General features: G+C 43.1%; 4 protein-coding genes across 8 annotated transcripts; 1 reads left to right on the top strand and 3 right to left on the bottom strand.

Moving 5' to 3' along the window:
* Positions 1-3,210: 3,210 nt before the first annotated feature.
* Positions 3,211-27,257, bottom strand: NR1D2 (nuclear receptor subfamily 1 group D member 2). Its single transcript, XM_058830662.1, has 8 exons — positions 26,953-27,257; positions 23,286-23,546; positions 21,275-21,363; positions 20,201-20,345; positions 17,988-18,604; positions 14,619-14,804; positions 10,624-10,834; positions 3,211-6,278 (listed from the first exon to the last, which is right to left on the bottom strand). Exons 1-8 carry the CDS (start codon positions 26,966-26,968, stop codon positions 6,082-6,084), a joined length of 1,722 nt encoding a protein of 573 aa, XP_058686645.1. The 5' UTR covers positions 26,969-27,257; the 3' UTR covers positions 3,211-6,081.
* A 15,755-nt stretch (positions 27,258-43,012) lies between these two features.
* On the bottom strand, positions 43,013-48,662 carry RPL15 (ribosomal protein L15). The gene is made up of 4 exons (XM_058833721.1): positions 48,524-48,662; positions 46,962-47,146; positions 45,431-45,567; positions 43,013-43,369 (listed from the first exon to the last, which is right to left on the bottom strand). The coding sequence occupies exons 2-4, from the start codon at positions 47,131-47,133 to the stop codon at positions 43,064-43,066; spliced, it is 615 nt and encodes a 204-aa protein (XP_058689704.1). The 5' UTR covers positions 47,134-47,146; positions 48,524-48,662; the 3' UTR covers positions 43,013-43,063.
* Positions 48,663-48,668: 6 nt separating this feature from the next.
* On the top strand, positions 48,669-65,227 carry NKIRAS1 (NFKB inhibitor interacting Ras like 1). Of its 2 annotated transcripts, XM_058833720.1 has the most exons (5): positions 48,741-48,772; positions 49,799-49,892; positions 50,569-50,693; positions 57,618-57,859; positions 60,667-65,227. In XM_058833720.1, the coding sequence occupies exons 3-5, from the start codon at positions 50,600-50,602 to the stop codon at positions 60,904-60,906; spliced, it is 576 nt and encodes a 191-aa protein (XP_058689703.1). In that variant the 5' UTR covers positions 48,741-48,772; positions 49,799-49,892; positions 50,569-50,599; the 3' UTR covers positions 60,907-65,227. The 2 variants fall into 2 exon arrangements, with proteins under 2 accessions (XP_058689702.1, XP_058689703.1); XM_058833719.1 differs by lacking the exon at positions 50,569-50,693 and having other exon boundaries at positions 48,669-48,772.
* LOC131576736 (ubiquitin-conjugating enzyme E2 E1) lies at positions 65,144-110,743 on the bottom strand. Of its 4 annotated transcripts, none has more exons than XM_058833714.1 (6): positions 110,564-110,743; positions 108,358-108,446; positions 106,197-106,247; positions 73,733-73,865; positions 66,612-66,759; positions 65,144-65,705 (listed from the first exon to the last, which is right to left on the bottom strand). In XM_058833714.1, exons 1-6 carry the CDS (start codon positions 110,741-110,743, stop codon positions 65,608-65,610), a joined length of 699 nt encoding a protein of 232 aa, XP_058689697.1. In that variant the 3' UTR covers positions 65,144-65,607. The 4 variants fall into 4 exon arrangements, with proteins under 4 accessions (XP_058689697.1, XP_058689699.1, XP_058689698.1 ...); XM_058833716.1 differs by having other exon boundaries at positions 108,358-108,536; positions 110,564-110,580; XM_058833715.1 differs by lacking the exon at positions 110,564-110,743 and adding an exon at positions 109,813-110,078 and having other exon boundaries at positions 108,358-108,536.
* Between the last annotated feature and the right edge of the window lie 10,192 nt (positions 110,744-120,935).

The raw sequence follows: 120,935 nt of genomic DNA, 5'->3' as shown, positions 1-120,935 counted from the left end.
TCCCCCAGCTTCTCTTCATCAGATTTGTGCTCCAGACCCTTCACCAGCTTTATTGCCATTCTCTGGACCCACTCCAGCATCTCAGTGTCCCTCTTGCAGTGAGGGCCTCAAAACTAAACACAGGATTTGAGGTGTGGCCTCACCAGTGAGGGGGACAGTCACTGCCCTGGTCCTGCTGGCCACACCATTGCTGATACAGGCCAGGATGCCATTGGCCTTCTTGGCCACCCGGGCACACTGCTGTCTTGTGTTCAGATGGCTGTCAACCACCCTGCCCCCAGGACATTTTCCATCTGGCAGCTTTCCATGAATTCCACAAATTATGGAAAACATGACTGAATTCTCCTTGTGAAGTGTAAGAACCAGCATTCATTTCGTGATGCATTAACGTGTCAGTTTTGCTCATACTCTCATAAAGGCACTTACAGGACAGATGTGCCCCTGCAGGTGTGTGTGCAGGGGGTCAGCTTGGCCCCGTGTCAAACTCTCAACAAGGGGGAGCCTGTGCATGGGCACACAGAGGGCAAAGGCACACTGCACAGTAGGAAATAGGGCTGCCAAGCCACACACATGTTAAGCAGCATGAGACAAGGCTGGAGAGGTTCCTATTGGGCAAGGATAAGAAGGTGAAAAGAAAAAAATCCTTCATGCAGCACTGACTGAGCTCTGCACCACAAGCCAGCCTGAGGGGTTATAGTTTAGACACCGTGGAAGTGCAACACTGTTAAATTGTTGAGTAATTTTTGCCGTCTGCCACTGGGAAACCAGGTGCATGTTAGGTTGCCCACCATTTACCCATGTGTTTTCTCTATCCAAAATGTTGTGCAGAAACAGAAGTCTGGTATCAGGATGTGCACAGGTCTTGGTTGCTTCCTTGGGCTTCTGCCTGAGCAGAGAGAAAAGGGGACCAAAGGATACTTGAGGTTCTCCTCAAGATCCTCTCATATTCTGGGACTAGGCAAGAACCAAGTCAGTCTCTAGCCTAGGTCAGAGACAACCTTCAGCTGTGTGCTGGCAACCGAACCTTCCAAAGTGGCATACAAGAGAGCACTAGCATCAGCCTCATTTTATACAGCATTACCACTGCAGCTAAATCAGGGCTGCCTGCACGAGGCCTATGGAGCACCACACACGATGAAGAGGAGCTGTTGTACAGCAGCAATCCAGCAGCAGGCCTCTCTAGATGTGCTTCATTTTGAGCTGTAGCTCCTGGGCCAGGTGGGCTCCTGACACGTTGATGTTCTCCTTCCTTGTACCATCTTACAAGTGGCATTTGATACTGTTGTGTGGAATATGAGTTACAACCTTCTTAAACTGAGGGGGTGGGGTGGGGGGCAGAGAGAAGGGCCCTTGGAGAGGATTAACCCCCCATCAAGTTTTAAGCATGTTATTTCACAAGTAATCCCCTGAGGATCCCCCTGCAAGCAGAGGCAAAGGCAGCCCTGGGGCGCAGCGCAGGGGAGCAAACCCTGCCGTGGGAATTCAGGCCAGGCAGGAGACAGACCAGCTCAGCCCCGTGTCAGTGCAAGCTGCGCATTCACAAACAATTAGGGTGTGCATTTACAGCAGGTATAAACTGCTCTGTGAAGGAACCTGGTGTGGCAGAGCAGTGTCTGCAAGGAGGAAAGGTTTGTTGGTGTGAATGGGTATTTTTGGTCCAAATAGCCAGGCATGTGCAGCCTCTCAGCCCCCCCACACACCTGCTCAGCTCCTCTCTCGCTGCTGATGTGCCCGTGTCCTTGACCAACTTTCCTGCCCGGCAAGCACAGCCTGGACAGTGCTTTCCACAAGCTGCCCACTGCAGCTCAGTCAGCTGCCAGGGCCGGCTGCCTCCAGGCTCTCCTCATACCTGGGTGTTCCTCCCTCCCCACTCCAAACTTCCACTTTAAATAAAACAAAAAGGAAATTAAAAGGGGGGGGAAAGGCGGCATTCACTGATGAAGGCTCTTGCAGCTGCTCGCTGTACTCATCAAAGAAGAGGAAGTGCCAATTACTTCCTTGTAGGAACTGCTTCTGTAATCAAAGCGCTCTGCGGTTGAGCTGCAAACGCGGATTCCCTCCCGCCCAGCACGGCCCCTGGGTCATGAGCCAGAACAGGAGGTTCTGGCTGCCCACACCCTCATCAATTTACACTTTCACACAGGAACACTCATAGCTCTGTTTCCCTTGTGCCATCCACCATTTCCTGGTGCAGTGAGGACAGGCCAGGCTGCTGCTGTGGGCACACTCACACTCAGGCCGGCACCGCAGACTCGGAGCCCAGCAAATTTCCCACCACCAAGCACAGCTTCATGCTCCCAGCCCCAGAGCATCCTGCCAGGCTGGGAGGTTGGGACAGCGGGGAACAGAATCATGTTTTTTGCTGGGAAGTGTCTTCCCTGCCCTCACCATTTGCTGTGGTAAGGCTCTTGCAGCCAAACAGGGAAGAATTGCTTGTGGCCCATCCAGAGGAATTCAGCAAGAGCTGAAAAAGAGCTCTTTCCAAGGACCTCCCAGGCCCTGGAACCCCTGTGCCTTCTAGCACTATTCACAGGGGCTCAGACTTTGTGGCAGCAAGGAAAGCCATGTGCAAACAAGGCACCAGAGAAAACATGCCACAAAAAAAGAGAGAAAAAAAAAAAAAAGCATTTTTAGCATTTTTGTGCTGTTATTTTTTCCAATGCTGACAGTTGACAGTCATAATTTTAAAAAAATACCAGTAGATACAACATTTCCTGGAGAATCTTATCTCCTAAAAGAGTGCACAATCTAAAGCAGGAAATGAAGCTGGAAAAATAACAGATCTTTGCCCCTCCTGTTCTTTTTTTTTTTCTACCTCACTTATAATCCAAAGGCTTGTCTTAACCAAACAGTATTTTTTTTCAGTTTTATTCTTTAGTGTTTTATCTTTTTCTCAGTTACAAAGTTATATTCTCCACATTAATGCAATGCTTAAAATAACTATTTTAATGACATGCCAAAAAAAGCTCTGTAACTGTAGCAAATGAAGCGCACCAGAAACCCCCTCCAAACACCTGGGAAGACCAAGCAGCAGCACTGACAGAGGGAGATGCTGGCTCTCCCTGCTGCTGTGCCCCAGCACAGCCCCGTGACCTTACAGCAGCTGATGTTCTCATCCAGAAGAGAATCTCTTCTGCTTTGTTCATCCCAGCGTGCTGTCCTCCCTGCCAGATTTCGTACAGAGAAATACAAAGAACACAGACACACAAGTTTAGCTTGCTGACATAATGCCCATATTTAATCTTTTAAAACAAGAACAAAATCAAGAATAAAATCAAGAATAAAAATTTCATTTAAGTCATACAGTACATTAATCTTTCAGCAATGACCCAATCTACAGTACTCAAATGCCTGGCATGAAGTCTATTATCTCAGCATTTAACAAGTGTATAACCAGTGACACGGTAAAAGAAGAGCTCACAATACACAGCTAACACAATGAATTTAGATTTTAAGAGTCCAGCTAGGGTTTGTAATACATGGGTCACTTTTGAACCATACTTTAATCAGCTTTTTGTTCAGTCAATCTGTTTGGGGCTCTTTTTTTTCTGTTATGTGAGTTTTTCCATTATGTACAGGAAGATTATTTCAAATGAAATTGCACAAGTTAGAATATCTATCTATAGGCATACATGGTCAATCTAACTAAAAAAATTTAATAAGCAGTAATTACTCAGTCCTGGTTATACATTCCTAAAGGCTTAGTAATACAGTTTTAAGAAGAAAAAAAAAATAAAACACAAAACACAGCTGTAGGGTGGCAATCTCTGTAAGAAGCCTTCTTCCCTCCCGAAACAACCAAGGGCTAACTGTACTTTCCATGTTTGAAAATGGGGTCTACAAAAGAAGTCATTTCAGCAACTAAATAATCAAAACTGTGTGACTGTGTCCTCTCTACTGTCTGAATGGTTCAATGCATAATTCAGCGAAGCTCTCAAATAAATAATACTGGTAGGATGCAGACTGTTAACAGAAATTAGGACAATATGCCCTGATAGCACATTAGGGTAGCAAAACTTTATGTACGGAGGGGCCATTACCCAGTGGTTAAAGCAGCTTGAAGCAGACAGCCCCCTGCAGCAGCTGCAGAGGAGGGGAAAGAGTGGGCTCTTCTGCTCCTTGGCCAAGGCTAGAGCTGAATTTTCCCCACCTCTTATCAAGCACTTGCCTCGCCCTCTCTCAGCCCCTTCCTCCTGTCTGAGGCAGAATCCCCAGCCCCAAGGTGAGGGGAGCACGGCAGGGTGCAAGCCCCCCCTCTTCCCATGCCAGATCCTGATGCTGAGCAGCAGGCACAGCTCTGCCTCTGCTGCAGCTCCACCACAGGCAGGAGGGCTCCTCTCAGCCCACCGTGGTGCGGGCAGGAGCTCTGCAGGCTGGAGGCTCCCGGGGTCCTGGCCCTGACTGCCAGGAACAGATTTTCCCTCTGAAGAGTAGCTTTACCAAACACCAGAGACCCGGAGGGCTACCTCTAAGGCAAGCTAACCGAACAAGGGTGATGGAGCATCTTCTTCCCACATTAGCAAAACATAAATGTAACTAATTAACACAACTGCTTTGACTTCTTTTACTCTCTCTTTTCTGGTGCCAGGTCCTGCTACAAATGGAAAAAACCCCATAGAGAGCTGCTTTCCTAAACAGAAAAGCAGCAGAATCTTAAATGCTGTGGATCTGCCTTGTAATTTGCTACTGGCATAAATAACAAAAAAAGTCCCATTTGTTTGGTTGGTTTTTGTGGTGTTTTTTTAAGAAAAAAATAAAATAAAAATATCCAGACCATCTAATGCACCTTCTCTGCACATCACACATGCTCACATGCACACGCACCAATGGAGAGCTCCAGAAGAACAGGCATGAGAACCACAAAGCCCAAATGGTGAAAAGACATGGGGAATCTCACATTTCTGTTTTCAATTCTCATTTAGCAATGAAGCAGCGAAATGATGTATTGCAAGAAATAAACAGTCACAGAACACACATACACCCAAATGCAACCATGGATACATTTTTCCCATTTTTTCTTTTTCTGACAGACGTTGCTATTCATCTGATAGTTTCTTTCTGGCTGTGCTGAAGTTTTTGAAGAGCATCTGGTGCTTCTTTAACCTTTATCAGAACACAAGAACCTCAGTGGCAATGGACAATCCATCTCATCAGTGCCACATCAAACCATCTCTGCTTGAGATTCTCTACAAAACCCTTCTGGAAGTTGAATCTGACTCTGCCTCTATAGTGCCACTCTTGGTTGTTGGTTTTTTGTTTTTTTTTTAAATTAACAAACACAGCATATTAATGCAAATTTGATGTTTTCTAAAAAATGCTCAGATAATTAGTTCAGCAGTATGCAAAGTGCATCTATTTGGTTCTTTCCATAGATCACCTTCTGTTTTAAGTTTAAATTCCTTCACAGTTTAAAATATTGTGAAGAAATTATATGTATACTTTATGTATAGAACTATTTATATACATACACATATATACACACAACTCTGTACTTTATATAGCCATAAACACTCACTACTTAACTATTTATATTATATACACATGGCATGAACACACGCTCAGTGAAGAGTTGGTGCAGGCTGAAACCATTCCATCGGGTTTAATGGAATAACAATAGTGAGACCATGATTGAGTTATCAAGAGACACAGACATACATCTATTAGATAAGTGAAAGACCAATTAAATCAGCTCTTCCATTTTCCTATTAGCACAGAATTGTTCCCACCCCATTCCATGCTCCAAAAGCACATACACAGCTACTTTGCATTCTGTTTACATGAGAGGGCAGTGGTGGTTCTTTTTCCTAAATGAAAGAAGAGTCCATATTTACTCGGGCTCATGGCAGCCTCTTCTGCAGGAGCACGGCACAGCTGGGCCTGGATGCCTTGGAGGATTCCGCAGGCTGCGCCGCCGTCAGCTGAAAGCACCTGCCAAAGCTTTATTGCATGGTTATGGGACAGCTATCAACTGTTCACAGTCTGTGAACTCTCTCCAACAAATGGTACAACTGTATAAATACATATTTTAGCACAAAACAGTTTAACACGAGGCAAGTCCAAGTACAAATGAGACCTAAAGGCCTATGGGTGAACTTTAAAGGCCAGCAGTTCTTCAGAGTGCATGTTGTTTAAGGAACGCAAGTCGGGTAATTTCAAAAGAAGTTTTGTGAAAATAGAGGCTTCATTTGGGTGATTTTTCATAATTAAGGTCCTTAATGCACGGATTAGTGTTTCCTGAAGTGCCTCCACAGAATTGACATTTTCTATTCCGGAGCGATCTAAACAAAAGGGCAGGGTGAGAGGGAGAGAGGGAGAGAGAGAAATTAAAAAAACAGGAGGGTAGGGGGGGCTAAAAAAATTGACTGAACAGATGTAGCCTGCAACATAAAACCAGGGCAAGAATCCCTCACTAAATTAACAAGCACAAGAAAAATCAGATACTTATGCCAGAAGTTTTAAATCAAAGGTTATTTAGCATTAACTTTTCAAAGTACTAAGTTCATGCCAAACTGGCAGCATTCAATCACTATTTCTGTGATGCCTAACCCATGTTTCCAGAGAAGGACAGATCGAAGCAAATGTTTAAATATGCTGCTGAATCACAACTTTCAACTCAAGGAGAAAGAGCACATGAAAGCAAAAATTTCAAACATTTCTTAAAGCTAGATATAAAACCATAAACTTAAACTGAAGGTTTGAGGGGGAAATCCCATTAAGAACAAGCCACAATTGTTATCTGCACAATGGGATTCTCAGGGGCAAAGGGAGGACAAGCATTCATGAGACTGGGCACTATTTCTGAGCGTGTTCTGAAGCACTTACAAAATGAAACATGATGCACCCAAAAATTCCCAGCTGAGGAAAAGAATGTCAACATCAAGACAAATATTATGTTCTCACATACTGCACTCCCACCATGCCTGGAGCATTTCTTTCAAGACAGCTGTATTTAAGAACACACCTGGTATCATTAGGTGGAACCTAAGTAAGTGGCTTGAAAGGATGAATTTTTAAGTAAAACATCTCACCTCATAACCATGCACAGTAGCTGGTTTTTTCCACGCTGTAGCTTCTTTTCTTAAACACTATGTAAATTCAGCAGGGCACATACACAGCCGAGTGACTGGCACAAACAGAAATGTGCTTTGATGTGTACATGTACTTAAGCACTTTGCAGAACTGGGACATGGAATGACAACAGCTTTCTGGAGTAACACTGAGTCAGATCGTACAGTCAGAGTGGGAATCCCTTCCTTATGCTGTCAGTGTCAATCCAATCAGATTGCTCAGGTGAACAGTCTAGGAAGTCCTCCTGGACTACTCAGCACAGTTCCCTACTGCTACAGGAAAAAATATTACATAATCCACTTAAGCATGCATCTCAAAGCAGTTACATGGGTTTTGTTCCTTTAGGAAGATTGTTCCAGAATCTTCTACAATTAGGAGCTCTGATTACTATTAAGCAATTGTTATTAGTACACATTGCACATTTCTGTGAAGACTGTCCATTAGGTTTGAGAGCTGCTGTCCAAGAGAACATGAGTGAGAAGACATCTCTCTGCCTTTATTTATTAAATGATCTCTCCTGCTGCCTACCCCCTGCTCTGCAAAAGCTTTGCTCTATTCTGAGCAGGTACAATGACATTTGCACAGAACACGCTCAACAAGAGTTTCACAAGAGCTCTGTACAGTGAGAATAGTAGTGCCTTGCCTCTGAAGGTGGAAGAATGCAGCCCAGCCTCTCCTGGCTGGGTGAGTTACTGTAGCCTCCTCACTTCAATTAGTCCAAATCTTTTTTCTCCCTCTCAGTCTGTTTCCAGTTGCTCCCAGTGGCCAACAGAAGATTTTGCTAGTATTATGCCAGTAAGGGAGAATAATAGAGGGTGTGTACTTTATATTTTTGTACCACAAAGCAAGACCCTTACTTAAGGGATTATCTGGTCTCTAGATCTGCACAAACCACATTCTTTCAGCTTTGCTTCCGCCTTGCTTTTTCCTCCTTCAGTGGCCATGACCCACCTTGCTACCTCTCCCCCATCTTCAACACATCCAGCTAACTGAAGCCAGAGGTGAAGCATTCTTTTAATTCTGAAATGGTACCAAGATAATTCCTCAGCACCACCCAAGTGTGATCCTGCTTCTTCTTTCTTTGCCATATGACATGAAGCAGGGGGGGAAGGAAAGGATGTACAGAGTTACACGTAGTCCTTGCTACTACCCCTGCTTCTTCTGCACATTCTGAATACTCCTAAGAATGAGTATTCATCCAGTGCTAAGTGGAGATGTTTCTGACAAGCTTTCTCCCATCTAGCAGTATTCAGAGATTTAATTTCCTTTTCCATTGGTGGGTTTTGGTTTTTCTTAATTTTGATCAACTAAAAGTCTTCAAAAAGATCTTTAATTAGTGCAGCATGGTACTTTATATTGTGGATCACTTAATCAGCATTCAACAATCACACTGCTTTCTGCTTTTGGAACTGATGTAGATCTTGACTACTATCTTCCTTTCAGTCTTCTCTTGAATAACTCATTCTGAGATGAAGAAGTCATAATGGCCTTTTTCTTCCACCTTCAGTTCTTCTCACATTTATGGCATTTTTTCCTTTGCCTGCATCTCCATGTCATTCTCTCTGATCCCGTTCTTCAACTCTTCATCTCTAACAAAGTGCCACCTCCCCTTACAGGAAATGACTCTTTTGGTTACACTACTCCTCAGAGAGTGGGATGCAGGATCTGTCTTTCAAGATCTGTTTAATCAACACATGCCCACAATCCTTCAGCTCTATGGACACCTTCTCCTCCTGGCAATCCCTCACACTGTAAGCATCTTCCCCAGGAACTGTGCTGAGGCCACTTTTGTTCTTCAGTACCTGCCTGAGCATGAAGCCTGCTCATTTACTCACTTGAGCAAAGTAAAAACTGTAGCATTTCAATCCAGTCTCATATCAGAGTAAAGCTGCGCTGAAAATTTTTTGACTCGCTGATCATCAGGGTTACCCTTGTATCTGAAATACAGCCCCAACACTGACTAACAGAGCTGTACTTTATAAAATCCTATAAAATTTTGTGAAGATGTCGAGGAAGGCTGTGATCAGACTGCAGATCAGATCATGAGGTAGCTAAGATAGGCAGCAATAATACCCAAAATATAATCTGAAAAATCCTCAGCAACTGCAAGAAGCCTGGATACCAAATGCCTTCTCTTTTTGTCCAGTTGCATGGCTGACAATACGTGCTGTACATGTTACGTGACATCCCTAGGCTAATCCCTGCTGGGAGCTGGCAATCAGCACAGTGCTTTAAAGGCTGGGGAAATGGCACGGTGCTAGAAGCACATTTAACAGAACAGATACAGCCACTTAGTCTGAAAACAGGTGGCACAGAGAATGAGATATTCTAGGACCCAGGAGCTGAGCAAGCAAGAAGAATGGCTGTAAGCCTAGTTAAAAGTGCACAAGAAGGGAAGAGACCTGGTTGTCAAACCTTATTTTAAAGGCTGTCTCCAGTTCTTGTCAAGAATTTCCAGAGTCTGGAAAGGCAACTACGACCTCAGGTATCTCCCTGCTACCTGAACATTTTCATCAACAGATTCTACATTTCCTTCACATTATAGTGCCATGCTTCCTTCACAGTGCCATTCACTCTGGCTCTTGAAGCTTGCTAACTCTGTGCCACCCTCTGCTCATTAATCACAGCTTACAAACTGAAGAGGTGACAGCTGCCCCATCCTGTGCCATGACATTTCAGTTCAGCCATGCACAAAGCTATTAGACTGAACTCTCCTACCTCCTTACAGAGGCCTCACGTGCATACAGCACCATGCCTGGGTGCCCCTCCTTGATAACACAAGGGTGTCAATTGCTCATGTGAAAGGGGTGCACTTGTTCAAGGAGTTCAGCGCTCCCCAGCTGCTGGCTCATTGTCTAAGTGGGCGCTGTGAGCATTCCTGCTACCTACCTCTAGAGAGCTTCCTACCCAGCAAGCAGGGATTCTGCATCTTGCATTCCAGGTATTATATGCAGAGCTAATGTGCCTAATTTGAGGCTTGAGATAATACTACAGAAGTAGGTGCTTAATCCTTCTTTGAATCTGGGCCAGGGTGTTCTGTCTATCCAGGGACTGAAACAAGATAGGAGGCTGCTGAAGATGTCAGTGGATTGGCAGGCCTTTAGTGGTAAGAAGTCACGATGCAGATGATAGGGCTTTCTTGCTGACATAGGCAGAGATCAAACTGTTGGATTTAGACTTAAGTAAAATACGCAATAGACTTAAACGACAATACTTGGAAGCAAAAATACCACCTTATCCAAAGACTTATACTGTGCAAGCAAGGAGTCATTTCAGTGATGCTGTCCTGTGAAACTTAGAAGAATCAGACATACAGCATCTAAATGGCCATGGGACAGCAATTTGTTTTTGCATTAAACAGAATGCAGGAAAACATAAGCCTATTATCACCGTTTCTTAAAAGGCACTGTTAGAAAGACCAGGGCTGCTAGTACCTTAAAACCTACTCAACTGCACTCAGACATGAAATAACAGGGTATATATTTTACAGATAATTTTTAATAGAGAGTCAAATTCAATTTTTGGCAAAGGTGCAAGTTAACATTCTTTCCTTACCAGCAGATACCAGGACAACCGCTGTAAACAAACTCATTTCCTCATCGCTAAGTTGCAGGGCATTTAGTTTCTCACTAAATTCAAACATTGAGTTGAGCAGATCACCAGCTCCCATTGAATGCAAGTCATCCACACTATACTTCTTGCCACTCAGGAAGGTGACAGTACGTTCCTTTGCATCAAACAAAGATGCAAACCGTACCATTAAAACCTGGTAAAAGAAAAAGGAAGAAAAAAAGAACAACAAAACCAGATAAATGTAAGTGCATTTCTAGAAAAGCCAAAGAAAAAATTAACTTTTTAACATCATTTGAAGTGTCTCATTAACCACTCTGTAAGCATTTTATACAGAAACTGTCAGCATGCTATTGAGCTGCAAAACACAGGGCAAGCCCTAGCCCCATAATCTGAGAGAAACAAACAAGTGACAAAATTAGGGAGTGGATGCAGGGGAGGGGCTACAGTATATGAAAGGCAAGAAAATTAAAATTTAAGCCTCAGACAGCCTGAGCCACACAGACCATGTCATTCATAAATATGGCAGTAGGACAACTTGCTTAAGCCACACAACAGCCAAAGGCATACAGAGCATTAAAAGAAGTTTTCTTGGCCACACTCATGAGGAGCAAAATGAAGGTACTGAAGCAGATTCTCACTTGGAGTAAAGTGGAACATCTCTGTGGAAACAATGCTGATTTACACCACCTGATGATCGGGCCCCCTAGGCATTCTTTGGAAAAGTACCGTGCCACATCACTGTACCCACAGGAATGTTAATGAGCTCTTGCTAGAAAGGAGCCACATGTAGAGCTTTTAAAAGGCTGGCCAAGCACAGCTGGAGATGGCACCTGGTCTGCAGCAGCTGGGAATACCCCCTTGGTACAAGCACCTGGGCTGGAGCCGTTGAGGTGTGCTAAACTTACCCCTTTGGGCTGACATTTCTCTTGCGGTTTCTCAGTTGTACTGTGAAATGTTTCCCTCTGGAATGGCTTGTAAAGTTTCATTTACTCATATTCAACAACCTTATTTACACTTTCAAGGTTTAAGTTGCACAGAACAGCCTTCATATTTGAAGAAAATAAACTAAATGGCATTGGTTAAAACTTGAGACTCGCTGTATTCTCTTGGTGTGACAGCTGTCTCTTCTCATTTACCCCACTAACTGCATTAATTCAAATGTTTACTACAGGTGAAAGGAGAACCAGGTTTTCAAAGACTAGTGCCTTTGACAAGCTTAAAGAAAGGAGTGTTCAAAACAAATGAAAATGTTTGAGAATTCAAATGCTGTTCATGCACATTACATTACCTGCTCCTAAATTTTACGAGCCAAACAACATGCAGCAACTTTGATGGACACAAGAGCACTACACACTATTCACTTCTGTCAGCTAAGCTATCTGTCCTCTGATGACATTAAGCACAGAGTGCAGAACCCAGATGCAGAAGCCATCAGAACACAACAAAAACAGGTAAAGGGCAGGCAGATAAAGCTGAACTTGTGCATTAGCACAGACCCACCAGGTATCCAGCAACCTTTCAGTTCAAAACGGCATTCTCCCTATAGAATTGGGCTTTAGAAACATCTTTAAATAACAAGCAACCAGGATTAGTGCTGCTATTCAAAACTGAAGCCCATGAAGTTGTGCTGACTTATTCTAAGGCAAAGACCTCACCTTTTTCAATGCCAGCATTCTAAACAAGGAAGAACAGTTTGGACTGTGGCACAGCACAGGACTGATTCATCCCACTTCACTTCAAACATGGCTCATACTTTTGCATGCTGAGGATACACCTGACTAGTCCTATCACCTGACCATAGCAATACAGGTACATAAAAACCTTGTTTTTAACCTCCACTCTTGGAGGTTACTTGATCACTTCCCTACTAGCTGTAGTCAAATCTGAGTCACTACCCAAAGGGATCCAAGGGCCTTATTAGCTCTACCATCAACTACATTTGGAGGGGAGGTGGAGGAGAGCCCACTCAAAACCAATTGAGTTCCTTATTTTAGGCTCACTGCTGTTTCTGAGCTGGCTCTCACAAGAAGCCATGCAAATGCCACCAAGATACACTGAGCTCCCCAGTACTCCCAGTTCTAAGAGACCTTTTTAGCTTACGTGTGTGTGAATATATATATAGCTGTGCAGCTTCTGCACCAAAACTGTCTCCATGTGTCCTCTTACCCTCAAAGAACAGGCACTCCTCAAATATGAACTGCTAAGAAGCACAGTGCCAAGCCAGCCACACCAGACTTGGAGGCAGCACTTACACTCGGGTTCTTCTGCTAACATGCAGACGTTGGAATATCCTGCTTCAGTTACCCAGAAGACAGAAATGACCTTGGATGCACCAGGCTTGCAAGATGCTTTTGCCTCTATCCCAATGGTTTCATTAATCCTTTTGTGGATTTTTTTCCACTGTTCTGCAGCCCTACTTTTTTTTTCCTTGTTGCTATGATGCCACACAGGCCTTTAACTACAAGCTGTAGCTCACTAACTGGAATCATTAATGTTTCTTATAAATAAGTGAATAGTGACAGGCATGCAGCCATACATTATTATTAATTCCCCTGGATATAGAAACCTCCTTATCGGCAGTGCTTGTAACTGGCAAAAAGGCATATGAGGCCTGAGAAAAGCTCCAGGTGAAGCAAGGCCAAGACAAAATGTTTCACTTAAAAACATGAAGCTTTGCCTTTACGTTATAGGGACAGTTCAAGCCAAATTTTTCAACCTCCTCCTCCTCCTTTGCAGAGAAAGGAGCCAACATTTTTGTGTAAGGTGAAAGTAGTGAAGTAAAAATACAACCCCTTCACTACAGTTGTAGATGAATATTAAAAGGCCAAAAATAAGTACAACAGAAAAAAATACATGACAGCAAAATGAAGAAACAAGAAAACTAACAGACTCCAGGCAACAAGACTTCCTGTGTAACTTGTACCTTCCAACCCAACAATTACCCATTTTAGAAGTGGGCTATATAAATGCAGACAGAAGACCCAACACATCACATGAGAAATGTCCTCATTTCAGGTAAATATAAAATCCAGCATCTCTCTTTGAAAGAATAAATCATGTAAACAAGAGCAAAGGCATCACACCAATGCTACACTCCCCAGAAAAGCACAGTAACATAAAATACTTGGGACTTTGGCTCCTCTGACCCTCTCTATTCAAATTTCACATTTGAATATTTATGAAATGTGTCCTCTCTATTCAAATTTCACATTTGAATATTTATGAGACGTGTATGGTGTCCAATAGACACAAGGGTCTGGAAGGGCAACTAAAACATGATGTTAAGGTCATCTAGTGAAGGTCACTAATTATAAAACAGCACCAAGCTCTGTGGTATCATTTCCAAATTAATACCACTAATTCACATATACGTCATGACCACAAGTGGATGCAATTAACCACGAGGACCTAGTGGGATTAGTCTAGAGTAAGTCAGGCTGCAGCTGGCACACAGTATCTACAGAGCTGCAGCAGTACAGGTAATTACCATTGCTACTGCACTGGACATGGAAGCTTCAGACACTCCCAAGTTGCCACCAAAGTGGTGACTGGTCAGGATTGGATACTCTGGCTTTTGCAGGAAGCAGAATGGCACAAGGAAGGACATGCAGAGCAGTAAACACATTCTTCAACAAAACTTGTAAGTCAGTAGACAGTTTTCTAACCTATCTACCCTTCCAAATGCAGTACAGTTCCCCAGAGTAAGCAAAGGTAGCTAGAAACCCCTAATTATGCATTTCTTAATGCCACGGAAGAGGGAAGGGTAGAAGGGCTGAGCAGTTTTGAGCTCACTGGAAGAGGGAGAGGTCACCAAGGTCTGACCAAACAGACCCCTTGGATATCATCACCTCACAGAACGCTCAGAGCATCCATGAACAAGCTGGTTTTGCCTGATGTAAACCAGCTCTATTTGGTTCTACCAGGGTCAGACTGATGCCCAGCTTGTCAGGTTTGCAATATACACACAGTGGTCTCACCTCAAAGGTCCCAGCCTTCAGAAGATTGACCTGGTCATGCTGGGAGAGATCTCGGAAACCCGGGATGCGCTTGGCAAACTCCACCACTTCCTTCACAGCTGGAGTAAAACTCAGGGAAAATTCTTCCCAGATCTCATGGCCAGACTTGTTTGGGTCCACATGGGGAGTCTTACTCATTGGGCAGACCTGATATTTGCAAAACACAGACAGAAAACAACTTTTAAAGGTATCATTCCAAATACTGACAAATACTTAAAAGAAACATGTTTATTATTCAACAAAACTTTGCAGTAATGACACAGATGAAAAAAGATCAGTATTCCTCAGTCAATCCCCAAAGAAACTGGATTTCTTGCCCTTGTTTTAAAACAAACAAGAAAAAAATCCATGGGATTGTTAGCAATCTGTTTATAAATTTGTTAACTTTGGAACCTACAACACTGCGTACTGCGAAAGACCTGACAGAACCAAGGTTATGCTATCTTCTCTGATCTCAACTGCTCTGCTCTGACATCTGAATTTCTCTTTGACTGTATTAGCCCCCTAATTTCACAGTCAATTGTGATTTCAAAATCAATCAGTTGCAACCTCACAGTCACTGTGACATTCATTCTCCTATCTTTCTTGTTTTGCAGGCAACTGAAGTGCTTCAGTCAAGTCTACAAAGATGTCAACACCAGAGCAAGAAAGCCAGCCTTGGTTTCCTTAGTCACAGGTTTACACCCTCATTACAAGGATAACCCTCTTCTGTAAGTTTGCTTTTACTTGTATCACTGAAGGAGGAACACCAAGGAACTGGTATTCCAGTATTTCTCAGTCACAAGATGACAAAATGCTCTTTCTTTTACACAAACATACCACAATTTTTTGTAAGAAAGTCTGAATCCATTACATTAAGATCAGATGTATCAGTCAGGGCTGACTGCCAATAAATTCCCTCTGCAAGAGCCAACCAGAAGCTCTGCGATATTTTCAGTTCTAGCTTCTAAAATTTACATCTTTTAATGAAGCTTAAACCTTTTAATATTCATTTCACCTGTCATCATCAAGGACAAAAATTCCTTTTAAGCATTCCTCACAAGTATACTAAATGGTGTATGCAATCCTACATAATGTCAGCAAAACAAAGAGAAAACAGTGAAATAGATTAGCAATTCCTGAGCTGTGCTGTTTTTGCAGGGCATCTTGAATATGGTAATTGCCTAGCAATTCTTTGCGTGGGAGGTCCTAAGATTACAAGACTATAATATTTTGGCAAAAGGAAAGGCCTAGGCACACAACCAGGACAGCAGATGCCAACCACTGCTCTGCCTGTGATATTGCAATGGTTCACATAGGTACTGTTATAAATACAGTACTCTCTGAAAACAATGAATCTCTGGTTCAATACCCTGCTCTGCAATGGACACAAAAAATGCCTGAACTTCTCATTCTATGACAGCACACCCTTACCCACAGGCACTCAGTCCCAAGGGGAAACCATCCCTTCCACACCCAGTGCACTGTGTCTGTGGTCCCTCGATAGACCTCTGCCCAAGAATCAGAGTATCTCAAATTAGAAGAGACTCATAAGGATTGAGTCCAACTCCATGCTCCTTAAAGAACCACCTAAAACTAAACCACATGCCTAAGGGTGCCATCCAGGCACTCCCTGAACTCTGTCAGGATTCCTATGGAAGCAGTTAGCTTGTACAGTCACCAGTTCTCTTCAGAGGAACCTCTTCAGGAATGACCTGTTCTGCTTTTCTGGTTACAGGGGTATTGAGTAAAAACAACCAAACCCCTGAACATCTGTCTCCTTACTGGTTCAGAGCCTACTTACTTGCCTTTATTGCTGCTCACTCATTTGGTCAGATCCTGAACTCACTGAGTTCTTGGGCAAAACCCTCATCCATATCAGGGATGTGGGGTGGGGAGAGGGAGCTGCAGTGCTCTGCTGGATTTGGTTTTGTCTCCTCATCACTGACTAACTCCTGCCTGCAGCTGCTATGCACAGGTCAAACTGACCGGTTGAGGTTCTGCAAGGCAGCACCACTCCCTGCCTGCCCATACTGACAGGTTTAACCTCTGCTTCTCAGGAGTGCCAAGAATGATGTTGTAGTGACACCACATACTTTCCCTGCAAGAAAGAAAGGCTGGGAATTATTATTTGCCATGTTGTAGTGCCTGGAGTCTGCAATTAAGGTCAGACCCTGCTAGGGATGGCATGGTCTACATATGCAGTACACAAAGAAGGGTTAAAAACAAAAACACCCAAAAAACCAACAAAAAAGCCCCCATGGAAATGCAGCACCTTCATTATGGAGACCTTTGGATGTCTTCAAGAACCTGTGAAGGATCTTCACAAAATAGAAAGAGGAAGAAAAACACCAGCAGCTCAAGTACTTCAGAAAGGTCAGGGGCTCACGCTTCACACCAGGAGCGCAGGATGAGAACGAGGATGTTATGTTCTCTCATCCCAGGCGGCTCCAGTGATAAAGAGAAGGACAATCTATTTTAAGGGGCTTACAGAACTGGTTGCCTGAATGGCAGAGAAACAGCAGGTGCAAGGCAAATGAGAGGCACTTGTTAAGCAAAGGCAAAAAAAACCCAACCAAACCAAACCAACAACCGTATGCAAAAAACCAGGAAGCATCCTTGTTAGGAATTCAGTGAGAAAATGCTGTAACAAAGTCATCTAAGGTACCCAGAAGTGTGTCCAGAGCCCCACTTGTGTAAGTACTACAGAAAAGACCCAAAACTTCTCTGTAATGGTTTAGCTGTGCATCTTCCTCCTGCCTCTGTTCAGATCTGAGGATGTTCTACAGTGAAAAGGACACGTAGCCTGTGGGCCTCATTAAAACAGAACAAATCAAAAAATCCCCATTACCAAAAAAGCAGCCTACCCTGCAAAAGAGATTTTAGAACCCATAGTAAGGCCTGTAGAGACTGGCTTAAAATCCTAGCCCTGAGGTTTCACCCCAGAAATTTGCTCTGAATACCCTTAAAGAAAATACAGTACATCTGACTGTATAGATTATTTGAGAGAAGTCTTCAAAAGGACTCAGTGAAAAGGGAAATTTATAAACTCCTATTTTCATTTTGAAGTCAAGTCACATAAAAAAAACCATGATGTTTTTTCAACCAATATTCTTTGATGTCATTTTACTTTCAGTTAGCTAAAAACCAAGAAACCCCGTCACTTGTACGATTTCAAATCCTTCACACCTTGAGCCATTTTTGTCCTTCATCACAATCTGCCCTATCAAATTTGTGTCACCCTTTAAAGCTTCAGCAGTTGTGCCAATTGCATGCAGTTTCACTGATTACCGAGGCACAGCTGGATCACACCCACCAATAAGTCAAATCAAACAACAGATATCAATGTACCAGATGCATTCTTCCTCCAGTGCTGCATGAGTAAGTGGTATTCTTGTTTGGAGAAAAGCCATCTTCTGGGATCCTCTCACACATTCGCTGAGTGTAACCAGTGGTGAAGTTCATGCAGTGGCTGTTTGTGAAGCACACGGCGTGCCCACTTGGATAATGCATTGTGCTTCTCCCTTTGTACTGTCCACCAAGGTGCTGCTCCCTTTCAGGGTACTGAGGGCCACCGAGGCCACCAACACAGTGCTCACTGCTCAAGATGTACTGCTCGCTGTTCTTTGACACTCTCTCCCCACCCTGGGGCTGCATCATCTCTGCTGGGTTTTGGGACTGTTCTTGGTTGTACATGAAAGTGTCTTTGTGGGCCCTAGTGACCATACCGATCACTTCCTCCTTAGCCACGTCAGCACTAGGAGGGGGAGAAGGGCTTTTGATGGCTTCTCGCTCTTGTTTGGGCTTGGAGGAAAGATCTTCTTGAGGTGCTTGGTCTTGATGTTCTGTTAATGCTTCGTTGGGCAAGTGACCGCTGAACTGACTGTTCATCATGGTTTTCATGGCACTCTGCATTTCAATCAACATCCTCTGTTTTTCACGCTTGGGAATACGGCCAAATCGAACAGCTACCAAGGTGGAGAAACGGATAGTGATGGAAAGGGGAGGGAAAAAAATAAATAAAAAGAAAGTCAGTCCTGAAAGTGTTAGCATGCGCACACTAAATACACACCCCAACAAAAAATCCTGCCTTTTAAGGCAAGATTTTAACTGCCCTCACCAATACTACAGCAGGGGTATTACTGGTGAAGTCGGAGAGCTTCTGGGGCATAGGACTGGCATGAACACAAATGTATGCCATTGTCTGCACACAGGGAGAAGGCAGCTCTTAAAGCACTCAGTCTGTAATGCCTTTTCCCCTTTTGCCTCAAACCTGGCTATTCACTACACACACAGTTGTGTTAACTGAAGAAGTGTCAGGCTTTAAGATTGGATCTATTAAATCAGCACAACTTCATGAGCTGACAATTAGTTAAATGTAAACACAGTTCATACCGTCTTTGCATAAAAGCCCTACAAGACAGGTCCTCACGGACCAATTACGTAACTTACCAAAACAAGAGAATCAATGCTGAGCGAAGCTTACCTTGGCAAATTTTCTTGATAACTTTGCCTTGACATTTTCTGCTGGCAAGGGGATGGGCATCATTGTGGCTGCAGCACTTTTGACCCTGTCCTAGGGAATCTACAACTGCCTCTACCACCCTGTCCAACTGCAGCCGCACAAGGGCTTATAACCAGTTTCGACTGATGTAATTATGCTCGTGCAGTAGTCCATCATTAATGTAACTAAGTCTCTTTCATTAGAGCAGGTGCAACCTTGTGCGCAAACAAGCGCCTAGGGGATGAAATAACTCCTATGCACGACAAGAACTCAGAACAATTATTTAAAATAAGTTCTAACACTCCACCCACTAAATTATTAACAGCCTGAGATTCCTAGCTCTTGTGAAACAAACACCCAGAGAAAATTAAAAAGTGAAACAGAAGGAAGAGTTCTGGTTGTGGCAGTAAGCTGTAGCAGACAAATGAACTACACTTTCAGCATTATTTATTAAAATGTCACGAGGAGTGGACAGACAGCAAGGTTGGGTCAGAGACACAGACCAACATGGCCATTTCCTCCTTGCCTTTCCTCTCCCTCTAACAAAAGAAAGGAAGAAAAAAAAAGGAGCAGATACATGCTCACCCAAAAACTAACTCTTTAGGTTCTATGGTGACTACTCTAAAGCTATCACGTTGGGCAGAATTCCCTTTCATTGAAAAAGCAATAGCAACAAAAGAAAACAGAAAAAACAAAGAAAAAAAAAAGAAAAAAATGAGTCTTGTTAAGATTCAGGTAGGATATAGCTGTAAGTCTTAACATTAAACTAAAATCGAGACACTTGTTACAACCATCCCTCTAGCAGGCCACTGCAGCACATCCCGCTGCATCAGCTCCACAGGCAGGAGGATGGCTCTGCGGCTGCCTGCAGTATCACCTTACCACCCCAGGACACTCATGGACCCAGAAGGCAAGCTGAACTAAATGCTCTCAGACAGGGAACCTCTCCTTGACAAAAGGGCTTGGCTGCATTATCTGCCTTTAAGACCCTCAGCAACTGGTTTTGAGGTGGGCAGCAGATTCCCTCTCAAGAGGATCCCTGCTCAGTACAGGAACGTACCATCTCTTGACATCCCAACAGACAGGCATTTTTTGAAACGACACTGCTGGCATCTGTTCCTATTCATTCTCATTATAGAGCAGTTGTTATTCTTCAAGCACTTCTTATACTGGATGTTCTGCTGAATGCTTCTTCTGAAAAAACCCTGTAAACAAGCAAAGAAACCCCACAACTATCATTAGAGCACATGTCAAATCCTTCCACCAAGTTTCATCTCTGCGAGCTCAGTACACCTCATTGCATCACATCAGCTGCTTCAGAGCCATAAGCCCCAAGAGATTTTTAAAAATTTGGTACTCCTCATGACTTACTTCCCCTCTGTGTGTGATTTGTATGTAATGTGAACTAGTTGTGATTTCTAATTACAGAAGATGTTAAGTTGTTCCCTGCATAGTCAGCACCTCAGAGCAAAGTATCTCAAATATTACCTCTATCACTGCACTAACAGTTCCTGAGGCATGCTCTCAAACACCTATGACATCAAGTGCAAAGATGGAAGTCAAAATAATGCATTTTGGAAGTCAAAATTTTGACTTCCATCTCTGCAGTCTGGCAACAAAACCATCCTGCTGCACCACATGACCTTCAAAGGTGTTTTTTTCATACAACCCTTTATGCTGACAAGCTCCTTCACAGAACATAACATTTGCAATGTTACAGATTAAGAAAATACATATCTAGTTCTGGCTTTCCCTGTGGTAAAGAATTGCTCCTCCAAAGCTGTTTTGTTCTGTGTTCCAGCCCAGGTGACAACTCACACCCACTATCTCTTAATGCAATTAACATGCACATGTCTTGCGTGACATGGTCCTTACCACCTCTGCTTCCAGATCTTGTTCTCTGCTGTGCGCTCCAAGTCAGGCAGGATTGGACAAGGGGTGGGAACAGAAAGTACTGCAGAGTTTGGAAAATGCTGTATATTCCTAAGTGGTTTACCTGTTCCCTACAGTTTCTGAGATTTCTCATGTTTAACAGAGAACTATACCGAAATTTTTTGACAGTATCACCCCTTTTCCCCTATGGGGAAAACTTGAGCATTTCACCAGCAGAAAGGTGAGCAGAAATATAGCTCACCTTGCAGCCCTCACAGGCATGAACACCATAATGAAATCCTGAAGCGACATCTCCACAGACTTTGCAAAGAAGAACCATGCCATTAAATTCTAGAATCAAACAAAAAAGTCAAGGATATAGAAACCAATGACAACTGCAGGAACATGTTTCCAGCTCTTAAAACCTGGACTTAAATTGAAGTATGTCAGGTCAGTTCAACACATGAAAAAATACAGCAGAAGAACAGACAACATGAATGTACAAACCCCCCGAACAGTTCAGAAGGTACCAGTACAAGGGTGGGGGGAAAGAGGACAAACACGAAGCACTCGAAACGAACAGGGAGAAAGCACACATTCACTGGGCTTTCAAACAGAGTAGCACTGCACTCAGCAGCAGAAAAAGAAAGTCTGCTTACATTTAAGCACTTTTAAAAGGACCATTCAGTTAACTAGGCCACCAAAGTTCAGGCTCAATCTGTTTTTTCCATCAGGACAAGAAAGCCTATGAAAGGCTACAGTTTCCTCAACAGGGAAGAAACACTTTTTCTTAAAAGCCAGAAATACTAAAGAACGTTTTATAATATATTCAACACCAGCCATACACTGTACCTATCTGATAACAATTTAGGACTAGTAACTCAGCCATACCTACATGTGTAGAGACCCTTCACTTGAGTGCACATCCAGAATGGCTTGCACACTTGAACTTGAAAATACCTTCTCAATCCTGTAAAAATGCTCATGGTTTTGATTTTTTGAGTTTTTCCCCCACCTATTTTTTTACAGCTTGTCAATAAAATTTTGCAAATCCTAAGTGCTGGTCTAACATTGTTTTCACTGAAGCCAATGGGAATTCTACCAGTGAGTTCTGTAACCACAAAGTTACCTTAATCCAACAGAGACAGCTGGAAATACTCCCACAGAAACATATTCTACCAGAAAAGTAACTAAAACATTTCTTTAAGGTTTTCAAAAAGAAAAATAACCAAACCACAACTTTAGTTCTTTTCTTCTTTTTAAACACAGTACTGAGCTAAAAAAGTGATCTATCTGAACAGTTTACAGCAGGTTTCATTTCAGGAACCTCTGCCCTGATATCAAAAACCTAGTTACTAGAGAATTTTTAAGGAAAAGCTCTTACTAAGATCTTAAGGTAGAAACACTTAAAAAAAAACCCCAAAAAACCCCAAAAAACAACAACAAAACCCTATCTGAGGTAGAACTATTAGACACTTACTCTAGCTTCTTAACAATCCAAAATGGTAAAACAATTCTGCCAATAAAAGAATCCAGCCTTTAAAAGACTAAATTCCAACTGCTTGCTGAATCATTCATCCAGTACTTGTTTTGAATCCTGCCCTCCCAAAACTGTTCAAATATATTTCTCTATCATTGAACTTTTCTGATTACCAAAAGAAGTGTGAAGTAAATAGGCGGAGATAGATTGTTATGTGTATTTTAAAAGGCCATCCTTTAGTTCTGGTTTACAAGTATTTTATTTTTCACATCCACAGAGTTATGACTTGGAATCAAAAAGATAACTCTCCTACCCACAGTTATAAAAGTATTATGCTTGGGTAATTTATTTATTTTGTTCCTCACAACTGGGGCGTGGGGAGGGAAGGTGAAAGGGGGGCAGGGGACAGAGTATGAAAGAACAGAGAAACAAGATTTCCAAGACATCTCCATAAATACTCTTGAAGGCAATTTCTGATTATATTACCTTTACTTCAACACTTCTTTTTAACCAAGTGTTTGATTTTACTAAGATCAGTTTTCACTAATGAAAACTTGAAGTAAAGCTGGATTGTATTTATGGACTGTTTGAAATCAGCAGCAATGGGACCCCCATCATATTAGCATTTGTATGGCAATACTGTATGTATTACCACACATATCATGCCAAAAGATAAAAATGGAGGCTTTGCTATGCACCTGCACCACAAGCCAAAGGGAAACCTGGTTGTAACACACAGGGTTATTATACGCAAGGGGAAAATGGTGTTTCCAGGAACTGGCACCAAACATACTTGTGACTCCATTATGGCCTTTTGTCAAACCAGCAACACTCGACTGGTTTGTTTTAATAGTCTCCTCCAGCCGATCACTCTTCAGTGCCCCATCAGAGCCTTCACTGCTCCGGCCATTGCATCCGCTTTCCGAGGAGGAGCTGTTTGGAGGAGATGGTACAGGCGAAGAGGACGACTGGAAACCGCTGTCTGAGCTCTCGCTGTGACATGAGGCTGGGCTAGATGCCGAGCTTGAAGAGCTGATGTAAGCTATCACACCCCCTAAGGCAAGAAAAAAAAGGCAGCACGTAGTGACATAACCAGCAGACATGCACCGCTGCCATGTGAGCCACACCGTGACCCAGCACCACCAGATCAGCCATTACGTGCTCCTTGGAGCACTCCTTTCCCTCCCTCTCTCCCTCAAGCTTGCTTGTCTCCATTCGTTTTCTATGGCTGACCTCCCAGTCTGCCCCATCCCCTTCTCCCATCTTATCAGCCTCCTCTGGTCCAGGCCGAGATGGAATGGCATAACCAAAAGACGGAGCAACAAGCCACAGTGCTGGAAGGATGGGGCAGTAGGGACATGACATGGAGTGACCCAGAGAGGGTTTCCCTGGCCACCCTCTGAGCAGAGCTCCTCTGGAGCCAGAGCAAAGACAGGATCTTACAGCGCTGTGGAGCCAGAATGCAAACAAGCTAGGTTAGGGACAGAAATAGGGCAGAGAGAAAGACTTCATGCAGGCTACGTGCCAGAGGCACAGAAAGGAAGGGCTGGGAGGTGCTCATGATGCAGAAAGGACGGGGGCAAAGGAAGGAAATAGCACTGCAGTCTGGTTAGCCTACTGAACACCGTTTGTCCGACTACAATCTTTTGCAGCGTTTCTAGCAGCAGCTAAACTCCAACTGCCAGGCTGCTATTTGCAAACAGCCTCTGTCCTGCCGCCTCCTGCAATCTGACACACTTGAGAATCCCTCAGATGAAACAGCTTTTTGTCCTCAGGCAGACCTGGGAGCGGTTCTGGCTTCTTACAGGCTCCTTCTTCTTGCTCATAAGCAAGAGAAATTGTTTGCGCTTCATATGAGTTTGTCTCCAAGACTCAGCATTTCAAAAGTCAATATAAAAACATTTGATATTTCACACAAGAATTTCAAAAGCCATAGCCATGAAACTGTTTAAATAAATTACGCTCAGTATGTTCTACATTTTATGCCTCTATTGCTCACTAGACTCTCTTCACTGATGACTCAGGACATTGCAGCAAGGAACTCCACACACCGGCAAGAAGTCAAAACTTTAAAAAGGCCACGCACTGCCTTCCTTTGGAGGAAAAAAGCACTGGTGTCTGTAGAGTCCTTGATCAACTGAATTGGCACGGTAGGCAGAGGTTGTGGCATCTTAAATCAGCCATCCTCTCCTCACAGATAACAGCAGTGGTATTATACAACACTGGAAACACCACTACTTGCAGGGAACAATTCTGACTTAGAAATTTTCAATACTTTTTATCATACATAACGGTCCTCTTAGCACCTCTGCAGCAACAAAACTGCTGCACTTCCTCTTCAACATTTCATTTTCTTCTACCAAGGAAACTTCTGCAGGAGGGTTCCCTAAAGAGCACGCAGCCCAGAAGCTCCTGGCAGAACTGCCTGGGAGCAGAAGTCAGACTAAAGGGCCGTGTGACACGTGCAGGACACACAGACTGCTGCTCACGTTCCCAGACACCAGTGTCCCTGCACCCTGCCACGGGGGTTGTTCCCACACTGTTCGTTTTTTTTTTAAGAAATCCTCCACGCAGCACAGCAGGCATTCCGGATCATGTTTTCAGAGAAAGGAAGATTGGCAATGGGGTCATAGGTTCAGCCATGGCATGAGAAACAAGGTATCATCAGCCACCCGTGCTGGGGCTAAGACAGCACCTGTTTGACAAAGGCCTGTGCCACCCCCCAGCGCCGCACGCGTCTCTGCCAGGTGCCGGTCAAAGCTCACAGTTCACCTGGTCCAAGGGAGGCACCAGGCTTCTCTGCAGGCGCCATCCTTATCGGCAAGGGGCAGATCGGGACACGCAAGCGCAGCCCCTGCAGGGAACTCCGCGTTTCTCCACGCTGCCACCGCGCCCCATTATCTTTAAACCCTGCTCATAAAAGAGATGCTCTTTTGCCTCAAGGGTAAGGCCAATGTCACAGAGACAGCACAGAAAGCGTGTGCCTGTGGGGGAGTTTCACCCCTCTTCTCCCGAGAGCTGCAGGAGCCCCGGAGAGCTGGGCTGCTCTGGCACCCTAGAGAGCTTGGCAGTCTTGCCAGCGTCACAGTCGCGATTCCTCGTATTTTTTGTAATTTCAGAAGTTACACTTCCCTGTGAACCCTGTTTTTGTTCGGTCAGCAGTCAGAAGTTGACTCTCACGCAGAGCACAGGGTGACATCTCAGAACAAAGAGCGCAGACACGGAGCACGTACACGTGCACACGGACGCTGGCACTCCGCAGGAAGGGGGTACCGGGCTGCTCGGTGGAGCAGGCAGCCCCGGTTCTGTGAACTGCCGGGGATTTCCTTAGGGAACCCACCTGCCGGAGGGTGGTGAAATGAGTCCTTTGGGCTACGCGGAGCCGCGCTACTGCTGCTGCTGCTGCTGCGGCGGCACCGCCGGCTGAGCGACAAGGACCCTTCGGGCTCTACCTGGCGGGATTCACTTTAGGGAAGGGGCGGGGGGCACCGCAGCGTGCTGGTGTTTCATTTAACACAGAGATCTGGGAAGCGGTAACGCCGCAGGGGCGCGAAGCAGGCGGCGAACTAGCCGGGCGATCAAACGGGCCCCCGGGACGCTGCGGCAGCAGGGGCTCCCCGGCCGGCACCCCCGACACCGCCGATCTCCCTGGCCAACAAAGCGGGAAGGCAGCGGGGAGCGCGGTCGCCGTGCCCGCGGCCGCCCTCCCGCCTCACCCCATTCCACCGCACCGGGGCTGCGGCTTTTCCCTGCCGCGGTCACGCGGCGCCGGGGCTGGAGGAGCCGGGCCCGCCCTGCGCTGCCCCCGGGCCGCCCCCTCCCCGTTACACAACATCGCCCCCGCGCATCGGGACGGGCCGCGTGCCGCCGCCGCCGCCGCACACGGCCGCACCGCGTGTCCCCCCGCGACCCCGCGCACTCCCCCGCACCGCGCCGCGCCGCCGGCCCCCCCACCTCACCCCCCCCCGCGCTCCACCGCGGCGGGGGCGGAGCCTCGGGAGCCGCGGGGGCGGGGCCGCCCGGCGCCGCAGCTGCGGCGCGGCCCCACGTGTCCCCGGCGCGCCCCCGCCGCCGCCGCCGCCCCGAATGTAGGTCACCAAAACAGCGGCCGCCCGCCCGCCCGCGCGCCTCACGTGTCCGCGCCGCCCGCCGCCCCGCGCCGCCGCCCCGCCGCTATTATGCAATGCGCGCGTCACCGCCCCGCGCGGCCAATGAGCGGGCGCGCCGCGCGGAACGTAAACACAGCGCGCACATGGCTCGCCCGGCGGGTCCATGTGAGGCGGCGCGGGGCCGTCCCGGCCACCAGCGGGGCCGCGGCCGGGCAGCGCCGCCGCCCGCCGCGCTCCCCCCGCCCCGCCGCGCCCCGGCCGACCCCCGCCCGCACCCCCGCGCCCCCCCGGCCCCGCGGGACCGTCCCGCACGGCTGCCCCCCGCCTCCCGCAGCGGCCGACCCCGCTTACCCGCGCTGACTTCCATGGCGGCCTCCTCCTCCCGCAGGGGCACGGGCGGCGCCGCGCTGGGTTCCGCCGGGCCCGGCTCGGCACCGGTCGGCTCGGCGCGGCTCCACTCGGTCGTTGTCTTCCCAGCTCCGTGTCCCCGCCGCAGCCCTACATGCAGCCGGCGGGAGGCAGGCAGGGAGAGCGGGAGGGAGGCGGCCGCGCTGTCTCCTGTCAGAGCAGCGGGTGCGCGTCCCCGCCGCGGCGCCCTCCCCTTTACAACAAAAGCGCTCTCGGGGAGCCGCGCAGAGCGAGTGCGGCACCGCCGCCCGCCCCGCCCCGCCTCCGCCCCGCCCCGCCCCGGCGGCCGCCCCGCCCCGCCCCCGGCCGCCCCCCTCACCCAGTGACACACTTTCCGCGCCGGCGGCACCGCTCACGTGCGGCGGGAGCGTGCGGGAGTGCGGGGGCACTGCGGCGGCGGGGGCAGCGCAAGGAGCGGGGTCCCCCGGCCCTCGCCGGGCGGTGCGGCGGGGGAGCCCCGCCGAGGTCACCGCCGCTGCCGCAACCGGCGCGGCGCTCGCCCACCGCGGCCGCGGCGCCGCGGGGCACGGTGAGGGGCGGCGGTGCGTGTCAGCTGCTCCGCCGCCGAGCACCGGCAGGAAATGCCACCGCTGTGACTGCCGCAGCTGACGAGCTCTCTCTTATCCCGACACGAGCATCTGACAGCTCCCAATTCCAACTGTCAGCGCTCCGCGCCCTCTTAGCCGCGTGTTTTCTCGCTGCCGGGAAAAGGGAATATCCGGGAGAGACCCCTCTCGGCAGCGCACGCACACCGCTGCAGCCACAGTTTCTTCCTCTGCAGCCATAGGGAAAGGCCATCACACAGTTGATCCCAATCTCCGTCACTCCTGTTTTTCTGCCAGGACGTGATTTTTGTCACTCCCAGAGCGATTCCAGCCTCTAATACCTTATACCGTGCAGTGATGCCTCTGGGCACGGACCTCCCGCAATGGGAGAGGGATGCGACCCCAGAGGACCTAAAGCAGGGGTGTCCCACCGGCCTCCCCATACTCCCGCTCCCAGAAGGAAACCCACGAAGAATATGCACCACAACAAAAAAGGGAATAGAAACTAGGGTAAGGCTCTCCATTAAGCCAGTACAGAGCCCAAAATGAAGCTCTGTCCCTCCCTGACCGCAGGGTTCAGAGGCAGATGTGTGGCTTCATGCACTATATTGACCTCCAGACTGAGAGCGAGGCAGTGGGGTTAAACTAGGTTAACAAGTGGAGGTTAAATGCGGCTAAATGTAGTTTACTGCCTTCTGATTTGGGTGAGTTTCCTCTCCTCTCAAATGAGGTAAACAGGTCAGTTTGTGTGAGCTTCATCGCTTCTCAAATAAGGTAAGAGGGTGAATTTTCCCAGTTTTCTGTGCATGGTCACCAGTTGGAGGCATACAGCTTTCCTCTTGGTCCACACTCAATATCCGTCACTATCTCCAGACCCTTCATCCCCCAGTCCTGATTTCCTACAGAAAAAGCTCCTCATATTCCCAGTTCTTCTCCTCATACCAACTTTAAACTACATTTCCTAAGCCCTGCCATGCTGCCCTCTTGTATAGTCCCTGCTTGCATGACTGGGTGCCAAGCAGCGCTGCCTGCCCTGGCCATGGTCAGGTATAGGGCACGATAGACCACCCTCCCTTCCCGTGCTCAGGGCTCTGTTTCGCTCCTCTGCCTGGCTGCTGGTCTTTGTGGACAGAGCACAAATAAGATGTATTTGATATTTGCTCATCACAGCATCTCAAACCTCTCAACAGATGAAATTGGCCTACAGACTCAAAGGAGAAGGCAGTGAATACACCAAATGCTATTAGAAAACTAGCTTGGACATCAGGAACAACAGGAGAGCAAGTTTTTTCTGTCTGTGTATTCTGTGTCTCTGGGATTTCTAATATTGTACCTGGATTTTAGCAAAACAGATGTTTCAGTCACGTTTATTAATTGGTGGGTCATTGACCCCAGATGTTCACTAGGTCTGCTTAAAAACCGTACAGAACTTTTGCTTTTGGATAAGGTTTCAATTTGCAGGTTGTGGTAGAAGCACCCAAAGATGAGTATGGAGGCACTGGCACTCAGACCAAAGGTCCACCTGGCCTGCAGGCCATTTGTGGTACTCAAGGGAGGCTCCAGGTTTTCAGGTGCATGGACTCCATTCCTGAGAGTGGTCAGTAAAGGGAAGGACTGCTTGTTCACTTCCTTTGTGGGTAAGGATAAATGCTGCTGCTCCTGCCTGGCGGGACAAATGAGAATGGCAATGTACGCAGGTTTGTAGGATGCCATAGGGAGAGGCCATCACATTATTGCTCCCAATCTCAGTCTATCCTCTTTACTGCCAGGACATGATTTTGTCACTCCCAGTGAGATTCCAGCCTCTAATATCTTTTACCATCTACTTTTGAGACTCTCGGGGATCATTATAGCAGTTTCAGCCTGCTCTTGTCTCCAGTGCTGCATTTGGCAGACCTGAAGCCAGCCCCCATCTATATCTATCTATCTATCTATCTATCTATCTATCTATCTATCTATCTATCTATCTATCTATCTATCTTCAAGAATGTATTTATTTTGCTTCTCTCCTATCTCAGAACAACCCATCCAGACCTACGATTGCTCTCTTTGCTCCCATACTACATCCTTTCTGGTTCCTTTGTTGAGGTGGCTCCACACGCACACATGGTTTGCATGAGCCAAGCACTTCTCTTAAGGATAGAGTATGGCAAAAAGCAAATAATGCCCCCCAACCCCCCACACCCCTCACACAGGATCCTTGTCCACATCAAGGGCACCAAAAGGTGTGTGTTTCCTGAGAATGACCAGCAGGTCGAGCTGGCTGTGGGTAGCCATGTGATGCAAATAATGCGACTCCTGTCCTGGAGTTTCAAAAGGACGTCTCAGAAATGGCCCTGGCTGCTCCTATGCTCTAGTTCTGCTGTTCAGCACAAAGCTGTGGACTGCCACAGTAGACCACGAGAGGCACTTCAATATTTGGAGAAAAAGAAAACTGTCTTAAAGAGCATCAAGGTTTTTAATCTTGCCTTCTAACCTGGAAGAAGACTCCACTCTGTCAATGTAGTAAGAGGGTAAAATTTTTCTTGAAGCCTCTTTCTGCCTGCCTCTTCCAAACCCACACAAGCACACACCTGGCATAGTAACTTGTGGCTTTGAGTGTTGGCCAAGTCATGGTGCCTGGGTTTCTTCTTGAGGGGCTTCTCTTTTACTCTAGCTTGGCTGCCAAAGCTCTTGTGTTACTTGCTGAGCTGCAAATAACATTCCCTTAAAGATGTGATACTCAGTGGATATTCCCGAGGATATTCACAAGGGACTGTGATCCAGCTTTCCATGAAGGGCAAAACAAATCCTAGCATTATGGAGATTCAGTGTACTGCTGGCATTCACAGTGGCATGGCACCTCTCCAACCTGAAGGCTGTGCAGGCACTTGAATGATCAGTGGAAGAGAGATTGGAAATTTGTGTGTTTGGTCAGTCCTTAGAATTCTTCAGTCTCTGCTGCTGCTGTCTGCAGAATTGTGGTTCTGGGAACAGACTGAAGTGAGGCATTGAAACACGAAGGGGCAGAAGAAGGAAAAAAGCACAGAAGATGGGATAGAAAGCTTCTTCAAATCCCTTCCAACCCCTGGGAAGGAACACAAACATTTATCCCTCTTTCCTCCCAGCCCACACACATGGAGCAGCTCAAGCAGTATGTTTAAATTCCAGAGGCTGCAGAGTGATTCCCATTTGTGCTACCTCTGGATGGGAGATGGCACAATGTTGTTGCACCAACTAATGCTGACATAAACGTTAAGTGCAGCTGATAGCTGGATGGTGGGACAGGATGCACTTTGGCCACCTCAGCAGAGGAATGTAGAGGCCGATGACTCTTTTTCCTCAGGCCTGAAATGCTGGTGGTTCCTCAGGTTGGAACTGAATGCCTGCACCTTTCTGTCCCTGTGGAGAGGCCTTCCTAATCCTGGTAAACATCCACACATCAGCCAGGAATGCACAAGTTTTTCCTTCAGAAGGCATTTGTGCTTTTGGATGAGTCGAATTTCTTCAGTGCCTGGCACATTTACAATAATATTAGTCGAATCAAAACATAACCTTTGCAGAGAGAAAAAAATTGTTTACTTGAAGAGTGCCAAGGAGCAGCATTTTTTCACGCCGCAACAGCTCCTTAAGTTTTCTATTTCTTTTTTCCTTGTTACCTCAGGAAAAAATTCCTAACCTCTTATTTGTCTTTTTGACTGATGCTCGTAACAGTGCTGACATGTGCACAGATCTGCAGTTAAGTTCAAGTTCTCTCCCCTGGTTGTTTATAGCATACAATGGCTTACATATAATAAAAGTTATTTTCCTCCATGTAACATCCTTTGTCACTCTTTTTCTTTCTGGTCAGTCTGTGTGACAAGAACTTCCTGAAATCCTCAGTAATGTGTTTGTCCTGAATAATTTGTGCTCCAAAACTGCAGATGGAACTAGTTCATACAAGTACACTTCTCTTAGGTGAGACAACTGATAGCAAACCCATGCTTGCATTTCCAGTTTCTTTAAAGCAAAGATTCACTTGCTATCTATGGTTACTACCTTAAATACTGCCCTCTAAAAGTCTTTATAAAGATAGCTGTAACTGTGACTTCTTTCGCACATTAAATGATATAAATAGCCATAACTCATCTAACTAATCTTAGCCTCTGGAAACCAGTGGAAATTTTTCTATCGATTAGAGTCAGCTTGGGTCAAGCCCTACACAGTGTTTTCTGACCCTCTGCCCTACTTTTTGTCCATTCCTATTTAACATATATATCTCTAACTCTTTCAGTTGGTGCACTTTTTTCTCTCTGTCAAAGAGAAATCCTGATAAGGAGGTCCCAGAGGTCTTCAGCTTGTCATCACATCCCTTCTTAGGCTGAATGTGTGCAGAGTGCTTTAAGGAAGAAGCAAAAGCTAAATATAGAATAATTTAAAGCTGCCCATTAAGGACATGCCTACATGACACAAATGCAGCTAGCTTAGGTACTGGGAGTGGTGCAGTCACAAAGCTAAGTATAACCAAGCAGAGGATGTGGCTCACAAACCATCCCCTTGCACTCACATCCTGTCTCTCGGTATCAGAGCCTTAGAGGAAGATATAAAAACTCATAATAGACAGTCATATACTAACTTGCCCATAGGGTAACTCTCTTCCTGATTAAGCTCCTCAGCAGTCAGTTTATAGCCTGAAGCACATAACCCTGCCACTTTTTTCTCTTACCCAGCATTACTGCAAGTGTGCTTTTTTTCACATACTTTGGTAATACAACTGGTTGCCTGGGCTGGTCAAATTGATGGGAAAAAACCTCATGCAATAGTGATGTATTTCCACTAGCCTTATCTGCCCCTATAGATTTTAATGGAAGGTGATGACTTGGACTTTTAGTCTAGAAAGACAAAGCATTAATTCTACATTAATTAAGCCTATCTTATATGGCTGTAATATCACTGCCCACCTTTTCCTTTTTGTGCTATAAATTCCTTAATCTGTCAGTATATAGTCTATTTACCCAGAAATAAAATCATCACCTAATGAGGCAAAGATGAGACTATACACTGCTTGATGTGGTAAAAATGTGGTTTTTGGGAGAGAAGCAAAACGGATAGTGTAAAGGATGTAAAAGGAGATACCCTTTGCCTTCACTGAAAAAGACTCACACAGCTTAGCTACAGGTGATTTCTGACACATTGTGCTGTCTCGGAGAAGGCATCAGCACTCTTGTATTGAAGGCACAGTCAGCATATGACTGCTGCCTAATGCTGTGACAGCTGCCAGTCCCTTCTCTCCACCACCCAAACCTCTCCAGGGGCAACTGCATTTCCCACTCCGGTGTCTTCTGTAATAAATACCCTTCTAAGTCTGCATTTTTGTATTTTCCTTTGCCTTTTTCCAACTCTTTTATAAAATCACGGTGTCCTGAAGAACACCTTATTTCAAAGCACAGACACTCTCTAGGAAGTTAGCTAAGCTGCAGGCTGGCAACAATAATGTTGGCACTGCGTGACATGGTGCTGGCCAGGACATCCCTGGTGTGGTGTCACTGCTGTCACCAGATCAAAACCATTGCTTCAGAAGTCTTCTCATAGCTCAGCTCCACCATTCCCCTTCCGAACCCTCCAGGCCACCAAAACATAAATCCAGTTTATCTCTTTGTAAGCTATGTTCATTCTTGGAGAGATGTAGTGTGACACAAACATAAAGCTCACTCTGGGCAGAGCAGAGATGCAAATGATGCCTTGTCGCCCTGAAAACTCAGCTTCTGAGCTTGCTGACATGGTTTTCTAAAGACTTTCCCAGGACAGTAACTGTAAACATAGATATGTGTACATTGTTTCTGTTACACGTCCTGTGATGGACATCTCTCATGGCCAGTGCAGTGAGAAAGTGTTATCCTGACCATCCAATCCCTGGCCGTGGTCAAAAGCCTGGAAATCCTGAGAGGAAAAATAAACTCTGCTCTTTCTTTCACCACACCTCGACCTGTGTCCGTGTGATCTATCCATCTTCAGCGGCAACAATGCCTTCCCCTTGTTTAGGGGAAATTCTGCAGGTTGTATGAAGGGCACACACAGACAGAAATGATAGCCCCAGCTCCTGCAAGGTTCTGTGTACCACCCTTTCTTCTCTCCTCTGTAGCAGCACAAGCTTAGTGTGATTACTGGTGTATTTTACAAGAAAAATTCCAGAGAAAACTCAGCTCAGTCACCAACAGAGGCAAATATGACTTGCATCTGGGCCTCAAACAGCACAAGTTTGTAGAAAATGAACAGCTTTCATCACAGGTGCCATTGGTCCCTGTGCACTGACCCAGAAGAGTGAGAACTGCCTTTTAAATCTAGGCAAAACAAAGGCAAGTACAGTCAAAAAATTATCTTGGAAGTAAACCAAAACACATTTTGGCCCTGAGACTTACTGCCCAAAGGATAGCTGGCAGCTCAAGAGCCAAGACAGCTCCAGGCTCTACACAGCACAGTGTTTTTTCCCCTGATCGTTGTCTCACCCTGGCTAACTTGGAGGCCAAAAGATGACTTACAGATTCAAGGTGCTGAGTTCAATCAAAAGATGATGCATGGGACTTGGTATTGGACTTTGTGTGCTGCTGAATTAGGTCCAACTGGTCAAACTCTTGGTCTGAAAAGCTGGGTTCTGTATTCTGCTAAGAACCTAAAGAGTTAAAAGTTATTCACTGGCTTCTGAATAAAATGCATTAGGAATAAATATGCTTTAGGATAAACCTATTAAATGGATAAAAATGCCATTACCAGGGGTGAAATATGATTCTGTGACCTTTTAAATAAATAAGCCTGCTATGCACCAAATTATGTCAGATAATAAGCTTTATACATGATAAAGTCATGCATTAGGTCTCAATCTTCAGGCATTCAATGAAATATTGCTAGCCATAAAGGGCTCCTGAAATGTTACACTAAAGAAAATTGCTTCCAGCTATAAAAACTTAACTGTTAAAACAAATGGAGTTTCTCTCATAAAACCCTTTGCAAGGAATTGGTAGCAAGAGTGAAAGCTTACTAGAAACAAACCTGAGCCCTTTGCAAGTACACAATGCTTCTTAACTCAGATTCCAGACAGATCTGGAATAACTCTATTGAAAGCAGAAAGGTATAACCCCAAAACACTAGCGTGAGATCCAAATTATATTTGTAGGGCCTTAGAAATACATTGGTGGGATATCTCTGGGTTCAAACATTGCTGTGTATCCAAACTAATCTGCACTTGCAGTTTTGGCACTTGTACAAGCAGTGGAAATGCTGACCTCTCTGGCTGTCCTGAATCTTGGGTCTGACTGTGTTATGCCTCAGCGACTTGCCCAGATTAGTCCTGACACAACAATATTCCTACTAAGGGACCATTCGTATTTGACGGGATGGAAACAGAGCTGGATATTATCAGCCTTGTGAATAAAGGCAGACGTGCATTTAGTCAGATTCAGCTACCAGCTTCACATGCAGCAAAAGTGGCTCTCTGCATTAAGTCAGAGTAAGAACTTTCGACTCTAAACCAATGCAAATAAGAGGGAAGGAAGCCAATTCTTTCATTCCTTCTAGTGATCACAGGCAAACCAACAAAACCTCCTGGTGAGGCACTTGCAGTTTTAATAAAATCATCATGGTCACTTCATCTCTTGTTACGTGAACATCAGCAAATAAACACAACTCGCAGCTTGGGTCTTGTGCTGGTTTTGGCTGGAACAGAGTTAATTAGTTTCAAATGCAGTTCCAAGGACTGAAAATACTCTTGGAATTCCCTGACACAATCAATTATCTTCTTCAAAAGTTGATATCAGACACTGACAAAAAGGACAATTCCTGTTTCTTCTGGGTTTTCATTTTTTTGTTTGGTTTGTTTGGTGGAGTTTTCTCATGTGGAGGTGTTTATTGGTTTTTTCCCTGAACTGGGAGAATGCATCCTAGAATGGATCCTCTTAACCTTCATCTACGCTGACAATTTTCACCAAATTGCACCAATCCAGTGCAATCTTGTCCAGGAGGGGCACTTAAAGAGACATAGCAAAATTCAAGCACACAAAATAAGGCAGCCTTGCTCCAGTTCCCAAAGAGTTCACTCTCTGAGCCTTAGCAAAGAAAGAGGTACATTCTCCACAACTGTTTTCAGTGCTCCTGCTAAATACAGCGAGGTACACTATGGCAAACACAGCCTAAACAGGACCACTGCAAAGGAATGGGTGGCATCATTAGACTAGCAGTGAAATTTTATCGTTTTCCTGAACTGGAGTGCAATGTCTAGAAACAAATAATAGATCTGTTCCAGGCAGGAGCTCAGCTGCATCCTGAAGATGCCTCCAGGCACTTGCCATTTTGTTTTATTGCTGCTCCTCAACACTGGTGAATTGTAAGCATCAGTCTCGCAGAGAAGACACATTATCAGGGGTGAAGGACAACTGCTTGTTATATAATCCTGCCAAATCCTTGATACAGCAGTTCTCAGCAAACAACCACCTTGCTCTGAGTCATCTGGAAAGTCTCTGGTCCAGTGAGCTTCCAGGAGCAGACCATCAAAACAGGTTGTATTTCCACTTCCCATTTCAAATTACAGGAGGCACTTATGAGTCAAGGCAATAATTTTCTCTTTATCTACCTTCAGATGCCATCCTGCATACGGATCCAGCCCGTGCACCTGCTGAGCCAGAAGCCCTGTGGGAGTTCCCAGCCAGTGCTGGATGTCACAGCTTGCAGCTGTCCTGGGTGGCTGCTGGCATGAGGGCAACCACAGCGTGAGGAAATCCTTACCCTGTTCTTCAGAGAAATGGAGATGCTACATGTGGCGCTGGATTTGCTCCACACTCACCAGCCTTTTTCCACATGCTGGTCCCTGTGAAAAGCAGGCACTGTGTCCATTAGACCTCCAGGCTGGCCCTGCATGGCCATTCACATTTTTTTCTTGTTTTATTTCCCCTTGCGGCAATGCCAAGTCTTAATTCAGTGCTGGGTCGCAGATCCCAGCAGGACACATTGCACCATGTCTGTCTTGGAATTAGGAAATCTCCCACCTCAGAGCTGGCCAGCTCAGACCCACCTCTGCTCCTCCCCACCGTGCCTGACAGACAGAATCAGCTCTTGTGACAACAGCATTGGCACAAGACGCTGAGCAGCTCATCTTTTACAAACCAAACAACTATAACTTTGGCAATCTCGCTCCTGTTGAATAACAACAACAGCAAAAAGAAGCCAGTCAGCAGCAAGCAGAAGCCTGTTTCACAGAGCTGCAAATAAAACCAGGGAGAAACTAAATGGGTCAGCTTGGGCTGGCTGGTGGGTGCTGGTCCAGGGTTACCACTTCAGGATGGGCCAAAGTGAGGGAAGATGAAAGGCAATCACTTCCCTGATTCTCTGACTCCCTGCACAGGACAAAATTCCTTCAGCCTTTACTGCTATTACAAACTTCCTATGAAAGTACCATCCAACTCAATGTTCAAGCTGTAATGCAATTAATGCGATTTTAGGACAATTTGCAGAATCTGCGAAAACCATCAAGTTTCATATCTGTGGTTCATTTCAACACTGTCATAATTTGGCTAACAGAATTATTAATGCTCAAAACTTCTTATTTTAATTTTTTTTTCTTAAAATAGGTTAAAATTTCAGAATGTTGTCAGAATAGCACCTACTAGGTGAGATTGTTTGCTAGAGAGGCATTTTTAAGTTTTCATTTCTAAAGAGATGGGGCCATCACTGGAGAAAATTGAACTCACATATGCCATATGCTTTACATAGTTTTATGATTCTTGTATTTTTTATTAAACTAGCCAATGAATGTAATAACTATACTGGAGATTTCCATTTAGCCCCAGGAGTCAGAATAGTCATTCAGTTTTTCACAGTGTTTTCATTTCTGTTTTCCTTCTTGGCAACATAAATCATAAATCTAAGAGTTGGGTTTTCAGTGTAATTTACAATAATCAACTTATTTTGTGTTTCCCATTGATATGGTCTAACTATTGCTTTAAAATTGCTGGTTACAATGGACAGCAATCACCTTCCCAGTACAAGTCATTGGTCTAAAATGAAAAACTTAGTATCTTACTATTAGCTCACATCGTTTTTTAGTCTCTGCCTCTTAAGAAAGGACTACCAGGCATCTATCAGAAATAAAACTACTTAGATTAAGATTGGAGACTAGATTCTATAGATTCAACAGAACCAATTGAATCAAGTATTTTCTATAATTCTATTTTAAAAAAACCCAACAAACCTCAAGAAAGGTCCTGTTACTTGCACACTGACTTTTCCTGTGTAGCTGAATCTTAATTTGTGTCTTTTTATGTAAAAAAGATCTTAAGCAGATGTTCTCCACCCACACTTGTAGCAGTAACTTGCAAAGTGAAAATAATACAAAAAACTTTGTTTTGCTTGAAAGGTTCACTACGACTTTAACTGCGCCTTGGCAAAACCGCTTTCCAAAGTTGCAAACAAAGCAACTTCTAAAACATTTTTATACATGGCTCTGAAAGAACTGAAAACACAAAGCTCAAAACACATAATTTATAAATGTTGCGTAACTTGCTATCTAAACTTATCTGACTAATCATGAAACCTGTGAGAGAGGCAGGTGGATTGTAACAGCAGATGAGTTGAAGGACCGCGATTCTCATACAAGCAAAGGGTTCAAATAATTGCTTGTTAGTCACAGAAAAACAATGCTGCAAGAAAACTGTATGAATAAATGAATGAGTGAACACTGGACTAATGAGCTATTTCCTCTGCTTGGTGGATGAGCTCTCAGGGGATGACGACTCATTTTCGTTACACTTGTGAACACAGTGCAGAGTTAACAGGGTCTTGGTTTCTGCCTCCTGCTCTATTGACACACAGCCTGGTGACAGGGCCTGGGGCACACAGGGCTTGAGCCCTGGACACAGGACATTTATTTCACAGCACCAACTGAGAACTGTCCTCCTGCTCTGGGTTTGGTGAAGTGCAGCCGATTCCTGGTGTTTCAGGGAAGCAGACTGATAGCAGAGACATGGGTGGAGCTATTCTGAGGAGCTGTAGGTTTATTCAGCCAGGTTTATACCGTGGGCACTGCCCCACACAGACCTGGCTGAGCCCTGAGGGACCCTAGCTAGCTGTAGCCTCCTCTACCAGGTGTTAAAGTCACTGTACAGCACCAGGGTATTAACAAGTCCCACTGAAAGCCAGCTTACTTGTCCTCTTTTTTTTTTTTTACTTCTCCGTTTTGGTTTTTTTTTTTCCCTTTGATGTGTCCTCTCCATTCCTGCTTCCAAGGGAACTCCTCAACTTGCACAGCCAGCAGCTGGACAGCCAGCTTGGGTCCAGAGGCATTCCTCTGCTGCTCTTGTGCAAGGAGATAGAGACTGCAAAACTTCTATGTGGTCAGCTAGGGTCCAACATGCTAACTAGTGAGGGCTTTCCCAAAGCCAAAAGTGCAGGGAGACATGAGCAGACTTGGAAGAGGGGTACCTGCCATTTGAGAGAGCAGTGTCAGCCAACACTGGTCTTATCAGAGCCAGGCTTAATTTAATCACTCATCTGCTCTCTAATCTCCAGGATACCCCTGCTCTCCATTTCCCTGAATGATGGAGAGATGACAGCATTTAATGAGATTGAATATCATCTTCATTACAATAAGAGCCTTTAATTATATCATTGAGCATCATTATTTGATACCAAAGAAAAGCATGCTCTCTTAAATTTCAGGCAGTGACAAGGGGTCCAGAACTGGGTTCCAGTCGTGGCTTTGCCAGAGGCCTCTTCTGGCCCATTAAGTAAGAGCAGGATAGCCACTGAATTAAAGGTTGTGTAAGCAGTGTAGCTCAGACACTTCCTAACTGTAGGGAGCGAGGCTCTGCAACCTAAACACTCTGTGTGCAATTATTAAATTGAAGCTGATTCAGAACCTTGACACATACAGAGAACAACCTACAGGCTCTCCATCCTTTCATACAGCTTTACATTTCAAACAATTACTTTAAAAGGATTGGGTCAAAAAGTTGGTGGTTGCTCAAAGCCCCAGAAAAAAAAACATCCAATTCAAATCCAAATTGTTTTTTTTTTTTCTGTGGCTGCAGCAGTGTTTCCATCACTCTGAGTGTTTTGGCTTGATACTCAGCGAACTAGACTTGTGTCTGCTGGAGAAGAGATGTACAAAAATATGGTGGTTTTTCCAAGCTTGGAGAGTGAGTAGATAATAGAGTAGGAATCAGGCTCTATTTTTAGAGCCTAGCTTTTTAATTCATTAGCTGTACAGAACTCTTCACAGGCAGTCACTTTTCTCTACTGGGTCAAGGCTAGTGAACAACTGCTGCATTACAAGGACAGAGATAAGTGAGAAAGTCGAGCTATAACTCTCCTCCATCGCTAATTACTTCATTCTAAGGCCCCCACGAAAATCACCAGTGAAATTCCATGACCTTCTGCTGCAAGGAAGGAGCCAACTGCCTCCTCCACCAGCATCTGTGCCTTTTGCGGGCATCATGCCAGCGTCCTTCTCCCAGCAGCACACAGCTGCCTCACAGAGATTCCCAATGCTTTGGAGACAAAGCAAGGAAACAATTACACTCACTGTTGATTAGTGAGTCCCTGCTTTTCAACCTAGCTAGTGTTGCCAAGTAATGAGCACTTCTATTAGCTATGTGGAAGGGAGTTTACTACTTGCTTATTTAAAGAACATCCTAAATCACACAATCTGTTTTTACACATCCCACCCTTCAGGACAGAAATAGTGCCCTTGCCAGGTCTTCACCTTGTACCAAAAGCTGAGTGATTAGCTAATCTTGGCAGCTGACACTAAAGTAAAATCCAGCCCAATAAAAGCTTATAGTCAACTATTTTCAACAGCACCTAAAACCAGGCTGAACCAAGCTGGTACTGTACAGCCCCATTTCTCTACATTTTAACTGTGGTAATCACTCTGTCTTGCCTAGAAGCCAGACAGCTCTTCTAATTACATTCAAAACATGCCTGCTCAGACTGAGAAATGATCAGTCCTGCAAACAAGAGCCAAGTAGATGGCTTGGAAACAGATTACTAGATTCCTCTATGTATTAATAGATTTGCCTAGTGAAATTCCTGAAGCTTCCTCTTCCCTCCCCCCGCCCTCCTTCAGCTACAGCTCGGTGTCCCTGTTTCAGGCAGACTCTTGGTGTCTGGGGAGGGTTGAACTCAAGTTACAGCCTCTCACTAGGACTGTCTCAGGTGACTGCTTTCTACTGCAATCTAAAGGAACACAGACTACTTGCAATCTCTTGAACTTGCACAACAGGTTCAAGAATCAACTAGGAGAGGCAGAGATCACATAACCTCTCTCTAACCCTGACTTCCCAAGCCAACAACCCCAACAAAAAAAACAGCCCCAAACAAAAAAAAATTTCCTCAATGTTTCACCTTTTTAAAAGAAAGATTTTAATAAAATATAACTTGTCTTTCTGCTTCACATAAATTCTGCACAGCTATGTCCCTTTAAACCCAAAATCCTGTCTAAGAGCATGAGACACTTCCAGTGTGGAAAGACACTATTCCAATCTGACTTCTCAAAGACTTGGAATGAGCTGTAAGTACCCAGAGCATCCTCTCAAGGCACCACCATCTGTTTCAAATTCTGTCACTGGTCTGCTAGATACCATGCCCTTTTAGATACAGTCATCAGCACTTTTCAATAAACTTCAGAGGGAATAGTGTTTTCCCCCTTATTTTTAAGTTCAAATTACAGGACCACAAGGGCCAACCTAAGGCAGGTCTCAGTGAAGACACCTGCCACATGCTGCAAGGTTTGAATGCTGGCAAAGGACACAGCATTAGTGCTGACTGCCCCATCATCTGCTGTCACCCTGCCCCATCAATGGCAAGGGTCCCAAACAGCTTAACAATCTCCTAGTAAAGTATCATCAGCCTTGAAGTTGTTGCTTTAAAAAAAAAAAAAAAAGATAAAAAAAATCATAGATTTGGATTGAGGGAACCTTAAAGATCATCTAGTTCCGGATCCCCGCCATGGGCAGATACATCTTTTTCTAGACCATGCTGCTCAAGCAGACAAAAGAAATTCTACAGGAATGGACACACTGGCCATACTGGCACTACCTGAAGCTGTTAAATCTACAAACCAGACAAATCAGCCCCCTCTCTGCAATAACCCCCTCCACTCAGGGGAAGCCTCCTCATCAAATTTGCTCTGAGGAACTTCCGCTTCCTGTCCTATACCATCACAGGACTTTCTTTCAAGAACACTAGTGATACTTCAAAGGAGAGGCAAAAAGAAAAAATCTCCCATCTTTAGAGCAGACAGCTTTAACACTTTTTAACAGAAGACTATTTTGCATTTCTGTTGTTTGAACCAAACAAAACATAACATCAAAGAATTGCCTCCTTGAGCTGTTCTTCCTGGCTTTGAGAACACACTGCCAAAATGTCTCTTCTTCAGACTACCACTCTCCTGTAAGAACCTAATCTGGAGTATTAAGTGAATTTCTCAGTTGAAGGGAAAATCTTGACACATTTTAAGACTCAGGAATAAAAAAAAAAAAACCAAAAAACACTCCACATCCCAAGCTGAAGTTCCTGGAAGACACAGCTACTTCTTGGGCCTTCTATTAACCTCTCTCCCTATGACTACCTAATGTATATAGTACAGAATCTGTGGAAGCTACAACAACCATCCACCTAATTTACCAGGAATTGCATTTAATCTCTCAGCCGTTATGTGCAAACTGACTTCATGCTGAAAAGGTCACATTGTGATTTCACAAAAAGTAGTTGAAATACATAAATCTGTAACTGCTATCCAAATGTGGTTATTTCTACCACCTAACCATGCAGAGTAAATCAGAATGCGACTCTTTAACACAGAGACATGTTTTCTGTTCTGGTACCAAAAGGAAGGTTTAAGAAACTGTGCCACTCAATCTTGACAAATGAAATAATATCTACTCTACAGTCAGTATTTTACTACTCAGCCTAAAACCTTATCATTCTTTGCGTGTGCCCACATTTTTAATACTGTGCACTGCAACAAACAGAGCAAGCTTTATCTTTCCATTCTGTGCTAATTTGATTTAGACATTTGTAGCTGAGAGGCCCAAGAATTTGTTTGACACTGAAGAAGCAGGAAAAAAACAGAACTTTAAAAATAAAACAGCCATTAGTATTTAATCACCTATAAAAAAGAAATGAGCACTTTCAGTTTACATCTCATTGCACAAGGTCAAAGCTGGCCTCCAGTTCAAGCACAGGACAACAGAGACCCCAACCTATAGTGACTAAAAATAAATTCAGACCAAGAGAAAAAAGAACATGGGCCAGCCCTTGGGTTTTCAATACACATTGCACATGTTCTTCCATGTTATCAAAAGTGAAACCCATCACACAACTCTATAATCAGGGCCTACAATCTTCACAAGTATCAAATTACATTTTCAAAAGCCTGTCAAAATACGGGAACACCTGAACTCCTGGAGAATTCTACGCTCATCCACATAACCCAAGAAGCAGCAGAAGCACTGTTAAATTTAACAACCTGCATGATCTTTATTAGATGGCCACGTTTACAAGAATTAGCGGTAGCGGTGCAGCTGCAGGGTGTTGCGCCTTCTCCAGGCTGCACGGCGCGAGCCACCGATGGTGTGGTGGAATTTGTGGCCCTTGCCAAGCCCACGGCTCTTGCGCCCGGCTGACGTCAGCCCACGCATCTCTCTGTGCTTGTGGACGGGCTTGGTGATCCATTGGGTATCGGGGTTCCGCCTGATGGTCTTATGGAATGGATCAATCAGGATCACTTCAAAAAACTTGTAAGTGGAATCTTCACCCACCCAATACGAGTTCAAGACTCTCAGAGCCCCACAGTGACGGCCAGCACGTTCCTAGAGGAAAAAATGAATGCAACAGGCTGTAAAACCGTGGATGCAGAAAGATTACTACCTCAAACATAAAATTTCAATTTTCCCTAGGACAACCTCTTTTCCTATAAAAACTCATCTCCTTCCAGCTGCAAAGATGTAAGAACAGTAACAGCTGAAAAGAATGCTGTGTTACAAAAAAAAAATTTGGATTCTCTTCGGATTCCTGCACCAAACAGGTTTTAAAGACCATGAGCAGGAAGGTGCTTGGTTGACAAAACAAACTCTGTGTTCACAGAAGCACCCAGTCAGTAAATACACAATGTTAAAAATAACTTCAATGTGAAGATGAAGAGCACGAGCTGCACTTGGGGTCACGGAACAATCTTTTGCGGGAAGTTATGAAAGACTGACTAATTTTTACATCCAAAGCTACAGGGGAGAAAGAAATTTCTGCAGAGAGTAAGCCTGTACCGGTAGAAGTAAACGAATAGCTGATGTAACAAATCTTTGTACCACTGCTGGCGTATTACTGCTTGCTATTCCTATCCTCACTTGTGGTTAGGAAGACACAATCTTAGTTTAGAAAACAAAACAAAGCAGAAAATAGCAATTATGCAACTCAATCTGCTTCTCTTGTCAAGAATGCTCCTTATTTAAAACACACTACATGTGTTTTAATTGTAGGACTTCACCATGGGGAAGCATGAACCCATGAGACCCCGTTCATCTTCTTCCCCAATGTGACCTTAACCTATTGCTACAGGCTTCCCTAAACAGCCCTTGACTATGTTCTGCACATGGAGTAACATTTTTTCAAGTCCTTTTATTCTAGTGTGAGAGCAGCAGCTGTATGATACATTAGAACACCAGTCACCCTCCACCAGCTTCTATTCAAGGATGGGAGCTCCAACTGAGGCTTTGCACTTCTGTCATATTAAAAAATTTAAGTCTTCCAGAAAAACATTGTCAGATTCAGAAAATTTCAAGCTAAAACTGAGGGCAAATAACCTCTTCCATAGTTGGCATAAGTGAGCATGTGATCAACCATCAGGTTTCTGGGAATAACACATATGAAGAGAATGCCATTAACACGGAAAACAGAATAGCATTTTTAATTCAAACTCATCACCTGTGTTTCTTTTAAATAAGTATGTCCCATTTATATTTTTTCCCTGAAAAAATAAAAAAATCACACCATATTCAACTTGCAGAAGTCACTCAGCAATATTTTCAAAGTCCTGAGAACAGAAAAGTTTTCTGCTTCAAGATGGAAAGGCAATGACACCCTCCCTTCTTCCACAATGTCTTGTTTGAGAATGCAGCCTGGTACTAACTCTAACCCACTGAGAAAGATTTTTTTTGTAAAGGTGAGAACTCTTATCTCTTCCAGACTACAACTGTGACAGCAATGAAGCTTACAAGATCTCATCAAATCAAAGTTTACATTTTGAGTATTTCAGTAACAAGATCTCACCTAAAAATAAGTTAACCACCAAGCTGTGTGCTTGTGAGGTACCAGTTTTTTTATAAAGAAGCAGGTCTCTGGCACACTGCCTCCAGCTCCTGCAACACAGCTAAGTGTGCTGTGCAGCAGTACTACTACACAAACAGGTGCTACAGGCTTTAAGACAGGAACTCACGTGTACTTTGCGAAAGGAACATCACCTGCAGCTGGCGATCCACACCACATGGCAGGGAACACAGGATTGGGATTTACTGACAAGTCAGACACCTTAGCACATGCAAGTTCTTATTTCTCATGCCTAGCTCTTTATTTTACTGTGGCTTGGACTAGTTACGTGGTTTTTGTAACAAATATAGTGGCATAGTTCAGAACTTCACTAAACCACCCAAGTGGTTCCCACAGATCCCCTTTTTAAAGACTGAACAGTTTTTTTATTGTCTCACTAGAGCTTTTAAAGACATTCTGCTATTTTCATGCCACCATTATTCTAAATCTTACTAACAACTTACTAACAAAGCAGGTGGTTTGGTTTTGTATATTTTGTCTCTGAGTACTTTCAGCTTTTACAGATTAAAACTTTCCAATGCAAATTTGTGAGCAATAACCAAAATACTCACCTCTGCTACAGACTGAAGACTCCGGGCAAACTTGAGCTGGTTAACACCATGATGCACAGGTTTACCATAGGTAGCACCTTTCGGGACTGGGCGTTTGCGACCACCACGGCGAACACGGACACGGTAGATAACATAACCTAAAAGAAACAGTGACTTAGGAACTACAACAATTCTAGTCCCAATTTTCATCCCTGCACTGCATTTCCAATCCCCAAAAATTTACATTAAATGCTGCAACACAAAGTCATTAAACCACTCTTTACCAAAATTTACAACTTGAGGTGGATAGTACAAGATGTTTTTGTTATTTTAATTACAACTGAGTAAGGAAAGTGATATCCTGATGCAACTACTTTTTGGTTCCAAACCAGAGCTTATGGCACCTTACCACTACCCAGTCCCAAACCAACTAAGATCAGCTACAGCTATATTGTAATACAATCATAAAAAAACCCACCAAAAAAAAAACCAAAAAACAAACCAAACCACAAAAAAAACCCACCAGCAAAACCACTACCCAAACTTCACAATTCAGATGGCAGCACTCACAAAGCACTGAAGCACACGCCATCCACAAACCCTGCTGAAATCTAGTCACTGAGAAATGAGAAAACTAGATAAACAGTGACAGAAGTGTCAAGTCTTAGCTATTTATTTTCTTTGTGAATAAGCATACTGGGTTTTAACCTGGATTTCCACAAGTTACACATGGATGGCCACTTTTCCCACTTCTTTCCCTGACCAGTAACTGTTTTTCAGTAACAGTACAAAGTCCATCATCTTGCCCAGATGCGTGCAGCTGTAATATAGTCATAGTATGGCTTGCTTTGGTAGGTACTTTAAAGATCATTCAGTTCCAACCCCCCTGCCATGGACAGGCACACCTTCTACCAGACCAGTTTGCTCAGATCTCCATCCAACCTAGCCTTGGACACTGCCAGGGATGAGGTATACACAACTCATCTGGGCGATCTGTTCCTGTGCCTCACCACCCTCACAGTGAAGTTTCTTCCTATTATCTAATCTAAATCTAATCTTTCTGTTTGAAGCCATTCCCCCTTGTCCTGTCACTACATGCTCTTGTGCAAGTATCTACTCATATCTCTTGCAGTTCTTTTCAAGGTGCTAGAAGGTCACAGTTCAGTCACCTGAAAAGAGCTGAAGTAACAGATGGCAAAACTTGGTCAGAGAAAGGACATTCCCCAAACCTAGGATACTAAAAACTCTGCTCAATTCTGTGGCACTAACACTGCACAAGAACAAAAACTGAGGCCAAAGCCCACTTGATCTTCACCTGCCAGAATGGCAACAGAAGGCATAGATGCAAAATTAAGTGAAGTTAAAGTTTTAGTCTGTGCTGTGGACACTGCTACCAACTGAGGACATTTACAATATTCTGTTCATTTCCTGCAGAAAACTTCAGTTTATTGGGGGATACTTCAGTTTCAGGTTTTGTTATTCTGCTGTCACTGAAGGAAGCCAATGTCACTGCATCATGTGGCACATGGACTTCACCTGTCCATGCCATTACCTTGCTTGGCCTTGTATCCCAGCCTGCGGGCTTTGTCCGGCCGCGTGGGGCGCGGGGCCCGGTGCAAGGCCGACAGCTGGCGGTACTGCCAGCAGCGCACACGCAGCAGGAACCGCATCACGTCCGACTGTTTCTTCCTCCACAGCTCCTGGATGTACTTGTAGGCACCCATGTTTGTCTACCTGCTGGATGGAGAGGTCAGTAGAAACAGTGAATACAATTCCCAGTTTGAACATCTTCCAACAGTGGCACCCACGTGGAACAGCACTGAAAGACAGGGAGCTCTCATGCTTCCCTGTACCACTGACACATCTGGGCACACAGATCACAGCTGGCAGCCTTTAGCATGAGACCCTGCAGTCACCATTCCCAGCAATTTTCTGCCTTTTTATTTATTCTGAAGTGCTAAACTCCTCACCTGAGAAATTATCAGATGTGTTATGTCTGACACTGCCAAACCCAACAACTAACACCTGAAACAAGTTTTCGATACAAATCTATCAAGAGCTACATGATTGAGGAGTGGCCTTTATTGTTAACTCTGACTTCAGTAAGGTTTTACTTCTAAGTGGAAGCTTAACAGTTTTATTAGTGGAAGTTTAACAGTTGCTTAAGAAATGAACTGGATTGGGACTTTTGATTCCTCAAGAGCAATTCACATGGTGTCTCCTACATCTCAGCAGGCCTTCCTCCACATCTGCTGAAACTGGGCTTCAAGTAAAACGGGGCATACTGACCGTGTCACGCTAAAAAAGAAGTGTCAATGCTCAGTGTCCTACTGCTGCTGACATTTGTGTTTTGCTCCATAGATGCTCTGTGGTTTCTTTTAAGTTGTTTTTAAAAATCGTTTCTGCTGAGCACCATTGGAGCTAGTTTGCATTGAATTCTGCAGAGCAAGGGCTCAACACAAAGTTCCTACCGGTCAAATTTTATCCTTAAGAAAACAATGATTATTACAAACACTCTTTTCTGAGCTGAATATGTCTTAAAGGTTTAAAGCATCTAAAAAAAAATCAAATATTAATTTATTTTTCAGTCATGTTTACTGCTGTTTTCCTAAAACCCCCTGCTGCCTTACACATCTGCAGCAATCAGCATGCGTACCTGAACTCACCATCAGATACACGCAGGTCACTTTATTTACATTTTAAAATACGCCAAGAACAGTTCGTGTGTGATTTCGAATACCCCTCTTGTTTAAACCTGCCCAGCTATAGCTCATCCATTCCCATCCCCAGCCCTCCATCTTTTCACGGCCTAATGGCACAAAAAGCTCCACGAACAAGCCGCAAACCCGAAGCAAACCAGGGCGCGCCGTCTGTCACGGACCTGCACCCGCTCTGGCGCGCCAGGGCCACGCTGGGTGCCCGCGCCCCTCCCCACCCCACCGAGGCGCAGCCCGCGGGCCCTCCTCCACCGGCCTCCCAGAGGCTCCGCGCCCGCAGCAGCAGCCCCATCCCACCCGGAGCCGGGCGGGCGCGGCGGCGGGACAGGCGGATGGGCGCTCGGATCCCGGGATCTGCACGGATTGAGGGAAAGGCCGCGCCCGGACCGGCCCTCACCTGATGGCGCCCAGCGACGGAAAGGAAAGGCCCTACTTCCCACAAGCCCTCGGGCCGCAACACACTTCCGGCTGCTGCCGCGGTGCCTCATGGGTAATGTAGTCCGGCGGGCATACGGGCCGCGCGTCCTTCCCCGCCCCGCCCGGCCCGGCCCGGCCCGGCCCGGCCCGGCCCGGCCCCCCGCGCCCGCCAATGGGAGCCGGGGGCGGGCCCGCGCGGTCAATGGGCCGGCCGGGACGCTCCGTCCAGGTGCGCGCTCGCGGCGGGGGGGCGGCCCCGGGGGCGCGCTCGGGGGCCGGGGCCGCGCTCTGGGGCCGGGACACTGGGGCACGGTCTGCCCGGGGGCTGCGCCTGGGGCAGGGGCTTGGCGAGATGCGGCATCTCCTGATATACCCCCTCTCCCCTACCCCCATAACACCCCACGTTAGGGACTGGGGTGGGACTTTGCTTAAAACCCTGAAAAGAAGCCTTAAAAAAAAAAAAAATCTAAAATAACAATAATTTTTAAAATCGTAAGATTACGAGGAAGGGCTGAGGGAGCTGGATTTGTTTAGTTTTGAGGAGGCTCGGGGGGAATCTCATCACTCTCTACAATCCCTGAAAGGAGAATGTAGTGAGCTGGGGGCTGGTCTCCTCTACTGTGACTGCAGTGAGAGGACCAGAGGAAATGGCCTTCAGCTGAGACACGGGAGAATCAGATTAGGTACTAGAAGAAAATTTTTCACTGTTAGGGCCATCAGGCATTGGAATAGGTTGCCCAGAGAGATTGAGGAGTCACCATCCCTGGAGGAGTTTATAAGGCATCTGGATTTGTTGCTGGATGATGTGGTTTGGTGCTTTAGTGGTTATGGTGGTAGTTCTGGGTTGATGTTTGGACTCGATGATCTTAAAGGTCTCTTCCAACCTAATGGTTCTATTTTATTCTATTCTAAATAATAAATGCTAAGGGTAAAACCCTAAAAACAATCCTAAAACCTTTTCAGTGGAGGGTAGGGAGAGGACACCATGGAGCCTGGTTCTGCAGGCCCTGGCTTTACCCACTGGTCTGCTCCTGTCCCTGCTCCCATCCCTCCTGCGTGGCACAGGTCGGATGGGGCATTGAGTGACCTGGTCTCATTGGTGGCATCCCTACCCATGGTAGAGGCCTGGAAGGAGGGGATCTTTAAGCTGCCTTTCAACCCAAGCCATTCTGATTCTATGAGTTAGGCTTTCTCAGCCTGCAAGCCCCTTCTGCCTCCCTGCCTGCAGCTGCAGGATGACCTTTCTGTTTTTCAGCATATGCTTTTCAGAGCACCCTGGCTTGTGAAGCATTGCCTGGTTAAACTGGAATTGAAGCAGGACAACGCCAGTCCCTCCTGGTCCAGAAAAGGTACTCTTCAGCTCTCTCTGTGGGAAATGGCTTCAAACAGCAAACTGAGTCAGGGCCTGCTGCCCTGCCATGGCTCACTGGCAGAGGGAAATGCCCCTAGCTGCTGGATGCTTCCTGCTAGAACCAACCCCCACCCATCAAACTGATTTAAAGCAGACTGAAAAAAACTGCTTCTGCATTTGCTTTCCTCTGCTTCTGCCTGTCTTTTAACACTCTTGTTTTGTAGTTCCTAGTCTGTAAAAGCTAGAAACTTTCTGTCAGCAGAATAAAAGGGAAGGAACCACCATTTTCTTGCATTTCTAGAAGCCATTCTGGTACTATGAAATACCATCAAGCCCACCCCAGGAAGCCCGATAACGCTGTGCACACACGCCAACAAACACAGCCTGTGCCCTGGGGGTGTGCATGCTCCAGCACTCCCAGTCTCCCCAAACCTGACAGGACAAGTGTCGAGGCTGCAGGCAAGCATCAGCACCACTGGCAGCAGCCTAAAACCTGAAAAAAATGGTGTGGGAGGAAATTTTAGTCCTAAAAATATCAGTCGCTGGCGAGCGCTGGGAGGGAGCTGTGCCCCCGCTGCTTGGCGCTTTGCCTTGCGCCTTCCGTGGGCTCGGCTCCCACCCTTGGTGCCCATCCCTGCGCCGTGCCAGGCTCACAGCCTCCCCTGTCTGCACAGGGCTCTGCTGCGGAACCGGCCCTCGGGAAACATGGGCAAGGGCTACAAGGTGGTGGTTTGTGGAATGGCCTCAGTGGGAAAGACTGCGATTTTGGAGCAGCTTCTCTATGGAAAGCATACTGTTGGTGAGACATTTTTACTTTTGGGGGGAGGTTGTTTCCTTTTCTAGCATCTTGTTCGGTGTGGGCCCCAAAACACCAATAATGGAGGACTGCGAACTGCGCTGAGGTGAAGGAGGAAATGTGGCTTTGTGGTATCTCTGGGCTGTTCTTAAAATTCATAGTCCCTTGCTTATGGATTTTTAAAAGAATCTTGGAGAAGAACTCATTCCATGATGTTCCTGGTAATAAAATACAAGAATGTTTAAAAAGAAACACTGAAAGTAGGTGATGTGCCGGCTGCATATTTACAAAAGAAATATCTCCTTCCCTGAAAGATGCCGTAGATGCCTGAAAAATAAATAGCTGTCACATGATGAGTGTAGACACTGTTTAGACTTTTGTTTCACATTCTTAAAGCTTTATTTTGCTTGGTTTTGGCTAACACTTAATCAAAGCTCTGGAAAGAAAAACAGCTCAGCTTTAGGTTCCACATTCTGTGCTGAATTTTGAAGGCCAAGGTTCTCTGCTCTCTAAGAAATCCTCACGGGGAAAACAGACTTGACAGAGGAACAGGGGATGCCTGATATTTGCTGTGCACAAAAGGAAGGGAACAAAGGCAAAAGCGGCATGTTTCCCTCTGTTTCCACATTTGGCTTTGAAAGGAATGGCAATGATCATCAGGCTGACAAATTATTCCTGCCTCACCTAGAAACAAGGGGTGGCACCAGGGCTTTGACAGAAGATGTTTAGTCACTTTGCATGTTTTTCTTGAGCCAGGTAAATTAGACATCGGGATAAGTTGTTGGATAGACACAAGGATTTCTAGCATGGTGCTTTGCAGCACTGCACCTTTAAAATGTGTGGATGGGAGGAATTTGCTGGCAAAGCGATACAGAACTGTGTGCTAATACCCGTGTTTAGAAGGAGGATTTCCTCTAATGTTGCAGCAACATCTGTTTCCAGCATCCTACTGAGTGCTAGGCACGTAGCCCTGTGTAGCTTTCAACGTGAAGGCTGCAAAGCTTTGCAGGCTGAAGGTTTTTCCCTTTGCTGCCAACCTGCCTCCCCTCTGTGCTGGGCTGTGTGACTGTCAGAGACACCCGAGCAGCGTGAGCAAGGCCACGTTACTTAAATCGTATTGCCTTGCATTAATTCCTGCCTCCTATTAGCAATCCAGGCAGGAAGGATATTCGGGTGTTGCTGATCAGAGGAGCTATTTATGGAGCCAGCCATGTACATGATTATACAACGTCATGGACACTGGCTGACATAACCGGAGGGAGGCCTCGTGCCTGGGGTTTAGCCGTGGGTGTCCCTCTGTCACTCCCAAATGCCCTGCTCCAGCTTGGCCACTGAGCAACACAGACCTGCCCCATGGCCACCCTGCACTTAAAAAGATAATTTTTCCTTGCCTGCAGCTCTGCTTTTATTTTTTGGAGTTACTGGTAAAGGAAGGAACAGCTGATAGCAGATGGGGAGTGCAAGGGGAGAAGGAAGAAGGTAGTTTCCTGTTTTCTGTGATTTTGGTCAAATCGTGTTCTTAAGACATTCAGAGAAAGAGGACAAGTAGCAGAGTCAAGATCAAGATATGGAGAGGGTCATTACAGAGCTGCTGCACCTCCAAGAGATGAGTGGCCACAGCCCAGCAATTTTGATTTCCCCTACACAGGCCATCAGGCACATTTGGAGAGATGGACCAATAAGCTGGTGCTTTTGGCAGTCCTGCTGAGTGGTCACCATCCTCCCTGCCTCTTCCTCAGCACACAGGCAGTTGTGGCAGAGGTTGCCTGAAGTATGGGCTGGTGGAAATGGTTCCCAGAAGACCTTCAGCTGCTGTTCCACTCTGTGTTGATTTAACTCCCGAACTGTAGAGGCAGGATGCCATTGTGAGGATCTCCCTGTGCAAAGACAGAGTTTGAGGAATGGCGCGTCTTTGACTGCTCCTTAGCTCAGCTGCTTTAAACTGCACAGTGGTGCTACCATTGCAGGGGTGGCCCTTCCCCACCTGAAACATGATTACAGGGTCTTGATCCTCGTTTCCTAAAGCTTGTGAGCTTCCGAAAGCGGACATGTACATCTTGGCTGCTGGCCTTTTTGGCCGGAGGCAAGGAGGGACCAGTATGTTTGCTGAAAGCCTGTCTGTTCAGAGCCAACCAGCAAGGCAGCTCACCGGGCATGGCAACATGGACACAAGCTGTTTCAAAACCTGTGCTTCCTGACTGACGTCAGGAGCAGCTCTGCGGCCGCTCCAAGGGCCCCGGAGCCGTGGGGAGGATGGCCGAGCCAACACGGGGAGTCTTTCCGTTCTGATGGCAGGCACATCCTCCTCTCAGTGACAAGAGGCGCGCTAGAACCTGGTTGGAGGCTCAGAGCACAAGGTCTGCTGCCATTCTCTGAGGTGTCACAGCTACTGTCACGAGGGTCTCCTCCTGGCTGTAAGTCAGCCATGAGTCTGTCAATGCTCATGTGCCTCCTGTTGATTTTCCTGTAAAAAGGAGTGGTGGCACAGCTGGTGTCAGGGAAATTATTAGAGTCCTTGGAGGTTTCATGCTGCTATGTAAAGCCCTTGGTTTTGAGCCCATGCTCCTGGCTGTGTGCTTGGTGATGGTGCTGTAAACCCAGTTGCACTGTTTCTTTTCCTAGAAAAACATGCACCTTCAGGTTTCCCTGGCTCATCATGGGTGAAGTCCTTAAGTGCCACTGTTACTTACATGGTCAGCAGCTAACACTCTTGAAAAGGCACTAAGATTGCTTGAGATCAAAGAGGAAAAAGTACTCAGGAAGGAGGAATACCCCAAAAAAGAACTATTTGTGTCCCTGTAGCGTTTGAGCGATGATGTCTGGTATTGGATTTTGTGCTAGGCTTAAACTGTAAGGGAATTTGCCTTGTGTCCCAGGATGAGAAAGGAGGGGACAAATAGATGAGATGCTCTCATAGCCATGTAAAATAATGTAGTTTTTTGAACCATTTGACTCGATGATCTTAGAAATCTTTTTCAGCTGTAACTATTCTATGATTCTGTGATTGCCTGGTACCTGGGATGATCTCTCTTTTTGGGACTTAAGTGTTGTGTTTGTCCAAATCCTCCACCTTCTTGCTGTCCTGAAGAAAGAGGGGCCAGTCTTATCTCCTCAGCCATGAAAAGGGTCCTTGACTGGCAGCAGAAGATAGTCCCACTAAGTACCTGTGGTACCTGGCACTGCTTGGCCTGACCTCTCTTGACCAGGCTAGCAGGAGACTTGCTGGCTTAGCTTTGGCACAGGGCATGTCTGTAAAGAGGATGGATATTTTTCCTTAAACAGTGTTCCTGTTCAGTGATGGTGCAGAAAGGAGTATTCCTTCTGCCTTTAAAATATTTCTGGCCTCTCAGCCTATACTAAAACTTATCAGCTGAACAGGAGAAGGTGAGAACTGTCCCTTGCAGAAAACTTTTCTCTGCCTCCTGGCTGTGTAAACAGCTGGTATGGTCAGGTTATTCATAAGCAGCTACTTCAGATCCTCTTACTAGCTAGGAATGAAAACACCATATATTGCTGTGGTAGAAGCCATAATGAGAGAAATTGCCTCACTTGTTCATCTGGAGGATTTGGGGTTTTGGCTTACACTTTGGATGTGATGGAGGCTAATTAACCTAATTATGCATTCATAAAATTATTATACATTCATAGAACCATAGAATGGTCTGTGTGTTAGAAGGGACCTTAAAGATCATCTCCTTCTAACCCCCTTGCCATGGGCAAAGACTTTTTTCATCTTTACTTCTTAAATTAGAACTACCTGGTGATAGAAGTGCGGTCAGCTTTGCATTTTAGAAACAGATGAAAATGGAACTGAATGTATGTAACTGAGGGTCACAGCCTGGCTATTTGTAGTGGGACCAGTACTTCCCTAGCAGCTAAATCTAAACAGATCAGCTCTTCTTGAAGTTTGTCCAGCTCTTTCCCAAGTCAGGGATCCTCTGATACACTGTCTTTTGAGATCTAAATAAGAAAAGCCTGTTCTGCAGTTTACAAATGTAAGAAATAGCAGGTTTTAGGAGCTCTTTGCTGAATTCCTCTGGAAAAGGGGAAAAAGAGATTACACAGGAGATCTTCAAAAGTACTCAAGAAGACAAAAAATTTGTACTGCATTAATGTTCAAGATCCAGCTAGGAACTTTTGAAATTCCATCCCTCTTGAAATTTTGATTTACTTAGGTATTTGCGATCTATCTGCTATGCCTAGCCTGAGTGTGCAGTATTCATTAGTATATTGAGCCTTTTATTTTCCTCATTGGGAAGCCACAAGGGGTTGTAACAACACCCAATTTATGACTGAAGCTTCCCGTTGCAGTTCCTCTGTGGCAGCTGCTGGTAAAAAACAACGACCTTTCTGCCTCTCCCAAGATTTGCACCAGCTAAGGAGGTGCTAGAGAGTGGCATCACTTCTGTCTATTCCTCCTTCCCCTCTCCAGCATTTTTATATTTTTTGTTTTCAAAGGAAGTGTGACATTGTGCACTACCTTGTTAGTTCCCCTACACCCCTCTAACTTGCAAACCTGAGAGCTGGCCCACAGTAGTGCTCTGCTCCATGGAAAAACTACTCAAGCTGGCAGCAATCTGCAGGACAGGAACTTCCCAACACAAGCTGCTCACCCAGGCAGAGATGGTGGAAGGATGCCTGGGTATGCCAGTGAAGGGAAAGAGAATCAGGATCTTTGCAGCAAGGAGGATGGGATGGTGCCAGCACCTTTCTAGGGCACTGACTAGTGTTGCTTCTCTTACAACAACCTGCCTGACTCTTGTTTGAATGGAGACCTAGGAAGTGTTTGAATGGGATGCTACTAACAAGTGTAAACATCATTGTCAGCAAGAGATGGCTGTTACATGGTCTGGCCTTTAGGAGCAGGACCTAGAATAAGGTGACACAGGTATTTCTAAAAATTATCTATGTTTACTTAGGAAACTACTTGCATATAATCTCTCCACCAGTGCATGTAGGTGACATTTCACCTCTGGAATCTGATACTGGTGCATAAATTTCAACTCCCTCCTAAGTGCCCCTCCCACTTCACATCAAAATTTGTTGCTCTATTCTGCTGAGTTAAGTCCCAGGTCTTAAATTTTCCTCTTAGTTTTTAAGTAGGATGGATGTTAAAAGACATACTTTTCTCTGCTGCTTTTAATGCCATTAGGAAGAGATTGTCACAGGGTAAGCTGGATATATTAGAGGCTGTTGAATTACAGTGTAGCATTTAGAGGATGAAAAACTGTACAATATTATTTGTTGGTTTTTAAAAAGAAAACTTAGGTACTTATGGTTCCTTCCTTCTTGCCAAAGCCGTGTTTACTGATGGCAGATATTTCCTTGAACTGTCTGTACAATGCAACGTGGCAGAGCAAGAGTAGTGCTGTGTCTAAACAACAGTGCTGTATCCAGAAAGGGATTTGTTACTACCTCAGTCTTTAAAAATGCTCCTTTAACACATTCTACAATCACACAGGATGCATTTGTGCTTCCTCTTCTTATTAACCTTTGCTTTGTCCTTCTGTTCTTAGTTTTGCTCCCACACATTCGCGTGGCTATATTTGGAAGCAAGATAAATCAAATCATTGGAAACCTAATAAGAGTTTGATCTATGAAGACTGCACAGAGAGGGGCAAAAAGAACAGCTTGTGCCACTTTCCTGCACAGGAATGCTGCATACCTCACGGGAAACCAGCAGCGTGGGTGGAATGCTTTAGCTTGTTTGTCAATGTGAAGTGTTTTGAATAGTGTCACTGAATATAGCAAAATCCTTATTTTCATAGGCCAGATAATCCCTTGTGTTTTCTAAAACAATACACTAAAATGGTCCCTTTTTGGCAGACAAAGAGAATAAAGCAGAACTCATTACTGTAGTCCTGCAACAGCAAACAATTGTATATAGGAGTGCAGTGGAGGCAAAAATGTGGGTTGCAGAGGGCTTATATGAATACTTAAAACCAACTCTGAAAGTGGCCCAGCTACACTAGACATAGATTGTTTTGACCTGTAACCTTATGCACCTGCATCCAGGACGAACACAAAGCCAAGGTGATTTATGTGTTTTCAGGTTTGGGTTAGGAAAAATAATTTTAATTAGTTCAAAGCAAGCTGCCTTGAATTACTTCACATTTACTGTGTGGAGAGGAGGGGGGAAGGAGGGCCAGTATGCAGATAGTCAGGGTGGAACAGGTGATACGTATATGAAAGCTTGTTACCTTGTGCATGCTCTTGCCTTGCAGTAAATGAACTTGTTCCTATTAGCAAATCTGAGTAATTTTAAATCCCTAGGGGATGGAAAAAGCTCACTGTGTATTTGAGTAAATATAGTATGCAACTTGTTTGCCTGCAAACATCCCCTTCCCTTTCTGGCTTATTTTCACATATTGGTTAGTTGTACCACCAATAGACATTAATTTCCAGAATTATTATTATTATTATTCCAGCAGTCTTCTGGAATTTTATTATTCCTTTGTCTTCTGCCTCTGCAGTATGATCCAACTCATTATGAGGCAAAGAAGTAGGCTTAAGATGTTAGTACTTGACTATCTGGTGTTCCCTGGCTGTTGTTCCAAAAGGGTATGTTTGGGCAGGCTCGTTTTGCAGCATGTTTGGCACAGAACTGGTACAACTGGGTGGCCAGAGTTTGGAAAACTTGGGAAGAGAGCATATATCTTATCCTATTCTAAATGTGCATGTTGTATAGATTAATTTTACAGGCATAATCATGTGCTTACATATTAATGTATTTACAGTGTCACTATTGGAAATAGCTAGTGCAGTCATCTGTGAATACAGCCCTCCATGGAGATGCCAGGCAAGGTCAAGGCCTGGTCAAGTCACTCTTGAAAGCTACTGTGGGGCAAAATTCTGCTGCACTGCAAGGAATTCTTATAGTGAGGTTGTATTTACAGCAGTGGAACATTCCTGCTTGTTTTCAAACAGGCTTAGAAGAGGGTGCCACAATGGAAGATGTGTATTTGGCATCGGTGGAGACAGACCGAGGCGTGAAGGAACAGTTGCGGCTTTATGACACCAGGGGTCTGCAGGAGGGTGTGGAATTGCCCAAGCACTATTTCTCTGTGGCTGACGGCTTCGTCCTGGTGTACGCCGTGACCAGCCTCGAAGCCTTCCAAAGAGTCGAACTGCTCAAAAAGGAGATCGACGTCTTCAGGGACAAAAAGGAGGTACATGCATGGTTGGCTAAATGCTGTATCGGTGATAGGAAGTTAAGGTCGCAGAGCTCAGGAAAATGAATGTACCCACAGCCTTGGGCAACCCAGCAAAAAGGAGGCCTTCACATGCCAGGGAAGCTTAATTCACATGCCATGCAGGTCATGCAAAAGAATGCTTTTTTTTTTTTTCTCCTTATTTCCTCTACTACAGCTAAAATTCAGTCAGCTGAATGCACCAGCCAGGACACTTATGACTAATAAAACATATGGTCTACAGCAGTGCAGCTCATGTTTTTTTAGATATTGTACAGGGGAAGTCAAGTGCATAGAATAATATAAAGAAGGGCATTATCTTTGTTTGTTTTGTATTCGTGTACTTGATGGCTTACAAACTAGTGTAATTGACAATGGGTCTCCCAGACATTAGTCAATTGGCAAAGCAGCTTTAATGTATTTTAACAACCATATTGAATCAATTCAATTGTGTGAAATGACTGCTCTATTTTCCCTTAGAAAGCAGCTAGTGTTTTCAGCTGACAGTGTTCCAGCTTAGCTAAACAAATATAACTTGCATGTGGCATTAGCATTACGGCTTTTCCTACAGTATCTATATTCTGGAGTAGTTTTCCCTGTTTAATGTCTTTAGCCTACAGCTTTCCAAATGCCTGTTCTATGCTGTTTAAAACAAAAAAAAAAAGCATGAAGAATTAATTGGATAATGGTAGGGAGAGACTTTGCAAAAATGTAGCTTGGTGTGTACTGACAGCACACAGGGTGGTGGAGGAAGGCAGGCTCAAGTTTGACGGCAGATGAATGTGCAGTCACAGAAGTATGTTAGGTGGTAGGGCTGGTGTGAGCTGCAGCCTGTCACGTATATCAGGGATACAGGAGTCAAGCATAACTCCCCTGCAGGGCAAGGAAAGGTGGACAAGCAGGAATTTTTTTCCAGGCACTCTGCTTTATGAAGGCCTTGATTTGGTACTATACACCATGTTGTAATGCAGAGAGGGAGTTACAGCCCCAACAGGATCTGCGTCCTGATCATCTGTGTAGCCTGTCAGAATTCTTCTCTCTCATTGCATGCAGGTATATTAGAAAACAGTCAATTTGCTTATCCTTTTGGAGAGCTTAAAATTGTGATTTTGACTGAGAATAACATAGTTTAAAAAGTGGTGGCCACAGTCAGATGGATAAAATAGCTTTAATTCTTGTGATTTCCATTAAAAAATAGGCTTTCAGGTGTACAAGGTGAGATCAGGAGTCCTTCCTTAAGGTAACTGTTAATCAGCAGATTAATGATTTTGTAACTTAAAGTCTGGCTCCGCTAGAATGAATTCTTTACTGAATTGGGGATGTATCTCCACACATGGTGCTTCTGAGCTGGCAGAATTTCAACTCGTTGAGTGGCACAGTCCCCTGTTGTGTGGCAGATGACAGAAAGCACTGATGGCTGGTTTCTTGCCTCTGCTGGCTGTGGGGGCTCTCCAGCACGCACCTTAAAGCCTGGCCAAATTTTATACTAAATAGAGGTTTTGTTCTCTTATACTGACAGTGCTTTGCCATAGCTAAAATTCAGCTGGAGCATGTGGTAAATGCACATGCTTTCAAAGCCCTCACAGAGGGGGAAAAAAACCCCTAAGCAGCATTTTTCCAAACACCCTGGCCTACTGTAGAAAAGAAAGGAAGCCTCAGACCTCACAGGAACAGGACAAACATCTCTAGCTGGAAAGAAGTAGAAGGCATCCTGGAGTTAGCCTGATGAACAGGAAAGAGCAAGCAGGTGTGGCCACAGCAAACCCCACAAATCATCAGCAAGAGAGGACTTTATCACTTGATCTTTGTCAAACCACTAGTGTAGAGATGAAAACGGAGTTTGACTAAGGACCTTGAACTAAAAATATAGTCATGGTTTCCCCTAAGAGCTGGTGCTGGTAAAACATTTTTAGAAAACAGTTGAAACAAGGAGGAGCAGTGGCTTCATGTGGCCAGCACTGCCTTTGGCACTTCCTAGAGCTGAAGCACTGGGAAGGCTGCATGTACTTACTGAGCTCAGCCACACTGGACTGTCTGGGTGATACACAAGTCACTTGATGGATCCCTACAACTGCAGATCTGAGTTGATACCCCTGTGCTGCCCTCCTTGGCTAACCAGCTGCTCTTGAAACTGCTCCCCCAAGGATGCTGCTGGTGCTTATCTGCCACTCTGAGCAGATTGTCCCCTTCAGTCCTTTGGGTGGCTCTTGGTGCCTGGGGCTGGGCAGCTGGCAGGGCTGAGCTGGGAGAGGGGCTCCATAGCCCAGCCTGCCTGGTCTGCTGGCACAGGTGGCTTTATTTATATTGTGGGATGGGGCTTGGGAAAGAAACAAACAGGACAAAATCCACCACTGTGGGATCCAGGCTTTCTCTGCTGCTGTGCATTTTTTCATCTCTCCAGCATCTGCTGCTTAGACCTACTCGGATATCATGCTCTTATCATTTGTCTAGGGCAGCTCAATTCCCAAGTAAGTGGAGAATAGGGCTGTTTAACTTTGGATCTCTTGGGTATTGTTTCCCTTCAAGCAATCACTGAGGGCGGGGAGCGGGGTGGCAAGAAGGGGAAGTCCTGCATATCCTATGATTAAAACTAGCTTCCAACCCATAAGTAGATGAGGCTAATTCAAATCCCAGACCCTGATCTTCCAAACTACAGGCAACTTACCTTGTGCCAGTGCTAAGTTACAGAACAAGTCTGAACTGTGTTGCTACTTGCCTGCTGCTTAAAAGGATTGTGGCTGGTGGATGGTTTTGGTATTAAGCTCACCCTCTTGTTTGGTTTGTAGGTTGCAGTTATTGTCTTGGGAAACAAAACTGACCTCCTGGACCAAAGGCAAGTGGAAACAGAAGCAGCACAGCAATGGGCAAGGGCTGAGAAAGTGAGACTGTGGGAAGTGACTGTGACAGATCGGAAAACACTGCTTGAACCCTTCACCTTTTTAGCTAGCAAACTGTCCCAGTCCCAGAACAAATCAACATTTCCCTTGCCTGGAAGGAAGAGCAAAGGGAATAACTGTGAAAACTAGACTAGCTTAGCATTGTCTCCTGCTGCCAGGTCACAGTCTAAGTCCTTTTTGTGCCATTTGCTCCTTGCAGTTTCATTTAAAGCAATAATATCATTCAGCAATAAAATCAGCAAGCTTATAGCTAAGAGGCATCGTTCCTTCTCACAGACTTGGCTTGAAAAAGCCACTGTTGGTAAAAGCCTCAAAAAGCACTTTATGAGAGCAGTTATTTTGCAGCCAGCATTATGGAGGAGGAAGGGATAGATGGATACCTCTTAGCAGGGCCTTTTACTATGCCTGGATACAGCCATGTTGAGGGACAAATCAACAAGCTTACCAGTATATAATCGCCCTGCAGATCTATAGCCTGTAGTCACAAAAAGTATTAGCTGCAATAAAGCATTCAGTTTGGAAAGGTGATATATTTGAAATGGCAACAGTTCTTTTACCTTGACCTTAAACAGGGCCATAGGGCTTTTTGATGCTGCAAGAGACTGAGATCAGTGTCTTGCTGTAGGAAAGGGTATGGAGTGGGAGGAACTGTTACCAGATTTAGCCACTGATGTTTTGCTAGTGTCTGGAAGAAAAAAACACCCCCCACATCTTCTGGGAAATACCCCACCATGAACCTTGTCAACAAAGTCTAGTAAGCAGTGCTTTCAGGTCAGGAATTCATTTGTAGAAACCAGAAAAGCTCTCAGAGCACTCATTGATTGAACAACCTAAGGACAACACAGGTATGGGTTCGCTCCAGCATGTCCACTGCAAATCAATCACATTCTCATAGGTGGTAATTTTACTGAGGATTATATGGATCAATTTTGTATGCAGGATGTATTGCTGGGCTCTGCTTAGGGCACGCTTACCTGGCTGCTCAGGTAAGCTGCAGCAATCTGCCCTCCATAGGCCAGATAACAGCTGGTACAAAGTGCTGTATGACTCTGCAGGTGGGGGCTGAGGAGGGTAGAAGGCTGCCTTTTTGCAGACATCCCTGTGGCAAATGCCCAGAAATACCTGTACAAATGGCCCCGGTCTTCATGCGCTGCACATGGTCCGGCTGCAGGAACACAACTGCACGTGCTGTGTTTGACTTAACACTGGCAAACCTGTGTGCTGGAGGACTCTGCTGTCCCAGGCCAGCCTGGCAGTAAACTGAACTAAAGGGGATATACAGGGTGACAGAATGAGCCACTTTTCCCAGAGACAGGAGCCAGATTTTTGGCATCTAACAACCTGCTGTACTAATTGATGCTAGCTTTTCTTTATATCTGAAGGCAAGAGCAGGGAGAGAGAGTGAAGTACCCAGTTTCTGCATTTTCCACTAAATTAATCCTCTTTTGAACAAATACTAAGAATTTCACTGTGAATCAGCAAAACCACAAGCAATATTTGCACTGTCATATCATAACTGCTAAATTGTGTGCTTAATGATCACAATTAAGCTCATAGTATTGCTCTTCCTGAATACTGATTAATAAAGCCTGTCAGCACAACTAAAGTCTGTCAGCATTATTAATGTCAGAGCAGCAGTACACTTCACTGAAAATTAAGCAGGAATCCCTACCATTATAATGGAGGTAGACGAAACTGTTTATGCGCTTTGCTCAATATAGTTTGAATTGCTGTGGCCAAGGAGTAAGATAAGAGAGTAATTATGAATGAGCAAGCTTTTGTAATGCCCTGCTAGGAACATACAATTGTTTCCATTGCAACACTGCAGCTGAGTAAGCACTATAGCACGACCTCCCCCCACCTGGCCAGTAATAGTCATTGTCCCCAGCAGTGCTGCAGGATGACACTCCCTCCTCACTCATTTCCTACTGAACACACGTGTAAGTGTACTCCAGGCTTCTCCCTACCCAGAAGACTCAGTACATGCTTGCATGCTTGGCAAGTGGAGGTGACTTCAGAGCAGCAGTGGTTCACCTCCTCACTGCAACCTCTTACCAAGGAGTGGGTCATGTTCCTCTTCTTCAGCTCTGCAGAACCCTTTTTCTGGAAGGGACTTCCATCAGCCTTGAAGCAATCAAAATAAGTGAAGATGTCTACTAATAGCACATCACTAAAGCTGACCCTTGAGCCAAAGGAGTGCATGTTGACAAGTCTGAATGAACTTAAAATGCCTGGAGATGGAAAGAATGGGGATGACTGGTTCCTGTCCAGCTCTGCATGCTGCAGACTTGGTGCCAATTTTTCTGCCAAGACTGATGTCACCTGTAGGCTGCCAGAGCTGTGCAGTGCAAGTGTAGTTTGCTCACTTGCTCCACTGGACTCCCAGGACCTGACTGTTTTAAGACAGGCAAGAGAAACAGATCTTCGAAATGACTAAGGCCATTTTTCCAAATAGGCTACATAAAGGCAAACACATTTTCTTTGATTTGGCTAAATTTAGAGTTTAGATCGAGGCATTCAGATTAAAAAAAAAAAACCACCCACTGTTTTCTTTCATAAACTTATTCTGATGTTTTTTTCTAAATATTATAGTGTTTTACTGACAAGTGACGGAAAATCTGGTGTCTTGTCTACAAATGATATGCACACAGTGGCTGGTACTGAGTAAAAATGAAACTTGCTGTAGTAGAGTTTTACACAGGGTTAATAGGCAAAGTACAGAGTATAATGTGATAGCTAATGGGCAGAACATGTATTTTTTTCTTACTGTTCCACTGACTCAAACCCTGTTCTAGGTCACTGGGTTTACTTACCTGCTGCAAAACTAGAGTCCTTTCACAAGATAATGGAGAAAAATTATTATAAAGAAGAAAAACGAATTAGGAAACTAAACCGTCTTTCTCTCTTCCTCTAAAGCTTCTACCCTGCTGAATAAACACTGTACAAATCAGTTGCCCCCACCAGTTACAACAGTTAATTTGACATGTCCTAGTGGCACAAAGCAAGAAGCTGGCAAAAACCTACTGAGAGATTAAGCCATTTACTCTTTACTCAGTAGCAGAGAGGGAAAGATTACCAGAGATGCTCCTAGTGTTATGTAGATACCAAACAGGCAAACAGCTGAGGGAACTCATACACCAAAACAGGCACTGTGTCAAATGACAGCAGTTCAACTGATGAGGGTAAGGTGCTACTATCCACAGCCGCCCAGCAAAGGAAAGGACACCTTTAATTAACAGACCACTTTGGCCCAATTTAGATTTGCTCTGTATCTAGATAGGAAGAGAGGTACTCAAATGAAATACATACAGAATTTTTTTTGCTCCAAATCCGAGAGTGCAGATGACCACCCAGCACTCACAAGAATGTCGCAAGGTGAAGCGCTCGCCATGTGAAAATGAATCTGTGCTTCCGGCCTGTACCTTAAGGGAGTGGTTACAAATGCCATATCCACAATTAACTGCCCTCTTGCTACACACCTCACTGTAAACACTATGTCTCTAGGAGATAATCTTTATAGGTAGTTAAAGGCTCTACAGATCCGCCTTTACGGTGTTGTCTGCTACCTTACCAGGGCACGATTCCTTCTCTTCCAAGTGTGGATAGACCACTCCATCAGAAAAGCATCAAGAAAAGCATCTTTTCTTCCTTTTGCTTCTGGCCTCTTTCCCTTCCAGATAGCTTACACTTTTCTGGTTGTACTTTCAAACAACATGCCAGTCCTGCAGAGGCAAGGCTGTGAAAACTTAAGCTAAAAATTAACTATCATGGACTCTGTGGCAAGTTACCTCCTCATGGCCAGGTACCTGCACAACACTTAATGAACACTTGTGAAGGTCTTATGCTGTCATTCATTGTATGGTTGTCTAGAAGTGTCTTCCTAAAATAGCAGCAGTCAGTGCACTCACCTGCAGATCTCCCTTGTCCTTAACCACAGCATAAATCCTCTGAAGCGTACAGAGACACTATTCTAGCAAAATGACAAAGCAAGGGACTAAGCAGAGATCTTTTCTTCTTCTTTTTTTTTTTTAAACATCTTTTTATTAGCACAGTAACAAATGCAGACTTAAGTAGCCCACAACATACAACCAATCCACTGAGTGACTCCTATTCCACACCTTACAGTTAAACAGCTTAAGGTATTTCACTACAGGTTACCGTAAGTCCTGATTAAACCCTTTATTCTTTTCACAAAGATAGATTGGCTTATAAAATAATACATTAACTACTTCTCATTTCATATATGAGGCCATATATCCACCTCTCCATATCACAGATCATGAGATGACAGTCTTTAAAAAGGATTTGTTAAATACCAATGTGCCCTCCATAGGGAAAAACAATCCCAACATCTTTTTACAAAAAAAAAAGAAAAAAAGAAAAAAAGAAGCTCAACCTAGAACAAAATAAATCCCTCAAACCCAAACAAACAAAAAGCAAAAACAGTGTGTAGAGTCTTGAAAGGACTTTTACATAAATGTCAACCTATGTACCTGTACAAAATTAAGCTGTTTTAATCTTTTACATATTGCAAGCAAAGTGAAAACCAAAGAAGTCTAAGAAGTTTACATTCTTCTCGGTACTATATGTGAGCTAATATTGCTGAACTAATTACAGTCTTAAAGTATGCTATTCCAAATCCTAGCTGTCTACTGTAGCAAGATACCTTAAGTTACAACAACAAAATCTTAGGAAATAAAAGACTGAATAAAATCTGTTATAGAAATACCCTACTCTTTACCAGCACCCTCCCTCCCCCCACCCCTTCAAAATCATAAGCAGCTCTTTCCATCACAGACAAATAATGTAAGAGTTTGAAGAAAATCCAATTTATGTAGCGTATCTTTTGGTCCATTGTCTGGCCATTCTGTCATGCTCTGCTCTGTTAGTCATATACTGAGTGGCAATGCTTCCAACCAGGGGGTCAGCTGAAAAGGAAACACACCACTTATTTCAGACAAGTTACTGAATAAAAACTTTTAAATAAAGCTGAAGTGTGAATTTCATACAAGGCAAACACACAGGCAAGGTACACTGTAACAACCTAAACATACTGAATTGATGATCTGTATCTTCTCTGATTTTATGTATTTATGGTGATGTACTAATCTGTAATTTAATAGAGTGAAATGCCAATAAAGTTTTAAGAAGTTTAAGACACAACAATCAGTCATATTTTGCATTACTGAAGGTTTTCACCAATTCATGCATTTCAGGTTTATTTTATTCCTTCTAAGGGTGACTGAGATACTCATGCTAAGTGTACTTGTAACAAAGTAAAGCTGCCTTCTAGGAAAGACAAAATCTCAAGAAGGGGTTTAGTACAAGTTTAGTACACTGTTAAATCTTGCCTTTCTCTCCTCTTTAGACATACAAAAATGCAGTCTGTAAAATGACTTTAGACATGAAAACATATTCCTCTTAACTCGTGTGGACAGTGGGTGGGTTAGAGCAGCAGTGATGACCACTTGCGGCATAGTTGGTCACTTTTAAATGGATGATGGAAACCCCCCATTTTCAGAACTGTTTGTGGCTCTTCAAGCTCCGTTACTGAATTACTGTAGCCCTACAGACCAGTGAAGACTGTGTTTGGAAGGGGAAGGATTTTCATGTGCAGGAGGATCGCTTGTTTCCCCATGGGTCAGCCTGAGGAGCAGTGAAGAGCAGGCTGGTAGGGGATATCCCCCTCCACCAGCTCCAGCCCCTCTCTGACTGCCCTGGAGAGGGAAATGTGCTCCACCGGAGGCAGGAGCTGAGCTGGCCAATACCAGTGGAATGAGGAGGGCCACGTTATTTAGGTGCTGGCAGGAATGCAAGGCGGCAGGTGGACTTACCGGGGTTACAGTCTGTGAGGAGGGAGCAGATGGAGAGGAGAACTTTAGAAATGGTTAACGCTGGACTCCAGTTGTCTTTTAAAATGTCCAGGCAGATGACGCCTTGGCTGTTAATGTTACAGTGGTAGATCCTTGTCCGGAACGTTACCTGCAAGAGAGGGGTGTGAGCGGGTGTGCCGGGGTGCCGCAGGCTGTGGGGAGGGACAGGACAGGAGCTCCAAGCGAGGGAGCGAAGCAGCGCCCGGGCGCGCCGGCCCAGCCGGGTCCCGGCCTGACCCACGCCGAGCTCCCCGGGCCGCCGCCGCCCTCTCGCGGCGAAACAAAAAAGAGCCGGATTTAAAACAAAAAACGAGTAACTCTCGGGAGCCAACTTCCACGCATAACCCAGGTTGTGGTGGGTTTACATTTTTTTTATTTTTTTTTTTTATTATTATTATTATTATTATTTGTTTTTTGTTCCCAATGACAAAAGGGCCCGGGGCCTAACACCAGCATTTTTCTCCTTCTGAACTCCCAAGGATTTGTAAAATCTTCCAGACAGGCCAAGGCACTTGGAATCACAGCTTCCATCGCTTCTAAGAGGCTCAGCAATGGGGGAAATTAGTTAGATTTACTTATTTTCATGAGCTAGGCAGCTTGCCACAGAAGTTACCTGAAAGGGAAACACAAGCAGCAGGAGCCGTTCTCAGAACACCATGGGACCTGCAGAGAGGCCCTACCCCGACTCACTGAGTGAACAGTGACAACAAATTTGGTGCAATTCGCACGGATTAGGATTATGCACATGAATAAAGTCTGGTGGGTTCGTGTCCTAAATCCTCAAAATTTGTCAGCTATCCACACCTAGAAATTTTATTGTCTGTTTATAGGTCACAAGAGAATTTGCAAAACACACTTGGTAAGCGTGTGGTATGACAAGAACACACTAGTGCTTTCTCTTGAGATGGGACCAGCCCACTCATAAAACTTGCCAGTCAATCCTCATTTTTTCTACTGCCTTTCTGGTGCAAAAAATTTTCCTGCGACCCTCCCTCTCACAGGCTTAGGGAGCAGGCACAGGGTGGGGCGTCACAGCTACAGAACCCTGGTGACTGGCATGTCCCTGTGCACTGAATCTGTGCAGTGTTTCCAAGAATGCTCCCAATGCACAGAGCACATGGGCTATTTCTGGACTTCCAAAAGCGGTTACTTGTCACACAGGAGACACCCACACTACATGCTTGGGGAGATTTTATGCTTTATTTCTTGTCAGCTGCTTGGATTGTGGATTAAAACAGGAAGCAAACAAAGGAAACCCCGAATCCCTGCACGTTTGCACATTATGAGGGAAATAGCAAAATGACTGCAAGAGAGCAGACATGTGTTACCCTCCCACACCTTCTGCAACAAGCTGCCACTCCAAAACCAAGAACTCCTGATGCTTTCTACCTAGGGAGCCTTAGAGGTACAGCAGACAAGAAACTTAAATGACCTTTGTTTCCCAGATCATCTAATCTTCGGAGGAAAGGCAGCAATTACTCCCTGCAGTCACATGGAAGTCCACGTGCACCGGCCTGAGCAGAGGGTGTATCTGCCTCTGCCCTACCTGCCCCAGCCCACACCGTTCAGGGCAAAACATCTTCGTGGCATTTGCAGCTACTGGCAATGGCTCTGCCTTGGGTTCCTGAGCAGCCCTCAGCCCAGCCCTGCTGCTTGATCAGTATTTCTGTGTTTGACCTGCACCTGGCCTCTTTCCAAGGTTTCTAACTGTAAATGACTTAACAATTTTGACAGCTTGAACACTTCCAGAAGTAGAGTAAGCATGGAGTATTTCCAAACTGATACAATAAGGACCAAATTAACATAGGTCAACAGTTCTAATTTGTAAAGACAGAAAGTTGTTAATCTTGACTCTCAGCACAAAAGCTAAATACTCTGTAGACAGTCTCTCAGTCCATTTGACTAATAACTGATAACAAAGCATGAATGCTGCTCGCCTTTAAGAGTAAGTTTAATTTTAAATTATTTTTCATGAAGGGGGAAAGTGAAAATGAAAGAAGACTCTCACATACTTGCAGAACAGCCTGGTTCCTTAACACACCTTAAGATGTAATTCTTAAGGGATATATCCATGGCACTAAAAGCAGTTTCCTGCAGTTAGAGGAACTCTACCAAGCACTGTGGAAAAACTCTAAATTTGTTTTCACTTTAGCAGCAACTCAGAACTAGGATGGTGTTAGACACATGTAGTCCAGCTGTTTGCCATTTACAATTTTTGCTGATGGCACAAAAGCCAGCCGTGCAGGGAAACCAAATGGAACTGCAAGAGGGAGAAATTGGAGGCCCACTTGAAAACAAACAAAAATATTTAAAGTAAATGCTCATTACACGCTAAAGAGGAAAAAAATCTCACCTAAACCTAGTACATTCAGACCAAAATCAAAAGAAACTGAGTTACTTCGAAGGTAGTGAAGAGAACAGCATGTGGAATAGCAGAAAAATACAGTGTAATTGAACAATCCTTTGGAAATGTCCCACCTGAGATTACATTAATGCAGTAACTACATGGAGTTAAGCACCGCTTTTGAAAAGACATAAAAGAAGCTAATCTCAACCTTACCCTGAAGTGATAGCAGAGGTTAATTTACACAAGCAGCAGAATAGGAGTGGGTGGAAGGAAGTGGTCAGAGGTTATTAATACAAATGATCAAAGCACACACACCAGGTCAACACAAGCTACTGTTTTCACCTCAGTAAATGAAATCTAAACCAACTATAATGTAACTCTTGGGAAAATGTCCATTGTAATAGTACAAATACTGAACTCTTAAATTCTAATTATACTTGTTTATCAGATTCTTCTAAATCCAGGCACACCCAGCACGTGCCTGACTCATTTGCTATTTGAAACACAGGCAAAACCAGAATACAATACAAAATGAGAAAACATAAAAAAGCAGAGAACATATTAACGCTAACATCTTCAATGTGTTGTATAGAATGCTCAATTAAATGCAAAAGAACCCCATTATACATATTTAGGACATGAAAGAGAGTATCCATCCCTGTATCAGATTTCTCCCACTGAAGTTCCTTGTATTGTGCAACACATTTCCAAGTAAAATTTAAAATCTTTCATTTCTCCAACCTCAAGCACAGTAGTGCAGACCCTCTTAATATCCTCACAGGAATCTAAATGTCACTTCTAGCACAGTCTTTTGGCTCTCCTACAGCAACATCCTCTCCAAAAGCATTTGCTCCAACACACTGAATCAAACCCTCATCTGGAGCTAGACCTCAGTCCTCAGAGTCTACACCTGTGTATCCTTCATCACATATCTCCAAGATGCTCATCAATCACACAGCATATGTCAGTGTTTATGCCTCAACATCTTTTCTCACACATATTCCTGAGGGCTTGGAAGCTTGCCAGGATGACCATTTTCACCTAATTTTATTTAAGTAAATCTACTAATGACATTTCATTTTCAGGTTATGAAATGTGTTCAAGTACAAGCACTTCACCATTGGGCAGCCCGCCACAGCAGGAACTGTCCTCACTGGAGTTACCAAAGACTCAAAGAGGTTTTCTTCTATTGGTCTTACAGGGCTTACCAAGGAAGATTCAAGGGTTACTAGTCCTTTTTCCTTACAGAGCTTCATCTTTTCAGACATGAAGGCTTTTAAAATTACATTCTACTCTATTTTAAAATTACTCTACTGTTCTGTGAGTGTTTATCATCAAAGAGATATACTTTGATGGTATAAACAAAAACACTGGGTTTTGTTTCAACTAGCTGTTTCTTTATTTCTTGCCCTAAAAGACACTTATAAGAAGGCAACTTTAATTACATTAGCCTACTACTTAAACATGATCCACAGACAGTATTTACTCGTTACTGCAAGTAGTTGGACAATCTGAAATCAACGAAATAGCAGGAATAAAGCAGGAGTGATATGATAATCATATTTTCTACATTAGCATTGATTAATACTAGTGTCGATTTTAATACAGGAGCAGCTTTGGTTCTCAAAGGAAGGTTCTTAATTTCAACCTGAAGTGCCCTAGTAGAAAAAGTGAGTTCAATTATAGCACCACCATGCTTTCTCTTACATACCATCTCAACGAGACTGAAGCTACATGCATTTTACTTCCATGCATACATGAGGTTTGTAAACCAACTTGGACTTTTCTAAATAAAAGACTCCATTTAAATGAAACTGCTAGTAAACTCTCTATTGAGGCCTCAGTAAGCAGTGCCTATCTCTTTGGTGTTTTAATCCCACCGTTCCCTTCATCTGGGTGAGGGTTTAGATCCAAAGATAAAGACAAAGGGATCTCAGAGCAGAAAGCAGGGCTGAGCTGGAATGACACAACTGTTTATTAGGGTCTGCATTGGGGAACTTGGCATACAGCTGCTGTCTCAGCAGCTCTGGTCTTGCAAGTATGGTCTTGCAAGGCCTCCTACTTGACCCTCAAAGCAGCATGGTGGGAAGACGTCTGAGAGCAAGGGCTGCAACTCTAGCTGGGGCATTTGCATTATCCACCCCACCAGTGGCAGATAATTCTACCCAGATGGAACTGCTGAAGGGAGAGGCTGCCGAGCAGGCCTCAGACTTCAGACTGTGCCGAGTCCTTTCCCTGGGCTGGACAGCCAGCAGGCCTGCCTGCAAAAGGTGTTGCCCAGGTGGGGGACCTCCTGCAGCAGCTGGCTGAGCTGTAGGAGGCAGTGAGAAGCTTGTGTGGCATCAGGGCTGCTGAGGAGGAATCAGACAGTTGTTCCAAACACTAGAACACTGGACCCACAGCCTACAGCCAAAGAGCCAGAAACTCACAGAAAAGGGAGGGGGGGCCAATAATGCAGAAGAATGGAAAGCTTGCCATGGTAAGGACCTGCAGGAAGAGACTTCCTCCCAAAGACTGAGGTGTCCTCACAGAACCACTTTTCTGCTCTGAAATTGGCAACACCCATCATATCAGAAGAGACACTAAAGCCAAATAAGGCAGTCCTGGGAGTAACAGGAAAGGACTCTGGAGCATGGGCAGTTTTTTCGTCAGTCTTCCTGGTGAAAGAGAAAGGGTTCAAAAGGGCTAGTCAAATCTAGCAAACCAACTGGTGGTTATGGGACTGGTGCCACAGCCAGGGGTTTGGCTACTTAGACCATGGGACTTGCTTTGGGAAACCAGAAAAGGGGAAGGGCCCTGCATGGATGAACAAGGAGCTCCTGGGCAAAAACACACAAAGGAACTCTACGGAAAGTGGAAGCAAGGCCAGGTAGCTAGGATGAGCAGAGAGAAGTGGGCCTATGAACATACGAAGTTCAACAAGGCCATGTGCAAGGTCCTTGCACCTGCATCTGGCAATCGTAAGAACTTGTGAGACCCCACCTGGAGCGCTGCATCTAACTCCAGGGCCCCCAACATGAGAAGGATATGGATCAGTTGGAGTGAGTCCAGAAGAAGACCATCAAGACAATTAAAAGGCTGGAGAACCTCTCCTATGAAGAGGTTGAAAGAGTTAGGCTTGTTCAGCCTAGAGAAGGAGCAGGTTCTAGAGAGACCTTAGAGCAGCCTCCTAATACCTAAACAGGTACCTAAAAGGGTACCTAAAGTAGCCCACACAAGAACTGGACAGGGACTTTTTACTTGGGCATATACAAGGAGCCATGGCCTTAAAATGAAAAAAGGTTAATTTAGATGAGATATTAGGAGGAAATCCCATATTGTGGTAAGGCACTGGAACAGGTTGCTCAGCAAAGTTGTGGATGCTCCCTCCCTGGAAATGTTCAAGGCCATGTTGGATAGAGCTTTAAGCAACATGGTCTAGTGGAAGGGATACTTTCCCACAGTAAGGAGGTTGGAACTAGATGATCTCTAAGGCCCCTTCCAATCCAAACCATTCCAGGTGTGTATGATGAATCTGAACAAGCCTTGGCTGATAAATGCTTCTGACCTGTAGTGTAGAAAGTGAAGGTGTAACAAAGCACACATGGGCAAAGCAAAGATTACTCATTAAATGCTTACTGGGCTCACAACATAATAAATCGCAAACAGCTGGTTGGACAAAAAAATGTTCAGCAAATTAAACAAAAAAACCCACCAAAACCAACCAACCAAAAAAAACTACTCTAAACCGAATTAAATTCTGACATGAGAACTATCTGTGTTGCCAGACAATCTCCAAAAAAAAATGGAAATATGTCAGCAGAAAAGCACTAGAGATGTCCCAAGGTAGACCATGCTGTTTGTGAACTGGAGCCCTATCCTAGAGGTAGACTTTAAGGACCTGTTGGTACTACCAGAAACCATGAAGTTACGTGAGCAAGAACAGGTAAAGAGTTTCCTTAATTTGGCAAGCTTGTATTAATTTTTCTTGTGTTAGCAATTAGCATTGCTCTGTTGAGATGGACTGATGGCCTGAAGAAGTCCTTCTCTTGCAGACTAGACCAAAGTCTGAAAGATGGTACAGTCATTGGCATTTATCTCATCAATCAAACAACTTTTAAGTAGAAAGTTAAACAAGTACATAAATGCTTTCAGATACAAGACAAATACCAAGTGAATACACAAACACCTCTTGTAACCCAACACTTTTCCTGTGGCTATATATTGGAACCACGGGATAACATTCACTTGCACTGGTATTTGCCTTAGAACACTGGAACAATTGGAATGTAGGAGCTTCACAAATATAACACACCTACAGAAAGTTTGTTACTGTACAAATAGGTGAACAACACAAGTGTCCAACAAAGCTGAAAAATGAAATACTACTTTGGTGGCCAAAACACATGTAACTTATGCTTACAGAACCCGAGTTGTTTGAGAAATTAATATCTGTAGCATTTCTCCCCTTCTCAAGTTCATTTACTTCTCAGTTTCTCAGTCCTGTCCCAATGCTTGCACTAAATGCTTAGGACTTCTTACAAACAGAAGCAGGAAGAAAGAAAACAAGCTCTAAAATAATTACCAAGCAGACTGGAAAAGCTGTTAACATAAGCTAATAGAAACTCCTATGTCTAAAATGAGCTTAAGTTTGTTCTTAAGAAGAGTGGATTTCAAATGGGCTGCATTCCATTAACACTGCATGCTATTCATGTTTAGCACTCATGACTTAAGATGTTAGCTACAGGTCTCTTACCTTTGGAGGCTTGAAGGGATATTCTGGTGTAAATGTGATGTCAAGGAAGAAAACACCTCCCTCATAGACTGAACCTGGAGGTCCTAGAATGGTTGATCTCCATTCATAGATGTTATCACCTTTGGGACCAGCACTAAGAGATAAAAACCAAAATAATTTAGAAACACTACCACAGCTCAAGTAAATACGACTTCTTACATTCCTCAAGTATGATATGGAAGAAGTATTTCAGTTACTTTTCATATACCACCTGAAGTAGAGACAGGGATTAAAAGAAGACTGAATGCTTTCAAACACCAAGAGATCTTACCTGAACTTATCAGTGTTCCAGACTGTTCAGCAAAGCTGAGAAACTAGGGCTGGGGTATAGTTTCCATCTTCTGTCTCTTGGCAGTTACAAGAGCAGCACTGCCCAGAACTAAGAGCTAAGTTTCAAAGAACAATTTCCTACTGTATTTCAGAAATGGCTCTTCCATCTCAGTCTTAAATAAACTGTACCATATTAAAGACCATACTAAACAAATTAAGGATCTAGGTTCATTTTATTCATTTTGTGTGTTCTTTAAAATTAAAATATATCCTGCATTATTGTTAAACAAAGGCTCATAGTACAATTGAAGGAAGCCAAATTAATGATGACACTCTGAAATGTGAAAATTTTCTGCAATTTTATAATTTTGCTGCACTGATTTCTAAGATAAGGCCACAAGATCTTACTCTATTGATATTGCTTACATTGTGGAACTGCTTTTTTTAGGGGGAATTAAAATCACTGTGTCAAATTAAAACAGCACTTTCTCAAATTAGCTCTGCTTATTTGAGATTCTGCCTAACCTGCCAGCAGCTCACTATGAGCAGTACAAACTAAAGGTGTTGCAGAGATCAAATGTCTGCTTGGTAAAATTAGTTTTACTGATACCGTCAGACACTTGTACTCAGTAGTGTGCCATGTGTCACTGAGTATTTCTAAGTACAGCTCAACCTATAAAGCCATTAATGGTGTAGGACTCCATTAATGCTGCCTCTTCCCTTCTGTACTGCTATGGTAGTATTTTGTTTGTAAGGTGCCAGAGCTGGAAAAATTTTTTGCATAATGGGAGGTGCTGACACAGCTTTTTCCATCATGGATGTACCATGTCTTCAGAAATCTCTTCTCCCCTTGTTCTGAAGGGGATGGATCTTAACATTCCTAATACAATGAAAACTAGCCTTGCTCTTCTTTCCTCCTTTTAACAAGGCTGCTCTAGGACAGAAGGTAAAAACCAGACTCTTTTCATATTATAATAATCACAGAGCAGTATTACTTGAGATGGAAGGCAATACAATAAGTATACACATGACAATATGCATTTGATTAACATGCAGGGAATGAGAGCAATCACTCAGTGTTAATAACAATGTTACAAACAGAAATACAATTGGAAGAACATAAATTGTCATAATAACAAGAGTGATCAGAGACACGTTTTTTCCCCTGCTCTTCCCAGTACTGGTGAACACGTTCTTGACAGCAGGGGAATCAGGAGAGACAAAGGGAATTAATTCTGTTATCAAACTAAATTTTTCCCCCCCCCCCAGATTAATCTAGTAATAAAATTTCACAATATGTTGGTGCTAGATAATTCAACAATCGTGAAGTTATGACTAAAAGCATGCTTCTAGGGAAAGGAAAGTGTGTAAGAAAGCAGTAAAGGAAGACAGATGCTCTGCAAATGATGCACCAGCCACAAGGGAAGGATTTTTCTCTCCAGAACACAAAACCCTGCACAGCTCAAGATGACTATTAAATTAAAGTAAAAGCCATTCCATCCTGAACACTCCTGGCGTCCCACTCCACCTTAATGACTTGTCCCTGTCCTATGCAGGTCCATATATTCGGGCACGCAGTACTCTCCAGCTACCACTTGTGCATTAGACTGGAAAAGTGTTGTATTTCGACAGGAAGCTCTGCCTCTGGAAAGACACCAACTTAACTGTGCAAACTTACTGAAAAGGACTCTCTGGGGCACCCTTAGCCACCGCTCCAAGGAATCACCTCTTTATGTACCTATTAGCAACCTACTGACACACTATCATTACTGCAAGATGCACTGGCAATCATCCTCCCTTCCCTCCCCTCCTAAAGGTGGAGCTACTGAACGGGAACAGGTACTTGAACTTCATTTGCACCGATTTACTGTTGGAATTTATATCACCAGAACTGCCAACAGAGAGCACTTCAGCACTCAAGAAATGTGATGTGTGATTAGCCCTGAATACAGCCCTCTGAACCTATGAGAAATATTCCAACATTTCACATTTTATTTCCAGCTTCGGCCCAAAGGACTGTTAATAAAAAAATCCCACAGACTTAGAAAATATATTATGATTAGTAATAGTCACAGAAATCTCTTGTATCCTATTAGGTTTCCAATTAGAGCTATCACTGCACACAAGTAATATACTGCCATATTAAGAGTGCAACATCTTTGTAAGACATCAGTAGGCTTTTACAATGATGTGCTAAGGTTTACTTTTAAGCTTTTCATAATTCAATTAACAGAGTAAAATAGCTGTGCATGCCCAACTTTTACACATTACCATTGATTTCTTATAAAAGAGAGACTGAAAGAGGAAGATGCAAGTCAGCTTCAAGTATGATACTGCTTAGATTTAATTTAGGATTAGTAATATCAAACAGCTCATGAAGACCTAGTACATAATAGGAAAGTGACAATACTTGACCACAGTGTAAGAACAGTGGCATTAACTTTTGGTGGAGATATGGAGACTGTCAAAGGCTAAAGATTACATTCTTTGTTTAAAATCCTTGCAATTATCTGCTTCAAGAAGAAATTCACTGATGCATGGACACAGGGCTCACTGGCACAGCTGTCACCTTGCCTGATACGTGTCACCACTGCTCAAATTAAGTGTCTAGATCTACTAATACATAACCCTAATACAACACTTTGAAGCTGCCCAACATATGACCACTAGGAAGACAATTTTAACCAATTAAATATAAACTTCCATGGCAAGACATGAGTATGTGAGAAACAACTTTCTGTATTGACTCATCAGCCTACAACCTCTTCAATTCCAAAGAAAGAAATTAATAAAAGACCAGCAATGCAGAGTGAAAAATGACACCCAAAAGAAAACTGAAAAGTTCCAAACCCATTATTATCCCATCAAGCAGCATGTGTTACACTGCAGTGCAACTGAGATCTCTCTTGGAAAAACAAGTGAATATTCAGTGAAGAAGCACTGCACCCCCTCTAACAACTGATCCTGATTGTTCCTAATTGTCTTAGGTTGCAATGCAAGATGTAACCAAAAGTATGTATTCTATTACCATCTGTTAAAACTAGGTGAGGCAGTGCTCTTTATCCCTTCCATGACCCATCCTCCCTCCAGAGGGATATCTGCTATTAATGGACCATTGAGTTTCACTGCATGGCTGATAAAATGACATCATCCCTTTGTGAGATGCTCCACCCAGGGGGAGGAGCCAAGCATTCCTACCTGGATATAATCTGAGCCTTGGAATACTGCCATCAGCCTTTCTGCACTGGATTCCCAGAAGAAGACTGGACCCATCTATACCACTACTGGACCTTCAGAAGAAAACCACACCCTTCTACAGGATCACTGCTTCAACAGAACCACATCTGTCACTCCAGGAGAGCTGCAGCCACCACTTAATGATACTGCTACCAACACCCTGACCAACAGGGTGTCAAGTTGTATCCTGACTCCGTTGCTAATTTTTTTGTAGTACTGCATTTATTTTAATTTTCCTAGTAAAGAACTGTTACTCTTATTCCCATGTCTTTGCTTGAGAGCCCCTTAATTTCAAAATTACATAATTTGGAGGGAGTGGGCTTATATTTTTCATTTCAAAAGACGCTCCTGCTTTCCTTAGCAGCCACTTGTTTTTCAAACTAAGACACCAACAATGCTGGCTTATCCCCCAGACAGATGTTATGACAGAAACACTTCTTGGGAAACCTCCCAGAGCCAAGGTATTGTTCAAGGAATATCTATTTTTCCAAGCCTAGAAGCAGGAAAATGCAAGGCATTACCCCCTGATAGACACAAGGCACAGAAAAAGTCTCAGCACAAGTGAGACTGAGCTCAAAGTCCTGCACGGGCCAAGTCCTAACCAGTCTTTTGCTGCTTTGGAAAAACCTGATCTTGCTCTGCCTCTCCTTGCTGGCAGGCGCCACATTCTTTCCCAACTTAAAAATCCAACAGGTAAATTAGAAATGCCTGGAGCAGAGGCTGGGGAGCAGAACAATGCCCAGGTAAATTAGCTGCAGATGCCTTGCAGTACTGAGCAACTGTAAACACAGAACTCTGTCTCAGAGAGTCAGTGTTCATGGAGAAGACACACACAGACACACACACTTTCACATTTGGAAAAAGCTGAAATGACAGTCTGCAAGAACACTCAGCCTGTGGCTTTTTCATATTAAGCCAGCCAGATACAACCTCCATCACAGGTCTGCAATATGTGATACCACCCTGATACTTTGCACACACACTAACTCAACTTCCTCCTCTGCCCTGGCACCCTGGGAAAATCACTCAAAATATACCTATGCCACAGAGGGAAGGCAGGATTTTCTGGTGTTCACCACATATAGCTAATGTACGAAAATCCCTGGGAACATAGTGACGGTACTTTCCAGGAGAATGACTCAGAAAGAGTCCATTATTTATATAAACGTGCTAGTTCATTTGGAAACTACCTGGTCCTTTCTAGGAGCTGACCAAACGATAATGTAAGCGCTCCCTTTAGTGAAAATTCAGACTGGCAAATAGTTTAATTTCTCTTCTTTGAGATACAGAAGACATACAATAGCAGATCACTGCAGTGATAAATCAAAATAGTTGATGCTACAGACACTAGGTTAATACCCTGATATACCAAAGCAGCACATATTCCTTTTAAAAGCTAACTAATTTAGCAGAGTAGTTTAGAAGTGCCAGAGTCTGCTATCTGTCAGGGTGATGAGAAGGGCGATTCCATGGTACAATGAAAGAAATAACACATAATGAAATCCTACAATATATTTCAGTTAAAATCACAAGTAACAAACTCATGAACTCATACACCAACTACTCCATATCCCTAGGTGCTATTTTTGAGGCTATTTCGTCCTAAACATGAAGAGTCTGATGCTAGTAGCTAAGCTTTTTTGAAGTTGCACACTTGGGGAAAATAAACATCAATTCTAAAAACACTGCAGACATGACCTTTTCCAAGGGACATAGCTCAAATCAGAAAGCAAACAACATAGTAACAGCACATGGGAATTTCAGGGTGGCAGAGAATCTAATGATCTCCAAAGTAAAACTGCAGCACTACAAACTGACAGCAACATCAATTTTTTTTTGCGTGTTGCTTTGTTTTCTGGTAAGAAACAGTTAATGGCTCAATATGGAAGAGCATCTTAGTTATAGACTTATTAGGCAGCTTTAGGAAATAGCTGAATGTTAGAAGGTCCCTTTTCTCCCTTTTCTTTCCCCACCCCCTCCTTTTTTTTTTTTTTTCTTCTCCAATGATGTAAGCCCAAAACACATTAGATGTTTTGGATGCCAGGCAGGCAGTGTATCATTCTCACATGAAGTTCTGTTGCACCTTGATTTTCCCGACAAGCCCACTCCACCCCTGACCTCAGGGTAAATACACTTTCTTTTCTCATAGCCCACCGGGTGGGTCCACGCTGAACTTGCTCACTTAAACTGTTAAGCTGAATCTGGTGGAGAGACTGGAAAAGCACCCCATAAATACTGGATCACTGGGGGAGGCAGGTGCCACCTTTACAAAGAAGCAGAACAGCTCATCCATCTTAGCCATTGAAAACAAACACCAAATCCCCCATTCAAACACATTTTGTTCTACAGACCTTTAAGCAAGCTGTCTTAAAATGGGAGTGTTCAAGGACAGAGTGAAAACCAACAAAACAAAATGCAGTTAGTCCTTTGGCCCGAACATCACTTGAAAACCTTCATATTAATCCACAGTTCTAATTTTAGAAACAAACTGTCATGTTCTGCATATGCTTTAGCTACCAAAATCTATTATTATTATTATTATTTTTATTACTATAGCACCATTCATAGACAGGACCCCACTATGCTAAGCCTGCTACAATACAATCCAAAGACCCGTGAACACAATTTACAAAGGCTTTTCAATTATAAAATAAGCATTAAAACATGTAGTTATTAGGAAGAAATCCAAATAGACAAAACAGAAGTAGTTAAAAAAATATCTGGGGCATTCCATTTAATTGCAATTTTTTTTGGCAAAGTAGTTTAAAAGTAAGATGCCTCCCATTTTTAAGTCAAGGAATAGAAATTAAAGGAAAACAAAGGGAAAAAAAAATCCCAACACAAGAAAACCACTCCTGGGCAACCACGGCAAATTAAAGGTAACATACTGAATTAGTACGTGCCTATGTGAATCAGTGGCAATTTTTGCCCACTGTCATTACACACAACCAAGCTGCTCCTCTGTGTTAACATAAAAATGATGGATTGATATCAGGTGAAATTCCTGCAGGCTCAATGAAGGATAGAGGGAAAAGACAGCAAGAGAAAAAGTTGCAGCCAGCTTTAGTTAAAACATAAGAAGGGAGCAAAGGACGTAGAGAGGTAAGTGAGCAAAGATGGAACAAAATATTGGAACAGCAATCTAAACACAAGATTTTGAAAATAGAACTTAATTCTCCTTCTAGTTCATGTTCAGGGATTTGGTTCTCAAGAACAAAGCTGTAAATACTATTATTTTTCTTGTAAGTCATTGAAAGTATTGTGTTTTCTGTCTTCAATTTAAAATGCAGTCACAATATTATTGCACAAGCATAAGTGCCTTACAAATCCCACCACATTTCTAACAGAGTTAGAAATAATATCATTCTTCTCTGCATTTCCATGCACAAAATTTCTGTTTTAGCATCTGGGAAAGCTTTTCCCTTAAGTATCAGCCTAATGTAAAATTAGGAAGGTTTGAACAATTGCACAAAGCTTAAACTGGAGGATAAATGGTGCAATGAATTACTTTCTTACTAGGTTAAAAAAGGAACTAAGTAACTAAATAGCTCTGATAACGGAGCTGATAAGGTGTAATGCAGGGATTTATGGGACTTCAAGGAAAACTGATCAGGGGAATTTCTTCATGGGAAGGAAAGAAAAAATACTACTTTTTCCAATTTATATAAAAATACTTGGCAATAAGATCACACAACAATCAGGAGTTACCACAGCCAAGATGTCATTCTTTTTCTATTGCAATAGGAACAGAAATGCCATGGGGTACTTGCAAGTGTAGGACTTTTACCTGAAATACTTCAGTCTCTGCAAAATATTACTGTGAAGTTACTACTAAGCTACCTGGTGAAAAGGCCAGCCCTCTTAAACAATTTCACTGCAGTTTGATTTTTAAACCAGGCTTCAAAGATTTAAAATAAAATCTCAGTTTTGGCCTCAGGGAGGTCAGGAGGAGATTTACAATATTCTCAGGAGTGTGCTGCAGCTCTATTTAGTTTAGCAATAATCATTCAAATTTAGGAGCAAGTTCTTATAAAAAGGTTCAAGAGAAAGGTTCAATTAATCCATTTAGCATTGGTTCCAAAATTGAAAATAAATCCAACCCACTCAGTTCTCAAGGGTTTCAGTTTTTCTTTCCAGTGGCTTCTTTGTAGCCTTCTCTACTGCAAAGAAATGGAAGTTTGTCCCACTACATACATGTAGGAATGTTTTCAGTGTCAAACATGACTGCAGAAAGGCTGTTTCTCTAAGTCTGAGACTTTAGTATGCACAGTATGGAAATACAGAAAATGCCAGACTAAGTCATCAATGAAATTATTTTCATTGTATGCAAATATTTTTCTTTTCTCCTCACAGGTGTAGTTTGAGGCCATGACCAAAAATCAAATAAATGAAAATGTCCCAGCTTATATGTGACCTTACATGTCCCATTAAATAATACCCTGTTTAAGAAACAATAAAACAAATTGGGAAAGAGTAACAGAGAATCTGACTCACCTAACAATTAGCAACGTCTCATTTAAAATGACAAGAAGATGTGATGGTAGAATCTGTGGTCCGCCAATATAATCTTATGTTATTTTCAAATCAGTTTCCTTCCTGCCTTTTGTCTGTTGACTATCAACTACCAACACTGGGACAGAAATTACCACACATCATCAGACCTCGTTTCCAAATTATTTATGTATTTATAGCATCGATGTGTAATTTATAGCTGGTAAGGAAAACCAGGCTGTTTCACAAATGCACTATTTTTGCAACTACACCATTTTTGGGGGGGCCTCTTCATATTCCAACACATTTTTGAAAATTGGTGTAGAAATAGAACTACTGAACCTATTTATTTCTGTAATTTTAATGGCTGCATAAAGCAAGCATACCCTAAACTGGTTGCCTAGCATCAAACTGACAGACCTATAATTAAAGACAAATAAAAGACAATCAATACTGCTAATAAATATGAAAGTTCTTGTGTTACTAATCTCAAATGTGGTATACTCCTAAACAGAAAAATCTACTTCCTCCTGGCACTTACTGTGATATAGTAGATTCTTCATACATGTAAAGGAAACTATCCCCTCTGCCAACTACACAGTTCAATAATACCCCCTTCCCCTTCATAAGCCCTAGAGGTGCTACACTGACTGATAACAGGGCTCTGTCCTAAATACTGTGCTTTATCCATTAAAGAAAATAGAAATCTACGACCATTAATCTGCCATTCCAGAATCAAGCTGGGACCTACATCTGTGTTTCGTCTATCATGACCATCTCCTGTCCTGTTCTCATCAGTGTGAGAATGTGGAAGATGATCTCACTAAGCAGATAAAACTCCCCAGTACATCATAAAAATTTGGGAGCCCTTTAGTACATCAATTGTAAAAGTAATAAATTTGAACCCATGTGATCTGGACAATTCTGTCTCTTCACAAGTCATTTGCCCTACTAAGGGAAAAAAAATAATAGAGGATCCCATTTCATAAGCCTACCTAGCCAGCATCAAGCTAACATAGTGGACTGTTTATTTTGGACTTTATCATCCATTTGCCCTATTGATTTTTTTATAATTCTGTAGATTAAGAAATGCATGCCCTAAGTAAGTTAAATTGAAAGGGCAATAGCAGCTACAAACCAGCTTGGAAAAAACAGCCCCAGAAAATTGAAGATTTGTTAATGCTTGGCAAGATGCCTCTACTATGCTGAAAATTGAAAGCAAACAAGACTCTTGAGCTTCCTCAAACTAATAAGGACAAGGTTCTTGAGACTTCACCTAACTGCATCCTTGAGCTAACTTTCTTACTTCCATGGGGTGGAAAAGGGCTATTTGAAAGACAGGAATCAGTACATTTCCAGACTAGAGATGCTACCATCTTTGTTGCACTGAATGGCAGAAATTCTGCTTCAAGTCTGTACTTGAAACAGATGAAGTAGCAATTTAAGGTTACTAGTTTATATGCAACTTCTAAGTTTTCAAGAGAACATAATCTAAGAGAAAAAAAACCTGCTCCTGTACCATGTGCTTCTAAGCTGATTTACCTGTCCCATCATCTATATCTACGAACCAACCCGCCCTAAAAACATGCTACAAATTAGAACAATCCATCAGCCAATCAAAAAAGTGAGTCCCCTTCCCATTAGATGTAGGACAGGTAGAGTCAACATCACTTAAACAGAGAAACAGGCCATCCCATTATCTTGGCTTCACATCTTTATATTGCTTCCCATCAGCATACCAATGCTGATACCAATACTATTATGTTGCTGAACAAAATACAAATGTCTTGAAGGACATATCTTAAAGATACACAAAAGATAGGAAGTAAGAAAAAAAAGTCTAATCTCAATGTCTTTCCCTTCTTTACCTACATTAAACCTCCTTTCATTGCCACTCACTAAATAAATCAGGATCACTGAATTTGAATGAACCCATTTCACTGTGGGTGCTAACAGCAAAAGTACACAAACCAGCTAACAACAGCTCAAAATTTGGTTACTCTTCTCAAAACAACAACAAAATTCTTGCAATTATGCTGTACTACCCAGAGCAATTCTTTCCTGATTTTCACAGTTCTAAGCTATCAAAATTACCTGGCAGAAAAGTAAAGTAATTTGAAAACACTGCCTTTGACTTTTGAAACTCTGGCATGCGGAGACTAGAAACAGAAATCTAAGAGAGCTTGCTTTAAATAAAACAAGATTACCTATACTGTAATACAGCACAGCTGCCAGCCAACTACATAGCAGCCACTAAAAATTGTTTATAAATCACTGCAAGTTGTTCCCATTAATAACATGAGCCAGTCACAATAGCCAGCCAACATTTACTGTAGTAGATACAAATATTTCAAAGCTGGTAAGAGGGAAAAACCTTAAAAAAACCCCCAAAAAATCTATGAAGAGATTTAATAAGAAAAATAGAACTTTGATTTTTCTACAATTGATTCACATACATAAGGACAGCCTAAACAGGCATTTGCAGTGACTTTCTAAACTTTTGCTTAATTTTTTGTTTTCAAAGTATTAGGAACTTTTTGACCTTCCCAATACCTTTATTTCATGACCCTTTTATTTGGAAATGTCCAAATATCCCAAATGTAAGGAAACATTAAAGACAATGAAGCAATGACGTGGCAGGCAATAATAGTTTCAACTTAGGGCATTATATAACTTACACCTTTCATGGAAAACATGTTACATTCACACAAGCCAACACTTGGTGTCTTTCTGCTCCCTGATTTCCACCAGAGAGAGATGACTTAGCAACAATTCAATAGGCTGAAAGACAACTCCCACGTGTGGCAGTTAAGTTCTGCTGACATAGGACCATGACAGGCAGGGAACAGGGAATTTCCAGGGAACACAAGAAATTCAGGCATCCTAGTCAACATCACTCCTGGTCCCAGATGGCTTAGAAACTTGCTTCTTCAGCTGATCACTGACATTCTTAGTTTAAACTAAATTTAAACTTTTCAGTGCCATGGACAAAAAAAAAAAAAAAAGAAAAAAAAAAAAAAAGGTAAATTCACACTTTAATTACCTGAAGCCACTCACATTAAATAATACTACATGTATGTTGCCACGAAGGCTTTTCTAGTCATTAAAAAATAAAGACATTTTCCTCACAAACTTCTGAAGCAATCCAAGAAATTTACAAAAAAAAGGTCTGAAGTACACAGTACACATCCCTTCATTGGATGGTGGTAACATTTTAATTGGTAGTAGTTCTAGCAAGAGGTTTTCTATTGTAGAGGCAGAAGGAGGAGAGCACACCTCCCAGAAACATATGAGTGTCTTAGAGACAGAGAACAGCATACATTTTCTAACCTTTTAACCTCAGCACTGTTACAAGTTATACTTTGAAGCAAGAGTGACAAGATTATGCTATGTTTTGAGAGTTGAGTCTTGCTTTTGTTATGCTGTAACCATAAATGCCGAGGAAACTGCAAAACTGACACAGAGATAGATGAGCAGTTTGCACTTAATATTACACTATTAAGTTTTTGAACATAAACTGAACACGTTGCTTCTAATTAGGCACAAGTATGAAAATGGCATAATAGCACACAGTGGTATGGCAAAACACCTGAAAGTGTTACATACATAACAACGTAAGAGAAATAAATCTCTCACTAGCTACAAATCACAGGGTTTTCGGGTTTGAAGGCAGGGAAAAAAATCTCTCTAAGCACGAGGGAAACTGATTTGTTTTCTGCCACTCCAGATTCACTCACTTTGATTTTTCTTACTAAAAGGCATTTCAAGTATTTCTTGTAGTGAAATAAAGCTGTTCAAACAGCAGTAAGTTTACAATGGAAATATACAATTTACACTATGTTAGAAAATTTCTCATCCAGTCTTGACAACCGCACCTGACCTTTCAAGATAAAATAATGAGCAGGTATTTCTTCATTTAATTTTCTATGTCAAGACCTCAGTTCAGAAAGGCCAGTAAATAAACTCTTAGAGTACACAGAAACCGCCTTCTTAACAAATTAGTGAGAATAGACAATTTCCAAAGGCAGCTCATATTCCCATCATTAAAAGTGACTTATCTTATTTTTAAAAAAAAAAAAAATATATTGTTGGGTTGGGTTTTTAATCAAATGTAGGTTTATGATGAGCCAAAAGGTTACGATGAGCCAACTTTTTTTCCAGTTAAGGTAAAATAGCTCTCTTCTGCTAGGCTTGTATGCATCAGAAGAGTAGAACACATAACTCACAAAAAAATCATCCCAATGACAGTATCATTAACAGATTAGCAAACTAATCAATACTAATATGATTTTTAAATTCACTCTATATAAATATACACAAAACTCATGCAACTTTCAAGCCAGGAGTCAATGATACTACAAACTTGAAATCTCATCAGGTAAAGTCAACCTTAAGTACTGGAGTAAAACACCAAAGTGAGTCCTTGTTTTGTGCTTTAAGACTCAATTCTCTGAGAGACATATTAATTTGACAAAAATATAACAGAAAATACTTTTAGAAATCACTCTTTTAATAGTGGTGTTGTTCTATACACACACACATATATGTATGAGTATGTGTTTCATACAGCACAAAACTTTTTGCAACATGACTTACAAAGATTATTTTTCTAAGCACATTTTTCCTCATATAGAACAATATTGAAGTTCACACATTAGTATACTAGAGATAGTATCACTGCAAAGATTTTGATCACAGGTCAAGTGCAAATTTTATCTACTAACTTACCAAAAGAAATACAGATCCACCAGGCTGGATCTGAAGTCCACCTAGTTTAACACCTTAAGACATCTCACTGTCTTCCAGTGTCAAATGGGTCAGAGATGGGCATCAGAAGTTTTCTGCCCAGTCTTCAGTTTTCCTCTACCATAGCAACACCCTCAGTGGTATCTGCTTGAGTCTCAACACCAGGCATCCACGTTTTCCTTCTGAAGTCAGTATTATGAATAAGCTGTAATTCTGTCTGATTTTACCCTCCATAGAAGCCTAAGACTTTTTGAGCCTAGCTTAATTCCTGCTTTCAGTCGTGTAATACAGCATGGAACCCCATTTTGTTCTGTAAAAAGTGAACAAATTAAATTTCACTATTTTTAATCTCATTCCATATGCCTTTGTTCTTGTCTTAGAGGAAGAAAAAAATCTTCCTCTCTATTTTCTCTCTCGAGGTTAAAAAAATAAGGAAGAGACTCAGGCTCCCCAGTGAAGGGGTTGCAGCACCAAGCCTGATAGAGCTTAAGAAGCGTTTGGACAATACTTTTAGGCACATGGTGTGATCCTTGAGGATGGTGTTTCACAGGGCCAGGAGCTGGACTTGATGATCCTTGTGGGTCCCTTCCAGCTTGGCATATTCTGTGATCCTGTAAATGCTAAGTTTGTTGGTTTGGTTTTTTGGTGTTTGTTGGTTTTGTTTTTTTAAGGAAACAATCCCTCTCTCTTCACATGAGAAGTCTTCCAGTTCCTTTTTTAATAAATTCCAACTCTCCTCTCCAAAATCTAATTATTTCTCCAATACACTCTTTTAGATAGAGTGGACAGAATTCCACAGAAGCTGACAGATGAGCCATTACTTTGTATGTATTTGAATTAAGCCTTTTTCTCATTCACCCAATCCTTTTGTCAAAATGGGAAAACTTATCACCATAGGTGATAATGGCCCTAGTGAGCACAAGGTCAGTAAAGAGTAAGTTTCTTTCCCTATGTCGAAGTTTGTGGCAAACCACTCATTATTAAAGATCTATCCTGTAAGCATGCATTTGTCAAGTCTCTTTCTAAAAGCAAGTACTTTTGTACTTTTTTGATACTTTCTTTATAAGTCTGGGATAGCTGAAGTCAATGACAAAAACTCCATTAAGTTCAACAGAACTAATTCATATGCAATGCAGGGCACAGGAATCTCTTGGGAATCCAGCAAAACCCCCCCCAACAAAGCCAGCAGCAAGCGCAAAGGCCAGATCACTACAGAGCACTTGGATTGGGGGGTTGCTTCATCACACTTGGTCCAGCCAGTAATTATGGCATTCCTAATTCCTACTGTCAGCAGAGAACACTTTTGAAAGCATCTTGCTTCATCTGCATCCCATGAAAAGACAAAATACTGTATTTTTTATGGAAGAGTTAAGTCTACAAGTTTGTTATAAATCAATGCTGCTGATGATCATTTTCAAAACAAGAAGCAAGATTTGCTTCTGTGATTAAATTGACAATAGTTTATAGATAATTCCAGAAGAGCAGAACTTTATAAAGAATGCACAGAGCTTTGCAGAGAGCTAAACTCCTCTACAGGAGACATTTTAAAGTTCTTTCGTTTAAAGCCACATGATTTATTCAAGTTACCTTTCCTATACTCCCAATACGAGAATTTGGAGGCCAGGAATGCCCTGACTAAAGCCTAGGTATTTCTAATTTTTAGTTCTATTAGTTTTTGCTCAACTACCTTTTTCTTTTCTCTCTGAATCTACAGATGTGGGTTTGTGTTGGGTTTTTCTGTTACGTGGTTTTGGGTTTGGGTTTTTTTATAGGGGTTTGTTGTTTGCATTTTTGTTTTGTTTTGTTTTTTAAATCTCTAGTGTATCAAGATATTTCTCCTCCCTAGCCCCAACATGTAGAAACTGTGAAGTTTAAAGTCCTGCTGAGATTTGCAGGCATAAATGTCAACTGTAATAGTCTAGCCTTTTAACTTATTTCTCTCTTCACTCCTGATATTTTTCCACTCTGTGGAATTAATTCTGTAATCTGAAGTGCCACTTATTAAAAAGGCAAGCGATGGTAAAGAGCTTGCTACCATCATCACTTCCTCTACAGAAATATAGTGATTTCACTCATTACAGCACACTCAAGTTTAATCAACACTGTGGCTTCTGCTCTGTGTAGGTATAAATCATTTATAAGTCTTTGGATTCTATTGCTCACTTTGTAGGTCATTTCCGTAAGCATTTCCCTTGCAACCTGATCAGACATGATGCATAAAAGTCATTTCTGGGATGACCTGATATGGAAATGGATGTGGAAAAGGAGCATGAAAAGGGACAAAATCAGTATGGGAGGATTTCTGGTCCATCCAAAGAGATACAAGACAGGTGTGCACATGTGTATACGAAAGGAGGGAAAAAACACTCTTTGTGCAAGCTGGGATTGGAAAAGATTTCAATGTAATGCTCAGAATTAAAGCAGATTTTAGTCTATAGCCAAGTTTAACTGGAAGAAACAAATAACTCCCCCCCAGCCCCCAGAAAACCCTCCACCATGCTCTTCTGGTACAACATCTCAAAGTATCTTGCTTAAACCTAGGAGCATGTTAATATTAAATTTTGAGTTTAATATTGCTCCCAAATAACCATAATTAATAACATCAACTTTGAACACTGATGGCAGCCACATGCCTGTCCAATTCTATTTCAAATTCTGTTATGTTCTTGGCCTCAATAATTTCCTATGACAGTAAGTTCCAGAGACTAATTATATGTGTGAAAAACACATATACCTTCCTTTTATTGCTCTTCTATTTGCCATCTTTGATTTCAATAGAACATCTCTCTTGGTTCTTCTGTTATGAGAAAAAGAAAACAGATGTTTCTAATTTATTTTCTCTTACACTAGAATTCAGTGCAGCATGAAGTTAGCAGTTAAATGACTGAAATATTTCATCCTGATTGTGTTCTTCCGGACAGAGTAAATATCTGTTCTTCCAGAGTAAACTTACCTACAAACTAGGAGAATCAGAGAAAGATGAGCAAGGAAGTAAAGAAGTTCAAACCTATGAGCTTTAGGCATAAGGTTTATGACAGAAAATGAGAAAACAAATATCAAAAGCATTAAAAATGCTCCCTTATTCAATGCTGCTATGTCTATATTTGGAAAAAAAAACCAAACCAAACCGAACAAACCACCCCAATGAACCACAAACTAACCAAATGAAATACACTGTGTATGGCTGAAGATGGAACCTCTGGTAACACACATACTCAGCATGCTATTTTAAATCTCATTGTAGAAGCAATTAGAACAGTTGCAGCTTCCTTTGTGAGCATAAGCAAGTTCTCAGGTGCCATCATCAGGGTCATGGATGAACAGCTTAAAAAGGGATCGATGCCACTGTTTTGCAATGACATTTCTGGGCACTTGCAGGAAGGGTGTACATCTATATTTGTGTATAACTAATCTGGGTGCAAGCTGCATCAAACAAAAGCATGACTTCAATCAAAACACTTCATTAAATAGGGATATCCATATAGAGGCACTAAATTTTTAAAAGCAAGTGGAAGAAGATTTCAGAGGGAACTCACCATATTGCAGACTGATGACATTGGTGTTACAATTTCAGTGGAAACTTTGCTTGATTTAGTTATTCCAAAACAGGAAAGGACAATTGAGAAATGACTGCTTTTATGTTACTTCAGCTATAGGACTGATCCCTAAATACGAAGGTTGCCTACCCTTAGATCCACTACCAGCCTGCACTGAGTCTTACTATACCAAATTCCAACCTTCCTCATTTATTTTAATGGAAACAACACTGCAGTTGAGGAAAAATACACCCTTCAATGCTTCATTCTGCAGGATGATGGTATGCTTGATCTTTACACCAGATTCATTAGCACACATTTGACAGACATGAAAAGGCCTCACCCATATTGCCCAGCTTTGAGGACTTGAAAACAAATTTCTGGAGCAGAGAAATCATTCCGATCAGATTTTTTTTTTTTTTAAGGTGTATTTTCAACAATGAAACAGATAATTGATAAATAAATAAAGTGTTTTCATACAGTTAGGAAGTCCATTGTTCCAAGTCAAAACACTGCAAAGACTGGAAGAAAGCTACTAGTCTGCTATGATTAGCCAAGAGCACAATTAGTTCCTACTTGATGACAGGATCAGATACAAAAAGGAAACCCAGGTGGGTGATATACAAAATGAGGTGTCCTGATTGAGTGTGACAACATTCAGGTAGAATTTTCTAAAATTGTCATACATCTTTTAACAAACTTGTGTGAGAATGGTCCTGTTGTATCTAGTTCTGATCATACTGATATTATTTCATACATAAATTTGGAGTACACAAAGCTTGTACACCCCCATAGCTGTACTCACTCCGTTCAGTGACATGTGAACACACACACACACTCCTATATATTGCAGAGGATCTAGAATTGTATTATCATTTTTGCTACAAAATAACAACAAGAATATACATTATGGCAGCACTGATTCCCTCTCAGTCATGAAAAGAAGTTTGACTTTACCCTTTATACCACTGGTATAGAGTTATCCTTGGAGTCTGCTTTGCACACCCCTAAGAGACTTTCCTATGTGTGCTTCTCCTGGGTGATGCAATGTTTGCAGTTTATGAAAACACATACTCCGTCAACTTCTACAAGTCAAATTAAACGCTAAAGAAAAGGAAACTTGATCTTACAATAATTCTTTTCCACACAGCTACTTCTGAACATTTAGGAGGGAAAAAGTAAAGAAAAAAAAAACAAAAAAACAACTCTTTACTTTCTCAAAACTTCAACTGCACTGTGGCAAGTCAATGCAAAATAATGTGTTTGCACACACGTGCATGCTTGAAACACACTGCTGATAAAAAAGCAGATCTGATTCACCACTGTTCCCCTAGAGCTCCTGTATCTAACAGTTTGTATCTAACAGTTTCAAAATGCACAAATTACTATGAATTACCTCATAATTTGCAAAATGAAATGGTGGGCAAAATAAAAATCAAGCTAAAATCTACTTCATCATTTCAAAGTTGAAGTCTGGTAGTGGTTCAGTCTTAAACAATTCAACTACTGCAAAACACATGCAGAGTGGTCCTTACTGTAAGGGATTTACTTTTAACTGCTGGCAAAATCCAAGTACATGTTCCCCTCCTGAGCATCTTTTAATCTTTATAGTTTCTGTTCCTTTAATCCATGTAGAACAGACCCCCACCAAGTAGGTATGCCTCCCCAGCCCAGGTTACAGAGGGAAGGCAGCTCTGGTTCAGTGTTGACCGAGTTCAGGTATATTTCTGAAGACTGGAAAGCAAGATCTAAGCTGTGCAAGCTCCAATTAAAGCAGAAAAACAGCATAAACTAAGAAAAAGTCTACCTATTAAAGACACCTTAGCAGCTGTGGCCAGAATGGATGAGAAATGGCGACAGAGGTTGCCCTGTGGCTGTTATGCCGGTTTCACACACTTTTCCCACTAGGGCAAAGAATGATCAAGAGACTCATCATCTGAAGGAGTACTCATACTGGAAACAGCTTTTGTTGGAAAGTCAGACCCTTGTCATAATTTTACTCACACGAGACATAGTGTTCTACTACATACTTAAAGACATACAGAAAGAATCAAACATATAGGATAATTTAAGCCCTTGTTTTCTTCAGTACTACTTGTAAAGAGAAATCTGAACACATAAGAGAAATCGCCTTTCATAATCCTGTGAGTGTGTGAAGGATGCACATGGGCCTGACTGCTCACAGGCACGCAAGTATTAAAGAAAAGGAGTTAAACAGACCTCCCCTCATCCAGATCCATGTCTTAATGCACATGCATTTATCTCCTTCCTTTGTCTGCTGCACAGCCACTAGGTCTACAACCCCTGAAGTGTCCCAAAATCAGAAGACTTTAACAGCCAAAACAATGCAAAGCAAAGCCAAAATCCCCAACCCTCTCACCAAAAAACAGCCCAGCATAGCATGTCCTTCCTATCTTTTCTTATACTAAGAAATAGAAAAATAAATATGAGTAAGGAAGCAACGTGAATCTGTGCATAGCATCACTTTTTTTTTTTTTTAAACAGTCTGTATGATTATTTTTCATTAACTCCCTGTGATGGCAAAACTATAAATGGAAAAGTTAGAGACATATAGGGAAAAAAAGTAGCCAATAGCAAAAATTTCAAATATACTTACACAGCTACAGTTTGTTTTACAGCTGCTTTACATAACAATAAAAATGCAATATACCACGGACTTTTGGCAGTGTGTAGAGAGGCAACATTAAATGGCAATAATGCAGTAAGCACAAGTGATCTCTTTGGAACAATTAAGCAATTTTAGAAGGACCATTATGTCTAACAAGTAATGGGTCCAAAGAGACAGAAAGGTCAAAAGTGTGAGTTTCTTCATACTGACCAGAGATCACATATATATGACTCTCTGGAAGAGAGGATAACTTCATAATCATATTATATAACCCTTACTAGAAAATAACCCTGTTTAGCACACTAAACAAAAATAGAGATCTTCCCTTCAGATGCCAAAGGCAAGAATGCTTTCTTCCAACCGGTTGTCTCAGCATAATTAATAAATATATAAATAAGGACAAAAAAATGCTTACCCTCTGTGCATAACCAGCTGAGAAAATCATTGCCTATATATAAAACAGTGATCACACAGTTCAGTAAACAGTCTGTCACTTAAAAGAAAAAAATGGGGTAAATAATACATATTGTACATTAAACTCTACAGAACTGTTTTAGTGACCTTGAACTCCAGTAATATAAGCAGGGACATGCAAACCCACTTATTTCTGGACACAGTTCATTCACTATCCCTAGCAAGGACTGAAATTTAACACTGGACCTAGTGTGTCATTAGGATATGACACATTATCTTTCAGGAAAGCAAATCTAAGCAAACATTACAGTTCCATTATTTTAATATCTAAAAAAATGAGATCTCCCTCTGAAAAGAAATAATTTGCTATAACAGGAACTAAATGACTTTCCAGGTGTGACATTCCATGTGTACATGAGAGGAGGATTAGTAAAAATACTGACCAAAGAAGTTTTCATTTGCCTGGCATACAGTTGTCTGCTATGTAATGCTCATACAGGCCCATCTTCTACACAGTCAAATGTCCTCATAACTCCCAAGTGAAGTTTAGATGTATCCTCTTGACTAGAAACCTTTCAAGCTAATAAAATACTTTTTCAATGACCAAAGAGTACTACATAAAGAAAGATGACAAATTTCAATTTCTGTATTACTTTGCAACTCAGGATTATCCCATTTGCCCATTTAAGTACTTTAAAAACACTCTCCTCTTTCCTTTTCATCAAGCTACTCTGATTCATGACCAGATACTTTAGCAATTTAAAAAGAAATAAAAAAATCTATATACACATTCAGTAGTTTAGCTGATCACTTCTACTTATTTGCAAGTAAATGAATAAAACAAGAATGGTTATGTCTGCTTATTTTTTAATTCCTAATACACATTTTCTTTCTGTCAACAGCACAACCTTGCCTCTTCAGGTCCCTGTAGGCATGGGCTGCAGACTTTGACAGATGTAATGGCTAACTGCTGAAGGATCAGTGCAGATATCAGGAAAGAGAAGAACATGCTCAGTTCAGAAGCACTAGGAGGCAGGAGACACTAGCACTGTTCTTTACAAGGCTGAGATGGCTTGCAGAAAGAGGCCTAGCTCCATGGGCCAGAACAGCCACTCTAGCTCTTTCTTCCAGAACTTACACCACACTGGTGACTTGGAACACACTGGATTATGATAAAGGAAAGTAAAACCTGGAAAAGAAGTATAGAGATTGTTCAGAGTCTCTGCAAGAGACTGTAAGATTTACTAGTGGAAAGCAATCTGTCAATAATAATTTTTTCTGCCTTGTTCCCTGATTTTAAGAGTTACATCTAATTCCACCCTATATTTTCACTCTTAGTATGTCACAGTTCAGGCATCAACTCTAGCTTCCTTTTTTTCCTCATTGGTTCTGAATCAGTGAAGACTGCTGCAAACAGAACAAACTTTGGTTAGCAAAATCTAGCTCTCCTTTCCAGATCCAAAGCTAAATCAGCACTCCACCCTTACCTCTCTTTTAGGTCCAGCTGTGAATCACTAACAAAACTCACCCAGCTGTTCAGCCAGACATGAAAGAGGTCATGGCACATCCCCACTTACCCAGAGCCCTTCACTCCGCTGCTACCACTTACGGCTCGACCCTGCCACCTTGTATCCCCAAAGGTGTCACCACACAAACCTCTGCTATCCAATCCCTACTTTTTAGTCTTTCCTGGCAAAATCCAGTACTAGTTAATAAATACGTCCTAAATGGCTAGCTCTATACTACTCAGCATGCAGTGAAATGTGCACCTGAACAATCCCAATGCTAAATTATTTGTCTGTACTTTACAGCTCCTCATAAATAATACTCTTCTATGAAATAAAAGGCAAAATCCTTGAAATGCAATGCAGAAAATAGAGGCTGCACAGTCCATGGGGTTAGAAAATTAGCATTTTTTGTGGGAAAAACAATGTACAACACATACCTGATACATTACAAAACCTCGTATGCAACATAATATTTACAGTCATTAAGAGTACACACACTGAATACTAAGTACTTGAAACTGGAATGTCTCAACATATGTAATAGCTATGCATTTTAACTCATATTTCCCTAACAAATAGTTACGGTCCTCCTAGATATTGAGGTGGAAGGTGAAGTAGGAGCACAAAGATACCAAATAAAGAGATTAGCTGTTGGACAGCTTTATTATTTCGCTGCCACTATCCAGGAAGAAAAAAGCCCCAACACTAATATATCTCAAAATACACTATCCTATTACAATGTAGTAGTATCACAAAGTAACAGCTGTGATAACCTTGGTGTGCATAAAACCGGAAAATAACCAAATCACATATTCAAGATAACACAACAGCTGCTGAATAAAACAACTCACTTATTTACTTCTATCAGATAAGGGGAAAAAAAAGGCAATTTTGCAACATAAGCAGAACTTTTTTGGGGAAGGCAGGATAGGGTGACACCTACAAGTCCAAAGACTAAACCTACTTTTTAAATAAAAAACATTCAAATGTAAATTGAAATTTACATACCACTTTGCCAACACCAACAAAAATTAAAGAAGTGCTTTACTCTGAAAAGCTTACAGTTTAAATTCAGCAACACAAATGCATAAAGGCTAATCCTTCACAAAAACTAGAAGTGGCTGAGTGACAGGAAACAAGAGTTTGCTTTAAATGGCAAAGCATAAAAAGAAGAGAGGCAAGAAGGGCAGAAGTTGAACATTTTCTGTGGCTAAAAGCCATGTCAATTGGAACAAGGAAATAGAAAAGAGCTTGAAGTTAGTGGAGTGGAATGAGGGACAATGGAGTGGGGGAAGGAGGTCATTTTGTGGGTATTCCACACCGAACGTAAAAAGACCATTTGGGATCATTAAACTCGGCACTCTACTCCTGGCAGTAAGAGCCTACTCCACAGAATAGGTGACAGTGGACACTCTCCGTAGTCCATTCCCTTTGTACACCCTCAGAATCCACAGCCACTGGATTAGGGGTGCTAAAGGGGACATGCCTGACTCTTCTTTTTGCATCTGTTTATGGACTTGTTGCTCATGAATTTCTTCAACCCACCTTCAAACATAAGGATACTATTTGCCTCCACAACTTCCATCAGAAGAGTTTGCAGAACCTCATTGCCTACTGGGTAGAAGGACCCTATCTGTTCTAAAATGACCTTTTAACAGTTTCAGTGAATATGTGTTTCCAGTCTTATGGAATACTGAATAACAGCTTTTGCCATACTTCTCTTCCAGTTGCTACAACAGCAAGGTGTGCTCCTTTGGCAGATTCAGATTCACAGGGCCTTCAACAAAATTAATTGGCAACTTTCTATCTTTAATACTAGTCTATTTGATTGGGATTGACTGAGTCACTTGTTTCTCCCTCCATTTTCTGCCCTCTTCCTCCATTTCTCTGCATTTTTACTCCCTCTGCTTCTTTGGTTGCTATCACTTCCCCAGATTTTCTTCCCACTCCTCACACTTCACTGATGTGCTTCTAGGAGGACATGGCTCAGGAGTCACATGTAATTCAAGCAGCAGTTCCAGGAGGTCAGCAAAAATACAGTGGGGCACCTGTTACACATATTCTTCAAGGTATAGTATGTTGTTCCCATGATAAGATTATATAAGTGCATTCACTTTATTACTAAATTAATATTTTATCTCCCAAGTGGGGTTGTAAAACATCCACCACAGAAAAACTATTGCTGCAGCTTGTATCCTTTACTGTTTTAAAAATCTGCTTATGAACAGGAAGAAGGTGGCCCATGGATGGTCCTCCCCATCCGTCAAGATGAGGATGACCTGTGTCTTCTGTTCCTTACAGTGCAAGGAGCAGGAAGTGGAGCTAAATTGCTGGAGCAGAAAAAGCATCAGTCTTGTCTCTACTTCCAACTTTGCTGCAACTGTTCCAGCAACCAGTGCAAAATCATCTCAGTCATCCTGATGGGTCACCTCTCTCTGCTGTCCCTTATAGTCTCCGTTAATGCCTTGTACAATCTTGCTGCCTTGAGTGGTTTTATGTCCTTTTCTGTTCCTCATCTACAACTCATTCATCTCTCAGTCTTACCAATACCTGCAATCTGATTAACCTTACAAGAGGAGTCAGGGGATGGAGAAATTGCAAAGATGCTATTCTAAAGAAAACATTAAGATTTCACTAGAGATTTCAACTCGGGGATGCAGCTGAAAGACAAGCAGCAGGGCAGCTGAAGGCCTGGCACTAGTTACATCCAAAACTTAGATCTCCTAGGTCACTCTTGTCGCTACTGTACATCTTTCTACCTGATTTCCTAGGCTACAACGGTGCTGTAGAAATTCAGTTTAAAGTAGGAAGGGAAGCATCACCACAACTTTAATGCAATGGAGAACTCAGTGAGATTCATGGTATTTTGAGACAGCATAGCTATTTAAAGCCTTCAGTCTTTTCTCTCTCCCACAATCACCCAAGTGTAAGGAGGAATAAATACTTTTACCTCAGAACTCAAAGCACTACAAAATTTCATGAGAATCTCAAATTAAGAATTACCCCATCAAAAAGCAAGCTAGACAATTCTTGTTGATAAATAACTTACAAGGAAGACAAAGAGGACACTAACTATAAAGGCTTGTATGCATCACCTAATTTATCTCCTTTAAAAAGGTTACTAAAACATATAGAAAATATTGTGCAAATACAGTACTACAACAATCTGATTGATCAGAAACTTCTGATAAAATGACCTTTTGTGGTATACTACAGTATTGATCTCATTACTTTAAAATAGTATTATTACAGCTATGTACATTTTAGCAATCTTTCAAAACCATCTGCAGCAGCTAAACACTGCTTTAATAAATTGCACTTTCTCCACCACTTATAGGCCACTTCTCAGAGCAGCTATACTTCTTCAGAATATAAAATAACACACTGAAACTTTCTAGAAGTTGTCCATTTGAAAACTGCAAACCTATGACAATCCATAACAGTCATAACCTAAATTAGCACCTTAAAATGTCAGTGAAGATATTCAAGCTGCATCTAAAATCTTTGAGACAGTTACCCTGGCAGTTTTCCTTGTAGAATCACCACTGTCTCAAATAAATCTGACAAAGTTCTTAGACTGTATCAGAAGTAGGTTTTGTTTGTTTTGGGTTTTTTTTCCATCAATTCACCTATTGTGGAAAAGACACTTTTGATTTCAGAATTAATTTTTAATGTTTGGGGGTCTTTTCACTCCTGTATGATCCTAGGCATCAAAAGAAAACACACCAAGACTCCTCTCCCGATTTCTCCCAGCGAGACATTGGGATTAGCGCACTGGTCAAAATGTATTGCTCAGATACTCACAGCAGAAAAAGCATTAAATATTAGCAGTCCACCTGCTCCAGGAAGCTCCTCCCCATTTTGCCTTTACAATTCTCTACCAGATCAAGATTCTCTGTGTTTCCAGCAAGTCCAGTAGCTCCAGAGGGAGAGATGAACAATCTTTTTAAACAGTCATTTACACTGATACAAAGTGCAAAACATATCTGCTAACATGCTTATCTGATTAGGTCCACACTCACTTTTGACTCTAAAAGCTGAAGGTCCTGAAGGAATTAAGACCTAAATTCTACAATGATTTACAGAAACACAAAAGCAAAGAAATCTAACAGGACTCTATATCATTAATTGTACAACCTCTTTAATCCAATTACTTTGTATTTTCTCTTAAACAAATGAACTGCCAAAACTTGGCCTGGACCCAGTTCTCAAAACAGCTCAATTTCATCTTACCTGACCCATATTTTCAGTTGTGAAATTATGGAAGGGACTGGAGGGAGTGGGGAGATTCAAACACCACATCTGCCCTGAGCTATGGTCTGCATGCTCCACTCTTCTCCCCCAGCTTCCGTCCCCCAGAGTCCAGGTTATTAAAGAACACTGCAAATTGGATATTGAAGTTAAGCATACAGCTCTGCAACAGCCCTCCTTGTAATGTCAATTAGCCCCTTACACACAGAAAATATGTATTAAATGCATGGTTGCAACCATTCCACTTTCCCCAAAAGCCTTGGTATTTTAATTGCACATAGCTGAAATTTGCAAATTGGCAAGAGTAACAAGAAAACCCCTCAGAATTCCTGAGTGCACAGTGCTTATTTTGACAGTTGTAGTTTATTTATAGTACTTGACAATACATGTTCTCTCCTCGGTTTTATAATATAATGAAGTGAGTATTTAGACCTCCACTGTTAAACCTCAGAGGGAAAAATAAGTATAAATTTATTTAATTCAAATAAATGTACAGATTGGCAAGATTTTACTTATAATGACTAAATTGCATCATTAATTTAACTTAGTTTGAAGCACTTTGTTTTGTGGAGAAAGCATAGCCCTTAACTTTGAGTGTGGTGTGTGTGTGTGTCTGCACAGGTGTGCAGCAACCCCTTAACCCATTCACATAAAATGGTATCCTTTTTTTTTAGCATTTATGCATTTTAGCATTAAATGCTTCTGAAAAGGTGCTGCATGGAAGGCTGGTCTGTCATGTACAGTTACAGAAGGGTGCAGGCAGAGGCTGCAGAAGTTTCACTACACACTGATCACCTTAATCCACTGATGTACCGGTGCAGGTGAGCCCTGTTTCCATCCCCAGCACAAGCCCCTCCACTAGCAGGACCAAAGCGAACATCTGCTCTCAAAACCAACCCATTCTTCAGAAACCACAAGGCTCTGGCAACCTGCTCTTGTTGAAATCTTCAAACATGAACCCACCCTCCTCGATCCCCTAGACAAGCTAGTTATCTATGGGTAATTTTGTCTTCATATAAAAAGGCAAGATAGATTCAAGCCCTAAAGTATAAACAACTCACATACATTGTTTCCCATTTATGTCTATGAAGCATCATACACATAGACTGTATGCTTCTTAAAACAAAACCAGACATATAAACTGCTGCTATACACATATCCAATATAAAAATCCAGACAAGCAGCGTTGGAATACAACTGAAAAACCAAACAAGACTGTGTAACCAAGAGGAAATATAAGAATTTGTCAGATAAAACATATATGCAGCATCATAAACACAGTTGCACAGTGCCCTCCAAGGGCAGCAAAACTGAAAGCCAAATAATAAAATTAAGTGGTATACAAGGGAGTGTGCACAGAAGGGATTTCAATCCTCTTTGTTCTTAGCCATGATACAATTTCACAGCCGCTCTCAAGATTCATCGTTTCCATGTTTGGCATGCAAAAGCACAGAATGCAGTTCATTTGGGAATTACCGAGCCAGGACGTGCCAAGCAAAATCTACCACAGCATCAGCCAGCTCCTGCCACAGCATCCGAACAGCCTGGCCACCAAAACACTTCTGACAGTTAAAATAAAAACAGAAATGGCTTCAGAAAAGTTAATTTCTGTAATATTAACTAATCTATCCCCAGCAAAGAAACTGCTCCTGTGCAGCCTTTGTTTGAGTACATTGGGCAGAGGACTTCGCCTGCAGGAGCTGCTACCTCCACATACTTAAATACAGCCAGTGTAGAAATGTATTATTTTTATGGTTTGCAAGCTAGACCATACACAGCTGCAGAGGATCTTTAAATTAGTTAATACACCATTTCAAAAGGAAGAGTTATTTCTCCAGGGATCATGTGCCAAACAAAGCAAGGAGGGAATGCCGAACCACTGGTAGTTTATATGACAAAAGATATTTTTCAACTACACACAGCACTAATTATGAAGGTCCTTCCTATCCTACATCTGGAAATGTCTCACAGAAAACACTCATTTTCAACACAACACGAGGTGAAAAAAGAAAAAAGGAGTTCTAAAACCACTTTTGCAAGCTGGTAATTTCACTTTCCTTAAAGGTGATAATTTTTAATTTCTACAAGGAAGCAAAAGCTGGCATTTGTGTCATTCCTGACCTAATAAATTGACTGTGCATATTAAGGAAAAAAGTCATAATGAAATTAAGCTTTTTACCTAGAAAATTTAAGACCGGAAAGCTTATACTATAGAATATGATTGTGTTCAGGAAGGGCTATTTCGCACATGAAAATAACAAAAACAACACTGGTGTTAGAGTTTAACAGTGACAATCCATCCTTAGATAAGATACTAGATTTAAAAGCAAAAGCACTTAAAGCATTATTGGAGTGGAAAGTATTGGAAAAAATACATTTGCAAAAAAATTACAAGCACCATAAAAAACAAACGTAAGCAAGACAAATTCCAGACTTGCATGGTATGTAGATGAAATATATTAATTATAATATGAAGCTGTTGAGTTCAAAATTGCCTTTGAGCCACACATTTTATGCAGACTTCTCTGAAGCCAAGAAATCTTAATTCCACATTGCAAAGTTTTAAAAACTATTAATATTCCGTACATTATAACAGAGAGCATTTCTCCCCACCATCTTTACTGAGACACATATTTATTAAGTGCTGACAGTTAACTTTCATGAGACTCTCAAGGAGATCTGGTCCTTATTCTGTGAATTTACAAAAACTGGGCTGAAAGTGCCAAGAAACACAACTGTATTTTATTATTATTTAAATAATGAATTTGTGATAGCATTTTACTCTAAAGCAATGGTAAGCCCTGCAGGCAAATCCCTCCTTCAGCAAAGGTTTGAGAATTATTTTTATTTAAATAACAGCTGGTCTTGCCTATATGGACTTAAATGAGCCATGTGGAGACAAACTTGTTTCAGTTTGGCTAAGATAGATTAAAAAACATTAATTCTAGTTAATATCCATTTTGGTCCCCCTACACAGATGGGAAAAATAACATTAAATTACCATGCTTACATACAGTCAATACCAGACACCCAATAAAGCACCAATTCAAAGCCCTGTTCATAATGCAACTGATGCACACAGTTCCAGCAGAACAGCTCAGCTGCAAGTTAGCTTGAAACAAAAGAGATTTACATTCATTTCTCCACTTTGCCAGAGACTTCCTACATGACCTTGGACAAGTCACTTGTTTTTTGTGTGTTGTAACTCCCCACCCCTAAAAACGGGGAAAACCATTTGTTCCATAACTTCACATCAATATCACCAGGAGATGCTTAGATGCAGAGGTTGAACAAATGACACAAAGCGAATAAAAAGTACTTAAAGCTTTAATTAACTTCTCTTAAATCTTTGGACACTTCATCACAGAGACAGAAGGAAAGCTTTTGCACAACACTCGTGTTACCAGCAAACAAAAATCTAGACTGCCTACACAGCAAGGTGGAACCCTATTTTAACATCTGCAGACCCAGAGCAAAGGCATGACACCCCTTCTGTCACCAGCATATACAAAAGACCAAAACTAAGAAGTTCCTAGTTACCTTGTTTGAGTTCTAAAACAGGAATTAAACTCTCTGATATAAAACAAAGTAGAAGAGATCAGCAGATATATTCTTAAAATATTTAAAACACTTTAGGTCTAAACAGTCATTCTCCAATTCATACTAACCACTAACCACCTTTTGAACTTGAAAGCCAAGTTCAACTTTCATAACTCAGTATTAATATTGGGAGTCAAATCATCTTGCAGAAATTCAAGACCTCCAGAGCACTGGCCTACTGAAAACAAAGAGGAGGACTAAAGTGCATTCAGAAGTAGCTGCCAAACATATATTACACTAGGACACACTTATGAGGACAGCATCGATCCCAGCAGGAACCCAAGAATTTGCCGTATGTATTAAATATGTATTTTTAGAAAATGTTTTCAAGTCCAAAAAACTACTTTTTAAATGCAAACTAAACAGAGACTGTTTCTGTGCACGTATTCTGCACCTCTGCACAACTAACTGCACTAGCCTGTGAAAATCAAAATCCCAGCCTGAGGAAGAAGACACAAGCACAAAGGGTCTATGAGAAATGAAGCAGCCCATGAGACACAAGCCCAGGTAAAATTTTGGGGGACACAGGCAAGCTATGGAAAAAACAGAAGCAAGGAAAGAACTGAGGAGAGAGGAAGTTCTGGAATAAACTTCCCCTCATATTACCCACATATGTGTAAAAACCACACAGCTGTTCAATCACAGGGTGTTGAGTGTGCTTGGGGTTTGGGTTCTTTGGTTTTTGTTTTTTAAACAGATGATCTGTGGGTTACATACATGAAAACACAGTCACTGAAAGCTACAAAAATAAAAATGAAACATTTCTTTTTAAGCTATTTTGTTTGAAATGTCAAATGGTTGTCATTATTTGTAATAGCATCTTGTATGTCATATTTTATAAGAAAAATACCTCATGTAAGATGTGGTAAAACAGTTGTTACTAAAAATCATTCACAACCTGAATCTTTGTCTTTCAATATGCAGAGCTGCTCTGGGATGTGTTAAATATCTTGAACTCCCATTACTGCAATAAGTCTGAAAGAAGAACAGTATTTTGCAGCGAGGCCAAAAATTAAAGCACAGCCAACCACGACCCTATATCAAACACCACGCACAGAACAGGGGAAAATACAAACGTGGTGGTGGGGGGTGTAAGAACAGATGTCCAGAAAAAGAAAAAAGATTATGATGTTTCCAACACAATAAAGGATACAGTTTCAGACAAACATTTTCAAATGTGACGTGAGGCTTTGGCAATCCTAAAATTGACAGCACAACAGGTAGTACATGGTACCACACATAATGCCCTGAATATGTAAGTTCTAAGATTAAACTTGCAGGAGAGAGTAAGATGCCTAAAAGGAGATGATAGGTCTCTCCTCCAGTGACACCTGAAAAAAGTCTGTGGAGGCACAAAGACAGCAGAGATATGAGGGGCAGGAGGTCAGAGGCAAGGTTAGAATAAGCAAAGTCATAAAGGCAGGAAATTGAAACTAAGTTCTCGAACTGTATATTTAATACCTCCTTCACAGCATGCCAGTAATGCTCATACGAAAAGAAGAAATATAAAGAAAAGCAGTGACACTGTCAGCGATCTTCCCAAGAACAAATTTTGGCAATCTTAAGCATCATGTAGCAACCACAGTCTCTCATTTGCTTAATCTCCTCACAGTCATAAATTGACTATTTCTTTTTTTCACAAGAGGTGAACTTTCCTCATAACTGCAATGGCTGAAACTCATCCCACTGTTGTGGCAATCAGCATGTGCCTGCCTTTTTACAAAGCAGCCGCTACAGGGGCAAACTCCCAGTGCTTGCCTGCACAACTGGAGCCTTGTTAGCCATAAGCAGAGCTGCTCTTCTTGGCTCTCAGCACCGTATTTACAGAAGTAGGATGACTTCACCCCAAGATGAGCAATACCAAAACTCCTTTGGTCACACACACACACATAAACAACAAACCCCTCCACTCACGTTCTCATATCTATGAACATATTAAAAGGCAGTAACAACTACACCAGTTTCATGCATTACTTGCAGGAGTTGCCAGCCTTCACTGACACTCGTCTGAAAGTCAAAATGAATGCAGAATACTTGTAACTCCACTATGGATGAAGAGTAATCATCACTACCTGTACTACAAACTGATTTTTACCATTAAAAATATTTGTAAAGGCTGAAAGAACACAAACTTAGTAAGCGGGCCTTGAAGCACATTATCCTCAATGGTCTACGTAATTAGAAAAGAAAAACCAAAACTATACTGTATTTTGACAAGTAGTCTGCTAGTTCATCTTTACCTGTGAATGAATCCAAATGAAGCAAGGACAAATAAGAGTTCTAATATCATTTACACAAACCTTCAGAAGAAACACGCAATCTAACATACTCATATGCTATCACAGCTTTTGGGCAGACTTGCAAAGTTCAGTCTGAAGCCCCAGCACCTTGACAATCCAGAGTCAGTTACCTAGAGAGCAAGTAACAGCGCCTGAGATGTGCTTCTTTGTTTCTTTCCCATGAAAATAATTTTAAAGTGGGAGGAGGAGGGAAATGCATGTGGACTTCATCCTGACACAGAGTTGGGATGCACACAGGACAGACATCTCCAGCCCAAGAACTGGAAATCTTGTAATATTCAGGTAAGTCATTACTGTCCCTAAAACAGTCACAGCTAAAGACTTCAAAACGCATTGGTTATCATCCCAACAGCACAAAAATCTTCTTACTATCAGATTAGATGTCACCCATCACATTCAATCTCCTCTTTAATTAATTATGATCCTAGGGACTGGTACCAAAAGGGTGGCTCTGGACCTGTCAGGCTAACTCTCATGCTAATGTGTTCCCACAGACTAACAGTGGCAAAAAGCTTCAATAAAAAGGTTCATGTACATTTGTGGATGGAAATTCAATACCAAAAAGACCCATTTAAACAGTTATTTATAAACATAATTTTCTCTGACTTTGCCTATTACCAACATCAAAAGACATCAAACCTACAAACCTACATCAAAACTACAGCAAGAAGATGGGAACAGAGTTATGACTTAGCAACTACAGCAAACAGACCATACTGAAAGCCTCTTTCCTCTTAGATGGGCAAGTATAACCAAAGATGTTACACTACTACTGCCCCTCTCCAAATGCAAAGAGGTTCAGGGACACCATGCAATGAAACAAATTAACCTGCCAGATGTTTTAATAAAACAAAACAAGTTTCTCAAACATACTTAAAAACAAGCTGCTTTATAAAGGGCAACAGAATATCCCTGCTTTCTGTTTCATCAGCTGAGATGTATGTTCCAGTGGGGCACCCACTGAGTGACGAATTTGCACTTCTCTTCCACTGTCAGCTGCTGTTCACAACAGAACTCTGAACTAAAAACCTCAGAGCATTCTCTGCTTCCTTGGCAGGACTCTTATTTATATAAGATTAGTGCAGTCAGGCATTAGATTTATAAACCAAAAACAAACAAGGAGAAAATTTTTACGCTCTTCTTTCTAGATCAGTTTCTGAAACGTACACACACAAAACAGTATAACATATTGAAAGGCAATTGTTAAAAAAACAAAACAACCCCCAAAACAAACAGAAAACTGGTGAAAACACATACAACCTCTGGAGGTACCCCCACCCGAAAACTATCTAAAGTCATGCAAGCATCCACAAAACTACTGTTGGCCACCTAAACAGTCATTCCTCTGCTCCATCCAGAGCCCCTAAGGGCAGTTACAATACACTGGCACACTTCTGCCCCTCACCTTCCCCCACCCTCCTCAGATAAAGAATTGACACCAACCTGCAGTTGGGAGGTGGATCCAAGGTGATGTCAGCCAATTCCTTCTGAATCCTGTGGCAATAAAGCAAGAAGGAAGAAAGGTAAGTCACTGTGTGGGATAGCAGTTAACACATTCTCCTTGCAGACACACTGTCACTGTGAGCTTGCCACAGTACATAAGAGAGAGGCACTCTCAGCTGCAGCCTCCTACCAGTCCAAGCCCCCTAAGCAGGACAGGTGCCCTGCCCTGTTAAAGAGACAGGCAGAAAAACAGACAGGCATCATACACTGAACCCAGACTGGTGCACTGCTCTGCACTCCCACAAAGATGCCAACCACACAGTGGAAAAGACTGTCCGCTTTGCTCTGCCAACCAGCCTGTAAATGAGGGGAAACCTCTGCAAATGTGATGCACCAGGAGGAAACTGCAGTCTAAAAAGGAATTTTGTCGTACAGGATTGAGAGAAACAGTCATTGCCAAATTGGCTCCCTCCTCTCTCCCCCAGCTTCTCATCACCATCCTGAGAAAAAAAAACCCATAGCCCTGAGGGAGTCAATAACTGCGCCATTCTCAAGGACACTTTAAGGAAGGTGAATATCTATTTCCGAGGCTCCTGCACATTCCTACCACCTTTAATTCTCCCTTCTCTTCACCCTCGAGAGCCACACAACACCCCCATGGCCCCTCCCTAGGACTCCAGACGCTCCCTCTCTCTACTGTGCTCAGCCAACACCCTGTCCTCCCGGCCCAGACTATTCTGGGCTTACGCTGCTTTTGCCACAAAACGCCCAACCAGCTATCATCCTCTTCCCTGGAGTCCCATTACTGTCACTCAGGCTTCCCTTCCAGATTTCCCCACCCAGCATTCAGCCTGCCTCCCTTCTCCCTTAAACTCAGCCAGCATCTCCTGCCACTTGTCACATGCAAGAACCACGGCCTTTCCACAGGAGGGAGTTTAAAATCTTCTCCTTAAAAGTGAAGGGCACAGCACATAAACACTGCTTGACACTATCTATGTCAGTTTGCCATGGAAACCTGCTGAGTGGAGATCTGGAATAACCAAACTGCCTAAATTCTACAAAGCCACAGAGAACTTAGTTGCTACGACAGGGCATTTGCATAAAACCCCAGTCACTCTAGACACCTACTGATACAACCTCTCTGCTGCTTGGCAAAGCTGTTCAGTGAGATGGTTTATTATTCTTACTGAAGGACTGCAAGTTTGCTTGAAAACCTCCATTTGTCAGCTTAGCTCCCTGGAGCAGGATGGTGCTGAATTCAGGAGACACACAGAATAAATAAGGGTAACTTTTTTTTTTTTCTTTTTAAATGGGTAGCTCCAAGAGTCTGTCCAAGTGAAGAAAACTGACTGACACAGCTGTTCTGGAATTACTATTCTACGCAGGTGTCGCTCCCTACACATTATTCTGGAATAAAAATTACTTTATTCTCAAAAAAAGCCCAAGCCCACTCTGTGCTGTGAGCAAAGGCTATTTTAGAGCAGAATGTCCGCAAGTGGGCCTGCTGTGGATTATTTATTCCAGGCAGCATCCAATCATACATAGAAAATTCAATATATGTGATGAACAGACAAAAACAATAGTAATGTATTTGTTGGTAAAAATCTCGGGCTATAGTATACCCCTTGCACTGGAGTGCACTCGCCCAAAGCAAGCAAACTCAAAACTTCATAAACATTAATTAATCTCCAAATCAGTCCTGGAAAGAAAAGAAGACACTCTAGACTCCAACCCACAAGAGAGGGAAACAGATGTTGAAATGCAATTGCAATGCCTTACTTGGGACCATATAGCTTGCAGTAGGAGAAAAAAAAAAAAAAAAAGGTCTAAATGTCAATCCTACACCATTCCCATAACAAATGCTAGTAAGGAAAAAGGAAAAGACAGCAGAAATAACTGAGGGTCAGAGTAACAGCCCAGAAGAAGAAAAGCCAGGAAAATATTTGGAATAAGCAGGAAGAGGGACCAAAGAGCAGTGAAGTTCGGTAGACACTCACTGCAGTGAAACACTGAAAAAAGTGAGACAATAGCAGTTTCGTGTGGAAAGGTTGAGCACAAGGGCTAGAGATGAGGAATGGGAGCAGCAGGGGAACAGAGCAAAATAAAATGAGGAAGAAGGGAAGATGCAACACATCAGTGAGAAAAGTGACTGCAGCCTCACCTCTTGGCACTGGTAGATAGCAGTTTAGAGTTTTTACTCATGCTGACTTTGCTTTCCTTCTTCTTAGGCGTGCTTGTCTCTTTCTCTGTCTGTTGGTTGGAGGATGAAGATGAGGAGGAGCTGGTGCTGGCCCTCGAATCGTCATCCGACATAGCGACCCCCCCACCACACACCCCAACCTGGAGAGGAGACACCATGGGGCGTGGGGAACAAACAGTGAACACAAACACACACAGAGAAAGGCTGCTGACAATCTCGCTCTGTGTTTGGGTCATGCTCCTTTTAAAGGATCCTCGTGTCTCCCTCTCCTCTCTAGGCCCTACAACCATAGCAGGAAGAGCAGTAGCTTCCCCTGCACTAGTAACACCGAGGAGCAGGGGAAAAGGGACTTTAAAAGCTTCCTCTCAAAGCAAGTGCGGAATGAGAGGAGACTGGAACGAGGACAACTGCAAGGATCAGGGAAGCTCAAAGCAATTCTTTCTAATCTCCCCCAAACTGCACACACAAGAGGAGCCATCACCACCCACCACTATCGAGCCTAGGGGTGTAGGAGATAAAAATGGATCAGCTCCGGTCCCCTGGGTTCCCGGGAGGCACGTGGGGGAGGCAGGAAGGGATGGGGCCGGGAGGGTGACCGTCGCCAGATCTAAAATGGAAGTGGGGCATCACTGGCAACACAGGGAAGACCCTGGCAGATGTGCGACCTGTGGTGGGGAAACCCCTGCCTGCTGGATAACCCGTCTGTGGGATCGGGTGTTGGAAACCGTGAGGGGAGGCGGGCAGGAAGGGAGCAAACCAAGGGGAAGGGTTAAGCAGGGAGTGGGGTGCACTGGTGGCACCCACCGAGGCCCGCTGCACCGAGGGGCATATGCCAGCGGAGGGGGGAGGGAGCAGAGGGTCTTTGCCGGGGGGGAAGCGGGATGAAGGAGGGCCAGGGCCTACGAGGGGCAAGAGTGGAGGGCCCAGGGAGGCCGGTGTCAGGGAGGGGGGCAGCGGAGGCCGGGGGAGGCAGCCCGGGTCCCTGCGGGCACCCTGGGGGCACGGGGGGAGGAGGGCGAGCACGGCGGGCTACCGAGGGCAGGTCCGCACCCGAGAGGGGCGAGAAGCCGTCGGGAGGGATGGGGGGGCTGGCAAGGCACCCCGGGAGAGTTCGGGGGAAGGGCTCGGAGGGCAGCCGCGGGCCCGGGGAGGGGGGGGGGGTCGACACACGGCCGCCTCCCTCCCAGGGCCACGGGCCCCCGGGGAGCTCCTCTGCCCCCGCCGGCCGAGAGCCGGAGGGGGCCCGGCCGAGCTGCCCCGGCCGCGGGCCCGCAGGGCCGGGGGACAGCGGTACCTGACAGCCCCGGGCGCGACCCCCCTGCCCCGCCGGCTGCCGCCCCATCGCCGGGCCGCGGCCGGCCCTGCCCCTCGCCCCTGCCCCCGGGGAGGGCGGCGGGGGGTGCCCCGTCCCCCTACCTCTCCCTTTGTGTCTGGCTGCTCCTCCTCGGTGCGGCTGGGCCTGGCCACTCGTGTCTCTCTCGCTGGGAGAGAAGCGGAAGTGCTGCAACAGCAACTATTAAACAGGCAATGGCTTCCCTGGCTGCCTCCCCCACCGCCGAGCGGGGCTGGGGGGCGGCGGGGCCGGGGCGCCACCCGGCGCGGAGCGGAGGGCGGCGGGGGCGGGCGGCGGAGCCCCAGCTCCGGGGATGGAGGGGGATCCCGGCCGCCACGGCCCCCTCCCTTTCCCTGCCCCCGGGGAGGGAAGAAAGGGGCATACGGGAGGGGGACGTGAGTTTTTAATGGTGGGAGACCCTCTGAAAAGTAACCTGCAGGGGTGTCGGAGGGGAGAGGGACAGGCGCCCTCCCCGGCTGTGCTGCAGCTTCCGTGCGAGAGCCCCGCGGGGACGCGGTGGAAGCAGGTGGCTGGGAGAGGGGCTGCTTTTTTTAAGGCTCAGAGAGGGGTATCAAGCTCGGCGCGGGGGCTGCTTGCTTTCCTCTTATTCTCACAACTGTTTCAACCCCAAAGCTTCTCCCCTGCCTCACCTGCTTTGTCCCTCCGGCAGCAGCAGCAACTTCTCACCTGTCTCAGTTTGAAAGCAATAAGGGGAAAAAAGAAAGGAGAAGGAAAAAAAAAAAAAAAAAAAAAAAAAAAAGAACGTAGCCCAAAGCCCACTCGCCCCCACCATTCCAGGTAAAAGGAATCCCCGGCAGCTTTCCCGTCTCTCACCTGTTTCAGCCCCAAAGCAGCAGCTGTGTCCTCCCTTCCCTCCCCCGGCTCAGCCCTGAACCAGCAGCAGGAGCAGCCGCTTCCCACTCGCCCTCGCCCGGAGTTCAGGATTCCATTGTCCCCCACACTGCATTTGGTGACATCACTGACACACAAAGAAGGGGCACTTCGTGATGTCATCAACGCATGCTGGGAGAGAAAACAAAATTCTGGGCTTGGCAGCGACAGCACTAATACACAGATGCACACAGATACACACACAGACCTTTCGATTTTCCAAAGGTAAAAGTATTAGGGATTTTTTTTTCCCCTAGTCCCCTGATGGGGAGCCCGTCTGCGGGAAAAGGCGTGTTGTATTCGCTAGCGTGTTGTAACCGCGAGGCGATTTACTAATTTCTCCGAAGCCTCTGCTGTCCATCTCTCTCCCAAGGGAGAAAAGTGATTTGGCTGGAGCGACCCAGCGCCCCCGGCCCCGGCGCGGGGAGCAGCCCCGGTGGGCAGCCACGGCTCTTCCTGGCGGTGCCGGACCCACTCGTGAAGGGACAATGGGGACCAGCATTCCCACCGACCTCACCCGGGGCACATTTGGCTCGGTGCCGCCAGTTTCCACAGCCTATCGAGGGATCGCCTATCGAGTTACTTGGTGTCTTCAGTGGCCGAAAATACGCTGGACTGTCACTACCACGCACCACGATAATGGATTGGAGTTTGTATGTCACCCTTTCTCCCACGGGAGCACCTCGAGGTGATCCGCAGGCACTGCTGGCTCCACAGGGCGCTGTTACGACATGACACCTGGGGAGTCCCGAGGGGTCAATTACAAATCCGAAACCGCAGGAGCGGCGGGGGACGGGGGCGGGGGGGACATCCCAAGGCTGGACATCTCCGCAGCGACCGCGGGGGACAGCGGGGGCAGCCGAGGCTGGCTCCTCCTGAAGCCCGGGTTTCCCGTGTGGCGCTGCCAGGCGCTGCCCGTTCCCGGCCTGCCCCCATGGCCCCAGCGGCGGGCGCGGGTCCGGCCGGGAGAGCGCTCCCCGTTCCCCGCGGCGAGCGGCCGTGCCCCGCTGCTGCCTGCGGGCTCCCGCGGGACACGCCGGCCTCCCCACCGCTGGGAACCGTGTGTGAAGCTGCCCCTTTGCTAGGGCTGAGTGGGGATGAAACCCTTCAGGCTGGGGTAGGATAGTTGGTGCCCGTGGCTTCTTTTGGGGTCGGCTGTCAGCCAGGCTGCCTGGGGATGCTGAGCCCTTCCTCCATGGGACAGCAGCTTCACACTTCGTGACTCAACACAAGGATCTCCTCATGACATTGACCTTTCACCATTTATATCCTGTAATCTCTGAGCCAGAGGCACCCCTAGAGTGGACATCCTTGCAGGGACAGTCTTTTCCTCCGTCACCCTCTCCTCTGCTTTCTTGGACTTCTGCATCTGCTGCTTCTCTCTCCTTACCATTTCTCTTTCTCCTCCCTCATCCATTTTCTGTGCACATCTCAGCAGCACCTCATTTCCCCTGGGCCAATCCCTCATCTATCTACACTCCCCAAACTTGCTGCCTAGTCTCCTGTTTGAGCTGTGCAGTGTGCCAGATATGTACACTCCAGTGACACTGTGAGTGTCACCCTGACAACAGAAGGAATTCCACTGCAGTGTCACACTTAAATGGTCCTTGTGTGTGGGTTTTGATTTTGGGCCTTTTTGTTTTTTTCCTGCTAACCCTTCTCTTCAGTCTTTATTACCAGTAGTACCATGTATTAGGCTTCAGTTAACTTTCTTCCAAAACCAGTTTGTTAGGAAAGACAACCTGTCCAGTTTGATCTATGGTAATGACACTTGGGAAGCTATGGTAATCCTGCCTTCTAGGAACTTTAGAGCTGTGGCATCTCCACCACTGACCATGGCCCTGAAGACATATGAAAAATGTCATGAAAACTGGCATTTAGATAAAGGTGGATGATCTGATTACTTCATGCCCCTCATTGAAAAAACAGGGTCAGAATTCAGCTCCTGAAAATTGCAATGAGCTCCTCTGCCAACATTTTCCTAAATGACCCAGGGGGCTGTGGAGGATGGGGCTGGCAATATGGTGCTATGTGTCAGGTGACAAATGCAAAAGATGTGAGGACACTGAGCGAAGTGACCAGGCTTAACAAATTTCACTGTTTATATGGAATAACTCTTTTAAAACAAAAAATCTTCATTTTCACCACAGAAAAACCCAAACTTCAGCCCTTTCCTGTTGTCACAGGAAACATTCAGTGAAGTTGAGACAATTGATACCAATAATGAAAGCCCTCCAGTTCTGTAATAAGGGGCAGGAAAAATGTAAATATTGCTACAAAATCACACAGGCACTTTTGCTATATTATGTTAATAATCTTGGTGGGGGGTTATCTGTAGATTAACCTTTTCTGTAGCACACAATCCTTGGTAACCCTCTTCAAAATAGCAATATGAACACCAGCAGCAGCGGTTATTTACTTTGAAGCCTACCCAAAAATGTTTTTGCTGAAAGCACCTACTAATGTCAGTGCTTGAGCAGCTGCTAGAGTGGCAAATCCCATTTTATGACTCACATCCTAGGTCAGGGCTAGGATCAGCAACGGGCAGTTCTCCGGTGCTAGCCATGCCATACCCAGAGACCTGGAAAGAGAGGGAGCCAAGAAGCCGGCTTCTATGCCCAGAAATGTTTTTGCAGCTTGCCCTTCTTCCATGCTTGGCCTCTCAGCTCTGCACTGACACAGAAAAAAAGGAGAGTGTAGTACATAATTCTTTTTCCACCAAATAGGAGAGCTACCTCCTCTAATCAATTGCATCCCACTTTGGGAATTTTGACAAAACACCATTGATCTGCTTCTCTTTCTTTCCTGTAAAGTGTGTGCACGTTATTGGGTGAGCTTTCCTTATCAGTGCTTCCTCTTCCTGTCTCCTTAGTTTTGTTTTGGTTTTTTTAATTTTCTTGGCCAAGTTGTGCAAAGGACTTGCAGAGGAAAACTGACCCAGATTATTCATTTTCCCTGTGCCTTAAGCTTTTTTAATCGATGGCACTAGTTCAGTGTAGCAACTGAATAGGATTAGTCACTTTTCCCTCTGGATTGAGTTTGCAGGAGGCTGAAAAGATAGATGACTGGAATCGAGTTGCCTTTGGGGCTTTGAGCTTAATTCACAACAGAAGGTAGCCAGTTCAAATCGCTCTGAGTCTTCTGCTGAGGGAAGGTGACTCACATTAGTCCTTTTGTATCATTTCAGTTCCAAATACCTTTTCAGCATTATTTCTGACTGGTCAGTTTGGGTCTGAGCCAAAGAATTTCCAGCAATTCCAGTGAGTTTTGTGTCAGACCTTCTGTGGAGAGCAGAAAGAAATTATCATTTCTTTGGCTCTCCTAATGTCAGCTTGCTGGTAATGTCATGCTTGCAAGTGAAAGTGGCAAAGTGAGAAACATACTGATACCTCACACAGTCCTGTGATGACACACTTTGTCCTTTCTGTGTGACCCTGTAACACAAGGCGAGGTGGCAAGGAAAAGTTACAATTAGCTCAGGACTTATGATACAACTATTTGAATAAAGCTAGACAGAAACTCTTCCAAAAGAGGAAGGAACTTCATTCAAATGAGACAAAACGTAACAGAGAAAACACAAGTGGCTTACGTATGTGACATAAGATAGTGAATTTACCCCTTGGTTTCCTGTTCACAACTATCTTGCCATAACTTAATAATGCTGTCCAACTTCCCTTGATGTAATTTTCTCAGACAATACAGCTCTTAGTCCTTAGAATTATATCTTTTTCAGTTCCTTACAGAAGAATGAAAGGGTCCACAAGCAGAAAAAGACTTGTTTCCTCTCCTTTTATTCCAGTACAAAAGAGGACTTAGTTGTGAAGGAAAAGTTTAGGTCTCATTGTCAGCCTCTTGCTATTTGCTGCTTGGTTTTGGTTCTGCTTGAGATTAGTCCTGGGACCTGAAGGCCTTGTTGGGTGACTGTCAGTGTGGGCAGAGATACCTGAGATCTGTTACATGTTTTTGCCTTGTTAAAGTCCCGGCTGAACCTCTACAGATGTAGTGACTGGCCAGCAATTAATTTCAAAAGCTTAAGCAGAGAAGTATAGCTATATATAACTATACATATTTTCTGCCTTTACTGAGCTCCTTTTGGGGATCTCCTGGTATATAGTCTGGTTAGTTTTGGTAATTGAAAAACTGGAGTTGCTTAGATCAATTCAATTTCACAGCCTCATAAGAAGTTTCATAAGATATATTTCCAGGGACTTCTGCCTCACTTCCAGGTGATAAGATTGAGTCTTAGAATTGCTTTACCTTGAAGATGCAATGATTCACTGCTTTCTCAGTTTGCCCAGTCTATAACTATTACTTAGCAATCAAGACTGAGAGATATATGGTGCTTCCCTTGTCTGTGTTTCTGGCATTGACTCCGTATTTCTGATCTTCATTTTCCATCCTGTAAAAAAAGAGAATGATGTTTATCTGGAATTAGGCTGAAAGTATAAATAGAGGTGAACATTCAGACTTCACTCATAGCCACTCTTTAGACTTTTTTTTGTCACTTCCTTTTTTGTGCGTGATGGATTGATCTCCTTTTCTGCAGAATGCTGACTCTCTGTGCTTCCAGTGGTCTCTGTACTCCCTTTGGGCTTTGCAGTATCTCACTCTGCTTTTCTTCGTAGAATCATAGCATGGTTTGGTTGGAAGGCACCTTAAAGATCATCTAGTTCCACCTCCCCTGCCATGGGCAGGGACACCTCACACTAGGCCAGGTTGCCCAAAACCCCATTAAGGTTTCCAACTCTTTGTATTCCAGACTCTTTGACTTTTTCTCTTCTGGCAATGCATGCTCCTGTATTTCAGATGTTTTCCCTGTTTCTGCCTATTTTTTTAGTTTACAGGAACTGTTACTTTATTGATTGTCATCAGCTTTCCATTCCTACATACCCCTTTGCCTTGGCAGCAGCACTCAAGTTCTGAAGAAACTCAGATAGTAGAAGGATTATACCAGACTAAGCAATAAATGGATTGTCATCAAACAGTACTGCCATAGGAAAGATCCCATGGTGATGACATTCCTGTTGTCAAGTGCTCTGGAAGAGAGGAAAGATGTGGGCCAACATGACCCAGACAAATGGACTCTTGGAAGTGATGGGTCAAACTGAAGCAAATACACTACTTTTGTCTCTTGTCTCTTGCTAGCATGCAGGAAAGTAAAATTTAACATTTAAACTTGTGTTTGCTTTTTATTTGTCACCACTAAGTGGCCAGCGGCAATGTCCACTGCTGGAGCAAATCCATAGCTGATGTATGGTTGAGTTATGGTTTGTCTATGTTGGGATAACACCAGGTGTAGCCCAGTAAAAGCCAGTCTAAAAGACTGGTTTGCCAGCACAGAATGCACCTCCTGACATTGCCTTTTGTCTGTACAACTGTATTGCCTGCACAACTATCCAAGGGATCTTTTTCTGGTGTAGGCTTAACTTCAGAGTGTCTGTGTCTTGAAACAAGATAGGAGAACTACTGTAGATGGCTTATTAATAGTGTAGGCTCACAGTTTATGCCTCTGCCTTTGATTTTATCACTTTGATAAAATCAGATGAAAAAGGACAGTATTATTATATGGTCACCAGAATGTTAGATTGACCATGGAACACATACTCAGGAAAATCTCATTGTGGAGATGCAGATCTGCAATAAGACATATAAAATGTCAGTCAGTTATACTGAATGGGCTATTTAAGAACTCAGTAATAACTGGACAAAGTAATTTTCCTAGTATTTGGGATAAGAGGGTTTCTCGCTTTATAAATAATATTTACACCTACAGTGCTTTCTTTCTGCACCTTCAAATATTTCTCTGTGTCATACTAAGTGCCTCTCTGGCTCAGATGGGTTAGTACAAGAAATTCTGCTTTGCTTGCTCATACACTGAATTGGTAATATTCTGTTTAATTCTTTCTATTAAAAAATGAGAGATTTCCCATCTGCTACTATTCTGTGGATTTCTAAATCCATATGAGGAAAAAAATCTACATGTCCTAACTTTTTAGAAAATGTATTTAGCGAGGATTTCAATTGAGTCTTTCAACCTCTGGCTCCTCATCTAACAAAGGTACTTCTCAACAGAGAAGGATCAGGAGAGGTGCTCAGGGCTCAGTAATTTCACTCTGTGGCTTGACTACAGTTCAAGACTTCAATGGTCTTCAACAGCAATTTTTCTCTCTAGGCCTTCTTATTATCAGAGCCTTCAAAAGGAAGCAATAGAATCACTCAGACTTTTATAGATCCCTGATGCTGCATTCTTGAGAAACCAGTGTATTGCAATTCTTTTCTTCTCTTTTTGTCTGACCAGTACATGAAAGCAAAGAATAGAACATGCATCTGATTGTTAACCAGTATATTATATTTAACACCTGAATCAAGTAGTTTTTCATCTTTATTGAGTGATAAAGTATTCTTCATTTCCCATGTAAATAATTAAACAAAATGTATAAGTTGTTAAAAACTCCAGCTTTAGAGAGCCCTTAATTTCAAAACTTCTTAAACATTATTGTCTATTTTTTTCTTCCTGATGTAGACCATGGTAACTCTTAGATTATGCCAAAGATTATAAAATTGTTCACAGCACAGACTAAAGCTTCACACATAACACTTTTTCATTATCCTTTCTCTCATTCATGTTCATAAAAGTTCCATGTAGCATATTCAGCAACTGCTGACAAGTGTAAGTGTAAGTGTAGGAAACCTAAACATTTCTGAGTACCTAAAATACCTTTTTGTTGTTAAATAAACTTGTTCTGTTTTGTTCTGTTCCTGTACCATCATAAAAGGTGTCTTTGAAATGTGACTTCTTGCTAAGCTAAAGAACGTCATGTCTATGGCCTGAAGGGCAGCTAGATATTTCAGCCTTTACCCACACAGACACATTTCACCCTTCAGATCAATGCAACCATACAGATGCAATTAAACAAGCAGAACCCTACCTGTGAACTCCTGTCCCACCACAAAAATGCTGTCTCTGGTTCAATTAATAGCCTTTCCAGAGCAATATAAATCCAAATTGGAAAAAGCTTCACTTCTAGAGTGTTCACAAAAGGTACTGTATAATTATATAACATTATATAATATAACAACCTCTTTGGTTGCACAGACATGCTTTGGAAAACTTTATCCATGGTGTAATGAAGTTTCTTTGCCAATCTCTTCCTTCAACATTTCTGTTGAGTTAGAACTGGAGCAGGAGGATCTTTCTTTAATGCTGTGTTTGCAACTCTTTCTCAAAGAATTTATTGTAGCTTTTCTACCCCTCTGACTTTTTCTTTTCTTTTCCTCTCCCAATATCCTGAAGCTGTCAAGCTTTTGTCCTGTCTTTCTCTATATTTGTATGACCATGATTCTCTGATTGTTTTTTACCTTTTCAATTTCTTCTTCCTTTTCTCTTTACTGAGCTCTCCAGAAGTGGTTCCCTACATTTTGGCCAGTATGTCCAGTCAGCCAGATTTTTTTGTCCCATCTTCTCCAAGCATGTGAAATGGTCAATTAGTTCCTTTCCCGCATTCCTTCTCTAGAAAATGCCACTACATGAGGTTCTGCTCCATATTTCCTGTTTCTTCCAGGCTTCCAGGCTGCTCCTTAAAGGGCCTTACAACAGTCCATGGAAGCAGCTTTCTCTGGATTGATCAGTAACACAGCAAATGCTCTACAGCCTCTCAGGTCCACAGAAGCCTACAGTTTGAGAACCACTACCTCTTGCATCAGTTGATGTGACACAAATGGGAGCCCTCTGGACATGAACTTTTCATTGCTACAGTATAATTGGGCTTTAAGGATTGCCACCATATGAATAGGACATTGTAACATAGTTGCAGAATTTTAACTCCTGTTTAACTGGTTTTAACTCCTTTGTTTTTGAATTATTTTTTTTTTTAACCATACCCCAAGTCAATAGATATTTTCATAGAAATAAATCTATGTAGTAGTAAGATGTCTCCCAGCCCATAGACATGTGTCTGGTAAGAATCCAGTGATGTGTATGCTTAGAACAAAGCAGAAGAACATGCCTCCTATAGAGAATACGTTTAAGGTGTCAGTGAAACTGCACAGCTCCATGGTACTTTGGGTGGCAATTGTACCACACCCTGAAAAGGTTTGTTTTCAAAACTGAGGTTGAAAAAAAAATATATATATATAAAAGACGCTGTACAACAGATGTCGAGTACTTCCTCTGCTAGGTATAGTCAGAAGGAGAGTTGCTCTTTGAAGATTTGCACATAAATTGTCGTGTTCTCAAAAATGAAATTTGCATTTCGTATCTCAGAATTTATGTATTGAAACTACAGGCAGTCTTTACAGTGTAGGCTGATATGAAAGGCATATTAATATGATTTTTTAAAAACAGCTAATAAGGAAATGGAGCATTACCATTTTTTTCTAGGAATTTATTGACAAAGAACTTGGAGATATTTAAATAGCAGAGACAGGACTAACACCTTTCCAATGCTACTTCTAAATTCTGCCATTATTTTTGCTTTAAACATCTGCTAATCTCAGAAGATGCCCATTTATTTTTTGTCCATGCCACAGAAAGACTCACCCTTCTAAATACACAGCGTTGCACAGGACAAACAGTGCAGTACAATTATCTGCAACCCAAGAAACTGTGGGTTTATTTAAAATGACAGTATTTCAACAGTTTACCTTGTATTTAAATTCATCAAGCCTCATGTACTGAATGATTAGGTCTACAAAATTCTTTTCATTAGTTTAATATGTTTCAATTTAAGCCATTGGATAGGAGCCGATTTTTAGAAGCAACTCATGAGGGGAAATGCTGCTGCTTTCTGCAACTCAAAGATTGCCATTGGGGGAGTCCTTTAGTTGCCTTAACATCTGTGCTGTAGCCATGTGTTGTGGATGTGTTACTCAGGTATTGTGTATTTCTTTAATTTACTTGCCTTAATATCCATTTAGTTATGTTTTTTCCACTGCTGTGAAATCTTATTTTCCTGTCTTCCAGTTTCTGTGCTATTGGCAACCCTTCCTCTTGTGCTTATCAAAAAAGCAAGAGAGGGGACAGTGTCACACTTGAATGATTTTTTATAAGGATGGGATATACTGTGGGTTTCACAATAAGATAGCCTGGCCAATGGAGTTTGTATATATAGATTTTTCAGTTTCATTGCAGCTATGGGATTAGGCAGCACAGTAAAGGAAAAAAGTGCAGAGAAGGATTCTGACTTTGCCTTGGCGTAACTATTGAGTTCAGCAGGTTTACGCTGGAATAAAGGGAGCTCAGAGTCAAGCCCAACAGATCAGTTTACAGTGCTTTTGGAGGCATCAATTTACTCAGTCACTTGGAAAATCTTACTCCCCTACTGCCAAAGATCTGGGACAATTCACAATTCTAATATATTTGTGGGCCTGCTCTGTAGTGTGTTTGCTTAGTAGAATTAGGAATCTGTTAAGCAAATTTCATACAGCAAGCCCTTCCCTCTTTAATGCTCCAGGGCAAAGTAGAAAATAAGATGCACAGGGAATTTCCCACCCCTGTAGGAAGACAAAAAACTAATGAGTGCTGCTGGCCTGTAGCAGACGTGGATGTAGCCTTCCAGCCACTGCTTCCTTACAAAGTCCTCAGAAACAAACTCAGACGCAGGTCTGGGTGCTCTTGTCCATGGGGGAAAGGATGCCAAGAGCCTGCTGTCAGGAGTCCTGTCCTGACAGGATTTCTCCCACGCTCAACAGCTGTTTTTCTCCCCTTCATTTTCTCCACAGTATGGACAGTACTTTCATTAATCTACTAAATGGCTTAATATACTATCCTGTAATTGAACATACTTAAGCAAACTTGGAGATGTGTGAAAAAAAGGCTGTTTGCTTCCTGTATCAGTGGCTGTCTGTTTAGGGACTTTTTGATTTGGGTTCTTTTTCCCTTTGAACTGAAGATTGATGAGAGGGAGGCGGTTTTTTCTCTCGTTCGGTCTCAGTTGTTTATTTTTTCTTATCAGCATTACAAGGTACAAGGAGCTATGTGCACTATGATAGAAAAGGGGTAAAATGGCTAACAAAGATCTTCTTCAAGGTCTTTTATATGTCCATTTACCCAATTAACAGGTGCCAACTAAATTATTTTTCTTAGTGACCCAATGACCCAACACCTGTGTGCTGCACTGTGACATTTTCTACCCAATCACCTACTACTACCCAAACACCCCTAGGAGAAGAACATGAAGAAGAAAGAAGAAGGACAAGAGACAACACCCTAAATCCTCCATCTTGTCTCCTGTTCTCTAAACTACTTTTTCACCCAGTGATTTAAGAAACTTTCTAATCTACACATTTACACATTTCCTATCTAACTTTAACATTT

Source organism: Poecile atricapillus, chromosome 2 (genome assembly GCF_030490865.1).
Source record: "Poecile atricapillus isolate bPoeAtr1 chromosome 2, bPoeAtr1.hap1, whole genome shotgun sequence".
Lineage (NCBI taxonomy): Eukaryota > Metazoa > Chordata > Aves > Passeriformes > Paridae > Poecile > Poecile atricapillus.
This window is presented reverse-complemented; position numbering and strand designations above follow the sequence as displayed.

Bases quoted from the DNA above. Each gene is read 5' to 3' on its own strand.
- NR1D2 (XM_058830662.1), bottom strand. The intron at 21,364-23,285 runs GTATGTTTGGTG...GTTTGATTCTAG, and splicing joins AGGCCATAATGGAGTCACAA to AATTTAATGGCATGGTTCTT. The intron at 10,835-14,618 runs GTGAGACCACTG...TTCTTTTACCAG, and splicing joins TGAAGGCTGGGACCTTTGAG to GTTTTAATGGTACGGTTTGC.
- LOC131576736 (XM_058833714.1), bottom strand. From the start codon at position 110,743: ATGACATCACGAAGTGCCCCTTCTTTGTGTGTCAGTGATGTCACCAAA. The intron at 66,760-73,732 runs GTAAGAGACCTG...CCTCTCTTGCAG, and splicing joins ATCCCTTCAAGCCTCCAAAG to GTAACGTTCCGGACAAGGAT. The intron at 65,706-66,611 runs GTAAGTCCACCT...TTTCCTTTTCAG, and splicing joins CCTCACAGACTGTAACCCCG to CTGACCCCCTGGTTGGAAGC.
- RPL15 (XM_058833721.1), bottom strand. From the start codon at position 47,133: ATGGGTGCCTACAAGTACATCCAGGAGCTGTGGAGGAAGAAACAGTCG. The intron at 45,568-46,961 runs GTAATGGCATGG...TGTTTCTTTTAG, and splicing joins GGGATACAAGGCCAAGCAAG to GTTATGTTATCTACCGTGTC. The intron at 43,370-45,430 runs GTGAGTATTTTG...TTTTTCCTCTAG, and splicing joins GTCTTCAGTCTGTAGCAGAG to GAACGTGCTGGCCGTCACTG.
- NKIRAS1 (XM_058833719.1), top strand. From the start codon at position 48,716: ATGGGAGCCGGGGGCGGGCCCGCGCGGTCAATGGGCCGGCCGGGACGC. The intron at 48,773-49,798 runs GTGCGCGCTCGC...TCTGTTTTTCAG, and splicing joins GGCCGGGACGCTCCGTCCAG to CATATGCTTTTCAGAGCACC. The intron at 49,893-57,617 runs GTACTCTTCAGC...GTTTTCAAACAG, and splicing joins TCCCTCCTGGTCCAGAAAAG to GCTTAGAAGAGGGTGCCACA.